Source organism: Pinus tabuliformis, chromosome J (genome assembly GCF_031772625.1).
Source record: "Pinus tabuliformis cultivar Carrire ecotype Pingquan chromosome J, CPIR1, whole genome shotgun sequence".
Lineage (NCBI taxonomy): Eukaryota > Viridiplantae > Streptophyta > Pinopsida > Pinales > Pinaceae > Pinus > Pinus tabuliformis.
In genome coordinates this window covers 50319210-50463388 of record NC_142295.1, presented here as the reverse complement: position 1 = coordinate 50463388, position 144179 = coordinate 50319210, and the positions used below count along the sequence as shown (strand labels likewise).

Below are 144179 nucleotides of genomic sequence, written 5' to 3'. Positions count from 1 at the left end.
AAGTACCTTTGCAGCAGCAAGGAAAACTCTTATAGCAGCAAGGGCAACCTTCATTGCAACAAGGGTCGTCCATGAAATAGCAAGGCCATATGATAACACAGCAAGGAAAACTACGACAACCGCAGGGGAAACCCTTGCAACAGTTGTAGCAAACCATGCAACCGCAACTGCAGTATGTGCCGCAATCCTCCCAACCTATGCCTTTGCAAGGTTAACCTCTGTAGTCGCAGGGACAGCCTTTACAGCTGTAAGGTCAGCCCTTGCAACAACAAGGTCAACCCGGGCAGAAGAAACCCTTATACTCATATCAACAGGGTCAACCCTTGCAAGGGCAAGGCCAAGGTCAAGTCCTGCAGCAGCAGGCGCAAAATCCCTATGTCCAAGGGAAATAGGTTCAGCCTCCTTTTTTCCAAGGATAGCAAGTCCAAAATCCTTATGTCTAAGGGAAACAAGTGCAGAATCCTTACGTCCAAGGGCAGCAGGTCCAAAACCATTTTGTCTAGGGGTAGCAAGTCCCAAACCCTTATGCTGAGGGACATCAGGCGCTAAATCCATATGTACAAGGCCAGCAGGCTCAACAACCTTTTAACCTGTATGTTGCTTATCAACAGCCTATGGTCGGACAGTTTCAAGGCTTTCAAGGTCAGAATCCTCCCTATGAGTAAGGTGACCTACAGTGGGGGCAAAATCAAATGCCATATAAACAAAATCCTCCACTATGGGGATAAAATCCTTACCAACAGGGATGGGCCCCACCAATTGAGCCCCTTTATCAACATCAAATGCCTTTCAATACCCAATTGTCGTTCTTGGCTACACTGGAATTTCCAGATGTGTCTAGACTCACAAATGACCCAATTCTTCATTCGCCATACTGGCCTCCAGTTCCGTCCAAGATTCCGAGTGATTGTCCGAAGTTTGAAGGAAAAGCGAAAGAGGATCCATAAGCCCACATGATGACATATCACCTCTGGTGCTCCTCGAATTCCTACGTTGATGATTCCATTCATCTTCGACTTTTCCAACGAACTCTTACAGGTGTTGCAGCCAAATGGTATATCGAGTTACCTCGAAATACATATCATGACTTTAACACTCTCTCCATGGCGTTTCTCACACATTTCCAGTTACCGATTCGCTATGAAACTGGCACCCATCTGCTAACTTCGCTCAAGCAAGACACTGCGACCCACACATCCAATCACATCCATGAATGGAGACATAGGTGTCGCCTGATTAAGTTTGATATTGTTGATCAGTTGTTAACCGAGTGGTTGACCAAATCATATGTCAAGAAAATTGTTGAGGACATTGATATGGGTGAATGTGTCACTGAGGAACAAGCCATCACACGTGCCTGGTATCTAGACCTCGTCTATTCACAATCTGGCACGTTATATGATGTGTTACCCAATGTGCCCAGACCATCATTTGATCTGATGACATCTAAGTCTCCGGCTACACCTCCTGTTGATGGAGTAATTGGTTCAGTGACTCAGACCCCTGCAAAATCTTCTTCCAAAGAGAAGTCAATCTCCAACACTGGTCCAAATGATTCCTCTCGCAATTCATCTAGCCCTAGTAAAACCTCGAAGGTTCACGCTATCCAATATACCGCAATGGATAAATCCTCTAAAGGTAAGAAGAAAGGTAAAGGCAAGGGTAAAGTCGATGCCCTGAAATAGGGTCCTCCTAAGTCATCTGTTGGTGATGCTTCCCAACAGAAGCCTAAATATCCATGCCTCATCTGTGAGGAGGATCACTACACTAAGGATTGTCCCAGATGGTCCAAAGTTAGTCGTTTGCTCAAAGGGACCCCAACTGTCCTGAAAGAGCCTTTTCCATACCAACAGACCCAAATGGTAGACCAGCCTCAATCATCCGCTTCCACAGGTTCACAAGTTTTCATGATGAGTGAGCTGATTAACATGGCTACGAGGTCAAAAGATTATCAAACTCCTACCCCAACAGCAAGGAAAGAGAAAGAAGGTACCACTTCTTCTTTTGCCCCGTCCAGTTCCAGTCCTCTCCATATAGAGCGACCTAATCCTGATTCCGCCATTTGATCACCCTCTCAAGGTGTGCTACGAAAGTCCTCGTACAATCCAAACGCTCGAGCCACTAAACATTATAACATTGTTGAAGATTTGGATCAAGCGCCATCAGCTATGTATGCTCTCGAGGTCCTTCAAAGCTGTCCTTCTCAGCGGAAGTCGTTATTGTCGGCTATTGGGGGTATTGATCCAGCTGACTCCAATCTCATATCTTTTTACCTGGAAAACCGTGTTCTATGTTTACCTCATCAGATACCCTTTCTCATTCAGGTGATCATAAATGAGAAAACCATTCATAGGACCGTCATCGATGAAGTTTCTTCTACCTGCATCATGTTTGTCTCTTGTTGGAAGGAAATTGGTTCTCCTACTCTGAACCAATCCCCTAACACTTTGGAAGCTTTTGACGGATGTGATTCACGACCATTCGGTGTCCTTCCCAACCTTGCCATTACTTTGGAGGCCAAGACAATACACGTCGAAGTAGAGATCGTTGATGCTAATCTTAACTACAATCTTCTACTCGGACGGATTTTGACCCATGCCATGCATGTTGTAGCCTTCTCCCTTTTCCATGTGATTCGTTTTCCCCATCATGGGAAGATAGTCACAGTCAACCAGTTGTCCTTCTTTGCCTCTTCCTCCTCAGATGGCAAGGTTCTGTATGTCAAGCACACCGGTGCTCCTTATGAGAGTGTGGGGGAAGGACTCTTTAAATATCCTGCCTTGATGGGAATTTTTCCGCTCCCACCTCCTCATGTTGCCTCTGTCAACATGATTTCGGTCAAGTCTGATCCTTGGGTCATTCCTTCGCCAAATCTTGTTGATACATGGGGCGAGGTTATGCCGTTAAGTCCTGCCGAAATTGATTACGTGGAAATTGTTTCAGCTTCGCCTTCGGTATCCTCTGATCATCTTGTTTTGAGAACATCTCTCGATGTGTATTCTCAATCCCCATGGCTTGGTTCTTCAGAATCTCCCGATCCCTTAGCCGAGACTTTTCTTTCTGATGAGAGTATCATGGAATTAATGTCTCTCGAGGAAGTACCTTGGAACGACTCTCATCATCATTCCTCGTTCTTGCCTGGCCCAGCGGTGATGTCTACTTGTCTCGAGGAGTTCTCTTCCCAGTTCCCATCTCTACCACTTCAAACATCGATCATGACTCATGAAGTTTGGTCGGAAGGGAACATGGGTAAGATTACCCAAACGATGCCAATTGATATTTCTGTCAAACTTGTTGTTGTTGAAAATGTCCATATTGGGGTAACTCGCTCTCCAGAAGAGATCAAGCTCTATACTCATCTGTTCCAAGAGTTCCAATATGTTTTTGCATGGTCATATGAAGAAATTCTCGGCATTGACCCAAGTCTAGTCGTGCATGAGATTCCAACTTATCCTCATGCGAAGCCCGTTTGCCAACGGCTTCGTCCAGTGCACCCTAGAAAAGCAGCCGCCATTATGGGTGAAGTTGAAAAACTTCTGAAAGTTGGATTTATTTATTCAATCCCTCTTATAGATTGGGTGTCGAATATCATACCAGTGACAAAGAAACAGGGCATTATTCGTGTTTGTGTCGATTACCATGATCTCAATTGTGCTTGTCCTAACGATAATTACCCCACTCCCTTCATTGACCAAATGATTGATGAATGTGCTGGGAGTGAATTATTTTCCTTTACGAATGGTTTTTTTGGTTACAACCAGATAAACATTGCACTGGCTGATCAAGATAAGACATCCTTTATCTGTCTATGGGGACCTTCACGTATAAAAAGCTCCCTTTTGGCCTTAAGAATGTTGAGGCCACATTTCAGAGAGTGATTTCTTACGTGTTCCACGACGTTTGATACATCATTCAACCTTACTTGGATGATCTCCCCACACATTCTCGTAAATGCCATGATCATCCTCATCATCTCCGACAAACTTTTCTTTGTTGTAGACACTACAACATTCGACTGAATCCGCATAAATGTGTCTTTTGCATCAAATCCAAACGACTCCTTAGATTTATCGTTTCGAAAGAACACAATCGCCTTGATCCTCTTAAAGTCGAGGCCATAGTTAATTCACTCCCTCCATCTTCATTGCATCAACTGCAAAGTCTACAGGGAAAAGCAAATTTCCTCTGTCGTTTTGTACCAAACTATGTTGAGCTAGCTTCAGGGTTCACCCGGTTGCTCAAGCAAGGAACCCCATTTGTTTAGGATGAGGCTGCCCAAAAGTCTTTCGATGACCTGAAGGTTGTCCTAATCAATGCTCCTTTGATACACTGCCTGAACTATCATCGCGATTACTTCTTTTATCTAGCTACAGCCTCTAATACCATCGCTATGGTGCTGGTACAGGATGATGATGAAGGTAATGAACATGTTATTTATTACCTCAGTCGCAACCTCCTCGACACCGAAATGCGTTATGCTCATGTTGAGAAGTTGTCTTTGGTTGTCGTACAGGTTGTTCAGCACTTTTGGCATTACATTCTCCTTCGCACTACCAGTGTGATTTCGGGATGCAACCCCATGACCTACATCCTGAATCATCAATTGTTAGGTGGCAAGTATTCAAAGTGGATTGTTATTCTCCAAGAATTCGATTTGGTATTCACTACTTCCAAATTGAAGAAATCATTGGTCTTCGCTGACTTGATTTGCTCCCTTCCCTCCTCTTCTCTTCCTGCTGGTGCCGACGAGCAACTCTCGGATGAGACTCTTTTCTTAATTAGCACTCTTGACCCTTGGTACGGTGATATCATCGTATATCTCCAGACATCCACTTTCCGCTCTGCGTTGACCAAGGATGATCGCTGATGCATTCAACATCAATCTCAACCTTAACGTGTCATTGGAGATACTTTATACGGCATCGGTGTCGATTCAATTCTTCGCCACTATCTCACTCTCAAAGAGGCTCAGAGAGTCTTGAATGAATTCCATTCTAACGCATGTTGCGGTCACCTGTCTGGATATCCTACTGCTCAAAAAATCCTTCGTGCTGGTTATTTTTGGCCCTCTATCTTCAAGGATTGCATCCTTGTTGTTCGCAAGTGCCATAAGTGCCAAATTTATCAGCATAAAATGTGCACCCCACCCACTCACCTACACCCCATTATTACCATTGGTCCTTTTTCCAAATGGGGCATCGACTATATGACCTATAACCCTCGTGCGGTCGAGGGGCATGGGTATATTATCGTTGCTATGGATTATTTCACCAAATAGGCCGAGGCGATGCCTACATAATCTGTGGACGGTAAGACGACGGATCAATTTCTATTCAATCACATTATTTCCAGGTTTGGAGTGCTTCAAGCCATTGTCACCGACCATGGAACCCATTTTCGAGATTATGTGATGGTTGAGATGACTTCTATGTTGGGTCTGCGCCACGATGGCTCAACCCCGTATTACCCTTAATCCAATGGCCAAGTTGAAGTTGTGAACAAAGTTTTGGTTACGATGCTTCAGCGCACCGTTTGGATGCACAAGTCAAATTGGCCTCTCATGCTCTTTCTAGCTCTGTGGGCTTACCGAACCTCGACCAAGGACGCAACTGGATTCACACCGTTCCATCTAGTCTATGGTCTGGAAGCAACTTTACCGATTGAGTGTGAAATTCCATCCCTCAAGCTAGCTGTCGAACTTCTCCCCAAGACCTCACCTCAGGAAGATCACCTCTTGTACCTAGAATGACTGGATGAGACTCGTCGTCTTGTTTCGTTGGTCATAGAAGCACAAAAAAACCAAGTCAAGTCCCATTTTGATCATTCTATCTCTCCTCGAGTTTTTTACGAGGGCGATTTGGTTCTTCTGTATGATCAGGCTAATGACAAGCTAGGGTTAGGCAAGTTCGAACCCATGTGGCATGGGCCCTACATTATTATATTTGTGTTATAGAAAGGGGCCTATGAGCTTATTGACTATGAGGGCAATCCCTTAGAGAAGCCCCAGAAGGGGTTTTATCTCAAAAAGTACTATGCTTAGGTCATCTTGCATGGTTAATTTTGTACAATAGTGTGTTATTCATTTTTGTACAGTGTGGTTTGGTGTGTTATTTTGCAAGCAGCTTTCTTGCTTATTATGTTTCTTCCTGCTTTGCAGATGTCAGTGTCTCCTCACATCGGTTTTGTTGATGGTGCTTGTCGTAGTACCCGGAATCTATCATCCGCGGGATGGGCCATTTATGACCCCTGTGGTGAGTTGATTGATATTCAAGGTATTTTTCTAGGTCGAACAACTAATAACATCGTTGAGTATAGCGCAGTTATAGAATTGTTGTCAGAAACTATCGCTCTTGGCATCAGAGAATTGGTTGTCAATCTTGATTCACAGCTTGTTGTTCTTCAACTTAACGGGAAATATTCCATCAAAAACCCTCATATATTGAGAATGTATCTACGTATTCGTCTACTGAAGAGAAATTTTGATTACATTACATATCATCATATTCCTAGACACATGAATACATTAACAGATACATTAGCTAATTATGTGTTGGATAGACATCTGCCAAACATGTAAAAATTCAAAACACAAAACATTTGTACCATAGTAAGCAAGGAAGTATAGCATATCTATATATATATATATATATATATATGTTGGAAATAATACTGAGAGGGGGGGTGAATCAATATTATCAGATTCTTTTCACTATACCTTCCAAATTTATAATTCAATTCATTCTTCAGATGTTGACCATTAATTTGTATGTCAGTACCATATAATAATGAACAAGAACAAGAAAAAACAGATAGTCACACCAAATAACACCAAATATAAGGTGGAAACCCAATGTGGGTGAAAACCACCTGCATGTCTCTATCTTCTTTCAATTAGAAACTTCTTTTTACAATGATTCTGTACTGGTGCAGTCCTTTACCAGTATGCAGGCTACAACCTGTAGAGAGCTACAACCCTCTCTCGTTTTCCAGTCTCTCCTGGAAGGGAGCTACAAACCCCTTAGCTCTTGTACTAGCTGAGCTACTAGTACATAGGTGCTGACCTAATTTCTTTCTTCCAAGGACCACGTTTCATCAATTTTCAGACTGGATCCATGAACATCAAATATTCATCAAGTACATGTGAATCAACCAATCTCCTTTTACAATCAACTAATGAATCAACCAATAGCTTCTCAGAATGCAGTAACTAGAAAAGAAATACCAGTAATCTAAACCCAGAACTCTACAGCAATAGACAAAAGGCAGCCAACAAATATTTCAAGAAAAGTCCGCAACTTCACCAATAGAAACCTGCGAATATCCACACTTCTGTTGTGTCTAGCCTGCGCAGCTCCGCACCTGCTCTGTCTATTAGACTGCGCACCTCCGCACCTACGCCGTCTACTGGACTACGGACCTCCGCACCTGCATCTTTTACTGGACTGTGCACCTTCGTACCTGCGCCGTCCACCTCTGCACCTGAGCCATATCTCACCTGTGGACCTACAGATATAAACACTTTATCAATCCTCAATTATACCCCAGTCTGTCGAATTCACAGATCTGATCATGAGCCAAAGAGACCTTGACCTATCAGTAGATCCGCCTTATAATTCACGGTTTTCCCCTTGATTTAGATCTAGCTTCACAAACCAATCACCAAAATTTCAGGTCTTAAGATATTCAATATTCACCAGTGTCCAGGCCAAATGATCTCCTTCCCTTTTTATAGTCTAGGTCTTTCTCAAACCATGGATCAAAACCATTGAGAAACAATACCAAGGATTCAATACTTGGGTTCAACTCTTTTAAATGCAATACCACGGACCAAAACCATAGGATCAAAAACGTCGGACTAAATACCATGGATCAATCATAAAAATTCCCACGTGCGCGCGCTTCTCTGCATGAAAGTGAGTGAATTTGATGTCCACACATTTTGTTCGGAGAACCTGCGGGTATGTCCGCACTTCTTGTTCGGGGCACCTGCGGGTCCGTAGGTTTTGTTAGGTGCACCTGCGAGTATCTCATTTTCTATTATTTTGAGAGCCTGAACAATGATTTTCCACTTGAGTGAGTTGCCATCAAGGACAACACTTGTGCCATAGCGCCAAACCTGAGGCATAATGCCAACAATCTCCCCCTTTGGACTTGATGGCAACCCCAAGATCCTCAAAGTCATTCTCCCCCTTTGTCATCAAGGGCAAAGGGTTATGCTCCCCCTGAGAACATGCTGAAAACTCTGTTCTGCTATGTTGATCGTGCTCCTCCTGACTGTAGGCCAGATCTGCAAAAGAAATTTTCTTCAAGAAGAACCATAATCCACCATACACCATAAATGACCTTCCTATCACCAAAAGTCTCTATACATTCATCACCCAACCAAGTGGGGTTACATCAGAAATTTACATATGACAACCAAGTACATTATATCATTCATCCTAGACATAGGTCGTTACATGACCTTGACAAAATAAATATAAGACATAGAGACAAAACATTAGCAGCAATATTCTGATCAGCATCCATGTTCTCCTTTTATACTCGCTTCTCCAAGATCTTCTACAATAATGCCAACAATGCATTATTATAATAATATATGCTCCCCCTGAACCTGTGCCATTTGGTCTTTGACCAATCCATAAACCAGCGAATGTACGCGTATACCCCATATGAAACTCGCGTACAACCAACAATCTCTGAAACAGACAAGATTCAACAGCAAGATGATGCATCAACTACCCCCATCTTTTGCCTGAGGTATTCAAAGGTCTCCCTGGGCAGCAGTTTGGTGAGTATATCAGCAACTTGTTCCTTAGAGGGAACATACTCCAACTTGACCTTTTGTTCAAGCACTTGTTCCCGAAGAAAATGATATTTGATAGGTATATGCTTGGTCTTTGAATGCATGACTAGGTTCTTTGAAATGTTGATAGCACTTATATTATCACATAGGATGGAGATAGGTGGAGTATAAGTGATTTGAAAGTCCTGCAAAGTTTGCATCATCTAAAGAAGTTGTGTGCAACAAGATGCAGCAGCCACATACTCTGCTTCAGCTGTGGATAATGCTATTGAACTCTGTTTCTTGCTGAACCAAGATACTAATCTGGAACCCATGAAGAATGCACCACCACTAGTGCTTTTTCTGTCATCCACACTTCCGGCCCAATATGCATCTGTATAAGCATGAAGTGTGAGATATGTATCTCTAGGATACCATAAGCCATAGTTTTAAGTTCCTTGAAGGCACTTGAAGATTCTCTTAACTGCCTGAAGATGAGTTTCCTTTGGATTTGCCTGAAATCTTCCAACTATTCCCACTGCATGCATGATGTCTGGTCGGGTACCTGTCAAATAAAGCAGACTTCCAATCATGGATCTATAGGTTGGCTGATGCACTGCTGTTGATTCATCATTTGCACTGAGGCTGCATCCTGTAACCATAGGAGTACATACTAGTTTCAAATCTTCCATGCCGTATTTCTTCAAGATCTTCTTGAGGTACTTGGTTTGAGATAAAAAGATACCGCCTTCATTTTGTTGGATTTGTAGACCAAGAAAATATGTCAGCTCTCCAAGAAATGACATTTCGAATTCTTTCTTCATCACCAAGGCAAAGTTTTGACTCATAGCTTCTTCATTGCTGCCAAAGATAATATCATCTACATACACAACAAGTATTAGCAATTTGTCATTTTCAATTTTTATATAAAGATTGTTATCTGCTGATCCTTTTGAAAAACCTTGTTGATGAAGGTATTTGTCCAAGTGATAGTACCAAGCCTTAGAGCCTGTTTAAGACCATAGAGAACCTTTTTTAGTCTGCATACAAGATTTGGATCATTCCCAAGGATGAAACCATCTGGTTGCTCAATGTACACTTCTTCTTCTAAGTCTCCATTCAGAAAGGTTGATTTCACATCCATTTGAACAAGGAACATTCTGATGGCCTCAAGTCTAGCAACAGGAGCAAAAGTTTCTTCAAAGTCTATTCCTTCTTGTTGGGCGTACCCTTTACAAACAAGTCTGGCCTTGTTTCTAATTACTTCCCCATTTTCATTCAACTTGTTTTTGAAGATCCATTTTGTCCCTATGACATTCTTATCTTTTGGCCTAGGAACCAACTCCCAAGTGTTGTTCTTTTCGATCTGCTCAAGTTCTTCATCCATTGCCTTGACCCAGCATTCATCTTTGCATGCCTCTCTTACATTTTGTGGTTTAGTGGAGGAGAGTAATTCCAAATGGCTTGAAGCTTCTGCAATTGTTCTTCTTGTTTGTATGCTTGCCTCCTTTTGCCCCAAAATTTGAGATTCTGGATGATTCTTTTGAACATACCTGGATGAAGTCTTTTCTTCTATCCTTATTTGTTCCTCTGGTGCCCCATGGGTTTCTTCTTCATCATGAATCTGATTTGATGTTGATGGATAGTCCTCATCATCTTTGAAGTCTTCAGATCTTACCTGCCTGGGAGTGTTTTCTTTTTCATCCACCACTACATCAATGCTGTCGACAATTCTTCCAAGCCTTTTATTGTAACATTTGTATGCTTTGATGTGAGGAGAATAACCAAGGAGAATTCCTTCATCTTCTCTAGGTTCAAACTTGCCAAGATTTTCATCATTATTTTTTATATAGCATTTGCTTCCGAAAATTTTGAAATGTTTTACCGAAGGAGTCTCACCATACCATAGCTCATGAGGAGTTTGAGTGTTGTTCACCCGGATATTTGTCTTGTTGAGAATAACAACTGCAGCAAATGCGGCTTCACCTAGAAGGTTTCGGGAGTTCCAGACTCAGCAAGCATAGCATGAGCCATTTGTTGAACCGTTCTGTTCATCCTTTCCACTACTCCATTTTGCTGAGGAGTCCTAGCTGTAGAGAATTCCCTTCTTATTCTGTGCTCTTCACAAAAGTCGAAAAATTCATTCGAGGTAATATCCCCACCTCTATCAGACCTGAGGCATTTGATTCTGTGATCTGATTCGTTCTCCACCAAGGCTTTGATGATTTGAACTTTTCAAAGGCTTCGTCTTTGTGCTTCATAAGTCCTATCCAACACATCCTGGAAAAATCATCAATGAATAATATGAAATATTCTTCTCCTCGAGGTGACCTTTTCCTAGATGGGCCACATACATCAGTATGGACAAGTTCAAGTGGCCTGCTCGCTGATCCTTCCTTCTCAGGGAAGTTAGTTCTGGTTTGCTTACCAAACTGACACGATTCGCAAATTGTATTATCTAGAATTTTGATGTCTGGAAGACCACGAACTGCCTCGTATTTACATGCTTTCCTTATTTGTGAGAAGCTAAGATGCCCCAATCTTCTGTGCCGTAACCAGTGTTCATCGTTCTTTCTTAGATAGCATTGATGTTGTCCTTATTTGAATATGTATAAATTATTTGGAGTCCTTATGCCTTTGATCAATTTTTTTCTTGTATCAAGATCACGAACACTACATCCATTTGATCGAAATATTACCTCTGTTCCTTGATCACACATCTGACTGACACTCAATAAATTATGCTTTAACCCATCAACATACATAACATTTCCAGCTTTGACCTTTTCTTTTAATTGAACAGAACCTTTACCTTTTATGAGCGCAGGGGTGTCATTTCCAAATGAGACCTTCTTCTCCTTCTCTAAGGCACTATATGCCTGAAGTTTTTCTTTATCACCCGTCATATGTTTCGAACATCCACTGTCGATGTACCATTGATTTTCTTGCCCTTCCGCATATAATGCTATACCACATCTTTCTGGTTGCGGTTCTTTCATTCTCCATGTTTTGGAATTTGAGGCTTGTTCCTTTGTTTGCCGAAACCTGCTCCTGCATTCAGAATCTTCATGACCGAAGTTGTTACAAATAGAACATTCAATTTCATTCTCAAGGGCAAAAAAGTTATTGTAAGTTCTTTTCGTGATCCCAGTCATACTTCTTTATTTTTGAGCTTCTCTAGTCATGATTGTCTTATAGGCAACACATTGAGCTGCTTTGTGACCAAAGTTATGACAAGAAAAACATTGGCCATTGAATAAACTCCTGCGATTATTAAATCTACCAACCAACCGATTGTAGTTTCTACTGACATCCATTCTTGAGGCAAATTGGGAAGATTTTACCTGTGGCTGGTTGTAGCTTCTGTTCATCCTTAAGTTGGATTGCCCCTGATTTACCTGGTAGTCTTTGTTCATTCTTGAGGTAAATTGTTCCTGATTTCTATTTGACCTTTGCTCACTCCTCCTTGTTGCATCAAGATAACTTTTGGAGGTGGATGGTTGTTGCACTTGAGATGCTTCTTCATTATATCCCAGACCTGTCTTGATTAGTGGAGAACGCTACACATTGATAATCTCATCTAGAGTTTCAGATCCTTTAACAAATCTAAGATTAAGAGCTTTTGTTTTCTCAATCTCTTTTCTAAGACCAACAATTTCACATTCTAATTTTTCATGAAGTTTTTCTTTTTCAACCAGTTGGAATTGCAGAGTATCAATAATCATATTTTTCTCTTCTAAACAAATTTTGAGTTTAGAAATCTCTTCATACAAACCTTCTTCATCTATAGCATCCATGAAATCATCATCTTCAAAGGCCATTAAAAGTCTATAATTGTTACCTTGTTCATCTTCATCACTATTTGAAAGTCCATCACTGTCTTCATGAGTGTAATAGCTTTTCTTATTTACATTTTGTTTCTTGTTCCATCTGACAGGTTCCTTACCTTTATCAAGCTTATCTTTATGAGGACACTTTGCAGCATAGTGACCGACTCTTCCACAAGCAAAGCATTTGAAAGGTAACTTACCTCTGAATCTTCCAGCACCCCGTTGAAGGTTCTTGACAAAATTTGATTCTTCGTCTTCTTCTGATAGATGTCCTGACTCATAGTAATCTCCTTTGCCTGAAGCCTTGAATGCAGCTTCTCTTCTGTCTGATGGTCCTCCTTTCCTCATTTCATAAGCAGTCAGAATTTCGTGCAGCTGTGACATGGTAAGGTTTCGTAGATTCTCTTTTTATTCTATTGCAGAAACTTTAGATTCAAACCTAGGGGACAAAGATCTTAGAACCTTTTCAACCACAACAGCCTCTTTTATTTCTTCACCCAAGTTTTTCATACAATTAACAATCTCATCTACACGAAGGAAATAGTTAGCCACACTTTCATCATTGTGCATTCTGAGATTTTCATACTGAATTCTGAGGGTTTGAAGTTTTGCACGTTTTACCTGTTCATCTCCTTCATAGCTCAGAACAATCTTGTCCCATATTTATTTTGCGGATTTATACTGCATAACTTTGAAGAATTCTGATTGAGATAGACATCCCAATAGAGTATTGACAGCCTTTGCATTTGTTTCATATTGCTTCTTACCAGCCGAATATGTAGGAGTTGTGGATGGAAAAGTGTACCCTGTATCTATGATATCCCAGACTTCTGTACCAAGAGATTGAAGATATGTTGTGACTCTTACCTTCCAATAGACGAAGTTGGTCCCATCAAAAATTGGTGGCCTGATCGATGCTTCTCTCTCATAGTTGCTCACGATGATGGATCTTCCTTCAAGCGATCAAGCTTCTTCAGAAGGACCTGCTTTGATACCAATTGTTGGAAATAATACTGAGACGGGGGGGTGAATTAGTATTATCAGATTCTTTTCACTATACCTTCCAGATTTATAATTTAATTTATTCTTCAGATGTTGACCATTAATTTGTATGTCAGTACCATATAATAATGAACAAGAACAAGAAAAAACAGATAGTCACACCAAAGAACACCAGATATAAGGTGGAAACCCAATGTGGGTGAAAACCACCTGCTGCAATATGTCTCTATCTTCTTTCAATTAGAAACTTCTTTTTACAATGATTCTATACTGGTGCAGTCCTTTACCAGTACGCAGGCTGCAACCTGCAGAGAGCTACAACCCTCTCTCGTTTTCCAGTCTCTCCTGGAAGGGAGCTACAACCCCCTTAGCTCTTGTACTAGCTGAGCTACTAGTACGTAGGTGCTGACCTACTTCCTTTCTTCCAAGGACCATGTTTCATCAATTTTCAGACTGGATCCATGAACATCAAATATTCATCAAGTACATGTGAATCAACCAATCTCCTTTTACAATCAACTAATGAGTCAACCAATAGCTTCTCAGAATGCAGTAACCAAAAAAGAAATACCAGTAATCTAAACCCAGAACTCTGCAGCAATAGACAAAAGGCAGTCAACAAATATTTCAAGAAAAGTCTGCAACTTCACCAATAGAAACCTGCGAATATCCGCACTTCTGCTGTGTCTAGCCTGCGCAGCTCCGCACCTGCTCTGTCTACTAGACTGCGCACCTCCGCACCTGCGTTGTCTACTGGACTGCGGACCTCCGCACCTGCGCCGTCTACTGGACTGCGCACCTCCGCACCTGCGCCATCTACTGGACTGCGAACCTCCGCACCTGCGCCGTCTACTGGACTGCGCACCTTCGCACCTGAGCCATATCTCGCCTGCGGACCTCTAGATATAAACACTTTATCAGTCCTCAATTGTACCCCAGTCTATCAAATTCACAGATCTGATCATGCGCCAAAGAGACCTCGACTTATCAGTAGATCCGCCTTATAATTCACGGTTTTCCCCTTGATTTAGATCTAGCTTCACAAACCAATCACCAAAATTTCAGGTCTTAAGATATTCAATATTCACCAGTGTCAAGGCCAAATGATCTCCTTCCCTTTTTATAGTCTAGGCCTTTCTCAAACCATGGATCAAAACCATTGAGAAACAATACCAAGGATTCAATACTTGGGTTCAACTCTTTTGAATGCAATACCACAGACCAAAACCATAGGATCAAAAACATCGGACTAAATACCATGGATCAATCATAAAAATTCCCACGTGCGCGCACTTCTCTGCATGAAAGTGAGTGAATTTGATGTCCGCACCTTTTGTTTGGAGAACCTGCGGGTATGTCTGCACTTCTTGTTCGGGGCACCTGCGGGTCCGCAAGTTTTGTTAGGCGCACCTGCGGGTATCTCATTTTCTATTATTTTGAGAGCCTGAACAGTGATTTGCCACTTGAGTGAGTTGCCATCAAGGACAACACCTGTGCCATAGCGCCAAACCTGAGTCATAATGCCAACATATATATATCTATATATATATATATATATATATATATATATATGTATGTCGATAATGTTTGTCATACATCAAAATCCCAAAAAAAAAAATATGTGTGTTCAAATACATCAGTGGCTTGCATGCCTTATACATCTGTGGCTCGCAGACCTCAAAAATGTGGAATGCTGGACCTATACAATAATGATGCTCATGGTAGCATGTAATTGCTCGCACTACACAAATCAGCAGTCGGTAGATCTGATTTGATCCCCGCCGTATGCCTCTGATACTGGCGTGGGACATCACCCATCTGGGTATACTCTGGGATACCATGGGTCAATCCCTCAAGGTTCCGCATGATCTCCTCCTCATTGTCACTTCCTTCCTAATAAGGAGCGACATCAAATTGCCGAGCAATGCGCCTGGAAATCGGAGACATCCTGGTAGGGCGTTTTGGTCCAACAACTGCATTCATAAAATTTAAATGTCATGAACACATATATCTCAAAAACAATAAAAAATTAAAAATTAAAATTGTTTGTTTTTTACCTCCATCATCATAATCCTCCCCCTCTGTGAGCGGCATATTCAGATCACTGCGGAATTCGGTACCGCTATAAGTCCAATCCTCCACTATGATCAGTTGTCGTCGTAGCCACTAGAAGAAGGCGGGCTTATAGGACATCTGTTGTCCCCCGGTAATCTTGGGCATCAACGCACTCCAAAGGACCATCCATGGGTCTCGTGGATATGGCGGTTCCACCTCAGCCAACTGGTAGTGAAATAGCGGAACCCGCTCCAGGAAGAAAGTCACTAGAACAGACCCATAGCATAACTGCTTCAGGTTTCCCGCCTTAGCTTTTGATAGCTGGTACTTCATGTTGACCTTCATAGCTTTCGCCCAGTTGAAGATAGTGGGCGTCGTATAGTCGATAGCATACTGAAACTTTCACTTGTTGGTCTCATGTTGTGCTAAAGCCCCAGCCACTCTGTTTATGGTCAACAGTAAAACTCTCAGCAAAAGATCCCGAACAGTCATGCTCTCGATCTTGCCACTTTTTGATTTGAGTGCTTCTGGGAAGTGTTATGCAAGTAGCATGGTTACACTTGCACCAATAGGCCTTGACCCATATAGATTGATTGGCTCCCCTCTTCAGGACAGTCCTGTGATGAAATAAATGTCTGAAGTTTCCAACTCCAATTCTTGGTCACAGATCATGAAAACTTCTTGATTCACATCCCAAATACTGATCAGATACCATAGCAATTTAGGTTGAGACCGTAGACCTGGTGTAAGGAAAAATTTGAGGAGCCCACAGTTCCTCAAATCATTTAAGCAATTTGGGTCTGCCATTTCTTGAGTGTCAATGTCCTCATGCTCACGTTCCTTCCAATCCACTATTTTTCACGATTTTTTCCCTACAAAAACCATATAATCAAGTCAATAAACATATTTGGCCAGAGAAATTTGGATTTAATTGAATAAATTAGGCAAAAAATTGAAAAAAAAATATTCACGGCGCTGGCGCAACTGTTTAAAAACAAAAGCGCCGACGACGCGCTTGACAGTTTCAATAACCCTCGATCAGTGTGATTTCGTGCCCGGAAATCGTGCTGACCGAGGGCAAAAACTTTTTTGTCAAAATATCCTCAAAAAATCCAAAAAAATGGTTAAAAACAAGTAAAATAAGCATGAAAATGGATCTTAAGGTCTTGGCTCTTACCTGCAACTGACGGCTCGACAAATGGCCTCCCGTATCTCTCGCAATCTGCTCCTCAAAAACTAGGGCACAAATGGGTAAAAAGCTCTACACACAAAGGTAAAATGGTAAATGGTAAAAAATAATTACTCTTTCCTCCTTTTATTCATTTTTCATGAAATATTAGGGTTTTTAAAGTATTTTTGACATATTTTGCCTCAGAAGCTGGATAATGCATTTACCTTTTGTGCAACAACAGATGACAGGTTATAGATGATGGTACTGGAGTCACGTTTAAGCTCTTTTCTTGACTCGTAAAACTCAAATGAAAATATCGCCGAGTATTTTTTCCTTTTTGACTCGTAAAAGAGAAAAAAAAATGGGGGGTCCACTTTCAAGCTCTTTTCCGACTCTTTAAACACAAAAAGATTATCGAGCTCTTATCGTTTTGAACTCATTAAAGGCTGTGAAATTTCGTTTACCCAGTATACATTTACCCCTTTTTCGGGCTAGGATAAACTATTTACAAAAAAGGTACTCCTTGACTAAAATGGTCAAGCGGTTCTCTCAAGTATCGTTTTCTACCTTTTCGGGCTCGAGAGACACAAATGTACGAAAAGGGACCATGTGGAGTTTTCTTTTCCGTGTCTTTCTCAAACTCTCTAAACATGAAAAATACATCAAGTTGCACCTTTGTCGGACTCGTTAAAACATTAAACGACATTGGATTCGTCGCCATGACGAACGTGAGCTTCTCCTTCCTAGGGCTCATTAAACTTACTAGGTCGGATTCGTCTGAAGGATGAACTTACAGTGCAAGAATATGCTATCCCCTTCAAGCTTGCGATCAAAAATAATTTGGGTACCTGCCAGAAATGGTGGGGGAAAATTGGAAATTATACCAGCCGTGTCGGAAGCTCACTCTTGAACATGACACTTTCTTCTTCGTGTTAGGTTAGGATATCCTCCTTTTCATCATTGACCTTCCTGGGTTGGGCCACTCATTTTTTCCTTCCATTTTATCTCTGCCACATCATCATGACAATCGATCCTATGGATCCAAAAGTTTCCAAACTCGGAGTCGTGTCACCGATATGTTCAAGAGTTAGTCCTTCTACAGTTACACTTACTCCTGATTATCTGTATCATCTGAAATCATTTGCATCCCTTTGTCTCGTGTCGATGATGTGGGATACATCATGGTCGTCCTTCGACACGTTCGCTTCCTGTCGACTTCAGCTTATTATCCAGGAAGCTGGTCGAGAGACTCCCTTCCAGTACATTAGAGATTGCATGCCCTAACGGCAATTTCTTTGCACTCAACGACAAGCTCACATCATTGGATTTCGATCGGGTGATTTCATGGGTGTTCAACCTCAGCTCCTTTATTCACATTTCATGATCTGTGTTGTTGGTACCTTGAGATACATTGTCATTATTGGTGGTTTCTCTCGCGCTTGTTAACGGTTCACATCATTGGTCAGTAATCAAGCGACTTTCTAGCATGTTCAACTTCAACACATTCATTCACATGTTAGGATTTGTACTTTGATTGGGTTGTTTGGAGCGCAAGACCCTAGGCTCAGATTACACCAATGCAGGTTGGGAGGCGATGTGACATGATCATGTTGATACACATGTCTCTTTCATATGGATGGTTGCAACCATACCATGACTTGTTATATGTGATCGTTCTCATTATTGGATGGATGCGACCATACCTTGGTTTCATTATGATCCTCTCTATTGGATGGCTACGCCCATGCCTTGGATCCATTTACATGATCATTCTCTATATGGATGTGTCCATACCACAATTCATGTATCATTTGACAGATTTTTTGTGATGTATATGTATCTATGCTTTCTTGCAGGTTTTCCGACGACGGACTCCGATTCTCCACATCCACTTGTAAAGCATTTCACCCCTCACTCTAGTTAAGCCCTCATGCTTTAGGGGGCATCTGTTACACAACATTTTTTCATTGTCTTTGTACTCCCCGTCAATGATCCTGGAGGACATCTACAGTGAACCCTACATGCTTTCCTTTCATGAAGAAACTCCTAGTATGTCCCTCTTCATGAGCAGAATAATTCCCCTTTGCATCATTTTCCAAGAATCTTCTTTTTATCCCAGTTTATAAGATCGGAACTACTGACCAATTTCCTCCTCACGCCGGTTTGCAAAGATTAAAACTAGCCCTAATGTTGTATGAAGCAACTGAGACCTTTCCAGTTGCGTCGATCCTCTTTTGGCAAGTTTTTTAAATATGGAGTCGAAGATTCCAGCTCTAGAAGCTTCGTAATGAAATTTTGGTAGATGGTTGGGCTAGATGGAGCCAAGGAAGTCAGTTTGGGCTCCTTTCCCCTATTAGGATGGAAAAAAATCAAGAGATAAGACCTTCTCCCATGATGAGAGGAAACATCTCCCATCCATCCATGTTATATAAACCTCTCTTTTCCCAAGCTAAACTAGCTTTGGATAATGATCAGCAAGACATTTATACCTTGTAGGTTTATAGTGTATGTTTGAGGGAGAATAGTGTGTTTTGTTTGGTTTGAAACTAGAGGGAAGAGGCCTTAAAACTTATAATGTTGGGGCTATCCATGAGATGCTAGCAGAAGTGTAGGAACCTGGATACATCGGAGGAGACCAACAACGTCAAGGCATTGGTTGTAATCTCTTTCTGATTTACATGAATACAACTATAGATTGATTTCATACATGAAGTGTTATTTTACATATTTATGGCTTAACATTCCTTGACCTATTAAGTAGGTTGAATACAATATTGTATGCTATCACATTTGTTGTTATTGTTTGTTTGCTTGTTTCAGGTATTCGAAGGAAGGAAATGAAATATAGTTGGAGTGAGAAAGCAAGATCATCACCAAGAAGAATAGTGTTCTAAGAGGTAGGCCCTCTTAATTGATTCTAGCTTAAGGATATTTTCCATAGATTGTTTGTTTGTGGCTAGACCCGCTCTCTCGGGCTAGAGGAATTGTTTGTGTCCGCACTAAGAATTTACTTGCACCACATGGATGGTCCAAGGAAAGAGGAGGAGGGGACGCCAGGAGGCAATTCAGTGTCAAGATCATGGGAGAGACATCAAAATGCATTGGTGGCATTGGAATCGATGGCATAAATATTGGCTATCGACCAGGTGGCCCGATATTTCTGTCGTTCCTGCACAAGAAGGCGGCGAGAAAGAATATTATGGAGCGACTAGAAAGTGTAGCAACCCCGAAAAAAAATTTCAGCCTCCAATTTTGCAACTTGAAGGTAAATTTGAGCTAGAATGTCATGGTCATACATGATCTAGTCTTCATCTAACAGGGGAGGTGGGTGGGCGACCTATCTGTGGTGCCCAGAAGATCGTCCCCTACCTCTTTCGTGATTGATGTTGATATTTGTTTTGGGCCCCCTTGTATGTTCGACATTTAAGGAATGGGGGGGTTTGAAATAAGCTGTATTGAGAAAACCACTTTATGACGTGGTGGCTCCATAACGATTTCGGACCGCCCCTCATGAAAAAAACTTAGTAGGCTACACCACCACCCCAACCCCCCCCCCCTTGAAATATTGTTGTGAGACAATTGAAAAGACTACCATAGCACAATAATTAAACATTGATCAAGCCATTCTTTGTGTGTCATATGTGATAAAATAATATTAAAATTCTTATACGTGACAATTTGCAAAAAATATATGCAAAACAAAAGCTAAAAATGTTTTTAAAGTAATATTACTATCCAAAAAAAACAAAATTATTCTTATTCATTTATTCAAACTCTGGAAACATAACAGAGATTCCTTTGAACTATAAATGTCTTTGTAGATGAACAAAGTAACAAACAAAGCATTTGTATTCCTGATCAAGTCTGGAACACAAAATTTTTAATTGTTCATTTTCATATTTAAATTGCTTTCAGCATTGATGCTTAATATCTAAAACATCTCAATAGCGTACACATATTAAAACTATTGTTTATGAACTCTAGCAAGCCCTGCAAAACGAAAAATAATACAAAATCCTTATCATGGTTGCATAAGTAAAAAATTGGAGAATTTGGTTATATGGCTAAAAACCCAAGGTCAAAGAATGAGGATGATACCTAATGAGAGAAGACAAGGTTGGTAGTTGAGTCTTTAGTTGGATTTGTTTTTCTTGTTGTTGTCATCAGCGTCTAGAATTTCATTATTTCCATTTAAAGTGAAAAGACCATGAATTTGTGTTATGCAACCAGCTCACAAAATAGAAGAAAATATAGATCAACGCCTTCAAAATCAGCATCTTCAAGGGGGAAACCTCCTTTACATTACGCAAATGAACAATTCTTGGATGATACAAATTAAAAAACCTCCTTTCTATATATAGGAGTCTAAGGAGTCACAATATAATCAAAGCTAACATAACAATAATAATATGAGGGCACAACAATAACAATAGTGGGCTTCTATGGGGCACAATAATAACAATATGGGGATAATAGGGGCACAAAAATAACAATAAGGGCTACAATGACAATAGTAATGGGGGAATCACTAGTATTATAGGGACCTAACATTCCCCTATCCTTCAAAAAAGTGTTGTCCACAATGCTTGAGTAGTTCTAGATGCTTCTATATAAAATTCTCACCCTCTCATGTGGAATCTTCAGCTGGTAAGTTCTTCCACTTGATGAGATACTCCGAAATTGATCTATTTCATAGTTGTCTAGTTCTTGTTTCTGTCACTGCTTCAGGTTCCAATATAATTTTTCCTTCCTCGTCAAGTTCTGGAAATATTGTTTGAACCGGGATTTTGTCACCTATAACCTTCTTTAAGCATGAAACATGGAAAACTAGGTGCACTCGGGAAGCTGCAAGAAGCTCCAATTTGTATGCCATAGTACCAATATTTTGCAACACCTTGTACGGACCATAATACTTTGGTGATAATTTATTATCCTTCTTAGCTTGCTTGAGGGACATTTGTTTATATGGTTGTAGTTGTAGGAATACCCAGTCAACTACATCAAAACTTCTTTTGTTGTGATGTTGATATGCCTGTTGTTTCATTTTATTCTGCGCCAAAGTGAGGTTATCCTTTAAGAGTTGGATAATTTTTTGTTGATGCTCGATGTGAATTCCATTGCTTGAACCTTAGAATTTTCTCTTAAATATGATGTGATGGACAGTGGATGATATCCATAACGTGCCATAAATGGGGTCATTTTTGCTGCAATATGGAAGGAAGTTTTATACCACCATTTAGCTAGAGGCAACCATTTGACCCAATGTGTATGTTTATTAGATACAAAGAAAAGAAGATATCCTTCCAAACATTTGTTTACTATCTCAGTTTTCCCATCATATTGAGGATGATAAGATGAGCTATGAGCTAACTGAGTACCAAGACAAGAAAATAATTTTGTCCAAAAATTTCCAGTGAAAATGGGATCTCTATCGCTTACAATAATATTTGGGTTTTCGTGTAGATTTTGAATTGTTTCCATAAATGCAGTAGAAAGTGTGTTGATTTTAAATGGATGTGATAATGCACAACAGTGTGCATACTTGGTAAGTCTGTCAACTACCACCGTGATGACACTGTTTCCTTCGGACTTGGGTAAACCTATGATAAAATCCACTGAAACCTCCTCCCAATGTTGGCTTGGAATAGATAAAGGTTGTAATAGACCTGGGGTCTTAATTGTTTCAACTTTATTCTGTTGGAAAAGCAAATATTCTACCACAAACTTTTGAATATCCGATTTAATGCCATCCCAAAAAAATTCCTTATTAACCCTGTGGTAAGTTTTAAAAAAATCTTGAGTTCCCTCCTAAGGCAGAGGTTTGCAATTCCATAAGAATATTTTGTTTGAGTTGGGAATTCTTACATAGGTATAAGTGATCTTTGTACCATAACGAATCATTTTTCCAACTAAATTTATCAGATTTATTGGGATCTTGTTTAACTTTTGAATGAGTTCCCACACTTCTTCATCATTCTTCCATTCATCCTTGCTTTGTTTATCCAATCTGGCTGGATAATAAAAATGGCGCAAAGCAATGCTTCCACATCCTCATCCTTTCTTGAGAGTGCATCTGCCACAATATTTTGCTTCCCTTTTTTTTAGATGATTTCAAATTCATAACCCAACATCTTTGTGACCCATTTTTGTTACTCTTCTAAAGATAATCTTTGTTCTAAAAATTATTTAAGACTATCATGATCTGTTTTTACCTTGAAGTGTCTTCCCATTAGGTAGGGTCACCATTTCTTAAGTGCATGTAGTATTTCCAACATTTCCTTCTCATAAATAGCTTTGTGTAAATTCTTTCCTTTGATTGGATGACTTTCGAAAGCAATGGGTCTCTCTTCTTGCATTAAAACAGCACAAATTCCATTTTCTAAGGCATCATTTTCCACAATAAAGGTTTTTGTGAAGTCTAGCGTAGCTAAGACCGGTGCTTGGCACATTGCCTCTTTAAGATGTTCAAAGGCCTTCGTTGCTTCCAAAGTCCATGAAAATGCATCTTTCTTCAATAATGTTGTAATAGGTGTTGCTATTCACCCATAATTCTTAACAAACTTGGAATAATACCCTGTCAACCCGAGACATCCTTGCAGATGCTTTATGGAGGTGGGGATTTTCCATTCCTTAATGGATTTAATTTTCCTAGGGTTTATCTTCACACCTTCATGAGATACAATATGACCCAGATATTCCACCTCTTGTACTCCAAAGAAACATTTGGAGCTTTTTGCATATAATTGTTTCTCCTCCAATAATTTAAGCACCCTGTCAACATGTTGAACATGATCCTTCCAAGACTTTCTGTAGATTATTATATCATCAAAAAATACTAACACAAATTTTCTAAGGAAGGGTTTGAAAATGGAATTCATCAAACCTATAAATGTAGAAGGTGCATTGGTAAGGCCAAAAGGCATGACCAAAAATTTATAATGACCGTCATGAGTTCTAAATGTTGTTTTTGGAAAGTCTTTAGTTTTCATTCTGATTTGATGATATCCTGAACGAAGATCCAACTTGGTGAAGTAAATTGATCCATGCAGTTCATCCAATAATTCATCAATGACAGGAATGGGAAATTTATCTTTAATAGTGAGATTGTTGAGCTCCCTATAATCTAGACACATGTGCCATGACCCATCCTTCTTGTGCACCAATACTACTAGAGCAGAGAAATAACTTTGACTAGGTTGAATTAGACCAACCTCTAACATTTCCGCAACCATACATTCAATTTCACTCTTTTGGGCATAGGGATATCTATAAGGCCAGATGTTTGGAGGATCACTTCCTGAAATCATATCAATAGCATGATCATGATCAAGAATAGGTGGGAGGCCTTTGGGAGTCTCAAATACCTTGCAATGATTGTCCAAGGTTTTTTGGAGATCTGGAAAAATAGATGATTTTGATGTGGGAACCTCTAGCGAACATAATTGTGCAATTATGCCTCGTTGTTCTCTTTTAGAAGCTTCGTCATTCTATTAGAGATGATTATCTTTCCCGATTTCCCTATGATACCCCTTAATTCAACTTCCTTTCCTTCTGAAGAAAATTTCATGAAAAGTTCTTGAAAATTAAAATCTATTGTACCCAAGGATTGTAGCCATTGGACACCTAGTACAACATCAGCACCACCCATTGGAATGGAAAGCATTAGGTTATTAAATACATATTCTCCCATGGATAGCTTGATATTATGGCACTTTCCAAAGAAATTTATGGTTCCTCCACTTGCAACCATCACTTGACACTCTGGTGTTGGATATAGGAAGCAATTCAATTCCTTGGTTATCTTACAATGAATTAAATTACGAGTACTGCCCGAATCAATCAACACTATTACTTTTTTTTCCTTGATATGTCCTTCTATCTTGATAGTTTGAGGAGTGGTAATTTCAGCCAACGCATTACAAGATATGGTCAGATTCATTTCTTCTTTCTCTAGGGTTCGTTCCTGTTGTATATCATCTTCTTTTGACATTTCTTGTTCCGTTTCTTCCTCCTATTCACAATCTATGTAAAATAATTTCTTCTTAGCACACTTACGACCTTTAGTAACAAAGCCCTTTTGCTCTTTTTTCTTCCAATTGTTGGTGTCAACCTTGTAGGTTGTTGAAGGTTACGGGCAACAACACTTCCATCTTTATAGTTGTGAATGGTAGGCTTCCTTGTTGCAATAATTTTGCTTTCTATTTTTCTTGCCAACTTGAATGTCTTCTCCAATGAATGAGGTTCCCAAAGGCGAGCCTCATGTTGGATTTTATCCTTTAAAGTCCCTATGAACACATCAATCCTATGCTCTTCTGGAATATATTTTACCCTTATATTCAATATTTGGAAGTCCTCAATGTTCTCCACCATTGAACCCTTTTGTTTGAGATTTATCAATTGGCTAAAAAAAGTGTTGCTTTTTGTATCCTCATAATGTGCTATCATTTCTTCCATAAAAATTGCCAAAGTGACAATTTGTTTACGAGAGCAAAGCCATCAATACCATACAAACTGATTTTGTGCCAAATATAAATTTTCAATGTGTACCTTTTGTGTGTTTTTCACATTATGGAGATCAAAATATTGCTCCATCTGTAGTATCCATGTTACGGGATCCTTTCCATCAAACTTCCTCATATCAATTTTTTGAACATGTTAGGTCTTCAATCCACCGTTAGAGTCTATGAAATCATTATTAACCTTTCTTTTGTTCTCCTCATGAGTTTCCTTTACTACCCTTTCGCTATTAGTGAGCATTTCTTGTAGCAAATTTGTCAAACTTGTCTTCATCTCTTCCATGTTGCCTTTAATTTTTTCTTCTATACCATCCATCGTAGCTTCCACGCACTTATTTAAACCATCTATCTTAGCTTCCATTCTTTTCTTTAAACTATCCATCTTAGCTTCTATTACTTTTTGTGAGAGTGAATTTTGTTTCAATTGTCTTTAATTTTGATATATCATGTTGCATTTGTTCCTCTTCTTCATGAGTCATTCTAGAGCTTCCAGGTTTCTTCATAGGTGTTTCCATTTTCCTTCTTCAGGGTGTCAATTAATGATAATAATGCTCCACTATGCCCTTTGAATTCCTTCAAACTAATTTTTCAAACCAATCTTATGCAAAAATTTAAAAAAACTACACACCTTTTTTCACTTTGTAGGAGCTCGATATTGAATCTATTGTATCTTTGTAATTTCGTATCTCCAAGGTCTAAAATTGTGTCTTGTGATAGCCCTCTGAGTCCTCTTTCCAACCCCGTAATTCTAATCAATATTGGATTCCCCAAGGAAGAGTTATGCCAAAGCTCCCACGATGACCTCATTATAGACTAGTTCAGTAAAGCGAAATTGTATGAAGTGCCACATGTCACTGTTTTGACCTTAGGACCTGAAAACTCTACAGAAAACTACGGTCCGTCCTCTTTCTGCAAATTCTTACTAAATTATAATCTAATACTAAGAGATAAATTTATGACGCTTTTCCCAAGTTCACCTGTTTGGGATGTAATTTGGGATCCTGCAAAAATCCTAACTTCCTGGGATCATATCTCCGAAAATATAGAGATACAAGATCTGAAATTCGTACCCAAGGTGCAGCAAGATTTCAGCGCAAATGGGTTTTTTTTCGCTTTTTAAACGTCGCAAAAAAAATTAAAAATAAATAAATAAATAAATAAAAAATTATAGGATGACCTGTTTGGAGCAGCGAAACCCTAGAATCCAAAGCTCTCATACCAAATGTTATGCAATCAGCTCACAAAATAGAAGAAAAGATAGATCAACGCCTTCAAAATCAGCCTCTTCGAGGGCGAAACCTCATTTATATTACACAAATGAACAATTCTTGGATGATACAAATGACAAAACCTCCTTTCTATATATAGGAGTCTAAGGGTTCACAATATAATCAAACCGACATAAAAATAATAATATAAGGGCACAAAAATAACAATAGTGGGCTTCTATGGGGCACAACAATAACAATAAGGGCTACAATGACAATAGTAATGGGGGAATCACTAGTATTATAGGGACCTAACAATTTGGAGATTGCGTAACATATATATTGTAGTTGTTTTTCTTTGTGGATATTCTTGATAAGACATTTGAGCTAATGTAGAAAGTATTTACTTTAGAACTAATATGTTTCTAAGGCAACATCGCAAGTTTCTATTATCAGGAGTTCTTATAATGCAACTAATACAGTGTAGGTATAGAAAAGGGGTTTTTTGTTTACATTTAATGCATAATATTGACATATGTTCTATCATTGTAGTTGGTGATATTTGGAAACTACAAAGTGTACAGACGTGTCCAAACGGCATAAAGTATGCATTTGCAACCACAAGTGTTCCTTGTACCTGCTACAAACAATTCTAGCCAACAATTATATAATGAAAATTAACTAACTGTAGAGACAAGTGAACATGTAGGGTGAATGGATTATTGGTTCTGTACTTACCTGGATTTGTCTGTCAATTATTTTTTTAAGATCTTGCTTTATCTAGCATTCAAATGTGTGATGAATGTTTCATGTGTTGTACGGAATGTTTTCTCCTTGAGATATTTTCTTTTTGTTATGTTTTTGAAAATCATAATCGACATATCAACATTTTGCAATTTTTGTTCCATTTCATTGTAAACAGGTGCAAAATTTCCAAATAGTTGTACCTATCACATAAAGGACCAAAATGTTATTGTTGTCATTGCATACAAATAATAAATTGAAACTCATAAGATTCATGGTTGAATCATGCAAGGGAAATCATTTTATCGTTGCTCTATCATCTTCAGAACTTCCATCTCTAATTTGTAATGTATATTGGAGACCAACTTTTTGAGCTCCTGTTACAAGTGTTGCAACTGTTCCTACTGGGAATGTCTCCATGCTTTCTCCCAATTGTTTTATTATTGCATTGGGAATAAATATGCATTTTGTACAAACTAGGTCTGTGTTTTCTACAGTGCTTATATTGTCTAACAAGAGAATATGGTCACATTCGCTATGGTCTTAGTTTGTTTTTTGTAAGATCTGGAAATTTGTGACTACAATTCCTTATCCTAGAAAGATATTTTGACTACGCTTTTCAATGATTTCATTTGGAACAACCAATGTGATCGTCGTCAGTCCTTGTTGATCGATCATATATGCACATAGTATTTGGCGATTTCTTTGTGCTTTTTCTAGAAATGTGTTGTGGACAACCATGACATCACCATGGAAAAAAAATTTAGTTTTTGCGGATGTTAAATTCTTCAATTGATATTGGAATGGTCGATGATGCATTTGGATTGTGCATAAGAAATGGGCATGTTAAGAAAAGTAGAGTTAATTACAGATAAACAATCTTGATGTGTGTATTACAGATGTGATAGATGCAAATAAGATATGGGAATAGATTGACTTGTCATGTTGCTTCTTTTTGCAATTGTTTTTTGTTTTTATGATGTTGTATTGCTTTGTTGTTAAAATATGCAAGGTATTTGTTGCATTGAAAACGACAATGAGCAGAAAAATGCAATTACAAACAGTGGAAACATGGAAATCAATTCCATATTTGTCTGGTTAAAAGATATGTTCAATTGGGAATGAAGTGGTTTTTTTTCATTATGTTATGAATAATATTTCTATACATATGGAAAAAAATAGCCAAAGAGAAGTAGAAAAAATATTTGTAGATACTTTCCTTTTGTGTTTTTCGTCATTACAACTTTGATCCATTTTCTATAGCAGAAAGGAAATTGCATTAGAATATTTTTTTAACATGAGTGCAAATAATGTTTTCAAAAGAAAATTAATAAGTACATAAGTTTCAATGGCAACAAAAAGGGAAAAAAAACAATGTTAATTGCAAATATGGGAAAAGTACGATATGTTTTATGTTTCATTTGCATGTATATGGTCTATTATGAGACACGTCATGATCTGACCAATATGTATCTAGCTTGAAAATCTTGTAGTTGTGTGTTATGTTACACCAAACATGGTCAACGAGTGATGTGGATGCATACGAATTTGTATATAGAAGGAAATAGAAGTTTTTACTATGCATATAGTCTTTTAGTGTCTTTGTTTTATCTTTACTTTGACACATATTAACATTGAATTTTCCTGCAATGACTATTGGTCTACCAAAAGGTATATTGGAAAATGTTTTTTTAAAGATATCTAGTATATTGGGCAACATGGCATTGGGTGTTGTGTAAACATTAACAATTGCAATTTGCATTCCATGAAGAATTATATTTGCCATCAATTCTTCTACATTGTGTTGTTCAAACTGCATATGTTCAACAATTCTTATGTTGTGTTTGAAACGTATGAGTAATCCATATTTGTAATGGCCTGATATGCAATTGAAGTTTTTGAAATTTTATTGCAATATGTCTTGTTTCAAATGTATCTCTTGTAAACACAAAATGTCAGTGTCCATTAGATCATAGTCATCGACAACATCTTTGATATAGGTTTCTAGATTGTGAGTGTTTAGAGAGAGAACTGATGTGCATGATTGTGTATGCAAAGATTGATGATTGTAGTTTGCAGTTTGTCATAGATGGTCCATTTCAACTACTATTTCTTTGAAGTTTTCTTTCTTTAAAGGTTTTAACATGAACAAGGATTGCATATTCCTAACTTGAGACAAAGTTGTATAGACTAACCCATGAGTTTGTATTCTAGTAGGATTAAATGCAAAGTTGTATAGTGTGAGTCCTTGTGATCTATGGTGTTAGAGCCTAGATTTACCTCAGGCTGAAAAGGTAAGATTCTAGATCCACATCAAGCCACTCTCAGCCTCGTAGCTAGCCCTACGAGGACAGGAGAGGGCTCTCTCCGGGTCAATCTCAACAAAAGATAATCAGATGGGGCTTGAGATGACTGATTTAACAACTAATCTTAGGCTAGGTATGAAGTGCAAGGTTTTAATTTGAGTTTTTGAGGGTTTTGTTGGAAAAAGGGAAAGGCAAATTTGGGTCCGGGGATGAGGCCAAATTTTTGCAGAGTTCTGGTTGGGGCAAGGTAGGCAGTAGTTTTGATGATTTAGATTAAATGAATGGATGGAAAATACCGCTGAGGAGCTGAAGAGGGAAAGAGGCTATAAGAATCCTCTCCAAACAGATGAAAACATATAAAACTAAACAAATTATAAGGCAGAGCACAGCAAGCCAAATGAATTCTACCTTTGTCACTCAATTTGTTTAATTTCAGAAGCAAAGAAGGGAAATGGCATACATAAAACATCAATTAACTTAAAATTACATGAAGAAAAATACCATCAAAACACAGAGCCACAAGGATCCCAACAAGTGCTGCAAAACCCTGGTCTTTCCTTTGCCAAAAATGCAGAAAATGAATGTACAATGAAGTGCCAAGCAATCCCAAGTTCCTAACCCTGAAAATGACTGAGAAATTACATGATATATGCAAGCTTAACTCATTCCCATGCCTCTATGGGTCGAGATCATCATTCTAGGAGCTGTTTCAACCATATCTAAACAAGGAACTGAAAAATAGGTAAAGAAACAACTTGCCTCTATATGCTAGGACACTGATTCATTCACTCACATTTCACCTGTTGGTGAATGAATCTACTAAAACAACTAAAAATGCGCCAAAATTACATCATGGTCATGAAATTATATCAAGTTAGATCAAGAGTAACATCAAAAAGTGAAACTATTCAAAACTGGCTGAAATTCTGAGCTGGAGAGTGAAAAATAGGCCAAAATTCTCTATGCGTCACACCCAAAATCTCTATGCGTAGCGCAACTTTGGAGCTGATTTTGAGGCCCTTCCCGAAGTCACAATTAACCTCATGATAGCTCGTTGGAAATCCCTGCCTATCTAATTTCCAACCCAAGTGAAATTTCTGGATTTGGTGTCCATTTGCCCCTCCAAATGTCCAATCTCCCAAGACTGCTTCTTGTGTGTCAAAATAGGGGTAGTGAGGTCATTTTTTGAGTGTTTTTTGACCTTTTGAGGGCTCAAAACCTACCCAAATTTCTTGGCCATAGGTAGGAAAACATAATTTATCATGAAAAATCCAGAAATGCAAATTTTTTTGGATTTGGAGCCCTCTAGCGAAAGCAAGCGCCACGTGGCGCGGTGCATAGGGAGGAAAACCCTGTTTTTTAGTGCAAAAAATTTTCAAAATGCAAAAATTGCTCCAAATTTCTTGAAATTTGGGTTGGACCTTCTTCATCAAGAGCTATGATGGGCCAAGGATGCCTCGGCCAATATCCGGAGTCGATCATGCTCTTTTTGCCTCTTTTGCCTTTTTGATGCCTTCCTTAGTTTTGCCTTTAAATTTCTTATTCGTGCCTTGCAAACCTTGTTCCACGCCATGTAGTGGAAAGCCATGTGTCTCAGCAATGCTTTGTCCCTATCGGCCTTGTCCAGTAGTCTCTCTAAGTGGATGTTGACTCTCTCAAGCCAAGACTCCCGATCATCATTAATCTCTTGCTCCAATGAAGTGAATTCAATCCTCCTCCTTTGGGCAGCTTGACGATTCTCCCTGATGTTTTGTAATTCCATAATCACCTGCTGATATTCAAGCTGCTTATTCCTTTGCTCCAAGTATTTTATAATTCACTTAGCCCTCTCCAAGTTGAGGGACAAGGCTTTGATCTCTGTCTGCTGCTCCTGGATGATATCTCTAAGGTTGGCACTTTGCGAGCCCATGTCTATATCGTCATCCTGAATGAGAATGAAGTCAGTCTCTCGTTCACCTGAAGGCCCCTCATCCTGCATTGGCCTCTTACCTTTATCCTGTACCTGTGGTGTTGATGTCGGGAGCGAGGCCCCTTCCACCCCAGGTGGAGATAACACTCACTTTGTTGCTGCAAATAACTGTCTAGCACCCTTCTGATAAGTAATGAATACTGGCATAGTAGCAGTATGTGTCTCATGACCTTCATGCTGATAAGAAGGTCCACCTGTCTCATGTCCAGCCTCTGAAGATCCCTGTGAAGCTCTGAAAAACTCACGAGAGATAAAATCATCCCAAGTGATGCCCTGTAATCCAAGCTGATGAACCACCACAATCTTGATGAGAGCAAAATGATAAACATTGTTAAGTTGCTGCTGAGGGGTCTTGTGCTGCACAAGGGTGGTCATCCTTTCTATGTTTTGGCATATGAAATAAGGAATGTTCATCATCCGTACCCGAGTGAAATGCATCAGCAACCTGATGTGATAAGCATACAAGCGGGAGAACCGGCCCTCACAGCTGAAATACTTCATGATCAGTTTCATTAAAGGCGCATATTCATCTTTGAGGTACCGAAATGGAAACACTCTCTTGAGCTGTCTCAAAAAGCCGGGCTTGATGTACGGTTCATAGTGCTGCCGGTCAATTTTCTGCCTCTTGTTCCATGGTTCTCCAATGTTTGGTATGCCGGTTGCTAATGAAATGGAATCTGGTGTTAGTGTGAAAGTAACACCCGCTAGAGTGGCTTGGTCACCATGTAAATGCAGTACAAACAGACGAGCCAACTCATGATGAAATTGAACATTAGCAACCTTCTCACAAAACTCATAACATGACTGATGCTGGAAACAAGAGATGGCAAGAGGGCAGGCCTGTAATTCAGTAAGGGTGGTTGGTTCTTCTCTGATATGTCTGCCACCTCTATGAGGCCTCCGGGGTGCATGTCCTTCTGCAGGTGAGTCACTTTGGGTCTCCACTTCATAATCAGATGAAGGATTAGATGCCATGACTACTGGTGGAAAAAATGTCCTGAAGAGATGGGTGCTGATGTGTCAAACTATGTTGGACTGTCTTTAATAATTGTGCAACCTCTGCTACCAAGGGAAAACAATGAAACAAGGGACTGTTAGGAGAGGGAAAAATAGTGGGAATTTTTGGGACTGTTGGGATAAATTTAGATAGGGAAAATATGGGATGTTTGGGAGGTTTTGTATAAGGTTAGGGTTTGGGATTTTATAATAGGAAATTTGGGAAAGGGAACTTGGGATAGGGGATTAGTGATTTTAGGGGGTAGGGGAACTTAGGGAACCATGAAAACAGGGGAAGTAAGGGAATGATGGAGGGAAAATGAATTTGGTAGCAAAAAAGTTGATTAAACCCTAGGCAGCAATTTTTGTTTGAGGAATTTGTAATGATAGGGTTTGATCATTTGCTAAAAACATTCACCACATCAACCATCATAACATCAGCACCAAACTTGGATAAATAGCAGAAGTTAAGCTCAACCTACTTGGAACAAGGTGAACTCGTGTGATTTTGGCGATTGGAGGTCGTTCTGATGATTTTCGGGCTTCCTGGCCGTATGCCCCGTGTAGCACGCCCAATGCACTGCGCCTCCCCAGTGCGCCGCGCCTCCTGCTCAGTGTGCCGCACCGGCCGATTTTCGCCCAAATTCACCCAATTTCTCACTTGCTCATCAAATTTGCTCTATCTTGCTTCTCTTTTTCAAATGAGCTTATCAAAGGAAGCAATAGCTTATAGACCAAGAGCTTTTGAGATTTTAGCTCATGAAACCCACTTTTATAATGTTTTTGCTTTGGCACTTTTCACTTTCTAATACAAACTCTGTTTTCGTTGTTTTCTTTTGATTTTTTGACTTAAATGATGAATCTCTTGGCAATTTTTTGCAAGGATGATGGCTTGGATTTCGGCAAAGGATGACCAGGACTGCACTGAAAAATTGTATAGCTTGAAAAACCTTTTAAAAAGTACATATTTATTACAAAAAAAAATAAATTTGACGATTTCTTCTTCAAAACCACGTTTTGAAGAAGAATCATTCTCGAGCATTATTGGCAATGAAACATCTGGAATAAAAACTTATTATGAACATCCTCATGGCCTGCTGGCATTATTAGACACTTTGAAGACAAAATTTGTGAAACCCTAGACCTAATGACTGACATGACTCTTGGCTGACCAAAAGACCATCCATAATGACTGTAAAATTGATTTTGATGAACTTGGATGATCAGACACGAACCAGCAGGTAAATGACATGAGGGACATGAGGAAAAATGTTGGAAAGCCACTACTGTCAGACGATCCATGCGCCTAATGGAATGCAAATGAATGGGCGGGACACCTAATATGAAATGCAACAAGAGGATTTGATCTCTGAAGGAGGGATGAAGATACCGACACTAACATATGGATTGTTCATGCACATGTTAGTTGAACAATAAATTGTTTTTGTATTTTGATATGTCTTAATTTTGTTGGTAGTGATATTGGTTTTTATATTCGCAATATGGGGATCCAATCTTGGTAAATTCCCTCACTACATATGTGAGCTAATTTCCTAGCTTAGTGATGCCCTATGTTTGAATCGAAGAACTTGATCCATATGACATCAATTTCATTTGTTTTTGTTTAGGATTTAATGATTCCATCTGCTCCATTAAAAAGGCCATCCTTTGAATCATAATTTCCACCATAGATCTCAATTAACATATTTAATTTTATGACTATTTGTGAAGGCAATGTTGTTTTATGCAAATGGGAAGGAAAATCAACATGGTTTTCTTCTTCTTCATCAATTACATCGATGACAATTTCATCACCAAGAACAATGGACAACATTTTCTTGTTGTGCAAAGCAACATCTTTTTTTTATAAAAGAGATAAGGTAAAGCGGGGTTAATAGGTTCAGGTCTAACACAATTTGTGTTCAAATATTCCAAACCATTTTTTGTTTAAGTTTTTGTTCGCATTCTATTCAATATTGAGATGAATTTCTCATATGTCTGACGCATTGTAATATGCCATTCATAGCACTTTACATTTGCTTGCCAAAAGTCATATGGGATTAGTTGTTTGTTCACAATAGGTTGTTAAAATATCAAAGAATCTTTTATGGGTTATGATTGATAGATATCACCGCAAAATACGATATCAATATTTCTAAAATATTTTGTCTCGACATGTTTTATGTTTCTCAATCGATCATCTATGCAAAACAAGAAGCGACTTCCGAGCAAGGAAACCTCATCAATAAAAACTAACCTCAATTCTTCGTAAATTTTTCCAAGCGCATCCAATGTTTCATTGTTAAGGGGTGTGGGGGTAGACTTGTCAAAAGGCATAAGCAATGCAGAATGGATCGGTGTACTATCTACATTATATGAAGTTTTTTCTATGTATGCCAGTGTCAACCCCTTTGCTTCAAAGGATCAGTTGAATGGTGTGCATCATAAATCCACATGAGCATTTGGAATATTACTTTTGTCGCAAATGTTTTCCCAGTTCCGGCTCCCCCATATAGAAATAAATAAAATGGTATGTCTATATTCATACATTTTTTATTGCAATGTATTTGAGAATTACTTGTTGTTCTCTATTGAGCATTCTTCCTAGTCTGCGATATTCTACATTTTCACGCAGAAATGGATACTCTGACAAATGGTATCCCATATTTAATTCTATTTTTTTGCATGGCGATGGGAACATTGCAAGTCTATTTCCAAATCATATTTTTCACTAAGTTGTTCAGTGGTTTTGTGTTTCTTCATTGTATCAGTGGGATCTATGGAGTTGTTTTGGATCTCCTCAATGGCACTTTCTAGATCTCCCCATAGTGGGTTGACATTAGATGTGAAATTTAATTCATTTATTTATTTTTTTTCATGTATGATATAAGTAGTTTCCCATGATAGCAAGTTTTGTGTCAATGTACTTCCATTTTTTTGAATTGAACATATAGCAAGAGTTTCTCTCTGCAATAGTTTTGATAGTCAATGTGCTTTTTATATCTGATGAACAATATCACCTTTTGTTTTTTCCTTTTTGAAATGGGTGACATTTCTGTTGTACCTTGAGGCGAATTCAGCAAGCCATATATGCCTAACAGCATGAGGTCGACCAATGTAATAGTCAATAATGGAATTACACATGACATTTTCAAAGTTTTCATCTTCATGTTTTAGCATAAACAATGGTTTGATGATAAATGTGTGTTCATCCATTGGTGTTGTCTTCATAAATATGAATTCTCGTGAACTATGATTCAACAAAAGAGAAAGTGTTATATGGACTACTTGTTGAGTTGAGATCTATTGGAGATTAAGCAAATCATTTCCCAATGAATGTATCATTTCAACAGCATCTATTTTGTTCCTTTCATGTTCTCTTGGTATCTTTTTAAATGCATGTCATTGATTTATCATGTAAGATGTGCAATTTGATGTAGTTGTATATGCATTAAGTAAAAATTGGGCATTATTATTTGCACTTCATAGTTACATCATATTCTTTGCAAAGTTATTGTTCCAAACATGATCCAGGTGGATCTTCAGATACAATGGCATGGAAAATCTCAAAATTCAAAGTGACAGAAAAGCAAGTATCCTGACATCAGATCGAAGTGATCGTCGCCCTGATTCCAACGGTGTGAACGGCACTCTAATCCGAGTCCGGATGATGAAGTTGTGGTAGAAATAGTTTGCGTTAGTTCCTTTGGAAAATGAGGCTTTTTCTTATAAAAATGGCTTTAAGCCTCTAAAGGGCGGACTTTAAGACCCTGGATCAGCAATTGCCGATATATCGGGTCGGAGAAGTCAAAGGCAGAGAAGCAAGGGCAACGGAACCCCGATTAGCGATCTCCGACTAATTGCAATCAGGGGGCAGGCAATCGGCGATATCGGGGACATAAAGCGGTCGGCATCGGCGGATCAGGTCGGTGAAACCCAAGGCACAAGACCTGGACCTTTGGGCCATTGTGATTGTGATCGTCGATCAGCGACATGCAATCTCAGTCATCGGTTCGGAAAGCAGATCGATGGTCGGGATCTAATCGGCGATCGGCGGTCAGCGATTCCCCTGTATATAGGGGCATGAACCTTAGCAATAGAGATTTGCAATCAGGATCACACCCGATGGATTTATAGGGCCGATTTAATTCCGATTTTAAAGGTTTTGGTCGGATTTTCAGTGTTTTCAGGTTTTTTTGTATTATCGCTTTTAAACGATAAAAAGGATATTTTAGAGGGTTAGTTGCGCCAGCCGACCCTTCTACCTGAACGGTTTCCATTGTAACAAAACTGACCTCTAATTTTCAAGAAGCTTTGTCATAAAAGAGACATATAAAAGCCCAATGATTGGGAAAAGGACGGGGGAGAAGGATTTTCAGCACGCAGTTCGAGGCAGGAGAGTTCTCAGGAGGGCCAATAGTGTATTTTGTCTGATTTTGGACAAATCTTATATGTTTTCAGCCCCTTTCATCGCCATGGATGCATTGGTGTTGTCCATTTCTCCATCTGAGGTCTCCATTTCACAGCCATTGTCCAGAATGGAGGTATAGACTCTTTTTATGTAACTGGTGAATGTAATTCTCTTCTTTTCATGCCATTTAATATATGAAGGCCTCCCCATTGATCGAGCAGGGCCTGAAGACATATTCCGAGTTGGACAAACTCCATTATCAAGTCTTGTTGTCTTCTTGTTGTGCCTCTATGTGTTTTTCTTCTTCTTTTATGTGTCCACATTAAATTTCTGAGTTAAGCTGCAATTTCTACGTGTGATTCTTTTCATACGTCTATAAGCAAAAGATCCCTGGATCAAAACATGAGACGGTTTTCATTCCAATAAAATCATTGGTTGCTTCAATGTACTTTGTATTGATAGGATGTAATCAGATTCAGTTAAATGCAATTCATCCAAAATTTGGTCAAAAGTACTATTGTTATCATATTGTTTATTTTCCAAAATGTTATACAAAAAATTTTATTTTTCGTTTAATGTCTCATCTACAGAGCCAATTGGTTCAAGAACTTTCGTGCTTCTCATGGTTGCATTGTGAAATTGTATCTACAATGTGTGCATTTTAGCTTTTTACAAATTTGTGTATGATTATGTTCATGTATTTTGCAAGCTCTGGATCACGTTGGTCTTTGTTACAAGTTAAATAATTGTCAACAAAGTTTTCAATATCAGTGTTACTATTGACTCCATATATTGGTGCATTTTCTACCCATAACAACCCATGTTCATGTTCGCTTCCTCTATTTTGGAATTCAATTACAAAGTAGAAATCCACTATCTCTCTAAATAATGTTTTCTCTTGAGATATCATTTGCTTTAAAGCATTGATCCTATGCCTATAATAACGAGTACAAGTTACTAGATTCTTTCTTATGAGATAGTCAATGTTACAATTTTCTATTGTTTCAATATGTTTTCTTTTTTTTCCTTTTGTCATGTAATATGGTCAATGTGTTGACCAATGGAGTCCATTGATATTTAGTGCTTGTAAATGTAACGAAGAAAGTCAGTGGGCCTTGTTGACATATCATTACAAATATATTTTTCTTCATATGTTGTAGGAAATTAGGAGAAGTTCTTATGTGCTTGAAACCCATGTAACCAATGTGGATTTTAAGAAGGTTCTCCAAGTTTGGTTTGCATTTAACATATTTTGGCAATAGTTTTCTTCATTTTAATTTCCCTTTTCTAATTCTTATTGAAATGCATGAATTGACTTTTTCAATTATTATCCACAATGTTTTGAATAAAAAGTAGTGTGATAAGAAAAATCACCAATATAGTGCATTAATGCCCATTGCACTATATTTTGGTAGCAAAAGCTTTCTACAATGTCACTATCACGTGGGTCTCCAAAGAAAAGGGTTGGGAAGTTCATTTCCTCTACATATTTGTCTCTAAAAATTCCAAGGGGGTGTTGCCCTTTAACAGGAGCAAGTTCAATCAACTTGTCCTGTAAATCATGAATGCATTGGGACCCTATGTATCCATATACCAATGTTTCAGTTGGTGTTTCATTTTCCGAATTGATATTTATTTCATTTGTGTTTTCAATGTCAACATTTTCAATTGGATCATTCAAAGCAGTTGATTGTAAGATGGTGTCCTAATTTCTATTTATGCATATGTTCTCAGCTCTATAAAGGTGCCGAGAACATAGTTCTTTCAATGCTTTCATGACATTTATGAACGTGAACTTTTCCAGTTTGAAATGCATTTTTGTACACTAGACGTCTTTTCAATGCAACAACAATAGTCATGTTTTCCATAGATTGGGGCAATGAAGTTTGAACAATGTTTGTTTGGATAGGAACATTGATAATCAATATTGTTAAGCCCATTTGTGATTGTTTGTGCCCCCATTGTCTTATTTGTGCAAATGAAATTCTTAATGCTACAAGACGTTCTTCAAGTTTTGAGAGTGTATCTACAATTGGAAATGACATGTTTCACCTAATCTTCTCAGGTGAAGCAAACTGTGGAAATTTTCCAATTTGAAGTTCTCTTTTGCAAATTTTTCATATTACTTTCTTATGCAAATTTCTATGGTTTTCAGATAAATTTACATATATTTGTTCCAACTCTTGTCCAATGCTCGCCATATTCTTTTGAAACTACAATTGTTTACATATTGGACATTTCTTGTCAGGTGTGTCTTTTATCTTATCTAGGTAGACTATTAAGGGATTTTTATCGGATAAGTAACGATGTTGCCCTTACAAGTTTTGTTTGTATGATTTTTCATGGTTTTTTGTTTCTAAACATACTAGTTGTTTTAATCTATGCACATTGATCCTTCTGTTTTTTTCTTTGGCCTTTGTCAACATGGATCTATGTTGTGTGTATAAGGAGGTTTTTTCCGATGGCACTTCCTGACAATGCACATTGCTTCTATTGCTATGTCCATCCATTGACAAAGGTGCATAATGGGAGTGCATTGGACCTATTTCAAATGACATTATATTGTATGCTTGATTTGAACTATCACTGCATGGGAAATAATTAACAACATTTCTAGTTACAGAGGACCATTCTTGTATGTTTACATTGAATATTATTGTTTCCCATTGCAAACAAAATAACCCACCTTCAACCCTACCTTTTTCATATGGCATTTCCATATTAATGAGATATCCTTTTTTTTTGCTTTTTATGGCATCATTTGATAGATGTTTTTGTAAGCAATGCAACGTGTCTTTTGCATTGCACATGATCAAATTGCAACTATACAATGTAAATTATTAAGGATTCTACATCAAAGTCGGGTGTTATCAAATGATAAAGTGCATAGAACATGTTATCTCCACAAGTGGATATAGTATTTGTTCCTTTATGCAATCCATGGATTTGCATTTTATCATTCATCGTTTCCCAATAGCTTTCAAGATCTTTGCAGAAAGGAGAAAAGTATTCATTGCATGTTACAATGCATTGGGATATTTTTTGTAAAACAATGGCCCATAGTGCCCATGAAGAGGATTTGTATCATGGCATTATATGCAATGGATGTGTAGTTTTGTTTGGATCGAAGAGAAAATACATTTTTTCTTGGTGACTAACCAGATGCCTATTGGAAAATTCAACCATTTGGCTAGCCAACATATGCAAAATGTATCTCCCCATAGTCCTCGTTCATCTCCACTAAGACCACATGAAAAAAGAAGCATTCTATGCAAATATGTTTCAACGTCGTGAATTCCATGAAGCTGATATTGGAAATCAAGTGCTAGCTCATAATGAAATGATTATATTGCTTCTATGTGACCTTGTTGCAGGCACATCAAGAAGTGGTCTATTGTGCCATTTCACAATTCGATGGACAAATAACAAAAATACAAAAGGACTTCAATTGCATTGAAAAGACAATCACCCGAACTGTATGAAAATGCTTCAAGTCTAAAGATATTATTGTTGTTCAAGACATCATTAATAGTGGCATTAATGTTGCATTGCTTTTTCAATTGGTAATTCTCAACATTAATTATTTCAACCATCTTTGTATAGTTCTTTGGTGAAAGTTTTTGTTGAAATTGCCTAGCTAAATGCAATTGTCTTCTTGCAAGATTGGGAAATTTGCAACAGAAAAGAGAAATTGTATTTGCAATCAAATAGAACCAACAAGACAGTATAATGCACGTGCAACTAACTCGATCATGTTTCTTCCGCGTATTTGCAAAACACCTCTGCAAAATAACACAATAAACTCGCCATATGAGTCTCTCTGTGAAACTATTAACTTATGACATACAATGAAATTGAGACGAAAATGAGATTAGAGAACAGTAAGAAATAGTTCAATGGCATGATTCCTCTAGTTCATGTTGCTCGATAATCTTACCTATATTGTTTAAGTTTTTCATACCAATTAAGGGCATGATATGCAAGTTTGAAATGGACACATGCAAGTTGAAACTGCAATTAAAAATATCAATGCTTCTTCACAATCTATTATCACAACTATAGGAAACACAATAATTGGTATCATTTGTTTCATTGCCATCATTATGATGCCAACGCACCTAGAGGGCCAACGAACAATGCCATAAAATTCAAATGTTGGGAAAATGTTTCCCATACATTACAAGACTATCAGTAAATCCAGGTTTAACTCTCCTATAGCAAATCTTTGTAATTATAGAACCATAATTTGGCAGAACGTAAAATCTGCTACATTGCAGAATATGATGGAAAATTTACATGATATCTAGTAAACCTAAATTTCAAGCATGATGCATGTGCCATTTAAACTAGAAACAAATCAAGCAAAAAAAGTATGCAAGCTTTTCCAAAGGAAAACAAATTATATACATCTACAAGCTTCAGTGGGAAAAGACAACTCGATAAAGTCTATAAATCCTCATAGAAATCTACAACAATGTTGTCTAACAACAACCATGCAAGCAGTCGTCTACAAAAACAAAAACAAAAAAGACAATGCCACCTAACTCGGAACTAAATTTTATGATGAAAAATGTTATATTCAAGAGTCTGAATGCAAGAACCATAGAGCCACATATGAAAAATTATTAAAATGAATATGATAACCATACTACCAGTTCAAATCCACAGCTTTGAAGCTCCTATTAAGCCAACACCCACCCAAAATTGAGCAACTGAAATGTAATTTTCTATCTACAAGCCAATTGTTAAGTTATTAGTTTGATGTGGAACATGCAAGACCATATGTATAAATTGAAGTAGTACTTATTAAGCACCCATTTAACCGCAATATAACAAAGACCCTAAATTTCAAGCACAAATTCTTCATATAATCGTCACTAGCAGTCATTTAACTGAAATATATTTTAACAGAAGCGCAATATTCAAACCAAAATAAATTATATGTATTCAAAAGCATACGAATTCTGAAGCTCCAAAACTCAACAACTACAACGTAGGTCCTTATCTGTAAGCTAGCATTTAAGCTTACCAATTTTGAAGCTTATAAACTTACTCTTTTCAATTGACCAAAATGGAAAAACTCCTTAATAATCCCCTCGCATGTAGTGGCCAATAGAAGGGACTCTATTTTCAATACCCATTTTTTCATGAAAGTAATATTGCCCCATTAATTTTCAATATGCAATCAACATGGTTGCTAGCCTATTATACATGGTGCTCCATACCTCCAACAAGGCATTCCATTCCTAACTCCTGGTGATTAAATTATTAAACCATATTTGACCATATCACAACAAACATAATCCATTAAATTCCACTTAAAACCTGATCTCATTCTATGTACACGCCAGATCTAGCGAACTTTAATTCATATCATATACCAAACAAAAATAATAATGCGGCAGGGATAATAATAAAAGCCTCATAAACATAATGTCATCTTGTGAGGTCATATATGGAACAAAAGGGTTAAACAGTGTCCAGCTCCCAATTATGAGTACGATGGTCGACGTGTAAATGCACATGTCGTCAGATGCATATAGAAATCACTATAAGTTAAATATTGCAGCCAAGCACACATATGCTCCAGCATTAAACGTTATTGCCACGTTGATTAGCTCTCAAATATTTTATTGCCATGTTGCCAAAATGCATAGAATCCTATTTATCGATTGACGACCACCCATGGTACATAGCCATCATTACAAAATAAAACCCAAGCTGAATCAACCAATCACAATGTTAAAAAACTATATTTAAAATTTTAAAAAAAAATACGTAATTTTTCTATAATGTCAACCTTCTAGATTGTCGTTTAATTTTTTGTCAAATAATTGATTAATACTTGGTCAACCAAAGAATCAAATGTGTATAGCACGTGCAATAGGTCATTGGAGCATAGATGTTTCATCTTACAAATATTATTTGTATGTTAGTTAATATTTAGTCTAGTTTTTGCTACTAGGTAACTTATTGTCAATTTAAAAAGTGATCCCAATAATCTTGAGCTCATCTTTGAATAAAAATGTTTCAATTTCAAAAATATCATGCTTAATAATAAAAATTAAAATTCTTAGACACGTCTCGAAGTTTCACATGCAAGAATAAATATCTCCTTTGCTATGAATTTGGTGTTTAGAATTTTGCTTGTAGAAGGATAACAAAAAATGAATACAATATTTTTTCTTAATGCATTTGCCAAAAATGTATATAGACTTTCAGACAAATGAAATCCAAAATGGATAACAAAAAATGAATACAATATTTTTTCTTAACCCATTTGCCAAAATTGCATATAGGCTTTCAGATAAATGAAATCCAAAACAGAAATTAAAAATTATTTTGACAATATGAAATCCAAAATATAAATTAAAAATTATTTTGACAAAATGTGATCCAAAACAAGTGAAAAATTATTTCTACAAAATGTGTTTCAAAACAAGATTTGAAAATTAATTTATTCTATCATTTATGTAAACAAATGAGAATTCACAATATCCAAATCCTTTACAATAAAATTAAACTATCCTTCTTAAAAAAAAAGCTTCAAAAGCTAAATGAAATAAAAAGACATAAAACGTAAAACATTCCAACCTAAAGGAAATAAAAGACAACCATAAAACTTAAAACATTCCAATAAAATTAGGATATACTTCTAAATACAGGATTCAAAAGCTGAAGGAAAAAGAAGGCGTACAACTATATGATATTTGGCTTCATATAAATTTGAAGCTAAGTTTTTAATCCAAGGTACAAAAGAAAAAGCTTACATCCAAAAATATTGGCTAATTCAATACTTACAAATAATGAACACTGCAATATTTTGTAGAGATTTTGGCCAATGTACAGTACAATATTTTGTAGAGATTTTGACCATGTAACATTAGACGTAGAGAATTTGACATACAATGTGGCATTAAGAACTTTCATATCATTATAGATATTTATTGTTCCATGGGGACACATACCCCACGGTCAGGAGGTGGGGAGCATACTCCCAACATTTCCCACTCTCGAAATAAGGGAAGACATGAGGAAATGTTTCCCCACTTCACCCTTTTGGAGAAACTCAAGGAAACATTTCCAATGTGAGGGGCATCTCTCCAAAAAAAAGTGCTTTTAGACATTTCCCCTTAAAAAGGGTTGCTCATGCCTCCTAAATTTTTCCTGAAAATGATAATTTATAAGTGGGGAAACCTGATATTCAATCCTAGGTCTCTAGTAATGCGATGTAATTAATGGTAATCTCAAATTCTTAAAGGAATGAAAATAAAACACAAGGGAAAATGGCACTTTTAAATTTTTAACATTAACTATAATTGTTTCAAGGTGTTTGAGAGTGATTCCAACCTCATTAAATTTCTTATGTAAAAAGTGGCATTTTAAATCACAGTGTCAAGGATTGAGGAGAATTGCATCGTTTCTATTGGATTCCATCTTGTATGAGGTTATGGAACTGATATTTAATCAAGAGCAACAAACCCTCTATGTACCTTGTTGGCATTGATTATTGAACTCTTTTGTCATGGCCCCAGAAAAAATGTACCCATCACTCAAACAAAATCTTAATTTGACATGTTATGTTTTTTCTATCTTATTTTCATGATATGGAGATATTTGTTGTAACGTGATTTCTTTTGGACTATAGACATTGTCTAGAACCGCTTTGTTGATATAATTTTAGTTCAAAGATAGATTGCACTATATATTATTTTGGTTATATACACCCTTTATACTATTTTGGTTATATTCTTGCTATATATATGTATGCGTGTGAGAGAGAGAGAGACCTTGCATATTTATACATAATAATTTGGTTTCATATGGATTCACATGAATATTTATGTACTTTTTTTCAAAATTTGAATATTTATATATTTTTTGGTCAACCAGTTTTTTAGTGTTATTCTTTTTACAGTTCTCAATGTTGGCGTTGGCCAATGTGATTACCAGTCCAAGTTATGATAAAACTAGTTGATTGTCCATTGTTCATTTTCAGTTTTAACTTAAGTCTGGACTCAAGATATAAATACCTTTAAATCGAGTCTTTGACTTGTCAATCTTTCTTGAATGATGAATTTAAATCAATGTATATGATATTTTACTAGTTCTATTTTATATATAAATCAATATATTTCATTATTGAATTTGAATTTGAAACATTTTTATAATATGCACACACAAAAACATCCCATCACTATATTTCTTCCCATTCCTGTGATCTCCCGTCCCAAAAACTTGGTAGAATATTGCAAATATTTAACTTCAAATCCACCTCTAACAACAAAACATCCTCCTCCCCTTCCTAATTCCTTAAAACCGATCATCCAAGCCATCATTACCATCTTCATCCCCAATCTTGCAAGTGCATTGATTAATCACCTTCATGCTAGCACCTTAAAACCAATCATCCAATCATAACACTTAGCCATCCTTAATGATAATGGGCTAAATCATATCATAGTATATAACACAAAATACATACATGTTATTAACACAATTGGAAATTCAAAACCTATATGATACGACAATATTGTCATAACATAAATAGAAATTCAAATCCTATATAATGTAACAAGGGTGATAAAAGCTTAGCCCCAAGTATCCGCTCAATTGGTTGAGTACCCATTGCTAAAGCACCTCACCAATGTGAGGTTACGAGATTAATTATCCTCCACACGCTAAAGGGTTAGACTCTTATTAGTTTCGTTGGCAGGATGAGATCACTTCGAGTGGATTTCCTTGGATTTTCCTCATGTAAAAAGCTCAATTGGTTGAGTTTTCATCACAAAGTAGCTTGTTAATAGAATGTGACGGTTTCAATTCTCCTCGACACCCTAGGGGTTAGACCCTGCTAATAAGTTAGCGAGATGTGATCCCTTTGCGTGGATTGCCCACAAATTTCCTTGGAATTAAAAAGAATAAAACAAAATGGTGGTTAAAAAAATAAAAATAATAATAATAATAATTATTGGCAATATCATGTGAAAATAACAATAAAGAAAATAAAAAAAAAGGATTGTCAATGTTAATTTTGTAAGCACCATTCCACCTTACCTTAGATTTAGATTAGTTGAAATCATTAACAACCATGTCAATTTTGTAAGCACCATTCCACCTTACCTAAGATTTAGATTAGTTGACAAATTTAGATAGTTGAAATCGTTGACAACGATGTTAGTTTTGTAAGCACAATTTCACCTTTCCTAAGATTTAGATTAGTTGAAATCATCAACAACAATGTTAGTTTTGTAAGCACCATTTCACCTTACCATTCCACCTAACCTTTTACCTTAGATTTAGATTAATTGATGTTAATTTTGTAAACACCATGTCACGTTACCATTCCACCTCACCTCCACCTCACCTTTTACCTTAGATTTAGATTAGTTGAAATCGTTGAGAGGGATGTTAATTTTGTAATCACCATTCCACCTTACCTTAAATTTTGATTAATTAAAATCATTGACAACGCAATAAAAATTAGATTAAAATCACACGAGAAAACGGCACCTACATGGTTAGATTAAAGTTTCGAGACAAAGCAAAGCCGAAAACATTATAGTTAAATCAACGTTTCTCAACATAGCAAAGCCACAAACATCATAGTTAATCAACGTTTCTCAACATAGCAAAGTCACGAACTTCATGGTTAAATCAAAGTTTCGCAACAAAGCCACAAACATAAACATAATGATGGCAACAAAATAGCTGTGGTAGTGATAGAGAGACACATTCAGCATTTACATATAAGATATTCATTTCACATTTCTTTCAACCAACCATCAATATGAACAACGCCACAAGTTAGGCAACAAAATAGATGTTGTAGTGGTAGATACACGCTTCAAAAGAACGAAATAGCATTTACATATGAATTATTTATTTCTCATTTTTTTCAGCTAACTATCAGTATGAATTCTGGATCAGGAAAAGATTTGTTAATATCAAATAATACCCTACAGTTTGAGTGGTTAAGAGCATGTGTTTCCTCCTACAAGAGTTTCTTCCTACGAGGTCACATGTTCAAACCCAGAGAAGATAGAGTATGTATGCCTTCATAGATTTAGCAGTCAAACTACTGAGCAGAAGTGAGTCCCTTGTCCCACAAACAAAAGGATCTCATTCACCAATTTAGTGTCTGGCTTAGACATGACCTTAAAATTGGATAATAATAATTAAGTATGGTGTTTCAAATATCACAAAGTCTATCACATTCCTTGATAATTACATATTTTTATTTTTAGACATGACCTTAAAATTAGATAATAATAATTAAGTATGTTGTTTCAAATATCACAAAGTCTATCACATTCCTTGATAATTACATATTTTTATTTTGCAACGAGGTATGAATTGTAGACGAGCGTTGGAGCCTAAAATACCAAAAACGCCCTAAATTGCTAAAAGACAGGAGAGATCGCCATAGTACCAAACATAACCCAACTTCAAACATCGTATAAAATTCTAAACAGGCGGACTTCTTTTATTGATTGCTTATATTTTTTATTTTGAAATAGGCGTCATATTGTGGAGGAGCTCTGACAAATAAAGCCCTGGATCGCTAAATGTTTATATTTTACAATGTACATGAATCGACGAAGATCAGAAGCCCTAAGTACTATGTAAGCCCTAAATTGTTAGGACAAACAGGAGAGATCATCATCAGAAAATAGTAAATCCCGACTTGAATATTGCAGAATTGAATTAGCTAAAACTAAGCCATACCTAAAACATCATCACAAAAACCTATAAACCGGCATTGAGCTTTATGAAATTCGAATAAACCAAGTCATACCTTTTCCCCTGTTCTCACAAGCCTTGTGGATTCTCGATACAAAAAATCATGGCACCACGATTTCTAATTAGGGCAAACTTGAGAGCAATCATCAACACTAAATAGTATAAATCCAGCTTTATATTGCAAAATTTGAAATAGCTAAACCATGCATTACCTAGAACAATCATCACACTAAAAGTATAAACCGACGTGGAAGTTAAATCAAATTCGAATAGCTAAAAACGAATAAAAATTTTCCCGAATTCTCACAACAAACCTCGCGGGCTGTATATAAAAAATCATGGCAACAGAATTTTTGGGTTTACCCCAGAAGTTTATATACATTGAGCAACCAGGGAAAATCATAGTTCCAAATATTCAAAACAAGAACATGAAATAAATGAATGATGATTAAAAACCATTAACTCTCTAATGTCAGCTGAACATATAATGTCCAAGCCATAAGATCACGAGAAATGGCTTGACCATAGAACGCTGATAAACAAATAATTCAGTGCCTTAATATTAGCTGAACAGATAATGCTCAAGCTATTAGAACGGAAAAATCGTTGAAAATTCAGTGTCTTTGATATAAGCTGAACAAACAATGTTCAAGCCACTAGAGCACATTAAATTGCTGAAAATATTACAACTCTTACGTCCACATAAAATTGAACAAAATATAGACCACAGATACAAACAGACCTATAATTGAGGTTCACGTTAAATCTGTTAAATCTGTGTATTCTTGTTTAAATGCCCCCCATGACATGGCAGAATAGAGGCTTGCAAAAATAGCAATCATTCTATATATCTAAACCTTCACTGCTACCACAATGAACGCTTTATCCATCCCTTGCATCATTCTTCACTTGAAGACAGTTCTAGTCATAAAGATTACTGACATCATGTTCACCTTGCACCTGAAAATTGAAACGATTTCACGGGTTGCCTCACATAATCTGTGCAGAAAGATGAATTAAAGAATCCCTCGAGGCCCCACTCATTCCTGCAGACATAGTAAAAAAGAGCAAGATCGATAAGTCTCTAGTTATGTGGAAGCTAGTAAGAAAAAACTCTGTAAAAAATCCACTAAATTCTGATCTGCTAATATGAACAATCTGAAAACAATTTTTCTTTTCACATAGACACAGAATTTCTCTACCAAATAGCAACGGAATAGAACAGAAATAATTACACAAAATCACACAATAGAACACAACAATTTTCTTAGTGTCAGGCCAGGAGGTAACTCCTCAAATGAATTGTGTTTATTCATTAAGATTACTCATGGTTATATACACGAGGCAGTGACTCTTTGGCTTCACCTCTCGTGACTCTTTATTTTCCATTATTTACTATTTACATTATTTACAAGTCTTCACCCAATCCCAGTGATGAGGTGTCAACATTCCCCCCCTTAATCTGACGGGATGTTGGTGAGTCCAAGCATCGTTCTAAATCTTTCAAACTTTTCTCTTCCAAGCGCAATTTGGTCATTAGTGGAACAATGGCATAGATGGATTGTCTTGGCCTCAAGATGATGTCGAATCAGATGGTATTTTGTATTGATGTGCCTCGTTCGATCATGGAACTTTGGGTTCTTGGCCAACTTTATCGCAGAGGTGTTGTCAATCATGAGTGGAGTTGAATGTACTTGTTTTAACTGCAAATCTTCCAGAATTTTCCTGAGCCACACAATTAATTTTGTTGCCTTAGCTGCTGCCACATATTCTACTTCTATTGAGAAATCATCTCCGGGCACTGATTGTTTGTGTGATCTCCATGAGACAACCCCTGATCCAAGACTCATAGCATAACTTGAAGTAGATACCCTAGTTTCTTTGTCTCTATCGAAGTCTGAATCAAAGTATCCAATCAAGCTGAAATAGCCCGCTTGTGTATACTTGAGTCCAAATTCTTAGGTTCCCTTCAAGTACTTTAGAACTCTTTTTGTAGTAGAGTCTAGACCAATGTCCCTCACAAGGCTTTTGCATAAACTTGGAGAGGATTCCAATAGCAAACGAAATGTCTGGTCTAGTAGTAGTCAGGTAGTTGAGACTTCCTACAAATTGTCTATACTTTGTTGCATCCTCAAATTCTTTTCCTTCAATGGATGTGAACTTTAAGTTTTGTTCCATTGGAGGAGTCAGAGGATTGGAATCAGCCATGCCAAACCTGTTCAACACATCTCCAATGTACTTCTTTTGAGAGAGGAATATAGTCTTCAGATGTTGATTACTTCAATACCAAGATAGTAGTGAACATAGCCCAAGTCAGTTATTTCAAAACCTTTCCTCAATTTCTTCTTTACAGATGCAATGTAGCTCTCATTGTTCCCTGTCATCAAAAGATCACCTACATATACCACAAGATATACAATTGTTTTGCCAACTTTCTTGACAAACAAAGTGATAGACTAAACAAAGCGCCTCACAAAACCATAACACAAAGATTTAACGTGGTTCACCCAACCAATCTGGGCTACATCCAGTAGAACAGAGGCATCGGCAATCTTATTATTCAAAGGAGATTACAACCATTCTAATTCTTCACATATACTCTCAGCTCTCCATATTTTCTCTACACACTTTACACACACTCTCAATCCTCTACGAGATTACATTTCTATATAGCTGGAGCATAAAACTGAATCATAAATTCCCTCACAACAAATATAGGATGCATTAACTACTCAAAAAATACTGGAGCTAATATAGCAACTAATCCTATTGTTGTCACATACATCAGATTTTTCCCAAATTTAATAAAACAGAAAATCTCAACAATCTCCACCTTGACAACAATTACCCTGATGCCATGTTCATTTATTATTTTTATCTTTTTTGCAAGCCAAGAGAAGCCAGACACCAACGTAGCTTCTCTAACAAAACTGGTTTCGTGAACATGTCTGCACAGTTTTCCTTCGTATGCACCTTTTCAAGAGAAACACCCCTTTCAGTGATAACCTGTCTTACAAAATGGTACTTGATAGGTATATGCTTTGATTTACTATGATAGGCTGGATTCTTAGCCAAATGAATTGCACTTTGACTATCACAAAATAGCTTGATGTTGTCCTATAACCTACCAAACTCACCAATCAAACCTTTCAATCAAACCGCTTCTTTGCAAGCATGTGAAGCAGCTATGTATTCTGCTTCAGTAATGGATAAAGCAACAATATTTTGTAGCTTTGACATCCAGCTAATAGCTCCACCTGCAAGAGTAAAGACATATCCTAAAGTTGACCTTCTCTTATCCAAATCACCTGCAAAATCGGAATCAACATAACCGCAAACAAAATCACTTCTTCTGTTATAAGTGATACAATAATCACTTGTGCCTCTCAAATACCGAAGCACCCATTTCACTGATGACCAGTGTTCTTTTCCTGGATTTGCCATATACCTGCTGACAACCCCAACTGCATGTGAAATATCTGGTCGAGTACAAACCATTGCATACATTAAACAACCTACTACATTGGCATATGGAATTCGAGACATATATTCCTTTTCTTCATTTGTACTAGGGCATAAACTTGAAGAAAGCTTAAAATGGGAAGCTAAAGGGACTGACAGAGGCTTCACATTGTTCATACCAAACCTCAAGAGTATTTTCTCAATATACTTCTATTGTGATAGCCACAGCTTACCATTGCTCCTGTCTCTGAAAATCTCCATGCCCAAAATTTGTCTTGCTGCTCCTAGATCTTTCATATCAAATGTCCTAGCCATCTGAGCCTTTAACATGTTGATCTCTGTTATGCTTTTGCTTGCTAAAAGCATATCGTCAACATACAACACTAAGATAATGAACATGCCATTACTTAATTTCTTAAAGTAAACACAATGATCATATTCACTTCTTATATAATTTTGACTCAACATGAAAGAATCAAACTTCTTGTACCATTGTCGAGGCGACTGCTTCAGACCATACAATGATTTCTTGAGCCTGCAGACAAATTTCTTGTTGTGATCTTGAACAAAACCTTTCGGTTGTTCCATGTAAATCAACTAAATCGCCATGTAAAAATGCAGTTTTAACATCTAGTTGTTGTAATTCTAAATCAAGCAAAGCCACTAATGCTAATACCATTCGAATTGAAACAATTTTTACAACTGGTGAAAATATCTCATGAAAATCAATGCCTGCTTTCTGAGAAAAACCTTTCGCGACCAGTGTTGCTTTGTACCTGTCCTTTGAACCATCAACACCCTTTTCAATTTGTACACCCATTTACATCCCACAGTTTTTCTGTCTTTAAGAAGTTCTACCAGATCCCATGTGTCATTCTTGTGTAATGCCATCATCTTGTCCTTCATAGCTTCTTTCCACTTTTCACTATTTGAACCTTCTACAGCTTCCTGATAACACAAAGGTTCATCATCGTTAGCGGTTAAAGCCACTGAAGTAACATAATCATCATACCTTCTAGGAGGACGTTTAATTCTCGTGGACCTCCTTAAAGATGTTTCTGGTACTTCCACAATTGGCTGATTAGTATCTGTAGGAATTTCTTCATGATCAGCATCTGAATCTTGTTCATGACCTGCATCTGAAACTTGTTCATGACTTACATCTGAACCATGTTCATCTTGATCACCATCAATATTTGGACTAGTCTCAAATTGAATGTGTTGATAGATACATTATCCTGTTTCACTTTATCATCTACTCTGAACTTTCAAGTGCGGATTCATTAAATTTAACATCTCTGTTAATGATGATATTGTGAGTAGTAGGATCCCACAATCTATATTCCTTAGTCCCATCACCATATCCAACAAAGATATATCTTTTTGATTTAGGATCTAATTTAGAACGCTGATGTTTTGGAACTAGAGCATATGCATCACAACCAAAAACTTCCAGTTTAGAATAATCACAAGGATGATCTTTCCATACCTCTTGAGGAATTTTGCATCCTATTGCAGTTGATGGTGATCGATTTATCAGATAGCAAGCTGTAGCAATTGCTTCTGTCCACAATTCCTTCTGCAAATTGGCGTTACTCAGCATACTTCTTGCTCTCTCTAACAGAGTCCTGTTCATGCGTTCAGCAACTCCATTTTGCTGAGGAGTATACACAGTGGTTTTATGTCTTTCGATCCCAACTTCCTTGCAATAATTATCAAATTCCTTTGAAGTAAACTCACCACCATTGTCAGTTCTTAAACATTTAATAGTTCTTCCAGTGATGTTTTCAACTAATGCTCTAAACTGTTTGAAAACTGTAAACACATCAGACTTCTTCTTTAACATGTAGACCCACACTTTTCTAGAGAAATCATCAATAAAAGATACAAAATATGACGAACCTCCATATGACGTTGTAGGAGACGGACCCCAAACATCAGAATGGATATAATCAAGGATTCCCTTACTAGTATGTATTCCAGTTTGAAACTTCTGTTTGCTTTGTTTCCCAAACAGACAATGTTTGCAGAAATCTAACTTAACAGACTTTAGACTAGGAAGTAACTTGCAATCAGATAAAATCTTTAATCCTCTTTCGCTCATATGGCCCAACCTTTGATGCCATAAACGAATAGAATCACTGTCATTTTCAAACGCTATAGAAACATAATCTGACTCTGTTCTTCCTTCTAACTGAAAAAGATTTCCAACCTTCTTTGCTTTCATTACTAGTAAAATTCCTTTATAAATTTTCATTACTCCACCTTGAATAAAGGTTTTATATCCATTTGTGTCCAGTACTCCTAATGAAATGAGATTTTTCCTTAGTTCAGGTACATGTCTTACATCAGTTAAAATTTTATTTGTCCCATCAAACATTTTAAGCTGAACAGTTCCAATTCCCACAATGTTGCATGTGACATCATTTCCCATGTAAACTACTCCATCATTGATTGGTTTATAAGTTTTAAACCATTCCCTATGAATACACATGTGATTTGATGCACCAGAATCTAACAGCTAATGTTGATCATGACTAGACAAATCAACTGATAACACTTCATCACTCATACCTGTCTTGGATGCCGAACCTGTATTTGTCGTGTTTGCTTCTTGCTTCGCTGGTGAAGAGTCTTCTTTGGATGCTTGCTATCTCTTCCAACAGTCCTTCTTCAAATGTCCCGATTTGCCACAAAACCAACACTTTACCTTATTCTTCTTCCCTTTCGATTTTGATCGTGAGTCGATGTGCTTACCAGAGCGTCTTTCTCTAGAACGACCTCTAGCCATCATTGCTTCTGATGTAAAGGTCTCAAAATTCGACCTCTTCCTTATCTCTTCGGACAACAAAGCTCCAACAATATCATCAAATTCAAGGGTTTCTGATATACTTAGACTTATAAAAGTAACAAAATGATCCCATGACTCGGGCAACGAGCGCAATAAAGTTATAGCTTTATCTTCTGATTCAAATTTTACTTCTATACTTTCTAATTGCACCATGAGAGTATTAAAGACATTCAAATGATCAGTAATAGCTGTACCTTCCTTCATGCGCAGACTGTACAATTGTCGCTTCAGAAGAATCCTATTGGTCAAGGATTTTGTCATGTATAGCTTTTCAAGCTTTGTCCACAAACCAGCAGTTGTTTTCTCTAACACAATGTTAAACAAAACATCATCTGCCAAACACAGTGGAATACCGCTCAGAGCTCTTCCATCTAATTCATTCCGTTCATCCTCTGTCATGGGGTAAGGCTGTTTGGATTTTCCCAACAGCGCCTACGCCACGCCTTGTTGCACTAGCAGATCATGCATCTTCACTTTCCAGATCTCAAAGTTATTTTTACCATTGAACTTCTCGATCTCAAAACGAGCACTTTGAGTTTTTTCCATGTTGAATCAAAAAATCTCCAATTCCAAATAAAAATGCCTCTATCGTACCGTGTAAACGCAATTTGAAAAGAAAAACAAAAAATTGCAGCTTTACCAGAAAAAAACTGTCGGGCGCTCCTTGACAGCGGAAAACCCGCGCCTAAAACACACTCCACTGCCTGGCGCTCCTTTGACAGCAGATGCTCCGCGCCAGAGCAAAATTCGTATAAGTGACGAAAAATTGGCGCTCTTAATCCCGTCGATTCCGCGCCAATCAAGATATTGGAGCTCTGGCGCGAGTATCAGACTCGGATCCGCGCCAATTGGGGCTTCTGTTCAAAAATAAAACGTGCCAATTCGTTCACTGCCAGAAATTGGCGCGACTGTCTGTACTAAAACCGCGCCAATCGCCAAAACTCCACCTTCAGTCGATCTGTCACACGCACCAACTCCACAACCAGAGACTTGTAGGTTATGGGCCCTCCACGCTCCGCTGCACCGTTCTGATACCACTTGATAGACTAAACAAAGCGTCGCTGAAATAAAAATAAACATACACAGCACATACAAAAAAACTCACAAAACCATAACACAAAGATTTAACGTGGTTCACCCAACCAATCTGGGCCACGTCCACCAGAACAGAGGCATCGGCAATCTTATTATTCAAAGGAGATTACAACCATTCTAATTCTTCACACATACTCTCAGCTCTCCCTATTTTCTCTACACACTTTACACACACTCTCAATCCTCTACGGGATTACATTTCTATATAGCTGGAGCTTAAAACTGAATAATAAATTCCCTCACAACAAATATAGGATGCATTAACTCCTCAAAAAATACTGGAGCTAATATAGCAACTAATCTTATTGTTGTCACATACATGAGATTTTTCCCAAATTTAATAAAACAGAAAATCTCAACACAGTTGCTTCATCAAGATCATACTGTTTGAAGTTGAGTTTCAGAAGATGCTCAGTTAACTTTTCATACCAGGCTCACGGTGCTTGCTTGAGGCCATACAAAGATTTCACAAGTTTGCATACTTTATGTTCATGTCCTATCACAGCAAATCCTTCAAGATGGGACATAAAAACATTCTCTTTCAGATCTCCATTCAAGAAAACAGTTTTTACATCCATTTGATGGGCATTCCAACCGTTCTGAGCTGTTAGGGCAAAGAGTGTCCGGATGGTAGCCCATTTTGTTGTGGGGGCAAAAGTTTACTCATAATTGACCCCTTCCTTCTATGCAAAACTTTTTGCCACAAGCCTGGATTTGTGCATGTCAAGTGAGCCATCAACTTTATACTTGTTCTTGTAGACCCATTTGCAGCCAATTGGTTTGGTTCCTCCCAATGGAGGATCAACCAGCTTCCAAGTGCCATTCTTTATCAAGGCATCATACTCATTTTGCATCGCTTCTTTCCATTCATCATGAGACGCGGCTTCTTTGAAGGAAGTGGTTCAAAATCTATAGACAAATTCATTTTACAATCATAAAAAACATCCATATCAATAGGTGAATCAAAATCATCTACATCACCTCCGTTTTGCATGGTTGAATTTCTTGTTCCCGTCTTTCCAACCTCATCAAGATGAACACTTTCAAGTGGCTCTGTCAACCACTTTGGGGGACCTTTCTGAAATGGTCCAGGCTGCTCAGTGGATTAAGTTGGGACTGAATCAAGATTGAATCTCCCAATAATGTCAATCACATCAACTCAAAGTATCATTAGTGGTTGGAGTTTCATGTGGGGGAGAGAGTGCTTCAGAAGAAGATTCCACAGATTGATCCAGTATAGGAATCCCCCCTTCAAAATGTGGAATCTGATTATCAAATCTTGAAATGATTTTGTATGACCGAATCTATCCAAGCGATCAAGTTGTCGCTCAACAACATTGTCAACTTTGGAAGATTCAAGAAAGATTACATCTCTAGATACAACAAACTTTTTATTAACTTCATCGTAGAGACGATATGCTTTGGAGGTATTTGAATACCCCAAGAAGATAGACTTACGAATCCTTGCACCAAGTTTGTTTCTATGTACTTTTGGTATCAGGGCATAACAGGTGGAACCAAAGACCCTGAGATGCTTTACCGTAGCCATACCACATTTCATAAGGAGTCTTGTTTCTAATAGCATTAGATGGACATCTATTCTTTAGATATACAGCACATAGAATTGCATCAACCCAAAACATCAATTTTACATTCTTGAAAAACATCATGGAACATATCATATTTAAGATTGTCCTCTTCATTCTTTCAGCAACTTCGTTCTATTGGGGATTATAAGGCATAGTTGTTTGATGTTTGATCCAATGTTTTAAAACTCCGACTCCGACTCGGCCGAGGGTTGACTCCGACTCCGACTCCGACTCAGTATCGACTCGGCCGGCTCTATTTCAATGACTCAGTTGTTATAAAAAATACATTAAAAATTTATTTTTTATAAAAACACATAATTTTAAAGATTTTCATTCATGTTTCCAAACACTCAGCATTAGAATATAGATAGAAGGCAACATATGATCAAAGTAGGCTCATGAATATATCCATTATATCAAAATGGCACCTAGTGCACTGTCCAATACATACACGATGATGATATAGAGATCAAAACAAAAACACATAACCAAGGAGGCTATAAATGGCCTCTTATGTGACCAGTACTACTGGCTACTGCTAGAGTTGCCAACATCATCTGGCTCAGTGTTACTTGGGAGCGAGAGCGAAAACGGGAGCAAGATTGACATTTTCAGAAGCTCCTGGTTTGGAAGCGAATCCCAGAGGAGTTCGACAACCAATGTCACTAACATCAAGGTACATTGAGGGATTGGTGCTCTTGATTAAATACGAGTTCCATACCCTAATACATGACAAAATTCAATGGAAACATTGCAATCCTCCAATCTTGAAAAACTGATAAGTCTGTTGGATTTTGAATGAAATCTAAAATTCTACTTTCTCCATATGAAATCCAATGAGGCCGAAACCACTCTCAAACATCCTGAGTCAATTCATGGTAATGTTAAAATTTTAAGTAACATTACCATGAAATTTGAATAGCATATCAATACTAGGAGAGGGGAATGGACCACAAATAGCATTTAACTAATTTAGAAAACACCTTGGAGTCCCCAACACTCAGCTAACAGTTAAAAAAAATTAAAAATATGAAAAATCGCATTTTTTTTTGGGGTTATAGGCCGCATTCATTGACTCAGCCGAGTTATTGCGGAACCGGCCGGGTTGACCGAGTCATGACTGACTCGGCGGAGTCATGCAATAACTCAGCCGAGTTAATCATGACTCGGCCTCCCGTTCCGTTTTTCTGTCGGGTCACAAAAAATCCCAACGACTCGAATCAACTCGGTCGTTTCAAGATTCGATTCCACTGTTTTTTAAAGCATTGGTTTGATCCCATGCTGGCGAAGATAGTTTTCAAATTCATTTGAAGTGTATTTTTTTCCATTATCAGTGTGAATAGAGCCAATATGAGATTGTGCATCATTTTCAATCCACATATGAAAGTTCTTGAATGTTTGAAAAGCATCAAATTTGTTCTTCAATAAATAAACCCAACACATTCTGGTGTAGTCATCAATAAATGTCATCATATATTTATTTCCATTTGCAGAAGGAACAGGGATTGGACCACATAAATAAGAATGAATGAGTTTAAGTTTTCTATGTGCTCTGGAATGTGAATCATGAAAAGATTATTTGCTATGCTTTCCTAGAATGCAAGCATAACATTGCTTAAATTTGCTTAAGTTTCCTAGGAATTGTAGGCAAATCAGTAACACCATTTTCCTTCAACAAGCGAAGGTTGTCATAGTTCAAGTGTCCAAATCTAGCATGCCATAATAGACTTGATGGAAATGTACCTTCATCATAATGAGAATTGTATGAGAAATTTTGTGCACGAGCAGAGGTACCTTGCAACTTGAGTAGCCTTTCTTCCTTTATCCCCTTCATGACAAGTGAGTGATTTAATGCTTTTCTCACCTCAACCTTGCCATCAAACATATGAATAGTGTCCTTGCTGGCGGATGTGGACCAAGGACAAGAAGCTTCTCCTCAATTGTGGGAGATATAAAACATCATGCAGAAGAAAGTCTAGAAGACCAGGCAATTTGAGCCTGATGGCTTGAGTTTTAATTTCTCTGCAAAGTATACTGCTCCATCAACATTGATAGTAAATTCTTCAAAAAAAAATCTCTTCTAAAAGTCGTGGCAAGTTGCTCTTGAATCAAGCAACCAATCATTTTTCCAAGACACAAGTAAAGCATTAAACAAGTCTTCATTTACTCCAATATTACAATGTGCCACAACATAGTGAGCAAATTCAGGTGCTTTACCTTTCTCTTTGTCATGGTTTTACCTTTGGATTGATTTCTTTCCTACTCAATTTTGTCCCAAGGCAACTTGCATGTGGATGCATCATGTGATCCATTTCTATTGGAACGTATGCAATGAAGATAGGACTTTTCTCCTTGAGAGTGTCTAGCCCCCCCTTCCTCTAAAATTTCTTCTTCCTCTTCCTCTTCAACCACCTCTTCCTCTGGAAGAATCTTAAGCATGATTCTTCTCTCTATGTGGAAGACACAGCTTCTTCAGAAGACTGAGGAGTTGTCTTCTTGCCAAAAGCCTTCTCTCTCTCAGCAAATTTATTTACAAGGGAGTCAAAGGTAATTTCTTTGAAGTTTCCATTTGTTTGCAATGACTCAAGATAATTTGAATAAGTTGGATAAAGTGCCTTGACAAAAGCTATCAAAGGAATGTCTAGTTCAACATTAGTCGCTTTGATATCATGCATAATAGATTTTACTTCTGACGTAAGAGCAAGAGGATCATCATTTTGTAATTCAAGACTGAGCAATTTAATCATCAATTGGACAACTTCAAGCACAGAGTGTAAGTCATAGAGTTCTTTCAACTTTTGTACGGCTTCAAAAGCATTTGAAAATGGTGAAATATGGTGACTCACCTCTTCATTTACAGATGTTGCAATCAAGGCATAGGCCTTGTTCTTGTTTTCCCAAATGGTGAATTCCTTGTCTAAGGTAGGCTTTGCCGGTTCATTATCTCCTTCTCCTACACAAACTCCTTTCCACAGCTCATTGAAAATGAGAGTGTGTTTGATCTTCTGAGACCACTCAAGATAGTTCTCCTTCCTGGTGAGAACCACTCCTACAATAGATATCAATGAATGCATTTTAAAATGTGTACTGTAAAAAAATACTTCTTGCAATACGCTGTAAAAAATTGTACTTCTCGTGGCAAACTCTATTTAACTTTGGAAAAAAATAGTGAGGGATAATATATCAGAGTTATTAACTGGGGGAGGGGTTATGTGTTAGAGGGGATATTTGCAATGGTGGAGTCAACGTATGGAGGCAATGCGCAGTTGGGAGAGTTATTACAGAAGTGGATTTAAAAAAACCGGGAACGGCTTTATGGCATAAAATCCGGGAAGTCGAGTGGGAGGGCCATGTATGGCAGTGGCAACGCAGGTGGTGAGCGGATTTTAAAAAAAACGGAAGCAGATTCAATATGTTTCACTGCGCAGCGGGAGGAGGTGGTGTGTTCTGCTACATGATATTGACCTGGAGTATGGTTTGTGGGTTCATGCCCCACGGTGCGAGCCAGCAAGTAACCAGAGCGGTGGGAGTGGTATTGCAGTCAGAGAGCGGTCGACTGTGAGGGTGAGGTGTATGTATGCCCAACACAAAGCCACGAGGACTGTGAGAGTGGAGACAATACACAATAGTGTATTGTATATGCTACCATAGAGTCACGAAATAGCACCAATAACGCACAGTCATGCTCCCATCGCATATACTCCACACACAAGCCAAGACACAATCTAGGACCAACATACTTCAAAGCCCTCTTCCAAGACTTTTCAACATGGATTCAATGCCTTTTTCAGATTGCTTAAGCGATTGTTCAACGCTTCAAACGTTGGCTTCAAACTCACCATTCACACTTAGATACAAACAGCAGTAACGTGCAGCAATAAATTTCACAAAAAACACAACTCACATAGCATTTAATTCTTATTCATCAACAAGATACTCAGTGATGTACGAGAGTCCCTACTTCAACGCTCCAATACGTTACTTCAGGACTCCAAAAAACTACCGGGAGCTTGCACCAACCATAATAAAAAATACACAACATCCAATTAATTCAGCGCAGAGAAGTAATCCGGCCAGAGAACAAATGATAGAATAATGGCAGATGTGACAGACTGCAAAAATGGCAGAAGGAAGTTACAAGGGCAGAAAGGGATGCCAAAAATGGGGTTGGCTCTGATACCATGTCAAGCCAGGAGGTAACTCCTCAAATGAATTGTGTTTATTCATTAAGATTATTCAATGAGACACTCACCTCCAATGAATCTTTATTTCCATTATTTACTATTTACATTATTTACAAGTTTTCACCCAATCCCAATGATTAGGTGTCAATAGAACTCAACTGGGAAAACCCTCGCTTCAGAATTTTATTGAGGAAAAATAAGCAATAGATCTGACAGAAATACAAGCTTGTTTCAATCTGAAAATACATTAATTCTCCTGCCTATCCTAGGCATGAAACCCCTGCTTGATCCTTGATCTTCTTCCTCCTATGCACACTAGCTCCAATTCCCTTGCGCAATTCCTAAGGAAATAGCCTCCTTATTTCCTAGCCCGGCTTGAGCTCCTATTAAATAGAGAAATTCCTTATTTTTATGCGCACTTGAAGAGGAATTGCTCTCCACAATAATTCGCACAAAACGAAAACCATTGGCTCGTTCCTCCATAAGCTCTCTTGCTCAAACTCGTGCTCAAGAATAATGAATACAAAGTGTGCCTTCGATCTCCTTATAAGCACTTCGATTTGGCTATTGTTAGTGAGTTTCTAAATTTGGAAGTCAAACTAGAGCTTTTCTAGTTAACAAAAGTTAATACAACTAGTTAACTGGATCCTCCTAAAATTTAAGAGGCTAACTTGGTCCTCCACAAGCTCGCACTAGTCAAACTGCTTCTTGAACTCGTCCTCATCACTAGAGCTCATGCATGATTAAGAAGATCACTAAATCGATTCCTTCAATTAAGGCACAAATCAAGGAATCCATTCCTTTGCTACTTTTCAACACTCCCTCTTAGCAAGGAAGGGATTTTGTACAACTTATCTTTGTATGTTGTCTACTCCCCTATTGGAACATATGGTAGCTTGACTATCCCATTCTACACGCAATCCTTAATATGGTGATACCAAATCTCAATATGCTTTGGGCGATCATGAAACACTGGATTCTAAGAGAGTTTAATGCAACTCTTATTATCACAATGTATCATGGTAGGCTCCATCCTCTATCTGAAAAGTCCAACAAGTAACTTCCTCATCCAAATAGCCTCGCAAGCTGCTTGACTAGCAGCCATGTACTTGACCTCAGTTGAACTGAGTGTAACTGATCTCCGCTTGCTGTTGTACTAGGAAACAATTGTTCTCCCAATGTTGAAGATGCCACTTGAAATACTCTTCCTCTCTGTAGAGCTCCCTACCCAATTTGCATTTGTGAAGCCCTCAAGCCTCACTCCATCAACCTGTTTGTACCACAATCCATAGTTTGTTGTGCCTCTGATATATATCTCAACCAATGTTGCACGACGCAGGGACGAAGCAGGGACGTTTTTGGAAGCGGGGACACGGAAGCGTCATTTTCCAAAAATCTAGGAAGCGAAGCGTCTGCGGAAGCGTCTACTATATATATATATATATATATATATATATAGAAATATATATATATATATATATATATATATATATATATATATATATATATATATATACATTTATACTCAAAACAAACATCCCAAATGCCAAATTAGTTGTAGAAGACATGAAAACATGCATATTTTTGCATAAATCAAGATAGATATAGCATCCATTGTACATCAATGATTAATTATTCAAGCATCAACCATTTAGATGCATTAACCATCTAGAATCTAGATTCTTCTCCTCTTGTCTAGCCTTTGTCTCTACCTCGATTGTCTAGGGATATTAGTCAACATTGCCCAATTTTGATCAAACTACCTAATTCAAGACTTAAAATATGGTAGAAAAAGCTTAACATGCTTGATCGATGATTTTGACTTGATTGAAAGGTAATTTTTTGCTAAGGGTGTGTCGCGTGACAAAGGAGTTCAACAATTAACACCACCAACACTAGGGTACATATAGGGCTTGGTGCTCTTGATTAATGCTAATCACATACCTTCATACTTGATATAATCTAATGAAATGCCACAATTCCAATGATCCTGAATTCCTGAAAACTATTAAGTCTGTTGAATTTTGAATAAGATATGAAATTCTATTTTCTCCATATGAAGTCCAATGGGCTGGAACCACTCTCAAACATCCTGAATCATTTCATGGTAATGTTAAAAATTTAACATTGTATTTTTTTTGCCTTCATTCCTCACCCTAACCCAAGGTGGACCCACCCCCAACAAGCAAACTCACCTGAAATTTATTAAAAAAAACGATTTTCTAAACACCACGGCGCTTTTCCGGAATCATACGGAAGCGTATAGGAAGCGTACGCTTCGCCCTCCGAAGCGTCGTACGAAGCCCGCTTCAGATGAAAGCTTCGGAAATTTCCAAGAAACATCCAAAACAGGCAGAAGTGTGCTTCCGGGGACGCTTCCTGGACGCATCCGCACGGGACGCGCTTCGGGCCTTAAAACTGGGGGGGACGCTTCCTGCAACATTGATCTCAACACATCCTTTGCAACAACTCAATGCACTTTGGTCGACACCCAATGCACTCTGGTCAATTCCACCATGAACTGACTCTGCTAGTTGACTGCAAAACAAATATCAGGTCGTGTGTTGACCAAGTACATCAACGACCCAAGGAGTTGCCTGTATAATGTAGGATCCACTCACTCTCACTCTACATTGCTACTAGGGAAAAAGTCTCCTCATAGTCTATGTCCTCAATCTGTAAGAAGCCCTTTACCACAAACCTAGCCTTGAACTTCTCCACACTCCCATTTACTCCATGCTTCAACTAGATCCAACTATTGATTTCTCCTCAGGTCGTGGGACAACCTCCCAGACATCATTCTTCATGATAGAGGAATACTCCACCATGGCATCCTGTTAACCCTGTTGAGAAGTTGCCGCCTTATAAGAAGAAGGCTTAATGTCCACCAACTCTGTCATTAGTGCCATATAACATGTGTACCTTTGTGGTTGTTTACTCTGCCTAGACATGGTGCTAGGAGCCTCGACCTACTCCTGAGCCTCTTGGATCAACCTCTCGGCCCACTTGGCCTTCTTCCTCCATGTGGTTGGTGGCTCTGGTTGATCTGTCTACTCTCTGCCTGACTTGTCCTCCTCATCCTGTTGTGCTACCCTCTTGCCGCTAGACTATGGTTGTGGTTGTGGTTGTGGCTGAATCTGAGGTGTTGGTTGCGACTCCTGTTTGGGAGCAAGTATCTCCTCCTCAAGTACTGCAATCTGCTCACGCTTTAAGGAAACTCTCAGAGCCTGATCTTCCTGAAATCTCACATATTCCCTAAGAACTGGCTTCCTAAGTCCTGGAAGCAACACCCTATATGCCTGAGATGTCTCACTATACCCCACAAAGATATCCTTCTCTATCATGGCATCAAACTTCGTGTTATCTTTGGACACATGCCAATAGACCTTTGTGCCAAAAATCTAGAAGTGTGAAACATTAGGGTTCTTACCTGTGAAAGCCTCCTCTGGTGTGACTCGTCCAAGCACCCTCCGTGGACTCATGTTTTACATAAATATTGCAGTGTTGCATGCTTTTGCCCACAAGAACCTAAGCAAATCCTAATCATGCAACATAGCCCTAGCTGCTCCAACAATGCTCATGTTCTTCCTCTCAGCGACCCCATTCAGTGGAGGGTTATGAGGTGCTATCAACTCCCTCCTAATACTTTCCTTTGCACAAAACTCCTTGAAGCCATTGGAAATATATTCCCCACCATTGTCACTCCACATTGCCTTGATTTTCTTCCCGACCTGCTTCTCTACCAGGGCCTTAAATTCCAAGAACCTGTCTAAGACCTCATCTTTATTTTTCATAAAATAAATCCAATTTTTCTGAGAAAATCATCAATGAAAGTAACACAATACTTATGTCTCATCAATGGTGGAAAAAAAAGGGCTCGCACACATTTGAATGCACTAGCTCCAAAATCCATTTGGCTCTATTACCCTGACCATGGAAGGAAGACTTTGCATACTTGCCAAGTGTGCACCACTTGCACACTTCACTCTTGTCAAGGCTGCCTGCTGGTAATCTTGTGGCAATCTGCTAAAGAATCTTCAACACCCCATGATGCAAGTGTGCCAAAGTTCACCAACATTGGCACATCTTGCCTTGTTGCTCAAAGTTGCATCTGTCTCTACCTGCAACTTGTAGAGATTCTTCACCCTCACACCTATCTACTTCATTGCTCTTGAAGCTAGATGCTTGAGGTAAACCTTACCTCTGTTGAAGTTAACATCATACCCTTTGTCCTCAAGGACAACTACTGAAACCAAGTTCTTCTTCAGTGCTCAAACATGGAGAACATCATTGAGATGAAAAGGATTATCTGACTCCTCAAAGTTGACAGTACCAATACCCTTGGTAGCATACTTGCCATTATCTCCAAGCTCGATATTCACCTGCTTATCCTTCTCATCCAACTAGGTGAAATACTCCCAGTTCCCAGTCATATGGAAAGAGGCTCCTGAATCAATATACCACGTACTACTCCCTACTGAGCTTGCCATGCAAGCTATCAATGAGTAGTCCTCCTCAAACTAAGAGGAAAACTCATGTACCTCAGTTGATGCAACTACATGCTCCTTATTCGACCCCTTCTTCCTATTAGGACAGTTAGAAGCGAAGTGTCCAAACTCATGGCAATAGAAGCACTTGATCTTACTTAGATCCTTCTTCCTCTTGTCATTCCTCTGATTGTTCTCACGCTTTCCTTTGCTTTTCCTCCCTTTGACTTTTCCTGCAAGAACAAGATTTTCCTCCTCCCCAACCTTGGAACCCTTGCCATCGCTGATAGAAATCCCAACTAGTCTAAGCCTTAGCTCCTCTTACATGAAGTCGCTCCATAAGTGTTCCCAATCCGACAACTTACCTCATCTGGTAATGCTCTAAACAAAAATATGCCAATCTTTGGCAAACCCATTTAGAGCCACACACACTAGCTCTGTGTCCATGGGTTGCTCTCCAACAACTTGTAGCTCATCACAAACTTCCCGAATTTTGGTGAGACATGCAGTGACACACTCACCCTTCTACATATTGATTGTCCTCAGCTTCTCTTTGAGGACCGTCTTCTAGTTCTTGGAAGAATTTTAGTACAGCTTGACTAAGGCATCCCACATGTCCTTAGTTGTATCTTTACCTACAACATCCCAAAGTCCATCCACGATCTTCCTCTTGGTCTTGACCATCTACCTTTGGAAGAGGCTCAACTTCTCTAGATCTGAAGGTTCTTCAAAACCTTTCTCAGCAAATTCCTTCGGCCCAAACTCGTCCAACAAGAACAATATTCAGACCTTCCAAACACCAAAATTTGAAGAGCCATCTAGTTTATCCTGCTCTCGCAATTCTAATAATCCTATGTGAGTTGCCATCTTGAAGACTTTGTGTTGTTCGATTCCTGTTCACAGCGCTCATACCATGTAGAAAATCCACAAAATTCTGATTTTTGCTAATATGAACAATCAAAAAACATTTTTTCTTTTCACATAGACACAAAAATTTTGTTGGACACAAATTGTCATTGATGTCAATATGGAAATATTCGAGGAGCAGACAGAGCCAAGAGGAGCAGAACTCAGATATAATGAGCCAAGAGGAGCAGACGGAGCCAAAAGGAGAACTCAGATATATATATATATATATATATATATATATATATATATATATATATATGCATTTAAACAGCATTCGGGGACCATATATGCCAAAATAGAGCTATCAGAGCTACAAAGGAGCCAAATATATATACCATACATATATGCCGAAGTACAGGAGCAAACAAAGCCAGCAGAGGATGCAAACAGCCATCAAACAGAGCCATCAAAGGAGCAATGGGTGCATGTATATTATCGGGAGCTATCGGGCACAAAAGAACTATATGCATGCAGATACAAGCAGAGGAGCATATATCATACATATTTTTTTTACACTATCTGAGGGGCAGAATATTTTATATATATATATATATATATATACACACACACATTTATGCTATCGGGCCCGTAAAACCCATGTATGTGTGCTTTAACACTATCGGCAGATAGAAAGCACATATACATAGGCTTAACACTATCGGAGGTGAAAGACTTGGCTCTAGGGCAAATACACTATCGGAAGCGGATTGCGGACTTGAAACTCTATACATGGGAGTGTTGAGTTGTATCGGGTCCGGCACATCGCATCGCTATGAGGGGTCTACGTTAACATCGAGCCTTGACCTTGTGCAACTTGCGATCGCCGATAGCAATGATCGCATCAGCACTTCGGAAGCAGGCACTACAATATGTCAAGCGGTCCATTGCGATCGTCGATAGCGATATCACATCGGACCTCCACCAGGGGCAACTCCTGACTCCGATGCATATCCACGCGGACCCGCCGCACATTAAAATATGACCTAATCTGCCATCGCATCCGTCACATATCGCATATTATGAAGACCTGCCACACTAAAGTGTCGATTGTGATATGGACCGGACCCGATACAGGAATAGGTGCGGGTGTAATGTTTCCTGAAGTCTGCCCTTTCATCGTTTCAACTGTTTTTTTCTCATATTCTCTGTGTAATGGAATATTTGGCTTGCACGGGGTGTTTTAGGCCAAAAGGCTTACGATGACTGTTCCAATGGTTCAGAAGGTTGAACGTCAGTTAAAGGGGTGAATCATGGCAACTATGATTGCGATCGGGACACAACATCTCCGTTAAACTAGTGAAAAAACTATGTGTATGCCTGCAATCATTGCCAAAAGGAGCACTGTTACGGTAAACCGGGAAGATGTGTTCTTCGTGGATTGTTTGGACCTGTCAAATGAATCTGTGTCCCCAGAGAGTCAATGAACTCGCGCAGCGCAGAGGAAGCCGCAGCGACAAGGAGGAAGCCTAGGAGGCGGTGTAAGCGAAAATGATTGGACAGAGGCATGGGGAATGAATAAAACAAAGAATTGTGGTTGTTGTTGTGGTGGTGAATAACCAGAGTGAGAGGAAGCAGAAGCAGCAGAGGCAGCAGAAGCAACAGAGGCAGCAGAGGCAGGAGAGTAGGAGTGAAGGAGAACCTTAGCAGAACAGAGATCAGCAGCATACCAGTTTATACCAAGTTTGGGTTGGAGCCCAAGAGGTTGGAGCCTCAGAACTGAACAGGACTGACATCCTTAGGGGTTGGTGCTCCTAAGTGCAGAACCATTGCAAACAGAGTTGGTGCTCTGGAGGTTGGAGCCTCACTGAAGTCCAAAACGGGGCTTGGCAACTAATCACAACCAGAGATATACTTATATTGTATTTACTTCATTGCACTGTTTTGTGTTAATAAAAGCATCAATTCCAGTTGTCGATTTCTGTGTTCTATATATATACATATATATATGCTTTTGGTAATAACTAGAACAATTAAAAAGAAATATTGATTCCCCCCCCCCCCACCCTTGGTATTTCCAACAAATTTCTCTACCAAATAGCAGCAGAACACAACAGAACTAATTGCACAAAATCACACAATAGAACACAACAATTTTCTAGGGAACCCATCTGGGAAAACCCTTGCTTGCTTTAGAATTTTATTGAGTAAAACGGAGCAATATATCTGATACAAATACAAGCTTGTTTCAATCCGAAAATACATTGATTCTCCTGCCTGTCTTAGGCTTGAAACCCCTACTTGATCCTTGATCTTCTTCCTCCTTCTATGCGCACTAGAGGCTCCAATTCCCTTGCACAATTCCTTGGGAAATAGCCTCCTATTTCCTAGCACAGCTTGAGCTCCTATTAAATAGGGAAATTCCATATTTCTATGCGCACTTCAAGAGGAATTGCTCTCCACAATAATTCGCGCAAGAGGAAAACCCTTGGCTCGTTCCTCCACAAGCTCTCTTGCTCACAAACTCATGCTCAGGAATAATGAATACAAAGTGTGCCTTCGATCTCATTATTAGCACTTCAATTTGGCTATTGTGAGTTTCTAAATTAGGAAGTCGAATTGGAGCTTTTTTAGTTAACAAAAGTCTATACAACTAGTCAACTCCACTTGAACATTCAGTTCCCAATTTAACTCACACTAGAGGATAGATAACTCGGTCATATACAATACTACACTAGGAATCTCATGGCATTCTCCATCATCCCTTTACATCAAGTAAATGATTATAATAGAACAAAGATGAAAGCAATGACTATACTCGCAAACAAATCAAAGACCAGCAAGAATGCAAAAGTAATAGATTTCACACCATCATCCACTACACTAAACAGCTTCACTCGAAAATAGGCACCTATCTCTGCATTCTTAAATTTTGAAAGAGGTATTAATGAACATAGAGATAATCAAAAATTTCGAAGAACTATGATGATTCACTAATTAATTAGTAGTAACAGTACAAAAGGAATGTCTTGGCATTCTCTGTCATCCCTTTACATCAAAAAAAATATTATGATAGAACAAAGATGCAAGCAACGAGTATACTCACCAACAGATCAAAAACCAGCAAGAGTGCAAAAGCAAGTCAACTACCCCAAACACTTTCACTCAAAAATAGGCATCCACCCCAGGATTGTTAAATTTGGGAAGGGGTATTAATGAACATAGATATAATCAAAATTTCCGAAGAGCTATCGTAATTCACTAATTCATTACTAGTACCCTTACAGAAGTAATCTCTTGGCATTCTCCATCATCCCTTTACATCAAATTATTGATTCTGACAGAACAAAAGATGATGCAAGCAAAAGTATACTTGCAAACAAATCAAAAGGCCAGCGAGAGTGCAAAACCAAGTAATAGGTTTCATACTACCATCATCCACTACCCCAAACAGCTTCACTCAAAAATAGGCATCTATCTCAGGATTCTTAAATTTTGGAAGGGATATGAATGAACATAGAGATAATCAAAAAATCTGAATAGTTATGATGAATCAATAATTCATTATAGTATCCCTACGGAAGCAATCTCTCGGCATTCTCTGTCATCACTTTACATCAAATAAATGATTCTAATAGAACAGAGATGCAAGCAACGATTATACTTGCAAACAAATCAAAAACCAGCAAGAGTGCAAAAGCAAGTGACAGATTGCATACCATGTTGTCCACTACCCCAAATGGCTTCGCCCAACAAAAGGCATCTAACTAAAGATTCTTAAATTTTGGAAGGGGTATTAATGAACATAGAGAAAAACCAAAAAAATCCGAAGAGATATGATGATTCACCACTTCATGAGTGAGAATGAGAATGAGACACTGAAAACCATTTTTAATCTAAAAATGGAGAGCAACCCATAATATCTTATTATGAAAGATTGTAATATAAAACTGAAATGCTATTATTTAGCCTAAACAATTTGTGCCTTTCATATTAGCCTTTCCAGAAACTTGAACAAATGCATTTATGCAACAGACGTACTATTAGTGCATATGGAATAATTGCCGAGGGATAGTCTCAGTGAATTTCCGTCGGTTATTCATGTCCTGTGGCAGTCAGGAGCTTCGTAACTTTTCCAATTGCGACTGTTTTACCTGAAAAAACGATATGGCTGAAATTGGCTGGGCAACCATAAATAACTTGAAAGAACAATTAACAAATCTTGAAAAACCATATATTAGCTCAACATACTATTTAGTTATTTACCTTCATCCCGAAGTGTGAACCTTCCAAGTTGAGGAAAATCAGAGAACTTCTCAACACAGATAGTGTCATTTACCTGAAAGTTAATAACAAAATTGGTAAGCTATTAAGCAGCATTTCAACAGGAAAGAAAAATTGAGTGTTGTCACCTCGACCAGAGAATGCAATGTACCTGAATGCGACACAACACAACTGCTCCAGTCTTAACAAAAAGACATTTCTTTTTCATTGGCTTTTTCGTCCTTGGATCCATCTGCTCTAACAGCTCCATTATCTCACATTCCTCGACAACAGAATGAATATGCAGTACAGCTTTATAACCAGCAGTAAATATTGCCTGAAAAGAAACATACAAGAGAATGACACATAGATATTGACATCAGATAAACAGTATTAATGTATTAAAGGAAAATCTGCTGTGATAGATTGAATCTTCCATTTTGAGACTGACACTGACAAATTCTTACAATTCAGATCCCACCATTAAGAAACAAATTCAAAAATAAATCCATATTGTGCATACTTTATGTTCCAGCAGTTCTAATATCTGTAACTGAGCCTCAAACTCCAGCACTGCTTGAATTGGATTTGCTGCAGAATGCAAAGATAAAATATAATTAAAATGAATCAAACAGCATTAATTTCACCATAGGAGCAATTAATGAATTTGAACAAAAACTACAGTTATGGATTCAACACCTCAGTCTTCAACAGATGCAACTTTACAAATGCTCCTGCTTTCCCAAATGGACAGTCATAGAAAATAATTAAATGAAGCGCATGTTTTTTATTAATACTGAACAATTGAAATAATGTGGAAAAGTAATGTTTTTATGATTGGCAGATGCTCTTGTGCAAAAGTTCACAAAGGTCTCAGACCCCATTGAGTCCTTCCGGGCATCCAACCAGAGTAACGAATTAAATTGTCGAGGGAAAAAAGATTGTAGCAACAACAAATTTAATGGTACTAGAAACACAATCCATGATGTGATTGTTAAATAGAACAAACAGCTACTGCGCAAAAATGAAACAAGAGGCTGTAATGTGAACTTAATATAAATACTCACAAATGGAAGACAAAACAAAGCCTGTAGAGATGTCATCTTCTTCAACACCAGATAATTTCACCCTAACATTTTCTCCAGGCCTTGCATACTTTATTTCATCACTTTCACGATAAACAGCTACAACTTTCACGTGAACCTATCCAAGAAACATTATACTATTAAAAAGCTGAAACATATTCAGCATCAGAAGATGCAATTCAATTTATGCCATGGAAACACACCTTATTTGGCATTATAGTTAAGCTGTCTCCTTGCCTTACAGTGCCTGACTCTATTTTTCCCATAACCACAGTTCCCATATCCTTGAATCTATCTATTAATGGCATCCTGCAAATATAAAAGGTCCATTAAATTATTGGTCTTTTATGATATTATACAGATTATACACAGCTAATAATGGAGAAAATCAGCTAGAGAAACAAAGAGAAAATGAATCCCTTTAATGTGTGATGAAATTTCAAAGTTACACAACCCATGCCTAAGTTAATTTATGTATCAAAATCCAAAATCCATATCAAGTTGAACAAGAATTAAAACAGCATAACAGTAAAAAAAGGTCACTTAAAACAACAGCTGACTCATTCAGGGAAACTGTTATGAAAATAAATATATCAATAAATAATAATAATCAATAAGTATAGCTAATAATTATGAAAGGGTGTGTCTGTTGGTTGGGACATGCCTATTCATGAAAGGGCGTCCTGCCTAGTATTTATACGAAACCCTCATGTGTAACTGAACAATATCAATTCCCTCATACATTAATCAATATATTGTATTTATCCTCAATGGATTACTTTATATTCCAAGTCTCATAGATTATTTAACTATGAGCCACATTTGTCTGTCACATTTGGTATCACAGCCACATCTAATTCCGACCTTTATTCACATTAAATTTCAACATGGATTCTCTGTCTCCAGTCTTTGACCAATAATATATTTAGCCTTGGTCAATTACATTTTCCCAAAAAAAAACTCAGAAACAAAAAAATATACCACTGCAAATAAGAAAATACAGAAAAAAATGGTACAAAAAAAGGGTCACAAGGGCCAAGCAGTACAGCCAGACAGCCAAAAAAACAAGAACCGTCTACTTCAGACATTGTACCAGTCATGTCTCTACTAAATCCTCTGCAATTTTCACAGGGGACGTTCAAACTTCATATATTTGCCACTATATAAAAATTACATCACCCTACAGATTAATCAAGGCATCGTACAATTATTACATCTGAAGTTATCACATTTGGTATGTATGATCCAGCCATCAAAAGATTCCATGGTCAACCATACACTGTCAAGGCAAATACATCACAATTTATTATATTTCGACCAGCCATTCATTATACAGTAATCACCGTGCTGTCTCCAACAGTCTCCAGACACCCTGGGTTTTAAGCATAAATAAAAACAGTCTGTAAAAATTTGTATGATCTGTCATACAGCAGACACCATGCTGCTGGATCACTTCTTTTCTGCAACAAGGACGCATTGAATTGATTAAAAAAAATAGTAAGACAAAATCCCAGACTCAGCATTGCAATCTGTTATTGTTGTGGCTGACCATAGCAGAATCTGCCGTACATGACATAGTCGAGCCACCTGGGTCAATATGTCAACAAGCAAGGTTGTGATTATTCAATAATCAAACCCTTTCGATGCAAGCAGTAAAAAGGTGATGATGCCATCCATCTATATGGCCCATTGTACCATCATCACTTTCTATACAGTTCTAACTACTGCACACAATTGCAGTCACAATACTAATACTTCAGCCAAAGTTGTCCTATCGCCCCCACGCTGTTTCATTGTCAAAAATTAATGCTGCAACTGCCAGTTCATAGCAAACCACAACCACCTCACATTGATTGGGTATATCTTTGCATCTGTACATTAAGATCATGACTATACAAATAAAGGCAATAAAATATTATTTTAAAAAATCAAAATTAAAAAAGGGTTCAAAATTACTTAAGCAAGTATACAATTATTATGGTCTAAGGAACTTGGATACTTAAACAAAATGCAGCTATATATATATTATAACAATACTAAACAAAATACATATATATATATATATATATATATATAATAAAAAATAAAAATCAAAGTTAAAATTAATTAATGTATAGAGTTAAACCAAGAAATAAAAAGAGAAGAGAAAGAGTGTATTATTATTAAATGGAAAAGGGAAAAAGATTAAAATGAAAAATAAAAGTGCAAAAGTAATTAAACATTCAAGACCAAGAACGGATTATAAGTTGGAACTGAAGGAAGATTCACTTATAAAGGTAGCATGATTTCATTTTATGGATTATGTACATTAAAGGAAAATATTCAAAGAAAAGAGATTAATATCGTTATCAACAAGAGCTGTGAGAAAAATTACATTAATGTTAATTTGGGAAATCAATTATTAATTCCAAAACCAAATATAACTGAGAATAAAAATGTATCTTATTTCGAGGCAAAAAACAAACTTCAAAACTTACAAGCAATAATTGACGATTAAAATGTATAACTCAATTCAGTATCATAACTATGTTTGAAGAAGAGATAGGCATGCCTACTGGTTTACCTTGGTTTAAAGAACTGGGTACCTTCATCTTAAACATGGAGAAAGAAAAATTTGATATTTCCCTTTAAGAAAAAGATGATAACAATCCAAGACATTACGATAAAGCCAAAATCAATAATATCTTCATTAGAAATATCTCACAAGTGATGCTTCAAGAAAATCAAAAATCAACATCAAAAAATGCAGAAAACAATTAAAGAAATTATCTCAGATAAAAAACAAATAACTTTCTTGCTTAAAAGATCATGGACAGAAATTCCTTGCACAAGTCAAGAAGCCCAAGGATACGGTGCAATCATTGGAAAACGGAATAGAACAATTTATCTAGACAAAAGCATCGAAGTGTTCAGGTAAATTGTCCAAGTTGAGGAGTAGGGTACAAATACAGAACACATCAGAAATATGGCAATCCAATTAAAGTCTAACATACTCAGATGTTGCAATACAGATAACGGAAATTCCAAGAGAAGATTCCGTATTCAATTCAACAACATTAGTACCTCAAGTAAATCAAGAATCACCACAAGCATGATAAGAAGAAATCCGGTCACAAGAAATCCTTATCAACACCAAGTCAATTAAAGTTGAAACATACTCAAATGTTGCAATACAGATAACGGAATTTCCAAGAGAAGATTCCATATTCAACTCAACAACATTAGTACCTCAAGTAAATCAAGAATCGCCACAAGTATGATAAGAAGAAATCAGGTCACCAGAAATCCTTATCAACACCAAGTCAATTAAAGTCAAAACATACTCAAATGTTGCAATACAGATAACGGAAATTCCAAGAGAAGATTCCGAATTCAACTCAACAACATTAGTACCTCAAGTAAATCAAGAATCACCACAAGCATGATAAGAAGAAATCAGGTCACGAGAAATCCTTATCAACACCAAGTCAATTAAAGTCAAAACATACTCAAATGTTGCAATACAGATAATGGAAATTCCAAGAGAAGATTTTGTATTCAACTCAACAACATTAGTACCTCAAGTAAATGAAGAATCGCCACAAGCATGATAAGAGGAAATCACGTCACAAGAAATCCTTATCAACACCATTTCACAAGAGCAGACATCTAAACCAGACAATGTATCAATATGACTCGGGACAAAAACCACTGACTTCCGTTCCAAAAAATATTCATGCCAACACCAATTAAGTCTTCTGAGAGACTTGTCTCAGGATTTGAGTAAGTGCAAGGTCCCACAAAAAATCGAATTGGGATGGTCAGACCATTTTTTAATTTGACAATTTTGCTCAGGACTCGGAAGTTCATATCGTCTTGTGTCATCGAAGATGACATTTCTAAGAAATAGAATTAATGTGAAGACATTACAAGATAGAAAAAGATATCAAGCCTTTTGATCAATATGCTTTGAAGACAAATCATTTCTCAAGGGGAAGGCAATGTTATGAACCTAATAATAATAATAATAATAATACTTAGTAAGTATAACTAATAATTATGAAAGACATGTCTATCAATTGGGACATGACTATTCATGAAAGGGCATCCTGCCTAGTATTTATATGTGACCCTCATTTGTAACCAAACACATTCTCTCATACATTATTCAATATGTAATTTTTTCCTAAATGGATTTTTTTATTATATTCCAAGTATTTTGGATAACTAAATCGTGATCCAGATTTGGTTATCACAGAAATGCTAATATATTTACCGACAGAGTATAATATTCTGCACTGTCAAGCACCAACTCGTATTTAATATAAAGCAGTTCTATTATAGATAGATTCGAGATACAAGGCAATGAAGATGGCTCTTCTTTAAATCAAATGCTTTTGACACAAACTTAAGCATTGGATATATAAAACATGTTAACAAAAGTGGAAAGGGGGTTTAAAAAAAAATATATCCAATAATATAGCCTAACAATATGCCAATTTTTATAAAAATTAAAAATGAAAAAAAGGAGATGGAATCACTAGATGATATTTACAGTAAGAAAGTCTTTCATGTTCTGCATATCTATTGCGAAGATACTAACTATCAAAATATCCTAAGCAAGGAAGAAATAAACACTTCTAATCAAAATTTAAGATGTTCTATACCTGAAAGGACCTTTAGGATCTCTTGGAGGTAATTCGATTGAATCCAACCCTTCAAAAAGGGTTGGACCATTCCACCAACCACACACATTTTTTGGGACCTTCTCTTTGATGTTAGTACCATGAAGTGCTGATATTGGAAGAAACAGCACATCTGAACAATGAAATGCAAATTAGATTTAAAGAATCAAATTCCTTAGATCACATAAAGTTGCTTGCTATGTCTAAAAAAATTGAAAAATAATGGAATTTCACATACTTCGAGAATATATTCTTCTCTTGGTAGCTCAAATAAAGGTAAATGTAATAGAATATCTATCACTAGGGTTGATACACAGGTGACAGACCTTTCTTTACATTGTAGCCACAAGACTTCAAGAAGGGGCTTATCTTCTTTTCAATTTCATCAAACCTGGACAAAGCAGCTAAGAAGATTAATCTTCTCCTAAAAAAAAAACAAAAAACAAAAAACAAAACAAAACAGAAAAAGATGACATGTCCTCTGACCTCTCCTTGGCCCACTCAACTGAAGGATCATCCATTTTATTGACCACCACAAATAGTTTACAAATTCCTAATGTTTTTGCCAACATAGCATGCTCTCTTGTCTGACCACCTCTTTCAAATCCAGTTTCAAACTCACCCTTTCGAGCCGATATCACCTAGAATATCCATCCAAGTAGCAAACTCAAAAAGTTACAATGTCAATAAGTTAGGTAACATAAATTAATTGACATGACTGACATGATTTATATATTATATAATTTAACCACTAAGTTTCATCATACCAAAACTCCTACATCAGCCTGTGATGCACCACTAATCATGTTTGGAACGTAGCTTTTGTGCCCCTACAAAACAAAAAACAATTGCCAAACTCAGATTCAAGAAAAGAATGCTTCTTCAAGATTTACACAACAGAAATTACTGCATCATATCTCAAAAGAACTTGAGCCAAGTACATAAACTTGAAAACAAAATGGAACAATGACAAGTAGCAAATAACTCAAACCAATCCCAGAATAATTTCAACCAATAAAAGAAAATGTACAACATTAGTAGCACAAACAAGCCAACAAAGAAAGCATCCACTCCCCATTTAGCCATTCTACCCTCCCTTCAAAGGGGAGATCTTTAAAAGCTCTGACTGACAAATAAGATTGGATATCAATACATTAGCCACTATTTAAAAGACAACAGCACACTTCTTTATGCTATTGTTCTTACAGTTCAAGATAACCAGGTGGAACATCATAGTGAAATAGTGTGCAGATTACTAACTAGTACATATTCGTGTCTGACAGATTGGCACTATATTTCATGAATAAATGATACAAGAGTAGATTTATTTATCACCATGACTCCAAGATGGCCATTTTGTAGACTGACTTTGTATCTATTGTTATCTTGATAACATTAAACCAGCTACACTGATGATTAAGGCATGATCCAATTGTTGTGGCAATGTAGCTCTCTGTAAGTTTAAGAGCAGCTCAGTCTCAAACTTGATTCTAAGATTTATGCATCACAATGACTCCAATATGGCCATTTTGTAGACTGAGTTTGTATCTATTGTTATCTTGATAACATTAAAAATCTACACTGATAATTAAGGCATGATCCAATTGTTGTGGCAATGTAGCTCTCTCTGTACGCTTAAGTGCAGTTCAGTCTCAAACTCAAATCTAGCAACCTATGTTCAAAATTGATCATTTAAAAATTTTATAATATTGACAAAATGAAACTGGATATGCTCATGCCTATGGATCTGACCGTCCTTGAATGTTTTACTTCTCCTTGGGTTTCTAACCTTCAATGTAAAAGCTGTAACTAGTGTTATAGAGGGACACATTCCCGAGTGTAGGAGATGCACTCCCCAAACTCAAGCAACACCGGTAAACCAAGGGAGACATGGTAGAGAACGTCCACATCAAAAATTGAAATACCCTCATACTTACTTTGGAACAAAGTCCACAGTTTTGAGTAATATAATGATATAAACATAAAAAATGGGTAGGCAAGGAGAGACCAGATGAGGCACAACTCAGTTTTGTAAGTGTGCCATTGACTATTCTTGAGAATGCAATTTCTGATTCAGATAACGACTGTTACATGGGGACACATTCCTGAGGGTAGGGGACATTTCTGTTTCCCTATATTTAATATTTTCATTCTTTTAGTATTTCAAGCAGGGGCTGGTTCACACATTCCACAGTTTCCCCACTCCCACGTCCCAAATACATGAAACATTGATTATAACCATATATCAATTGACCAAAAGGTGAGCAATTCCGAAACTTACTGGAGCATCCAAGATTGTAAATCTTGTCTTCTCAGTTTCAAAATGAGCTCTACCAACCTCCACTGTCTTTCCCTGTAAAATTAAAATCAAGTTTGATCATCAGATCCATAGCAACCATATATAAGAAGTCAGTTTATGAAGAAAGTGGAATGAAAATACCTTTACTCGTTCTTCCTCATTTGTGTCCATGATATATGCCATATACCTATTCAAAATCATCCATACAATGCATATTAGTTTTTCAGGATTATACAACAAACCATCACATAAAATTTCCATTATAAGAGAATAAGTATGCCCACTCTATCACCTCAAAATCTGCTCCATATACTTCAGATGCAACGGCAGGAAAATATAGAGGGGGGCATGTTTGCCTTGAATAAAATATCAATTTCAAGGATACCAATTTAAATTGAAGTTAGATGATGTAGAGATATAAAACTTCAATAGTATTGATCCAGACATAAAAGAACATCAATAAGCAAACCGTCAATACAGAAAATCAACATCAACAGACATAGTCAACTTCATGAAACTGACCAAATGACATCTATTGATAGGAAGATAAAACAAAACCATCATCAAGAAGAACACAACCCATGGGTCATCAGCACTCCATTGGATTCAATGGATTGCATGTTATCCTCTCCACTGGGGTTTAAAAGGAACAAACCATTGGATTCAATAGGTGGAAGTCACTGCATGGGGTTGGGGGATGAGAAAATAGAGTTAATCTACAAGTGGGGACTAAAAACCTCCTCCAATAATCAAGCTGAGGCATATGATTCATCATGCATGAGGGTATGGGATTGGCATTTAGTCAAGACCAGTATGCTATGAGATTTTGTATCATGTAATCATCTATGAGGGAAAATGTAGACATGGTTCCCCTCCTCAAATGTCATTTAGGTTTATCATTCTTACTTTCTTGCAAGACGATGTGTTATTAAAAAAAACATATATGAATATTTAATCTGATTTTTATTACTGTTTTACGCTATGTACATATTTTGGGGGGATCTCGTTTCCATGCATTCTAGTTTTGTAAGCTGCAAAGACTCGTGGAAAAACTTTAAGGGTGTGACAAAACAGTGTTCAGCAGGGACAAAGCTAGAAAGTGCAGAGTCAATTGCATTTAATTGAGGTGGTTCAAAGGAGGAATGACATCCTCTCCACTTGAGCTCAAAATCAACAAGCTATTATTTTTGGGGGTAGTAGGCACCGCAGGGGGCCAAGGGTGGGGAAATTGAATTAACCTAGAAGCTAAGTTACATGCTTCGAATTTAAATTAGAGTTTTACAACTTTGAAATTTGATAAAAATTCGACCCAAGTAAAAATAATAATAATGATAATGATAATGATAATATTTGACATTAAGTTCGGTGAAATACAAAATTTAAATTTTAAAAATTATATATTATATAATGTAATAAACATTAAACATATATCAAAAATAGCATTCAAAATAATTAAAAATTTAAATAAAATAAATTTGAATTTAAAAATATACATAATAATAAAATATAAAGTTATAAAATATAATAGACATTGTAAAATATCAATAATTTAAAAATGATAAAATATTCTTAATGAATAATGTTGGTTATTTGATGCTAAAGTTAGAATCAAAATCTAGTGGTCGGATCCACCAATCAGCCAAAGCTCACAAGTTTGACTCTACTTCACAGGAACAGATGGTGATTGAGTTAAACACTAGGCTGTTACCTGCAAAATCGAGGTTGGACCTATACTCTCTCAGTAAATGAACCAGCGAATTGTTTAATTCAGACTCAAATTTTGGCAGTGAGTGATTGTGTCCAGACTTGAGAGGGCAGTGTTGGGTGGAAGGAAAGATACATGCCTGAAGGGTGGAGGAAATCTATGCAGCGCCCATATTTTTCACTACCTTTTTAAACCTTCAAAACAAGCTCAAATTCAACTCTATCAACTCAATCAAGTTACCCACTAACCACATCAACTTTTCCAATGGATTGGTCCATAGTACATACTATATCAAGTCAATCAAGTTACCCACTGACCACATCAACTTTTCCAATGGATTGATCCATAGGGCCACTTTGGTACTGAACCAACCAACCTAGTTACAGCATGACTATTTTTTCAGTACCAAACTAGCCCAACTCAACCAAGCCCATACTTACTCGACAAGTCAATCTTGGAGCCCATGATGTGGAAGTATACCTAACCAGGGTTGATTCAATACCAAACCAACCCAACTCGGCCAAGTTTGTACATACTCAACCAAGATGGTCCTAGGCTCCACCGTGACAAACAACCCATGACAAGGTATAATTTATACCAACCTTCAACCCTATCAAAAAAAACTATAACAAGACCCCCCATCTCTATTTGCCTCACACCTCTCTCATTGAGCATTTGGAGTTTTGGAGCATTGTTGTAAAGTAATGATTTTAGAGTGAGCTGGGAGCTTGTTTGGGAATTATCTTGGGTTGTTTGCAGTAGATTTAACATGTAAATGAGGAGGCTAGCCGCTAGACGACATCTTCAAACTTGGAGGAATTGTGAAACAAATTCTTGTCTACTTATTACCAACCTATGTGGGACATGTTTATCGCTATGGGAAACAACTTAAAAGGCCCTAGTAAGCATGAATTCAAGGGATCACTTATGCAAAAAGACGTTTTGTCCATATGGGAATACTCGAAGGATTTTAGATACTCACATATCAAAACAAGTTGAATACTTTTAAGAACTGAAATCAGTAACCAAACCGGTCCACCTATCAAACTGATTTTCGAACCAAAAACGAAAAAACCAAACTAGTCAGATCTCAATGGCCCAATCTTTAAAAAAATACATGAAATAATTAATTTTTTAATGAAAAAAATATTTTTATGATATAAAACCAAGATTACAAACCACTAGAGACAAATATGCAAAGTTTGATGATCTATATACCGTGTAAGGGTGAATATATCAAAATGGCACCAAGTGCAACACATATCAACAACAAAAACACATCCAATGAGGCTTTAAATGGCCTCTAGAGTCTAAAAACAATGCTAAAAGCCATTGGGACACTAGCCTAGTCTACATATCAATGATCAACATGATTACTCTTCATCAAATTCATCACCACTACTAGACATGGGATCATCAATAAGAGCTACATAAACATCACCTGGCTTAGAGTCTGAGGACTTCTTTGCAACCTCAATAGTAGTAGCATCAGAACTAGACACGTCACTTAACAAAAGCATGAATTGGTTGAGTTGCACGCCTAATGCTTCCCATTGGTCGTTTCACTTTGCTTGCTTCAGCTACTGGTTCTAGTTCCACTGACACTACCAGATTTGCATTGGGATCAACCCTCCCTAACTCCAAATGAGATGTGTGAGGCAAATGAGAAGGGAGATATGCATTTACAAGCTTCGAAGGGTTACTTTTATAGGGGAACAGCCCCTATCTTCCCAAAATACCACTCACAGTCACCCTAAGCCACTTTGTGTGGGCCTATGGTCACACGTGCAAGTTGTCAATGAACTGACCAACTGATGATGCAACTGATTGCTTCTTAGTCATTTTGGTACCAAACCAAGGTCTACCTCAACCCAAATAGGTGTCATTAGCCACGTTGACCTTCAAACCTATTGTACTCATTGTTTTGACCGAGTAGTGATTCAAACCAATCGAATTTTAAAGCCATGAGAAGTTGTACCATAATGTCAAATGGATGGATTGTTGGAAAGAAACATACAATCATGCATTTCCTTGTCCCTTGCCCTTAGAGAACCATGTTTTTGATTTATTGATGCATCTAATAAAGTGAAAGATGCAAACCTATTATTTTACAGTTTGGATGAGTTTATTAAGTCGATGGGGGAGATAAGTGTTGTTCAAATCATCACAAATAATGCTCCTAACTATGTGCTCACTGCTTAGATGTTAGATTCCAAAAACAAAACAATACTTTTGATCCTATGTGCTACACATTACATATGCTCTCCATGCATGATGACAATGGTAAACAAGATCGGATCAAGAACATCACAAAAAAAAAATCAACAATCACTAAAAAGTATTGAACCTAATGAGAAAAAGATCGAGGGCAATGACCTTATTGTTGAAAAGTAGGTCAGCGATGGGATGAATTTCACATAGAAACCCTTGTGCCCCAAAATAATTTTAAATTGGTGAGAAAGGAATATTTAAATGTATTTTTGGAGATCGAATTTAAATTTTTAAATTTCCTGCCAAAATTTCAAAGTCAGCTTCAAATGTTCATGTTGGCTTCCTCCAAGCTCATGACCCTTCGTAATGGCTATCAACTATAAATATCCTATTGAGTTACTCTTCAAGGGCAGTTCGATGGCTTTTATGGCTCTATGATTTTAGGTGTCACTTTTGGGTTTTGCAAAGGGTTATGGGCTATGATTTTTCGTCATGATCATGGGCTATGATTTTTCGTCATGATCTCTGGTATTTGTATTGCCTCAGGGCTCCTACACTCGCTTGGGACTCACTCTATGAATGTGGGAAGACTACAGTTCTCTTTAAAATAGTAGCAACACAATTACATTGGCAACATAATGTTAAAATTTGGGTACCAGAGGACAAGTGGTTCCCTAAGGCTTTGATCTTTGGCCTAGGGAAAACTGTCCAAATTTATTTGCACTTTTCTCCTAAAGTGACTTTATAAGTGGTAAAATCAATTTAATTTAAAAGTGGTAAAGTTACATTCTAATTTAAAAGTGAGTAAAGTGGGTGAGTTAAAAATAGAAAGTGAGAATTAAATGCACATTTATTCTCATCCCTACATCTAAATGAATCTTAGCCATTAGATCTTAGGGTAACCCAAAAGGTCATTTAAAAAGTAAAAAGAAAAGAGAAGAGAAAAAGATCAATTCATTCTTTCATGAGCATTTGAGAGAAAGAGAAGAGAGAGCAAGGAGAAAATTTCCGCACAGTGAGGAAGTGAAGGAGAACAAGAAGACATTTCAGCAAATTTGGGCAGCAACATTTACTGGCATGCATCCCAAGGAAAAACCGTACAACGTGAGAAAGGCATAGAAATCGAGGAAAAAGGGCAATAGCAAGGGCACGAATTTTGAGACAGGTTTTGGGCACAAAATTCAAGGCAGACGTATTGTTGAAATCCATATGATTCGTACAGTCCGTACATCAAGTTTTGGGCACAATTTTCGAGGCAATTTGTACAGCATTTAATGTTGTTTTATTGCTAGAAAATTTTTTGTTTTGGCAATTTGTTGATTGGCATGATTTTCGAACCAGAGTTCAAGCACAGAAATCGAGATAAGTTGTAATTTGTGGTTGCTGGAATTTTTACTGTGTATTTCAGTTTCTCTATAAAAGCATTTTCAAAAATAAAGAAAAGCTCTCAAACTGGTTTTCCCCAAGAGTTGTAGGGGGGTTTTTTCAAGGTCACATTGACCAAAAATCACTGTGTTATTTTTTGTGTGTAGCTGTCATAATTTTGTTGTGTTTTATTTCTGCAATTTCAACAACTGTGAAATCTCTAAATTTGTGTTTTCAGAAAATATTGTCATTTCCAGATTTTAGAACTTTTATCATGCTTGGATTTAGAACTAAATGCATGGAGTGATAAAGAAAACTAATAACCGGAATGGGGGTTGAAATTCTTCATGGTATCAAAGCTTGGTTGGCTGAAAAGTGCAATTTGGGACAGCAAAGTGAAAATTACAACAAGCTTATTTTTACACTAAATACAAAAACCTTTACCACAGATTTGAAAATTTCAGTTTGGTAGGACAGTGAAACATGTCTTTGGATTTGAGAGTTAAAGACAAGTTGAACGGGCAGAACAACTATAGTGCATGAAAGGAGAGAATCCAGAGCATCTTTGAGGAAACAGAAGTGTGGGGCATTATGATAAATACCACACAGAACCCAATAGCAGTACCTGCTAACCTTGTACAGTTGGCAGAGTTTAACAAAAAGAATGTTAAGGCAAAAAGATTGATTCTGGAAGAAGTCAAAGATCATGTCATTCCTCATGTGAGAGGAAAGACTTATGCACATGAGATGTGGACAGCCTTGACCAGTCTTTACCAGAGCTCAAATGAAAACAGAAAAATGGTCCTAAAGGAGAAACTGAAGGCCATTAAAATGGCTAATACTGACACTGCTACAGCATACCTCATACCTCACAAAGATCACTTTAGTGAGAGATGAGTTGGCAGTCGTAGGTGAGATCACTACACCCACTGAGTTGGTGAGGATTGCTTTGAACAGTCTTCCCAAGACTTGGGAGAATTTTGCGGATGGCATTGTTGCACGGGAAAACCTTCCCGAATGGGAGAGGTTGTGGGATGATTGCATTCAAAATGAGATCAAAAAGAACCATCTTGGGGCAGCGAAACAAGTGGAGGAGGATGACAATGTGGCATTGTTAGCAAGAGGCAAGAAGGGCAAAGCAAAGAAGCAAGCTTCCAACAGTGGAGGCAAAGGGAAAAGTAAAGGCAAGCAACAGAACAAAGAGAAGGATTATTCCAAAGTCAAATGTTGGAATTGTCAAAAGTTGGGACACTATGTGGTTGTGTGTCCGGAGAAGAAGAACAAGAAAGGTAGAGACAAACCCATGGCAACTTCTGCAGAGATGGAGAGCTTCTCAAAGAGCTTTGATCGGGAGTTTGGGTTCATAGCTTGTGAGACCACTAGTGCAAGATCACCTGCCATACAGGTTCAGAGGGAGTGTGCACTCTCCACTACTATCAAAGCATCTTCTAGCATTTGGTATGTTGACAGTGGCGCTTCCCGCCACATGACAAGAGTCAAAGAGTACTTCTCAGAGCTTTCAGAGGATGATACTGATATGGAGGTACATGGTGATGACACCATGGTTAGAGCAGTCAGTGTGGGGGCATTAACATTTGATAGGGGACCCAAACCTCCCTTGAAAGTGTCAAATGTTTTATATGTGCTTGGAATGAAGAAAAACCTGAGTGATTGGTGTGCGCCATTCCAAGGTGTACAAGTTCTCATTCCAACCCCTAATGGCATTGAGTAGCAGCACCCGAGACAGGACCAACAGCAGATCTAGCAGTTCAAAGTTGTGTGAGATTTGGCATCGTCGGATGGGGCACATGTATCATAGGACCTTGAGTACATTGCGGGGGATCACCAATGGTGTGGCAAATTTCAGTTCTTATCACCTTGACGTATGCAGAGGATGTGCTATGGGGAAGTTTGCCAGATCCCCTTTTCCCCATAATGACAGCAAAGCGACCAGGATCCTTAACTTGATTCATACCGTTGTGAGTGGTCGGATGTCACATGTATCCTTTAGTGGCTATGAGTACTATGTTTTATTCATTGATGACCACTCCATGAAGACCTGGATTTATTTCTTGAAGACCAAGAGTGAGGTCTTCAAGCAATTTCAAGAGTTCAAAGCTCTTGTGGAGACCCAAACAGGTAGGAAGATCAAAGTCCTCAGGTCGGTCAATGGAGGGGAGTATACCCTTGGTGAGTTTGTTGATTTTTGTGCTGACTCCTGAGGCAGACATTAGGAGGGAGTTCACAGTTCCTTACAACCCCTAGCGGAATGGGGTTGCAGAGAGGAAGAACAAATCCATTGTAGGGGCTACCAAAGCCATGCTCCATGATCAAGAGTTAGCTTTATTTTTGTGGGCAGAGGCCTGCAACACTATTATGTAGTTGCAGAACAGGAGTCCACATTGTGCCTTGGGGAATGTGACTCTGAAGGAGGCCTTTTCTGAAAAGAAGTCTGATGTTGGGCACTTTCGTATCTTTGGATGCCTTACATATTCCTATGTACCCAAGGAGAACAGGACCAAGCTAGAGCCCACTACAGACAAGGGCATATTTGTGGGTTATAGCGAGACCTCAAAAGCTTATCGAATTTATATTCCTGCGCAAAGAAATTGTTTGTCAGGCAGGATGTGAAGTTCGAGGAGGAGAGAGCTTTCAAGAGGTCATGGGAGTTAGAGTATCCAGAGTCACCAGACCCTCAAGAGCAACTAAGTCAGTCACAGGGATCCAGTGGTCAAGGATCAGGAGGTACATCGATTACAGTCTCAGGTCCAACAATGAGCAGTGGCTCTCAAAGTCAAGTGGGTGGTCCTTCGGGCAGCTTGCAAGGCAGTCCGCAAAGCAGTTCACAGGGTAGTCCACTAATGGACAATTCGCACGGTACTTCAGCATCTACAGTCACAGATTCAGGCATGAGGTCAGTTGGCAGGCCTTCACGAGTTCAAGCTTCTGATGATGATGAGGATTCTTTCACTCCGATGGGAGAAGTATGCTCAAGGAAGGGGAAGCCCAAGTGGCTTCAAGTTAGCTTGCACGAGGCCACATCAGTTGCTGGGCCAAAGAGACAGGCTAAAGAGAGTACACCACCTGAGTGGTTCTGTAGTTACATGGCATTGGTAACAAGCATTGTTGACTCTGAGCCTTCTTTTTATGAGAAGGCAGTCAGCTAGCAGGTCTGAAGAGAGGCCATGATGGAGGAGTATTCTTCTATTATGAAGAACGATGTTTGGGAGGTAGTGTCAAGGCCTGAAGGTAAGTAAGTTGTTACTTCCAGATGGCTCTACAAGATAAAGCATGCTACAGATGGCAGCATCGAGAAGTTCAAGGCTCGATTTGTGGTGAGAGGGTTCTCACAGGTAGAGGGAGTTGACTATGAGGAGACCTTCGCTTCCGTAGCTCAGTATACATCTATTCGCTCCATTATATCGATTGCAGCAAAGATGGGTTTGAAGATCCACCAGATGGATGTGAAGCAAGCACATTTCAGAAGGAGTCCCATGTATGTAGATTGAAAAAAGCACTCTATGGCCTGAAGCAAACTCCTAGAGCTTGGTACTCGAAGATTGATACATACTTGCAGCAGTTGGGTTTCACAAAGAGTGAGGTTAATCCGAACCTATACTTCATTGTGGTGGGTGAGGAGCCTATCATTCTGGTGTTGTATGTTGATGACTTCATCATCACTGGTGCAGAGAGACTCATTGAGGGTTGCAAGAGAGATCTTGCTTCAGCATTTGAGATGAAGGATATCGGCTTGATGCATTATTTTCTGGGATTGGAGGTGTCGCAGGAGGAGGGGCATTTCTTCATGGGCAAGGGAAGTACATTGTGGATATTCTTAGTAGATTTCACATGGAGGACTGCAAACCCATGTCTACACCTATGATCACTAACTGGAAGAAGCTTCACACTTCTAATTCCGAGTTGATGGATCCTACTCTATACAGACAGTTGATTGGTAAATTGATGTATTTGGTCAACACTCGACAAGATATATGTTTTGCAGTTAACACTATGAGTTAGTGCATGTGTGAGCCCAGGAGAGTGCACTGAGTGGCTGCAAAACACATTCTTCGTTACTTGCAGGGGACTGTGGATTTTGGTCTGGATTTGGATTGGGTTCGGTAGTTGTGTCGTGGATCAGCCAGAAACAATAGTCAGTTGCATTGAGCTCAGCTGAGGCAGAGTATATGGCTGCTAGTTTGGCTAGTTGTGAGGCCATATGGCTTAGCAAGATGTTGTTTGGTCTATTTGGTCAGGCATTGAGACCTTTAGTAATTTACTGTGATAATCAGAGTTGCATAAAACTCACGGAGAATACAATTTTTCATGAAAGGTCAAAGCATATTGAAATCAAGTATCACTTCATTAGAGACTATGTCTAAAAGGGAGTTGTCAAGCTTGAGTACATTTCCACAAATTAGCAAGTAGCGGACATTTTCACCAAAACCTTACCAAGGGGCAAGCATGTCTACTTCAAAGACAAGATGGGAGTGGTGAGGAACACTTTCCTCGATAAGAGGGAGTTTTAAAATTTGGGTACCAAAGGACAAGTGGTTCCCCAAGGCTTTGATCTTTGGCCTAGGGAAAAGTGTCCAAATTTATTTGTACTTTTCTCCTAAAGTGACTTTATAGGTGATAAATTCAATTTAATTTAAAAGTGACTTTATAAGTGGTAAAGTTATATTCTAATTTAAAGGTGACTTTATTAAAGTCAATGAAGAATTAAAAAGTGAAAAAGTGACTATGGAAATAAAAGGGTAAATGGGTCTTTATTTAAGTGGGTGAATTAAAAAATAGAAAGTGAGAATTAAATGCACATTTATTCTCATCCCTAGATCTAAATGAATCTCAGCCATTAGATCTTAGGGTAACCCAAGAGGTCATTTAGCGAGTAAAAGGAGAAGAGAAGAGAAAAAGATCAATTCATTCTTTCATGAGCATTTGAGAGAAAGAGAGGAGAGAGCAAGGAGAAATTTTATGAGTAGTGAGGAAGTGAAAGAGAGCAACAAGAAAACATTTCAGCAAATCTGGGCAGCAGCATTTATTGGCACGCATCCCAAGGCAAAACCGTACAGCAAGAGAAAGGCACAAAAATCGAGGAAGAGGGGCAATAGCAAGGCCACGAATTTTGAGGCAAGTTTTGGGCACAATTTTCGAGGCAAACGTACTGCTGAAATCTGTATGGTTTGTACAGTGGGTTTCGGGCACCATTTTCGATGCAATCCGTACAACATTTAATGTTGTTTTATTGCTGGAAAATTTTATGTTTTGGCAATTTACTGATTGGCAAGATTTTCGAGGCAGAGTTCAAGCACAAAAATCAAGATAAGTTGTAATTTACATCTATTCGCTCCTTATGAAATGTGCTTGCTTCTAAGTTCACTACATTCTTGATGAATTAAACCAGCCTAGGTGACAAGTTTTCCAGACAACTAGAGAGGTTTTATCCACTTCTATTCTTCAATGCAGATTCATTAAGCCAAGAAAAAGTTGCACTTGCCCTCAAATTATAAGGATTACAACCATTACTAAGATTTGTTCAATGGAGTCTCTATATAATTAAGTCCCTCATGCAAATCTTTAATCTTTCATATTACCAGGCATTATTTGGATTCTTGGTTTATTTTAGCAAACCAAGTTAGTGGTGCTCTAGTGTTTATCTAATATTACATTATTCTCAACATCACACTTTTATTAAGGGAGAGGAGATTTGCCCTTACCCTAGGTCTAATAATATTGAAGTTGAATGTGGTCATTTGAGATCCCTTATTATGGCCCAAAGGATGGAAGCTTTATCACTCAACTCCAACAACCCACAGATTAGACATTCAACCCATGCAAGTCATGAAGAGGAATCAGTGACCAATCCAAAAACCCAACAGAGATTGAAGATAAAGATCCAAAGAAGTGACAAACTTGATAATGTTTTACGTATTTTCTTATTAGTTGCATTCCCAATGCAAATTTAAGATAAAGATTAGTTGGGTTAAAATTCCAAAGAACTGCCAAACTTGATGACGTTTTATGTATTTCTTACTACTTGCATTCCCAATGGAGATTGAAGATAAAGATCCCACGTGATCAGTTGGGTTGAAGTCCATAGAAGTGTCAAACTTGATGATGTTTTCCGTATTTTTTTACTACTTGCATTCTACACATTTTTGTGAAAATATTATCATGTAAGAAATCACGGAAATCTTCCCCCATTAATCAAATTTACAAGCACTATCCACCCTTCAATATGCAAGTGTCCCACTATCCCCACTATTTTCCTTTCTTTTTGACTATTTTCAATTTCTATCACATCAAAAATGGTAACAGTAGTTCCCTTTTGGATATAAGCACACTACAACACAAACACTAATTCTAGATTGTTTGTTTAAGTGTTTCAAGACTTGGGTACCCATTTACAAGTTGGGTATGTGTTCCACGTGCATTTCAAGTAAACCTCAAAGTTGAATTTTCCAAGCCCACATGAGGACCATGCCACTACAGGAAGACTCAAAAACCTAAGATAGGTTAAAAGACTACTTTATCTCTCATTAAAGTCCAAAGAAGTGTCAAACTTGATGATGTTTTCCGTATTTTTTTACTACTTGCATTCTACACATTTTTGTGAAAATATTAACATGTAAGAAATCACGGAAGTCTTCCCCCATTAATCAAATTTTCAAGCACTATCCACCCTTCAATATGCAAGTGTCCCACTATCCCCGCTATTTTCCTTTCTTTTTGACTATTTTCAATTTCTATCACATCAAAAATGGTAACAGTAGTTTCCTTTTGGATAAGGACACTACAACACAAACACTAGATTGTTTGTTTAAGTGTATCAAGACTTGGGTAGCCATTCACAAGTTGGGTATGTGTTCCACCTGCATTTCAAGTAAACCTCCAAGTTGACTTTTCCAAGCCCACATGAGGACCATGCCACTACATGAAGACTCAAAAACCTAAAATAGGTTAAAGACGACTTTATCTCTCATTCATTTCTAATCCTACTTATTAAATTCTAAAAATTCCATTTATGTGTAACATTCTTATTTTCTTGCAAGATATTGTGTTTACTTAAAAGACCATATATATCTATATTTATATTTTATTGTATACCACATTCACTCAACATACCCCCTCAAGTGATCAACATTTCCATGATGTTACCATTTTCAAAAAATCATACCCATTTCCAAGTTTCATCCCCGCAGTTTCTGTTGCATTTTGACAGACAAATATCACTGCTATTTGTTTTTCTAGACCCAACTATGTTCATTTATGTATCACCTTTGATTGGGACAGGTGATGTTTTAGTCTGTTGGTCTTAGTAGAACTGTGCCACCAGCTGTTTAGGCTCATCCTAACTTCTAGCTCTTGGATAGCATCTAAGGATTGTATTTATACTTCTTCTGAAGTGAAAGTACAATTCTTTTTGGAAAAAGCAAAAAGATAAGAATCATTTTTATAAAGCCAAAAAAAGTTTACAAAGATGAAAATAAAATTCTCACCAACTTTCTCGGTTCTTTTCCTTTGCTTCTTTTTCATATTTTTGAATTGTACGCTCATCCACCATTTTAGACAGATATAATATTTGCCCACCAGTTGTTGATTTACCAGCATCTGTCAAGAAAAATTGCAACTTAAGCCATGTTAACATCTTTCTTAAACAAAAATGAATGAAGTACTTCAGACATCTAGGATTCTATATATATATATATATAAACAAGGAGAATTAGACATTTTACTAACCATGCAATCCAAAATAGACATTTCTTAATTATTATTATTATTATTATTATCCAATTTGAAGGTCACAGCCAAGCCAGACACCAAATTGGTGTATGAGACCCCCTTGTTTGTGGGACAAGGGACCCACCTCCGCGCAGCAATTTGGCTGCTAAGTCTATGAAAACATGAAAGCACTTCCCAGAGGATGCATATTGTTAAAGACGAAACAAATGATGGAAAGCATAAATGTTTCATGGATCTAAAAGCATAAAAACACATATAATTACCTTTATGATTGTAATCAAGGATATGCTACTATCTTGAAAGGAACAAAACACAACAAGACGTTATAAAACTAAAAATATTCTAACAAGTAAAACAAAACAAAATTATGTCATAAAACTAAAAATATTCTCGAAATAGAACATTGTTTTATGCTTGCATTGCGCTTTTTATTTCCACATTATACAGAACCTGACATACACAAACCTTGTCTCTCTATTAAAAGCAAAGAATACCAAATTTATATCAGATATTTTGGCACTTTGATGAACCACCACACCAAAAACTAGAGAACATTAACACTCGTTTGCGGATATTCTCAAAGAATGATTTTTCATATCTATAATCAATTAACCCTCTACAACTTTGAGCACATCTAAAGAGTCTCTGAACATGCACTTAATAAACTCCAACATCGATTAGTTAGAACATACAACTCCAAACTCAATTGCCAACTAAACCCATATAAGTTAAGATCTTATTTTTACTAAATAAGATCTGCATTCCAAGATCAAGGAGTAGAAAACAACGCTGAATCACAGATACATGCAAGTACTTCTGAGAACCAAAACTCCTGTGTAAGAGGTGGCCTCACAAGGAAAGCTCACCGTCCCCAATGCAATTCCCCAAGAATGAGAAAGGGGGGGGGGCACCTTTCCTCCCCCAAGCCAACAGTAAATGATTATATCCAAATTGCATTCAACTATCTAGAAATTAACACCAAAAATAAATTCTAGGCCCAACAAATAATATAAATTTTGTCTAATATAGGCCAATTTACGACTAGGGCAAATGAAAATTTGTACTAAAATCAAAAATTTGTACTAAAATCAAACACTTAAATTGCTTCTCTTATATTTTCATTGTGCATCTAGATCCGTGGGCATATTGGAGAAAATTAAAAATGAACTTGCCTTGATGGAAATGCAACTGCATTAGAGAAGATCAAAAAGCATGAATTTAGAAAACAATCCTAAAAATGTCATCAGAGGCAATAAATGAAAATTATACCCACCAACATGACCAATAAAGACAACATTCATGTGTGGCTTCTCTTCAATCTCCTCTTCCAATTGTTGAGAATCCTCAAAATGTGCTTGAGCCATTTCTTCATGCTTAATGTCAACTTCTGAAAATGAAGCCTTCAGTTAAACACTTCAAGCAAGACTTGAAAGCTAAGGAACCAAAACAAACTTAATATAAAGGACATCATTTGTTCACTACAAACCACTGACAGTTAAAAAAGAAGATCAACATATCAAACCGTGATTCCCAAATCATACAATACCTTTATTCTGTTCTGTGTCCTTTAATTTCAACGATTTCAAATTAGATACTACCTGCTCCTCGTACCCTGAAAAATTAATAAAACCAGAAATAAAGTTAATGCTAATAACAAAAATAAGAAAGTTTGTCACAGTGTTCTATTGATTGCATCAAAATTTATTTGCATGTGTATTCCTCTCTAATTCTCAGCATTGCAAAAATCAAACTCAAATCAAATGTAAAATCCATTTGATATGGAAAACACTGAAATTTACACTTGCAAAGAATTTTAGATTTTTCAGACACTTGCAAACAAAAAGGAAAAAAGTATGAAACAATTTGGTATACAAATCATACAACACAAATGTCCTTGCAGAAATATAGAGCTTTACCAACATACACATTACAAATTGCCTGAAACTCTGAAAATACTAACTAAATAAATGACTATGAGAAATGTACCACCTGATGCTCAAAGAGTCAATTCTGCCCACAAATGAAGAGTGTGGGTCTAAGTGCAGAAGTTCATCACTGGAGATCCAGATCAGCCAAGGAGATCAAGAACAGATCTAGGGCCTGATCCGCTGGATCAGAGGTATGTTGTATCTGTAATTTTCTCAGTTGGCCATTATCCCAAGACAGGAGCCCAAGTAGGTTCTGAGAAATTAATGAAGAACGGTTGAGTGGGCAGAATCCGTTTGTGTCACTTGTGATTGAGATTGGTGTAATTTTGCTTCCTCTAATTGTGTTAGGGACTTAGTGGTGCATTTATTCAATGGATCTGCAATCTACTGGGTTAATAAATTGTCAGGCATTTAGATAGTTCTGTGACAGCGGGTGAGGCACGCCAGTCCATGTCCACTAGGGATGCCATCCATGAATATAGGAAAGCACCCCTTGGCTCTCCCCACAAGGTTTTCCTTGGACTTAAAAAATAGACCTATCCAATGAGAGAAATGATTATGGTATTGATTCTGATATTAGAAAACAAAGGCTTTTCATTTAGAGCAGTTACAATTGGATCACCTGGCAATATCTTGTTTACCAGAAGCTAAAGACTGGATCAGAAGAACCCTCTTCTACAGACATAGCCAAAGTTTGGTGAATTTTGGAGAAAAGGCTTCACACATTTAACAGAATTGAAAATCTGAAGTTGGACAACAAAATGGATACTCTGACATCATCAGAGTCTGTAATCGTTAAATAAGATTCATCATTTGTATTGAAGTTACAAAGCACCATGGAGTATTGAGACAACTAAGCTTCTGTCAGGCTAATGTGTATATCGCTTTGATTCTGATTTTAGTTTAATTTTCAGACAGTATCTATAACTTTATTATGTCGGTGTGTGCTACAAAGCATTCCAGTACTTCAAGTAGATCTAATGATGCTGAAGTTTGGGCAGCTCTTTCACATGATATGGGTTGGCATGTCAACCAAACTACCATGAGATGTAAAGAATTGGATTCCCATCCTTCATGAAAAGATTTTTGGCATGTCTCCCGCCTCAAATTATTATTTAGCTTCATAAAATTATCGGAGACGGTAAACTATGCAAAGACATATGGCATTAAAAAAGACGGTTTTACTTTCAATCTGCACCAAAAATGCTAGCAATTAATGGTAATGTTTTAGCATTTCCTTTATCTTTCTTTTTTAAGGAAAATGTTCAAACATTACGATTAATTGTTTCAGGATGTCTAAGAGTGATTCGAACCTCATCGGATTTTGTCTGGAGAACGTAGAATTTCCTATCCCATTTAAAATTCAACAGTTTTCAGGATTTCAGGATTGGTAGGATTGCAACATTTTCATTATATTTTATCGTGTGTAAGGGCAAGTGATTGGCATTTAATCAAGAGCATCAAGCTCTTTCTGTACCTTGATGTTAGTGATATTAATTTTTGGACTCCTTTGTCGGGGCCTTGGCAAAAATATACCCTTCACTCAAGTCAAAACCATTGATAAAGCATGTTAAGTTTTTTCTACGATATTTTAGAGCCTGGATTAGATAGTTTCATTAAAACTGGGTGGTGTTGACTGATCTCCCTAGAGGATTGCAGTAGAGGCAAAGGATGATACTAATGATGAGGATCCCAATAAGGGATGGTGGAAAATTGCTTGACATTTATGATTGGCATTTATATGTTCTTGCTCATTCATTTATGATGCTTTCTTTCTAAGTTTCATATGATGTGCTATTTATAAAATATCACATTGTATGTGTGTGAGTATGTATCTTGTTTCCCCATTTTGAAAATGAGTACCTATTTCCTGATGTCTTGCAACTTAGATGCTGCTAAATGGATATTGGATAACGCTTATAACAAGAAAATATAGCACCAAACTGGGCATCAAACTCATTCAAGGATCAGTTCTATACCACAGCAGTCAGTCCAATATTAAAACCAGCCACTTCAGCATGGAGCCAGTCTGAATTGGCTGATTGCATACCAAACCAATCTAGGAAGAACCACCTACATTACCTGATTTTTGGGACTTTTACACTCATTTTGAAGAGAATAAGCAGGGGCTTAAGAAAGAGCAAATGAGAAATGTAATGTCTTCCATCAAGATAAGGAGGGAAATTAAGTGATTTTATTGTTACTAGTGTATTTATAGTGGAGTGGAGATTGATTCACTGATACCATGGGAATCAGTGGAAAATGCCCGGCAGAAGAAGAAAAAGGGCTTTGCCCTCGACCCACCTTATAGGCACAGGGAGCTATCGCCCACTTGATCCCCACAAAAGCCCGCGAACGTTAAATACCCCCCAAATATCATCTTGAAACAATAACAATCAAATGGGCAGGATAAAATCATAATTTGCTTTGGTTATAACTATTAGCATGTAGACTCAAAGAGTCGAGAAAATAATTCAAAAATGTTGTTATAACTATTAGCAGGTTGTTATAAATATTGTTTGTTTCTTTTGTTCCTAGTTGGCACCTAAACAAGTTCTACAAAAGGTTCTTGACATTCTTTCTACCATGCAGCTTAGTAGAAATGCTACAAAGGCACCATCCAAACTTGTTATAACTTATAATGGTCAGAAATTATTGGAAATGAACGTGTTGCCAATGGGATCAACCATATTCATTGTTTGAGTAAATCAATTTGAAGGTCAATCTTGCCTGCAAATTCAAAGCATAATCCATTTTGGTTGTCATTGCCATTGAAAAGCCCTACAAAATCTTGTAATTGGGAACCTCTGGCATGGCACACAATTGAGTTATTTTGAGAATCTAGTAATTCTATTCCATGAGTTGATAACTAATTCTATGATATGTTAGTTTGAGAGTTTTGAGTCTTGACTTTTGAGTAAAATATTGCTAGGGTAGCCATTAATATGGCTCAATGGAATGTTATATGAAATCCTTTACCATCAAGGAAGTTTACTTAATTGGTTGTAATTGAATCAAGAAAACCATGTTTTCATTGTTATAGTGCCTTTATATACAAGAAGCTGTGTTGGTCACCTGGTTCATGTTTGTGTTCAAATCTAAATGCAGTGAAATTCAAAACACTTCATTGAAGCAAAAAAACCATTATATTTTTTCCACTGAACGGTCTAGCTGAAAATCTCCACATTAAGCATAATTCCATAATGACCATGGTTTTCTTCAAAGCAAAATTTCGTTTCAGGAAATTTGTTCATCTACCCAAAACTTAAAAGAACAAAATTAACACGACAAGATTGAAATTATAGCATTTATATTCATCTCATTCCAGAATGGATAAACAAAAATAAGGAATTCTGGATGCAGTTTAAACAAAAAATAAGGAATTCTGAATGCAGTTGTCAAACACGAGAGCCGGGCCACATCTGCATAAGCAATAGATCACAAATATATACAAGTGTAGTTGTGCTACTTAATTTGCGCATGAGGTGGGATATTTAAAAGTAGTGGCGGGTTGACTGGAAACTTGGCATTTGACCATGTGCCAAGGACATAGTCACTGCATATCGTTGTTACAACAAAGACAAGACACTGGAGGATTAAAAAACTAGCATTATAAAACCACCATCCCAAATGCTCTTCACAGGATCATCCTTCGATTTACGTCTTTAACATACAGTCTCTAAGCATGTACACACTGGAATTGAAGGATCCGTTGGCTTTTGCAGGCATGTAGGAAAACAAAAAAGATGGTTTTCCTTTTCAAATCTACACGTTGAGCCTATTACAGGCTATATACAACAACAACCTCCTTAGTCATGGCTGAATTTCATTAATTATTCAGCAAATTTTAAGAGAGATTTTGAGAATCACTAATATTCAAATTTCAAGGCTCAGATTAGTCAAACCAATGATATAGGTTGGTCATCAATTGAGAATATAAATAAAAATAAAAATAGTTAAGAATAGTTATTATTATGATTCTTAATAATAATTCCATTATTATTATTAAGTATTTATAATAATTAATTATAGATTAGTTGCAATAATAATAAGAATAATTCATTTATAACAATTATTATTATTATTAGTATCAATTAATATTTTAACAACAATTAATTATTATAAATCATTTAGTTTACTAACCAATCAATTTAGAATGAACATATTATAAGAATAATTAGTCATTATAATATCTATTTATTAATTAATTAATCAATTAATTTATAATAAAATAATTTCAATTTATCCTATATTAAAATAAAAATAAAAAATAATTACATGTCAATATTAATTATAATATCTATTAACTATTTAATTAATTAAATCTAATAAAATTAGTGATAATGATGAAATAAATTCAATTTATATTTTATTAATAATAAAATAAAAATTAATTATCATAATTATTAATTAATTAATTAGAATTAAGATATAATAATAACTTTTAAAAAAATAATAGAATCCAATTAACTAATTAAACTAATTAATCATTACAAAATTAGTCACATTACAATAACATTATACATAATCTATAATAATAAAAATAAAAATTAGTCATTAAAAGATCTTTTAATAAAAATAAAATAATAAAATACAATTTATTATAAAGATTATAATAAAACTTTAAAACATGTTTAATAATTATTATAAATAAAATTAAAAGTTAAAAATAAAAATAAATTTAAAAAATTTAACCCGACCTCATCTCCTTGAAATCAAAATATCTTAACACTATTTATCCTCTCACTAAGCTCTTCTTCTATCATCATTCAGTAATTGTCCTGATGATGGATCCCTGTTGGGATTTGAAACGTTGACAAGTATGATTATTATTGTGGATACTCTGAGATTCAACTTAAAAGAAATGAACCACAGATGCCTGAAACCCAAAATTGCAAGCTAGTCAATAGCAATCCATTGCACTTCTAGAATGTCATAAATTGTCATTGTTACGATTACAGATGGAGTTATCAATTGCTCCAGTCAAACTACTTTTGAAATACCATAGCAAATGGTAACAGTCTGTTGTGCTGACATTTTTGTCATTTGAGCAAAATTGTTCCCTACTAGACAAAGCATTGTGACCATAATTGTGGCTAAGGAAAATAAACATGTCATGTTGAAGGGATAGATTTGCAATTTATGTCATCAAAGTGCACAACAAAAAAGCATGATTAGTGGAATTTATGATTGACCTCCAAGGATGGAAATGATATAAAGAGGAGGGTGATACAGGACTTGCATGCAATTACATCATACAATTTGCAGAAACTTTTCAGAAAAGTATATATTTTTTGTCAACCAGGTTCATCCTGGCCGGGGTTAGGAGGAATGATTGTTATCCTCCACACCCAAGTTCAGCCCCCACAAGAGAAATGTTGAGATCATATCAAGTTTATTGTTGTAAAGACTTCAAGCCTTGTTGTTGAACCAACCTCGAGCCCTGCCCCCAACTCCCAGAAACGTCATTCAGCGTTTCAAATACAGAAACATGTTCGAAACAGCTTGGAAACAGCATGGAAACATTTCCGCCACATTTCAATTTTTTGGAAACGGCTAGCCTGAGATCAGAAACATTTCAAAGGAGTTTCAAGAAAATTTGATAAGTTTCCAAAAAAAATGAATATGTTTCCAGAAAATTTTGATACATTTCCAGAAAATATGGATATGTTTCCAGAAAATATGGATACGTTTCCAGGTTTCCAGTTTTCCAAGTTTCCAATGTTCTAGGCACTTTATTGCTAGAATATATTCCAGGTTTGTTTGTCCAGAGCATGTAAATGCAGCTGAATTATTTGCAGACCTTATATCCACTGACTACAGCTCATCTGAAAGTGAACATTTATCTTGAAAAAGGATTCATGACATGATAGAGGTATTTGCCAATAAGTTTTCAACAATGCCACATCTAAAGAATGGAAACCTGGAATTTGGAATGGAAACTCATAAGGTATCCATGAAATCAAGAAGGAAAGTTGTCACCCACAAAGTTGGCTGGTGGAAGCAGTTTCTTTGCATTAGGTTAAATTTATTAGCATTTCTTTACTAGTATCATACTTCGCAATACTTAATTGCTTAAATTGTGGCATCTTGATTCTTAGTCATATGTTCTTAGGTTGTGAATAAATAAATCCAGCATCTCCTGTTGTAGCTACTAGAATACAATCCAATTTATAATGTGTAGACGTTGTTATTTACAATGATTAAATTTACATTATATTCGGTGATACGAAACAATATTTCTATGTCATGACTTCTTTAGAAAATAGACCAAGATAGTGTGCAACATATTATTTATAAAGTCAAATTCAGTATGTTGCCTCTGTGTTAGTGCTGTCAAATTCATTAGAAAAATATACAATTTCATGAAGTATGATATGACTCTAAAAACAATCTCATATTCCTTTAAACTGTGAATGGGCATTGACATTTTAATCAAAGGTGCCAACTTGAATGTTATAAATTATAATAATCATTGATGATGATGATGACAATATTTATACTGTATTGATGATGATGATTTGTTTATGTTGAATTCATGATGATGGTTATGTATTTTTTAATATAGAATCTAGATTCTAAAGACTAAAAGATGAATGATAATATGATATATATATATATATATATGCAACTTCGGTATCTTACCCTTGCCCAAGGGTGCGGTGCTTGGTTACATGGAGATGTTCTAAATAATGAACACCACTAATTTATAAATGCCAAAAGTGCAACAGTTGAGGTTAGATAATAATTGCAGAAGCACTACGTATATAATTTCATTAGAAAAATATATAATTTCATGATGTATGATGTGACCTTAAAAACAATCTCATATTCCTTTAAACTGTGAGTGGGTATTGACATTTTAATCAAAAGTGTCAACTTCAATGTTATAATAAACATTGATGATGATGATGACAATATTTATACTGAATTGATGATGAGGATTTGTTTATGTTGAATTCATGATGATGATTATGTATTTTTAAATATAGAATCTAGATTCTAAAGACTAAAAGATCAATGATAATATGAATTTTTTATTTTATCATATATATATATATATATACATGAATGGTAAATGAATTTTTTAGGCATATAATTTCATTAAGAAATATATATAATTTCATGAAGTATGATGTGACTCTAAAAACAATCTCATATTCCTTTAAACTGTGAGTGGGTATTGACATGTTAATCAAAGGTGCCAACTTGAATGTTATAATAATCATTGATGATGATAACGACAATGTTTATACTGAATTGATGATGATGATCTGTTTATGTTGAATTCATGATGATGATTATGTATTTTTAAATATAGAATCTAGATTCTAAAGACTAAAAGATGAATGATAATATGAATTTTTATTTTATCACACATATATATACATGCCATTTCCTTGTCGTATTGTATCTAGATTTTTTGAAAATTTGCCATATCTGTTTAAAACCCCGTATCCATATCCATTTCAATGCAACTTCGGTATCTTACCCTTGCCCAAGGGTGGGGTGCTTGGCTACATGGAGATGTTCTAAATAATGAACACCACTAAATTATAAATGCCAAAAGTGCAACAGTTGAGGTTAGATAATAATTGCACAAGCACTAGGTATACCGTATTAAATACTTTGAGCAGGGTCTTGCTTACAACTTAAATGGTTATCTGATGGCTAATGTTTTTAACTTTCTAAGTAATAAAGGTCCAAACTGAGGTCTTGATTACAATTTGGAAGGCCAAACAATGATCACTTGCAGACATATTAAGTAGTCAAGAACAGGTCCAGGGTCTTGACAATGGTTTAGGCAGTTGTTTTTGGTTCAATGCATCTAGTGAGCATCCAACTATGGGCACCCCAGGTAAACGATTCCTCATTGCCCCTAGATATAACAATGAATCCTAAGGATCTTGACTTCTCCATATTATATAACATATAACTGTCTTTGTTGTACACTCATCTTTAATTTAGTTAGAAATGAATAAGAATAGTATCTTATGTGTAAGTGAATATTTTGATAGATTTAAATGAAGCTGACTTCATGTGTATGTGGGACTGTTACATACATTTTATTGGCATAAATAAAAATTAGATTACTTAAACAAGTTTTTTATGTCTTATGAATTGTTAAAATCAAAATGATGAGTAGCCCAACAGTTAAGGATGGCCAAATTGTTCATCTTGGAGGCATCCAATGGTAAATCATATTCAATACTTAGCCCGAATGTTAATTATGACATCTACCGACAGACATACATACATACATACACACTTATATGTAAGTCATGAATTTAAGTACAATCAGTTTGTATAAGTGTTTTATGAAGAAAATTTTATTATTATCTTCTGAAAAGACAATTGATTCTAACCTGAATAATGTAAAATGCAACTGTGGACACCAGCTAGGTAAATATTGTCGACTGTAAATACTAAAAAGTAACGGTCATTGGCTTGAACACTTATAATAAAGTCTAAGGTGAATGATGGCCATCAGCAAGTGTGTATCCTCCCAACTAAACCCAGTACTCATTAACTGAGGTGTTAACACTTAACCATGAACTCAGTGTTACATCTAGTCTTAATATAGTTAACTAAGCCAACATATAAGAAAACAAATGACATGTTGTTGCCTCTTCTGAGTTATATAAAAAACTTCTCACCCCCTTAAAAAAAGAATCATCTGTAACTTGTGCATGAGAAGGATATTGGCAGTGGGTAAATGAGAAAAGGGTCTCCTGGTCGGGTTTCTGGCAACATTTATCGAGATCACAGTCGAAATCAATTCGATAGAAATAATCTTAAAGATGAAGACAATCATATGATAAGAATTTGGGTGCTGCATTTTTCATTAAAGTTTCTTGGAATACGTAGGTCCCTTAAGAATGTCAGAGAGACGTCAAATGAGAAAAAAAAAAAAAAATTAAACAAAGAAAAACAATGATAGAATTCACAATTCTGTGCAAAGTCGGAAAAGAAAAAGGGAACAAATTCTTTCAGCTAAAAACGACTCGATCATAAAAGAACATATAAAAACAAGGTCACTGATAAAACAACACATGCTTTCATTCTGAAAATGTTTTCAACAAATACCAAAGAAAACATAACCTAATCAAAATCAAGCAATGTCTAAATACCCAGGAGAACTGCGAAAAATCAGTATGCTTTAGATTTTAGAAGGAAGAAAAGCATTGCGTATTTACTTCCTGTAATTTTTTATTTCTGCAATATAATTCATTTTTAAATTTAAAAACAACAACAAATAACATATAACCCTGAATTTCCTAATACCTCTCAACGCACCATTACTCTCGCCGTTGGCGGCAGCCGCTTCTTTTGCTTCGACTTGGGCAGATCCACCATCCACTTCCATCTCAACATCCTTATCGGTTAAGTCCGGCCTCGTTTCATCCCGCTCCCGCTCAGAATGCTGCAGGGTTTCAATTTTAGAGGCAACGTCATTTCTAGCCGCCACTTGATGGTCGACCGCAGGAGGATATGAGGGTTGGACGTACGGTGAAACGGCCCCCGGTGCGTTCTGTGGGGGCAACCCTGCAGAGGGGTTTGTAGGGCTGATAGGTTGTACGGGGCTTGTAGGGCTTACAAATTGAGGATTGGTGGAGTTCACAGGATTGGTCGGAAAAAAGGCCTGCGTTGTACTAGATTGTGCCGGAAAATAGGCGTTCGGAACCGGTGAAAAAGCAGGGGCTTTGACATTAAATGTAAACGACGGGGCATTTGCGTTCAATTTTGAGTGCATCGATGATGCGGCAGCTGAAGAATGCGAAGGCTGAGAATCCATCTCCTCCCACGAGTCTGGTTCAGCCATTCTGCGGTTTGTTTTTTAGGATCGGCTGTAGTCGAATTGAATCTTCGTCAAATTGAGTCAAAAGAATACCAAAAAAGAGAGCGCAAAACACAGATGATATGCAAGAGAGAAAAACCTTACAGTTCCGTCAGTTCACCAACAACCTACAAAATGAACGTCCCGGTCGGCCTAGTGATTCTGTGCTTCTTTCCTGAGTTATCGTCACTCTTTGCGACCTTAAAGCGGATCTGAAAATCTTGTAAATTGCGGATGCCAAAAATTGTACATTGATTAGTAAAGGGCACAGTTTGCGAATATGTGAAGATGATAAATATAAATAAATAAAGCTACTAATGAGTTATTAAGATTTTCCTTGTTTAGGTGTTTGTGTGGCGGTGTTCCATTCTCGGTCTCTCCACTTCAAGCTTCCTTTCCCTTGTTGGACAAGGAAGCGGCGGATCTTCCTATTAGAGAAGGAAAGAAAATGAAGATTTGCCGTGTGTCTTTTAATTAAAATAAATGTTTAGATATGATTGTTGGATTGTAAAATCATGGAGTGAAATGAAAATATTAATGATTGTTGGATTGTAAAATCATGGAGTGAAATGAAAATATTTTTCTAAATATAAGTGTTTTTATTCATATAATTTCAATATTTATTGAGTTATGAAATTATAGTTTTTTTTTTTTTTTTTTTTTTTTATAATGATTGTTGGATTGTAAAATCATGGAGTGAAGTGAAAATACTTTCCTAAATATAAGTGTTTTTATTCCTATAATTTCAATATTTATTGAGTTATGAAATTATAGTTTTTAAATGATATAAATGTATTTTTTGGATTATGAAAATATATTTTTTTATTTTTTTCATTATTAAATTTATTTTATATCTTGTTTATTGGGTCTTTGTATTAAACCATGTTTAATGTTTTTTTAAGATAATGTTTTAAGCATGTGTATATGGGGTTTTTTAGTCGATGGGTTATGGTCTTTAGGTGTTTTGGGTGGGAAAATAATAAATTGTGTAGTGAAAAAGTTTCTTGAAGCTAATTAATCATCAATTAGACTTAATGTTAACTTCACATAAAATTGGACTTATAGATGTGACAAATATTTATCCCATCTACTTACAACTAGGTTAAAATATTGCTACAATTATGACTTGGGATGCAATGATCTTTCTTTCGATTTCCTTGAATGGTAGTTCCATTAGGAAGGGAAAGTAAAGTCACAAATCCAATAGTTTAAATCTTAAAGGGATTCAATCTTGCAAACTTTAGTGAGTGATATAGCGCACTTGGTTATATTTAGAGATCCAACAATGTCTAAAGAGGGTGTAGGCTAATTTTAAATCATGAATATAAAAAGGAAAAGGGACAAGGGGGATACAATCCATTCGGGATGCAAGATTTGGGGATTCTTCTCTAATTTTCTTGTAGAAAAGTTGAGTTAGCTAGTAGCTTTTGATAGTTAAACTAATTTGTGGATACTCAAAAAAAGCATAGCCAAATACTCAACTAAATATTTGTACCTATATTTAACTAAATATAAAATGTAACACCCTCCTCCCACATTTTCCCAAGTTAATCGGTCCATCGGGGTAAACATGTGACGAGATGCTACTATGATGTGACTCAACTCCCCATGTACAGTTAAGGAAGTGGAACTGATAAAACCAAACCAATATGACCTTCCACACATGCTATAGAACCTTCAAGAGCCAACCAACCCTTCCAAGTGATCAACCCCTTAGGCAACTTAACATTTCATTAATCTGGAATCCCAACTGCTCCCATGACAAGCCATGCACGTGAGTTAGGCCTTCCAGTCGCTCCCACAGCATAGGCATGCCAGATATTGTGGACATTTTTAGCTAGTTCTGAGCCAACGACCCCAAATTATGTGCCACTTTTTCAGGGTCAGGTATCAGGCCACTACCTAGAACTTCATGAGACTTTCAGAAATGATATATGATATTGGAGCAAAGGTACTAGTGCAAACACTTTATCAATGACTTGACTGGACCCATACTAGCCATGACAGGGATTTCGTCAACACATGTCACAAATATGCAATCTACAGGTCATAACATCGTATCTAAGCATAGGGGTCTCATATTTATCTGAGATTGGTAAAGAAGCATTGTTGACATATCACAATAGTTGCATTACCATCTATTAGGTCATGTATACATTGTACATTCATTTGCAAATCAAAACATGATGATATCCATACATCAAGTCTGTCATAAACATACTCATAACTAGCATATAACCAAGAGAAATAACAAGGATATAATAGCCATAAAATCCACATATAACTCAGTACATTTACACATGAAATACCAAGGAGAAAAAGCTCTTATTAATGAATGCAAAAGCCAACCAAGTATGAGACTTCCACGAACCACCCGACCGTAGATTGGCTGAACCAAATCTTTCTTTCAGTCAATCACCCTCGTGCCATATTCCAAGCATGAATGTGGGACTCAAAACCAAACCAAAACAAACCAAGTTTCCACAGGTTTTACCACAATTCCCACAGGATCACTAGGCCCTAAACAAGCATGGATGCCACTAGATTTCTCCACCTACATCGTGAGGAATTTGCATGTCTCCTAGTCTCTAGGCTTTATCATATATCTTGCCATACAAAGGTTGAGGATTCCTAGGCCTAATCGAGACTCCATCCTCCAGGATTTATCGTATATCCCGTCATTCACCGACTAAGGATTGCTAGGCCTGATCAAGGGCACACACCTCTAGGATTTACCGTATATCTCGTCATTCACTTGTCAAGGATTCCTAGGCCCACCAAGGCACACAAATTTCATCTTTACCATAATCTCAGTCCAGTTCAAGGATTCTTAGGCCATGTGTTCTTTCTTTCAAAGACCACCTCACATATTTTGAAACAGTACGGCAATCCAACTCAACCAAATCCAAGAGAACCCATCACACCATGGCTATCTGAAAATGGCAAGGCAAGGCTGAAGAAAACTGTCACACCTGGCAAAACCCATGCTAATGATAGTGAGAGAACCAAAAACACACATGCATGTACCAAGCAGGCTAAATCTAGTAAGGAAATCACACATGTAAATCGATACCTACAAGTAATCCTGTCGTAGCTTCTTGATCCTACACTTCCTTGTCTGAAATTTGCCTTCTTCGTCCTTCCTTTACTTTCCTTGATCCAATGCTACAGTGCTCCAAAAAAACTTTAAGTGTCCAAGAGTGTCTGAGAGAGAGATGTAGAAATTCTCACTGTAGATTAAATTGATTATGCAATGTACTAAAGCAAAATGCTTAATCTACTTCTACTATAAAACTTGCGGAAGCTTAAAAATCTTGCGGAAGCTTAATCGATTTTGAGCAAGATCAAACAGAACTCATATAACAAAGAAGAAGATTCAATCTCACATGAAACACAGAAGAATACTCTAGGAAAAGCCTCAGCGAAAAACCCTGCTATCTGTATTATCATACAAGTGGAAATATCTCAAGATTACATAAAGCTTTAGCTCTCAAGCTATCCAGCTCTTAGTACAATCCCTCACTGCTACCCATAGACAAAATAGACAACACATATGCCTTCCTTCAGTCCTTCAAGCCTCCTGTTTCCTTGCACAGTTTCTCTTGGGTCCTCCAGCTGCCACCTGTGTGATTCTCACCTTACACACTGCTCTGACCTCTGTAGTAACTGTGTAATCCTGAAGGAATGAATTCCTTCTGCATCCAAGAGATTTTCTTATAGGAAAATCCTAGCAACTGATAGTAAATTGTCCCTTCCTTTAATCTCAACTGGGTCTCTGTCTGAACTGACATGCATGAGATATTTATGAGAGAATATTCAGTTATCTGGAGAACACTAGTTGCATGCATGCATGCATTAACTAATCGAACTCACAATTAGTTCCACAAACTATTTGGAACTAATTTAACTGGAATTAACTCAATTAACTGAGCTAACTAATTACAACTCAAATACAACTCATCCTTATCTCCTTAATTAAGGGATAACTTCCTCAATCAAAGGGATAATTGTTGCATGTCTTCACAGAGACTTCATGTTTGATTTTCACCAACTAATTAACTCAAGAGGAATTAATTAATTATTTATCAAACAGCTGGTGAGACTAAATTCGAATTTTAATTCTCAATTTTAATTCAGGGACTAATTAAAATTGGAATCTATCCTGAAATGCTATCTATAGCAATGTTATTTATAGCATTTTTATTTTTTTGCATTCCATGTTGCTATTTTCAACACTGGTACCTGAAATGCTATCTATAGCAATGTTATTTATAGAATTTATATTTTTAGCATTTCTTGTTGCTATTTTCAACACTCCCTCTCAACAAGAAAGGCATTCAACTCGAACCCGATCCTCAACCTTTGGAATGTTTTGCATGCAACACTTCTCTCAAGTGTTGTTGTTGCAGCAACTCCATAAACAAAAAATATACAACCTGAATCAGTATGATGCATCTGTCATCAAAGTCTCTGACTGTCATTGCCTCTGTCGACTGAAAACTCAGCACCTTTGTGCTGTTCAGTATCTGATTGCTCTAGCCTCTGTCGCTTTGATCTTTGACTGCATCAATCCCACTGATTCCACCCACTGCATCTGTGTTGTTGTTGGTTCTATCTCCCACCACTGCATCCGCACTACACCTGCTCTCATCATGTTGCATCGTGCTACCTAATGCTACACTGCAACTCAGTTACTGAGAAGTAAGTAACTGATCTCCCAACTAACCTCCCTGTTGGACTAGAAACACCCTCTGATGTTAAAGTTCCCTCTGCCGCTCCATCCGCATCTGTCTCTACCCACTCAGTCAGTCTTGCTACTCCTCGTCGGGGCTCCCGTAGCAAGTTCTAATCAAAGGATACCTCAAGGATCCTGCCCCTATTTAAGCCTTCTTGGGACTATCTCTTCACATCACCCCACCTCACACCTGGAGGTATGGCTGCATGTGCTCCCTTTGCCCACTTGGCTCGAAATTCCCCCCTACTAGAGGTCTCTACATGAGTGGATGCCTCCACTCAGTCTCCTCTCGGTTTCTCCAATTGTGGCTACTCCACAACCTCCTGAAACTGCTTCACCAATTCTGGCTCCTCCACAATTTTCTGAGACTTCTTCTGAGGCTGCATGTTGAGAGGTAATGTACTCTCCCTCTCAACCACCAAGTCTCCAACATTTGCCTTGCTCCTCAAGGCTTTGCATGCATCTTGAACCTCAAGAGCATACAGGTTCTTGACTCGTGAACCGATCTGCTTCACCTGTCTCGTGGTGATGTGTCTAAGGAAAACTTTTCCCTTACTGAAGACAACATCATAGCCTTTATCCTCCAACATCGCGATCGATACCAAGTTCTTCTTTAGTCTAGGCACATACTTCACATCTGTTAAGGTAATGAGAGCTCCATGCTCCCTTTGAAAAGCAACCGTGCCCACTCCTGAAACACTATACTTTTCATCATTACCCATCTCTATGCGCATCTGGAGGTCTTTCTCCTCCAAGGTACTGAACAAACTCTTATCGTCGGTCATGTGGAATGAGGCTCCACTGTCAAGAAACCAACCACAACCCATCATCGATGAAACCATGCATGTGATGAGGGTAAAATCCAATTCGAACTGAGAGGCCAATGCCTCACCTTCAGATCCTTCCGAGGATCCCTTCTTGGATTTCTTCAATGGACAATTAGTTGCATAATGGCCCACCTCATGACAATTAAAGCATCTCACTTTAGATTTGTCAATCTTCTTCCCACCATGGGAAGAACTCGATTTGGAATGAGAATCCTTCTCCTTCCCTTTCCTTGCCTTACTGGCTAAGGCTAGATTTTATTCATCCTCCTTAGATGAAGAACCATCTCTAGTGCTCCTCCTGATCTCCTCCTACATCAGATCCGACCACAGTCGTTCCCAATCTGGCAGTTTCTCTCTTCCATTCACTAAGTCCTGGTAGCTATGCCAACTCTTAGGAAGACCGAGGAGAGCAAGACTCACCATGTCATCATCGGCTGTCGTGATTCCTACACTTCCAAGCTCATCTCTGTAGGTGGTGAGCTTGTTCAAATATGTAGAGATCATGTCGCCCTTTTCACACTTGATTTTCCGAAGCTTGTCCTTCAGTGCCAGCTTCCTCTGGTTGCTGTTGTTCTGATATAGATCCTTCAATGTCTTCCACATTGAAAACGAAGTCTCCTTCCCATGGAGACTTGAGACAATATGGTCTCGAACTCCCTCCAGAAGAATCCTCCTCGCTCTTGCCACACATTTCTTCCATTCCGCTAATTCTTGGGAATTAGTTGTTGTTGGCTTGGGGACTTCTTGATCAATGAAGTCCTTCAAACCGTTGTCCTCTAATATCGCTTCCATGCGATCCTTCCAGGATATGTAATTCGAGCTGCCATCCAGGGCATACTCGAGTCTCAAGCTATTGAATGCCATTGGTGAACTTTGAGATGTGATAAGAAATCAATTATGTACCTACAATCAAGAATTTCCAACTTCAAACTTCTCCCTTATTTGTATATTGTTCTCTATTTTGATCACCTTTGCTCCGATACCATGTAGAAATTCTCACTGTAGATTAAACTGATTATGCAATGTACTAAAGCAAAATACTTAATCTACTTCTACTATCAAACTTGTGGAAGCTTAATCGATTTTGAGCAAGATCAAACAGAACTCATATAATAGAGAAGAAGATTCAATCACACATGAAACACAAAAGAATACTCTCGGGAAAGCCTCAGCTAAAAACCTCGTTATCTGTATTATCATACAAGTGGAAATATCTTAGGATTACACAAAGCTTTAGCTCTCAAGCTATCCAACTCTTAGTACAATCCCTCATTGTTGCTCATAGACAGAATAAGCAACACATATGCCTTCCTTCAGTCCTCCAAGCCTCCTATTTCCTTGCGCAGTTTCTCCTGGGTCCTCTAGCTGCCACCTGTGTGATTCTCACCTCCCACACTGCTCTGACCTCTGTAGTAACTACACAATCCTGAAGGAATGAATTCTTTCTGCATGCAAGAGATTTTCTTATAGGAAAATCCTAGCAACTGATAGTACACTGTCCCTTCCTTCAATCTCAATTGGGTCTCTGTTTGAACTAACATGTATGAGTTATTTATGAGAGAATATTCAGTTATCTGGAGAACACTAGTTGCATGCATGCATGCATTAACTGACTGAACTCACAATTAGTTCCACAAACTGTTTGGAACTAATTTAACTGGACTTAACTCAATTAACTGAGCTAACTAATTACAACTCAAATACAACTCATTCTTATCTCCTTAATTAAGGGATAACTTCCTCAATCAAAGGGATAACTGTTGCATGTCTTCACAAAGACTTCATGTTTGATTTTCACCAACTAATTAATTCAAGATGAATTAATTAATTATTTTTCAAACAGCTGGTGAGACTAAAGTCGAATTTTAATTCAGGGACTAATTAAAATTGGAATCTATCCTGAAATGCTATCTATAGCAATGTTATTTATAGCATTTTTATTTTTGTTTCATTCCTTGTTGCTATTTTCAACACTAGTACCTGAAATGATATCTATATCAATGTTATTTATAACATTTCTATTTTTAGCATTTCTTGTTGCTATTATCAATAAGAGAGAGAGAGAATAGAGAGAGAGCTCCAAAACTAAAGTGACAAAAAGTTGTGAATTGATCCTCATAAGCCTTTTTATTAATGAGGCCTCTATTTTCTTCAATTTCCATTATTTTCCTTCATTTTCCTCCTGACATGCAACCTGTGACCTTTCACCTTCCTTTACTTCTAATTTCAATTATTTTCATAAATAAAATGTCAATTAATGCCACTTTGTATTTTCAAAGCCTTTGGTCATTGCCTTTGCCATTTTTCTTTAGCCATAATAAACCAAATGAACACCCACACTAGGATGTTTTGCCCAACATTCAGCTTGGAATACGTGTCCCAAGACCTTGGTTATTATTTTTCCTTTGTTAACTTTATTTACATGGAATTTTGACTGGGGTTGTTACAAAACCCTCCCCCTTAGGGGAACATTGTCCTTGATGTCCAATGGCACCTACAACCAACAACACTATTGAAAGAAAAAAATACAACCCGTGGAGCATTATAACTTAGCTCGATGCAGTATTTACAATGATCAACATGTTGAGAAGCAAACCAACATGACAACATAACAACATGACAACCATAATGACATGACACCCATACCACTTATTGGAGCTTTATAACGCAGAGCATGGTGGTATTTACATCCATATACATATGTACATATACCAAAACATCACACCAAAACACATACCAAAAACATTCGCCCAACCAGTGAATGGAGAAGGATACATAGTTTGCATCTAACTTGTCATCTCCCATGTAGATTCATCAGGCCCAAATTGCTTCCACTTCACTTTAAACTGCTCTATTGTTTGATTTCGGAGCACGAGCATATTTCTTTGCAATATAAACTGATGTTTCAGCTGGAATTCTCCATTTGGCTCCACTTGCAATACACACGAGTCAATCACATGATCAACATCTTTAACATACTTCTTAAGCAATATCACATGGAAATCATCATGGAATTTCACTGTCAGAAGCAGTGCAAGTTGATAGGCTACTAATCCAATCCTGTCAAGAATCTTGAAAGGTCCACAAAACCGAGGTGCCAACTTGGCACATGATCCAATCCTCAAGGAGCTCTTCTTGGGCTTGATGCACAAGTACACTTGTTCACCAACTTGAAACTCCTTAAACAACCTGATCCGATTTGCATAACTTTTTTGCCTTTCTTGTGTTGATTTCAGATTCTTCTTGATTACCTACATTTCATGTTCCATTTTTGCCAACATATCCGATCCAATCAACACCCTGTTCACTAGATCACTCCAACTGATGGAAGTATTACAACTTCGCCTATACAATGCTTCAAACAAACTCATCCTCAAGGATTGTTGATACCCATTGTTTTAAGAAAACTCAACCAGTGGAAGATACTCTTCCCACTTATGTTGTTGATGCATCACATACATCCTCAACATGTCCTCCAATATCTTGTCGACCCTTTCTATATGTCCATCTGTTTGTGGATGATAAGTTGTGTTGAAGGCCAACTCTGTCCCCAAACCTGCAAACAACTCCTTCAAAAACTTGGAAGTGAACTTAGAATCCCTGTCTGACACAATCTTCCTTGGAAGACCATGCAACCTGACTACATCTCTAATGAATACTCGTGCCACATCACTAGCTGAATAAGTAGACTTCACTAGAATGAAGTGTGCTACCTTAGTCAACATGTCCACCACAACCATGATGGAATCATGTTGTCTAGATGTCCTTGGAAAACCTGTGATGAAATCCATGGAAATGACCTCCCACTTCCACTCTAGAATCAGAATCGGTTGTAGTAGTCCACTTGGATGCTTACATTATGCTTTCACTTGCTAACAGTCCAAACATCTAGCCACAAACTCTTCCATGTCCTTCTTCAGATTCGGCCAATGATAAATTTTATTTATTGTTGTCAATGTCTTATGGTATCCTAGGTGACCTGAATACGATTTTACATGAAACTCTCACAAGATAGTCTTCTTGAGCTCACTGTCATTCGACACATATATCTTGTCCCTAAATCTGACCAAACCATCTATTGTAAGACAATAGTCCACATCCTGACCACTTGTACCCTATTGTAACCTATGCATAAGCTCCATGTACCTTCCATCCCATTGTCCTGCCTGCAAGATTTGATCTTGTAAGTCTATCCCATAAGAACTCATAGATGTTATGTGATTCACATGTACTCTCATGCTAAGAGCATTTGAAACCCTGTTCTCCTTACCCTTGATGTACATGATCTCAAAGTCGAACTCATTGATCGTGGCCAACCATCTAGCTTGCCTAACTTTCAGATTCGGTTGGTCAAATAGATACCTCAATCCACTGTGATCACTCATCAAGATGAGTTGGTTGCCAAGAAGATAGTGTCTCCACATCTTCAAAGCATCGATGATCACTGCCAACTCAAGATCATGTGCTGGATATTTCTGCTCATGGTTATTCAGTTTCTGTGACTCATAGCATACTACCTGCCCTTCCTGCATAAGGACTCCACCAAGTCCTCTCTTGTAATCATATGTACACACCACAAATTCTTTGTTCTGATTTGCAATCTTTAACACTAGAGCATTTGTCAACAATTGTTTTAACTACTCAAAACTTGCTGCGCATTCCTCTGTCCATTCAAACTTCTTACCTTTCCTCTGCATGGACGTAATAGGATTTGTAATGTGAGAGAAGTTCTTGATGAACCTCCTATAATAACATTCCATCCCCATAAATTATCTTACCTCATCCACATTTCTAGGAGTTGCCCACTCCATGATAGCCCTTATCTTCTTTGGATCTACTGCTATGCCTTCCTTAGAAACAACATGTCCCAAGTAATGTACCTCTGTCTAAAAGAAACTTCATTTACTGAGCCTAGCATACAATTGATGCTCTCTCAACAATCTCAAAATTGTTGTTATGTGCTCAACATGCTCTTCCTCATTTTAAAAATATATCAAGATGTCATCAATGAATACAATAACAAACTTGTCCAGATAAGGACTCAACACACTATTCATCAAGCACATGAAAGTAGTTGGAGAATTAGTCAAACCAAATGGAGCTACCATAAACTTAATAATGTTCATAATTGGTCCGGAAAGCAGTCTTGTAGATGTCCTCTTCTTTAATGTGTACCGGATGATATCTTGATCTCAGATCAATCTTTAAGAACACTGTTTCTCCCTTCAATTGATCGAACAAGTCATCAATACTCGACAACGAAAACCTGTTCTTGATGGTCACCTTGTTCAACTGCCTGTAATCAATGCATAACCTGATAGTACGATCCTTTTTCTTTAAAAACTACGTTGGTGAACCCCAAGGTGATACACTTGGCCTAATATATCCCTTATCAAGCATTTCCTTCAACTGTAACTTCATATCTCCTAACTCTGGAGTGTTCATCCTGCATGGTGCCTTTGATGCTTGTGTCGCCCCTTATTATGCGAGATTTACGAGTGTGGACAAAATTATCTCCCCTAGGTTTGGTGGCTAACCCAGAACAACAGAAAGACAAAGGACACAATGTTTTCCTGAAAGCAAGTAGATGAAGGGATGAAACCTACTTTGAATATGTTATATGTTTCGCTCCTTTAGCTTGAATGCTCCAATCCTAGCTCCAACTACCAAAATTAGAACCTTCACAACCAAACAACATAAGCCAAGAAACTATGAGATCTATGTAGCATCATTTATCTACTTCATTCAACATATCAACATGGTATTGAAATACATGAAATAATGACATCACACATACGAAAAAAAATAACTCTTTGTATTGATGTAAATGGAGTGAGTTACAACCATAAATAGGTGTTGATCTTGTAAAAGAGCTCCTCCAAGTTGTTTAATTGTCATTCCTTTGTCACAAAGTGTACCTCCAATAACCTTAAATGCATGAAAGGATAACTCTCACAACAACAACATAATGGTACAATCACTCTCCAAAAACCAACCCTTTTCATATGGAAGGTTGTACATATATAGAGGAGTGAGGTAAGTTGGGAGTTCTTGTCCTTTTACCAATCTTGGGATTGGGATCCACTATTGATGGGAGGACGAGATCTAAGGATAAGGGATGGAAACTCCAAGGTAGGATAGGATAGGATTCAAAAGTTTTATCTGAGGTAAATGGTTACAATAGATTCTGGAAGCTTCTAGAAATGGAGGCTTCAAGATTGTCTCTCTTTTTCTCAAATTTCTGGAACCAACGCAGGTGTAAAGGGTATAAACATGTAGGTGATCAACGCAGGCCACAATGGAGCAACCTGTAGGTGAACATTGTCCAACAAGAGGCCAGGGTGTGTTGGTCCTAAAAATGGCTCAGATGATGCATTTTAGGCCATAAACTCTGGGGAATCAGAGAGTCATGCATAAGGCTTTGTGCAATGATGATGTAAAGGGGGAATAGGATGTGAATGATCCAGTTTGGAGGTTGATTGATTAGATGAGACGAAATAGCCCATAACAGAGTGCCCCTTTGTTACAGGTCTATTTGGGCACATCACTCTCGACAATCAGATAAGTGTAAACAGGGTCTATCAAACCCTAATTCAGTTGCTACATGCCACTTGATTGAGTGCTTTCATCCATGAAAGTTTTCTGACTTCAAACCCTGTTGAAGTGCTTCCTTGGGTCACCAGCGCACCCCTAGTCAGGGGTAAGTGCTCTGCAGAGCAGGTAGCCCCATTCAAGGCTACGTTGCAGAGCACCTAAGCCCACTCAAGCCTGCGCTGGGCGAGAATCCTCAAAATATTCAATGGATCCTGAGTATATTCCTCCTTTCTAGAGCCTTCTAGAAGGAACACAACTCCTATCCTATCAAGATGAGCTTGACTTAGGATAGCTTTGGATCATCTAATCCTCTATCCTATCATCCCTTTGAACATGGAAACTAATCATCCAATTATGGAAAATCATTCAATGCAATATTAATGACAAAACCACTTGCATTCATCTGTAAATTGGCCTCCCATCATAGAGCCAAGGAGCTTGGATATTATAAAGAAATATTGTTGGTTTAGAGACTTGAAATCGTTGTCAAAGTAATGTTATGTTTTTGGATTGATGTTGCTATTGGTGTGATGAGGGCTTGGACTAAGCTGGATGAGTGACATGAGATCGAACCACATTGGGTGTAACTTCTCCTTCTATCAATCAATAAAGTTGTTTGTTCCTTTTCCAATACTTTTGTCTATATCTATGATGAATGTATGTACAAATGCTGTCAATTTCGTTTTTTTTAAATAAATAAATCATATGCTTTGATTGCTGTCGTCTTCTGTTTATGTTGGCAGGTACCAATTGAGCAAATTCAGTTTGAGCAGGAGAAACGGGAGCAACTCAAAGGAGATCAAAGGAAGCGAAGGATCACAAGTAGGTTCTTTTATCTTATCTGTTTATTGTAGGAAAAGGTTAAACATCTTTACTTCAATTGTTCTAAGTTTAACTACCCACTTAGGGAAGATATACTTATCGGTAGGTATAAATTTTGTATAACAAATTGGCGACCATACTTGGGAATGACCATCGTTTCTAGTAGTTATCCCTTGTCTTAGCCGCACCAGTAGACTTTGCTTGAGTTCATTTACCTATTTTTAGTCATTTTGAAGCTTGCTTGGTCAAAATGTGTGCTTATTTGTGTGCTGATAGTGCTCTCTGGCATCAACACACTGTTGTTCTTGACACAGTGCGCTGCAGAGCAACCTTAGCCTAGAGACAGTGCTCTGCAATGCACTGTCTCCCACTCAGGGCTGCGTTGGTCCCTGTCAAGAAAAAAGATGGCCAAAAACCCATCTTTTGGCTTGATTTTTTCCAAACTAGTTCACATCTTGTTTGTTGAATGGTCAATGTTTCTCTGTCCCTAAAGTCCAAATTAGCATTTCTTTTCCATGCCCACTTTGGTTTTGTTTGTTCAATGTTTCTTTATGTTTTCTTTATCATTGTCGAATCAATCCCAAAGTTAGCTTACATTGATTAGTCTTTACTTTTCTGAAAAATAATTGTCGTAAAGTCTTCATTTCTTTGAAAAAGAAACTGTCGTAAAGTCTTCATTTCTTGTGAAAAACATTGATTCATCGTTTGTGCATTTAGTTTCTTTATGTTCATCTAAACATTAAGGAATGAAAAGAAAAACATGCATAATGCATTTAGAAGTTTGTGTGTACTTGTAGGAATGGTATAGGGAAAGTTGCATTAGATGTTCTTTATGCTCTTTGTTTAAAGATTCAGATTGCTCTATCCCTTTTAGTTACGGTTTTTATTGATTAAATCAAATGAAAAGAATGTTTCCCATCTTAGTTGCATTCTAGGAGTTTCATAAACATCACGCGGTGAACCTGAAAGGCAAACATTTGAGCAAGATCAACTAAAATTTATCTCAATTAACTTAATGGAGCATTGTAACTTAACGCATAACATTTAAAGGTCTACGCTAGAGACGTGTTTTGGCGTCTTTAAACATATCAGGTATCGCTAACGGTCTGCGATACATTTCGAGTGTGATACCTCATTCCAAGTACGTAAGTATTGTTGAAAAGTTTGCAACAAGAAATGCTTGTTGAGAATGCAACAAGATGATGGATCTTAGTGGAAAGGAGTCGCCTTCACTAAGTGGGCCCGCAGGCAAATTATGGCGCAAAGTCTATTTTTGGATCACAGCAGGAGTGATTAGAGTCTATTTTTAGACTGCTAGTCAAAAATAGAAAAATCAAATATTATTGTCTCATAATAATATTTAGACTATAAACTTTATCTTATTCCTTGGAACACTTCAGTTTGAGATAAAGATGCGGCACATGCAGCTGTCAGAAGGAAATATGTTTTCTTATGAGTCAGCTGAGCTATTGCATGCAGGACATCAATTAGAACTCATGTGGTTGAGTTCTGTGGAGTTGGATGAGCAGTTAATGGAGTTGTGTTCAGTTTGACTTAGTTGAACTAGTTGTATTTAGTCTAACTGATCAATAGACTAAGTGATGAGTTGTGTGAATTAGTTATTAATTAATTCACTAATTATTAACTCATAATGCAACTGAAGAATACATCAGTTAACTCAGTGCATGTATAGTTCAGTGGAGACAGGTGTTAGAGGTTGAGATTGCTATCAATTGTGCATGAGATTGTGCACATGCATGGGATTGAGTTATGCCAATGATCTCTGCGTAGTGTGGGCCAATACCAAGTGAAATATAGCTTATGCTCACGTGATTTACAGTGTGGGTGATTTTCACAAGGTAAATAGGAGTTTGGATCAGCCATTCTCATTCATTCTCTTGCAGGATTGTGCAGTGGAGGCAGGCAAGCAACGGAGGAGATTTGGAGATCAGATCTGAGTTGTATTGTGTGTAACAGGTGGAGATAGTACTGAGTACTTGTGAGGAGTATTGTACTATGTTTGTTACATGTTCTCAATCAATATAATATACAGATAGTTGGGGTTTTTAGCGAGATGCTTTCCCCGGGAAAATATTGTGTTGATATGTGTGATTGATGCTTCTATGTGCGCATGTTATTGTTTCTGCTTCTGTAAATTGATGATCAACGTAGAGGAGGTTATGTATTATGCATGTATTCCGCAATAGTGTATAATCGGGATAATCTCTATGAATAAGTGTCATATTATTCAAAATTTCTACAAGTATATTGTAGCTCTTCCACGTACTTTCGGGTATATCAGGCGATGTTATAGTACGAAAAGTATAAGGGAATGCTCTCACTGTGCGGTTTCGCATTAGACAGCGCTAACACGGATTGGGCCTCCACGTACTTTCGGGTATATTTGGGAGGACTAAATTAGGTTGTTATCCATCTATAGGTAACCGAGTCGGTCGCCTTATATACTATGATACACCGAAAACAACATTCGGGGAGATTACCTGCACGTATGTTAAGTCCTTGGCTCCTCCGAGGCGGTATATTGCAGTGCACAGTTACGTTGTAATTCTTATGCCTAGATTACCCTCTTTTTGTTTATTTCTTTTTATAATAAAATCAATCAACAATCGTGGAAGAAAATCAACCTTTACCCCGTCATTCGCGTAGGATAGCGAGTAAACCGCCTTTATCGCCTGAAGCTACACCTAGTCGGTGAAAGCGGTCTCGTTTAACTGAGTCCAGTACATCACAAACTTCTGGTTCTTCATCTGATTTACCAGAGTCACCTATACCGGTACGTACTGTGATTCCAGTTACTCCTACTATTATTGGTTTATCTGCTACTGAAGTGGAACCTTTACAATTACCTGAGGACACTGAAAGTGAACTTAGTGAAACAATAACTGAAGTTGTCCAACAAGAAGTTGATCCTCAACCCAAAGTTTTTCAACAAGAAATTACTTATGAACTTGAATTTTTTCAACCAGAAGTTGATCCCGAACCTATCATAGTTCAACAAGAAGTTACTTCTAAACCAGAAGTTGTTCAAGAAATTCATCCTGAACCCGTTGTTCTTTTACCAAAACACTTGGATCCTGAAGTTGAACAACCAGAAGTTGTTCCCATACCGGAAGACGATCGACCAGTTTATCCTCAGACATCTGTAACTATTGAGACTTCTCCTTTACCATAGAGTCAAACACCAGAAATTTATTACGGACCTGATGGTGAAATCCTTCCACTCGGTTTGATTGCTATTGAAGAGGAATTTGAAGAAGAAACTTCACCTAGAACTCCAACTCGTTTTGGACCAAGGCTTTATCTTTATCCTTCTTTTCCTCGGTTAACTTATACTGCTCCTCTTGATCCTGTTTACTTTCAAACTCTCGTAGATTCATTAGGACATTTATTGGGTCATTTGACTATGGCTGAAACAACATCCCAGATTGTATCATCTGTTACAGCTGCGACAACATCTACTGTCACTACTTCTTCGATGTTTACCATAACACCTGAGTCACATCTGTATGGTGGTCTGTGCATCCCACTAGGTTACCAATCATTATCTGGAACTCACTCCAGTGTTTCTTCTAGTCCATGGTCTTCACCAGTGTCATCCACAGGAATTTTACCTGGTTCTTCACTTACAGATATTGACCAGTTTGATCCATCAAGTCAATGTCAAGTTGGTCCATTTGGTTACCGTCCAATGTATCCACTTAGCACTGGATTACCTCTATATGGAGAACAATATGCCCAATTTGCTTAATCTCCATACTCTGGGGGGCCACCATATGGCAGTATACCGTCATCTTTAGGTCCAACTTATTCTGAAATGATTGTTTGTCAATGGAAACCTACAATGCATGTTCAACCAAGGCTTATGTATTCATCATAACCAATACAACCTGTTTCATCCGTACCTATTACACCTATCGTTACGACTTTACCACAGTCACAAGCTCAATTGATTGTATCTCAACCTTTGCAAGCTAATCCTTCAACCTCTTACCCTCAAGTTTCAGGTCTATAGACTTAGTCTTCTCAGGCCATTTTACAACAACCGTTTGTTTCTAAAATCCAACAACCTCAGGCCAGTTTACCATTAACTAGGATGACTTAGACTTATATTGGTCCAATTTATCTACAACCTGGTCAAACTTATACTGGTGGGCAACAACCATTGTATCAACAACCGTCGCAACCACGATACCAACAATAGAAATTCTAATAGTACCAAACTTATCATGGACTTGGTCAACAAGCCTATGCTAGGTTTGTTCAACAACAAGCTTACCCAAGTTCTAGTCAACAAGCCTATGTTGGTTTTGGTCAACAACAAATTTATCCTGGTTCCCAACAACAACCTTATACTGGATATGCTCAACAAACCTACCCCTATCAAGGTTACCAGCAGCAGATTCCTTATGTTGGTATGCAAAGGCCTATTGCCCAGGCAATTCCATCTTACCCTAGTTATGCTCAACCCGACCTAAACTGACAGTTGCCTTTTGTCGCAACACTTGAATTACCAGATTTAAATCGGCTTACCAATGATCCCATTCTTTATTCAACTTGGTGGCCGGTGATTCCAAACAAATTGCCTTCTTATAATCCTAAGTTCAATGGAAACCTGGAGAATATCCGTCCAATCACGTTATGACTTTTCATTTATGGTGTTCATCCAACTCCCTAAATGATGATTCAGTAAGACTACGTCTTTTCCAACGAATGCTCACTGGTCCGGCTGCAAAGTGGTATATTGAATTACCACGATCTTCATTCAACAACTTCACAGCCTTATCCACTAAATTTTTAATTCATTTCCAGTTACCCATCAGATATGGAACTATAATGGAACTGTTGACCAACTTTAAACAGACTAGTGCTACTCACATTTATGATCATATTCATGAGTGGCGTTGTCGTCGTCGATGGTCAAAACTTTTTTTCCTGATCAGCTTTTAACCGAGTGGTATATTAAATTCTTGTTGCCATCTATCACCGAGGATGTGGCTAAAGGAGGAGTTGTTACTGAAGAGCAAGTAATTTCTCATGCCCAATACTTAGACTTGATTTACACCCAGTCTGGCAAGCTCTATGATAAGACTCTAAATGCACCTAGACTAGTGTTTACTGTTCCACCACCTCCGTCTAGTAAGGACTCTCATGCCAGTGATAGTGTGATAGGTTCTTCAAGCACTCAAACAACAAGTAGCCCATCTAGTCAAACACTTGCTATTTCAAATCAAACCTTTAATACACTTGATAATACACTTGCTTCTGAAATAAATGTCTTGTCATCTGATAAAGGTAAAAGTGAAAAGAAACCTAGAAGCAAGAAAAAGGGGAAAACCAAATAGAAACAAAATTCTCCCCCTCAAGAGAAACCATCTGATTCCTCTTCTCCTGCTAGGAAACCTCGTTACCCATGTTTATAATAAGAAGCACTTTACGTGAGACTGTCCTCACCCAGAGACTCATTTGGTTGCTACAGATCATGCTTCCACTTCACAAGTGCTTATGTTATCTTCCATTAAGCCTAAGACTGATATTTTGGTGACTACACGAAGTAAAGATTATGGTAATCCACTGTCATCGTCGAATAACTAGGCTATACATCAACCCAATACTTCGACTTCGACTTCGTCTAACTCCATTCCACCACCCATTGCACCAGAGTTAACAATAAAACCACCTAAGGGAGTTGTTCATAAATCTACATTCAACCCTCGAGCTCGAGCAACACAGAATTATAACATAGTAAAAGATTTGTCTCAGTGACCTTCTGCTATGTCGACGCTTGAGGTGCTTCAAAATTGTCCCTCCCAAAAGCATGCTTTACTATCAACAATTGGTGGAATTGATCCAACGGATTCCAATCTCGTAATTTTTAACCATGTGGGTTATACGCCACAATTACTAGTGCAGTTAGCATTCTTGATCCAAGTAAATGCTTTGAGTCACCTCATTCACTGGACCATTGTTGACGAAGGTGCATCTACCTGTATCATGTCAATGAATTGCTGGAAAACACTTGGCTCACCACCTTTGTCACGATCACCTACGACGCTAAAAGCTTTTGACAATCACACTTATACACCTTGTGGAATTTTAAGTAACCTACAGATAGAACTAGGGGGAAAACTGTAACTGTTGAAGTTGAGTTCGTTGACGAACCCCTTGACTACAATATTTTACTAGGAAGACTGTGGGTTTACGCTATGGCTGTTGTGGTTTCGACATATTTTCGTATGATCGCTTTCCCTCATAGAGGCGGGATCACAGTAATTGATCAACTCGCTTTCTTCGCCTCTAGTTCACAGGCAACTGGAAGCGTTCTGTTAATTCACAAACCTCCGCTATCTCTTCAGAACATTGGAGTAGGTCTCTTCAAAGATTCTTCCCTAATGGGCACCTTTTCACTACCGATACCATCACAAACGACGGAAGTTGCAAAAGTTGAGACCTGTAACATGATATCTTCCACTTCATCTGGCTCATGGAAGATTTCCAATAAGTCATAAATTAATATGCGTAACGAAACCATGTCGTAAGCCCAATTGAGCTTGCATAGCAATCAATCTTTTTGGCTTGCGTAGCAAATCCAAATCCGTCATCACCGATTGTATGGGTTGATCGTTCGTTAGAATATAGTACTTCCTCTAATCCTTTTTCACGTACATTTTCTATTGATGAAGGAATCGTCCAATCAATGATGATAGAAGAAGAACCATAGGCAGATTATCATCATTGATCCAATCTTCTAGATCACATAGAAGATATTCCAAATGAACTAAATTGCCCTTCAATCGTTGATTTCCTTTGAAATTTTGTATTTATAGACACATTGAATTTCGAACGAAACTTATCGAATATTGAAGAAACCATTTCTATCGATATTTCGACCAAACCTAGAATTGTAGAAAACATCCATGTTGGCAAATCTTGTTCTCCGTCGGAACTTGAAACTTACTGTGCTCCTTTTCATGAATTCTATGATATATTTGCTTGGTCATATGAGGAAATGCCAGGTACTGATTCTAGTACAGTTGAACACGAGATTAAAATGTACCCTGATGTCAAGCCGGTACAACAATGCCTCCGTCCTATTCATCCAAAGAAGGCTGCTGCCATAAAAGCATAAGATGAAAAACTTTTGCATGTTGGTTTCATATACCCCATTCCTCTTACTGATTGGGTTTCCAATATTGTTCATGTCATGAAGAAACAAGGAACAATACGAGTGTGTGTTGATTATAGCGATGTTAATCATGCTTGTCCACAAGACAACTATCCCACTCCCTTTATCGACCAGATAATTAATGAATGTGCTGGATGTGAAATATTTTCATTTATGGATGGCTTTTCCGGCTATAATTAGATCAATATCCGCCCAGAAGACCAATCTAAAACTGCCTTTATTTGTCCCTGGGGCACATTCACATTGTTGAAAATAGCAACAAGAAATGCTAAAAATAGCATTGCTATAGATAGCATTTCGGGATACATTCCAATTTTAATTAGTCCCTAAATTAAAATTGAGAACTAAAATTCGAATTTGATCTCAGCAACTATTTGTAAAATAATTAATTAATTCATCTTGAGTTAATTAGTTAGAGAAAATCAAACATGAAGTCTATGTGAAGACATGCAACAGTTATCCCCTTGATTGAGGAAGTTATCCCTTAATTAAGGAGATTAGGATGAATTGTACTTTGAGTTGTAATTAGTTAGCTCAGTTAACTGAGTTAAGTATAGTTAGATTAGTTCCAACAGTTTGTGGAACTGATTGTGAGTTCAGTTAGTCAATGCATGCATGCAACTAGTGTACTTCAGATAACTGAATATTCTCTCATAAATAACTCATGCATGTCAGTTCAGACAGAGATCCAGTTGAGATCAAAGGATGGGACAGTGTATTATCAGTTGCAGGAATATTCCCATGAGGATATCTCTTGCATGCAGAAGGAATTCATTCCTTGAGGATTGCGCAGTTATTTCAGAGGTTTGAGCAGTGTGTGAGGAATTATTACACATAAGTGGTAGCTTGAGGACCCAGGAGAAATTGCGAAAGGAAATAAGAGGCTTGGAGGACTGAAGGAAGGCATATGTGTTGTCTATTCTGTCTATGAGCAACATAGAGGGATTGTACTGAGAGCTGGATAGCTTGTGAGCTAAAGCTTTATGTAATCCTGAGATATTTCCACTTGTATGATAATACAGATAGCGGGGTTTTTAGCTAAGGCTTTCCCCAGAGTATTCTTCTGTGTTCATGTGTGATTGATTTCTTCCTCATATGTTTTATGTGTTCTATTTGATCTTGCTCAAAATCGATTAAGCTTCCGCAAGTTTGATTGTAGAAGTAGATTAAGTATATTTCTTTAGTTACATTGCATTATCAGTTTAATCTACAGGAGAATTTCTACATGGTATCAGAGCAAAGGTGATCAAAGTGGAGAACAATATACAAAGAAGGGAGAAGTTCGAAGTTTTGAAGTTCTTGATTGTAGGTACATAATTGATTTCTTATCACATCTCACAATTCACCAATGTTGTTCAATGGCTTGAGACTCGAGTATGCCCTGGATGGCAGCTTGAATTACATAGCCTAGAAGGATCGCATGGAAGTGGTATTAGAGGGCAACGGGTTGAAGGACTTCATTGATCAAGAAGTCCCCAAGCCAGTAACAGCTAATGCCCAAGAATTGGCGGAATGGAAGAAATGTGTGGCGAGAGCGAGGAGGATTCTTCTGGAGGGAGTTCGAGACCATATTGTCTCGAGTCTCCATGGGAAGGAGACATCATTTTCAATGTGGAAGACTTTGAAGGATCTATATCAGAACAACAACAATCAGAGGAAGCTAGCGCTGAAAGACAAGCTTCGGAAAATCAAGTGTGAAAAGGGCGACACGATCTCTACATATCTAAACAAGCTCACCACCTGCAGAGATGAGCTTGGAAGTGTAGGAATCACGACAACCAATGATGACATGGTGAGTCTTGCTCTCCTCAGTCTTCCTAAGAGATGGCATAGCTACCAAGACTCAGTGAATGGAAGAGAGAAACTGCCAGATTGGGAACGACTGTGGTCAAATCTGATGCAGGAGGAGATCAGGAGAAGCACCAGAGATGGTTCTTCATCAAAGCATGATGATGAAGAAAATCTAGCCTTAGCAAGTAAGGCGAGGAAAGGGAAAGGGAAGGCTTCCCATTCCAAATCGAGTTCTTCCCATGGTGGGAAGAATATTGACAAATCTAAAGTGCAATGCTTTAATTGTCATGAGGTGGGCCATTATGCAACAAATTGTCCATAGAAGAAATCCAAGAAGGGATCCTCGAAAGGATCAGATGGTGAGGCACTGGCCTCACAGTTCGAATTGGATTTTACCCTCATCGCATGCATGGTTTCATCGATGGTGGGTTGTGTTTGGTACCTGGACAGTGGAGCCTCATTCCACATGACCGACGACAAGAGTTTATTCAGTACCTTGGAGGAGAAGGACCTCCAGATGCACATAGAGATGGGCGATGATGGAAAGTATTGTGTTTCAGGTGAAGGTACGGTTGTGTTTCAGAGGGAGCATGGAGCTCCTCTCACCCTGACTGATGTAAAGTATGTGCCTGGACTAAAGAAGAATCTAGTATCTATTGTAATGTTGGAAGACAAAGGCTATGATGTAGTCTTCAGTAAAGAAAGGCGTTCTTGAGACACATCGCCACGGGTCAGACCAAGAGGATTGGGATTCGAGTGAAGAATCTCTACAAGCTGGAGGTAGATGACTGTGTTGCATTGAGTTCCAAAGCAGAGTTGGTGCAAATCCAAGATATTGGTGAGTTATGGCATAGAAGGTTGGGCCACTTGCATCATGGGGCCTTGAAGATCATGCAACAGATCTCTACTGGACTTCCCAAAGGTAAACTTGAGCAAGTAGATACATGCAAAGTTTTTACCTTGGGTAAGTATACAAAATCTTCCTTTCATGATCGAGACAGTGGAGCTGAGGCAATCTTGTAGCGAGTTCATACGGATGTGTGTGGACCATTATCGACTGCATCCACCATGAAACAAAGGTACTATGTTATTTTCATTGATGATTTTTCTCGTAAGTGTTGGATCTATTTCATGCAGAAGAAGGATCAGACCTGCTCTAAGTTTTATGAGTTCAAAGCTTTGGTTGAGAAGGAATCAGGGAAGAAAATAATGGCCTTGAGAAGTGACAACGGTGGAGAGTATGTCTCTCAAGAGTTTAAGGACTTTTGTGCAACGGAAGGAATTAAACGGGAGTTGATGGCACCCCATAACCCACAACAGAATGGGGTAGCTGAGAGGAATAACAGAACGATTGTGGGAGCAGCTCAGGCGATGCTACATGACCAAGGCCTACCACTTCATTTGTGGGCTGAGGCATGTAATATATCGGTATTCTTGCATAATAGAAGCCTGCTTCGCATACTTGGGATGAAGACACCAGAGGAAGCTTTCTCCGGGAAAAGACCAGATGTGAGTCACTTCAGGATCTTTGGCTCATCCTTGCCATGTGACCAAAGATGCTCAGAAGAAACTTGAGCCAACAGCTGAGTTGAGGATACTTGTGGGGTACATTGATACACCCCACAACTATTGGGTGTCCTTGCCTACCAGTTAGAGGACTGTGGTTCGCAAACATCTAAAGTTTTACGAGCAAAAGGCCATGCAAGTTTCCCTTAAGAGGGAGCTCAAGTTGCACGCAAAGGAGGAGCTTTTGGTTCCTAAGGAGGAGGAGCCTCAGACTGATGCAAGGCAACTGCATGCAGAGGTTCCAGGAGTGAAGACATCCACTGATGCAGAGTCTTCCAGAGAGGGGGATAAATGCACAAGGGAAGCTGACAGATTGTTGATGGATGCGAGAGAGAATGTGGGAGAGTCATCTTCTCAGCACAGACAGAGGAGGTCACTTGAGCAATACACTGGTTACATGGCCCTTGTTGGGGAATGTGTAGAGACAGAAGCATCTTCCTTTGAGGAAGCAGTGCAGTAGCCAGTTTGGGTTGATGTTATGGTGGAGGAGTATGAGTCCATAGTTTAGAACAGCATTTGGGATGTGGTTCCAAGACCAGAGAACAAGTTAGTTGTGAGTTCTCGTTGGATTTACAAGGTAAAGCAAGCTCCTAATGGTAGTGTGGAGAAACATAAGGCAAGATTTGTTGCCTGTGGTTTCTCACGGGTCGAGGGGATCGACTATGATGAGACTTTTGCTCCAGTAGCAAGATACTCATCTATCAGATCGATGTTGGCACTATCAGCACAGATGGGTTGGAAGATCCATCAGATGGATGTGAAGACTACATTCCTCAATGGAAAGATTGAGGAAGAGGTGTACATAGAGCAGCCGGAAGGATTTGAGACCTTCGATCGTGAGTCGCATATGTGCTGACTCAAGAGAGCTTTGTACGCACTGAAGCAAGCACCTCGCGCTTGGTACACTAGGATCGACAGCTACTTCACCGGGTTGGGCTTCACAAAGAGTGAAGCAGATGCGAACCTGTACCACATCATGGTAGAAGGTAAGCCATTGATCATTGTTATTTATGTTGATGATCTAATATTAACAGGTGATGATCAGTTGATCAAGTCTTGCAAGGAGGATCTTGCAAGAGAGTTTGAGATGAAAGACATGGGTCTCATGCACTACTTTATAGGCATGGAAGTGTGGCAGAAGGATGGGGAAGTGTTTGTGTCTCAAGGCAAGTATGCCAATGAAATAATCAGGAGATTCCACATGGAGAAGTGCAAGCCCATGCAGACTCCTTTAGCAGGTAACTGGAGGAAGGAGGATGCTACTTCAGGCGTGGTAGTAGCTACTACTGTGTATCAGCAGCTTGTGGGTTCATTGATGTATTTAGTGAACACACGACCATATTTGTGCTTTGCGGTGAACCAACTAAGTCAAGCTATGTTTCAGCCTACCAAGTTGTTTTGAAAGGAAGCTAAGCATGTGCTGAGATACCTCAGAGGCACTTCTAAGTATGGATTATAGTACAGACGGACAAAGGGAGTGAAGCTTTAGGGCTTGACAGATGTAGATTGGGAAGGGAGTCCATCAGATTGGAAGAGCACTTCAGGAGGAATTTTCAACCTTGGTTCAGCTGCAGTTTCATGGTATAGCAGGAAACAGAGGTCAATTGCACTTAGCTCAGCAGAGGCTGAATACATGGCTGCAAGTCAGGCAGCATGTGAGGCCATCTAGATGTTGAAAATTCTAGTTGGGTTGTTTGATCAGAGGATGGATCCAACTGTGATATATTGCGATAATCAGAGTTGTATCAAACTCTCTAAGAATCCAGTATTTCATGACAGGTCCAAGCACATCGATATCCAATATCATCATCTTCGAGACTGCGTGGTGAAGAGGATCATGTTGTTGCAGTATGTTTCGACCGAGGAGCAGGATGCAGACATTTTGACTAAGGAATTATCAAAATGCAAATTCAAGTTCCACATAGATAGGATCGGTGTGGCAGATAATCCCTTTCTTGTTGAGAGGGAGTGTTGAAAATAGCAACAAGAAATGCTAAAAATAATATTGCTATAGATAGAATTTCGGGATACGTTCCAATTTTAATTAGTCCCTAAATTAAAATTGAGAATTAAAATTTGAATTTGATCTCAGCAGCAGTTTGTAAAATAATTAATTAATTCATCTTGAGTTAATTAGTTGGAGAAAATCAAACATGAAGTCTATGTGAAGACATGCAACGGTTATCCCCTTGATTGAGGAAGTTATCCCTTAATTAAGGAGATCAGGATGAGTTGTACTTTGAGTTGTAATTAGTTAGCTCTGTTAACTGAGTTAAGTCCAGTTAGATTAGTTCCAATAGTTTGTGGAACTGATTGTGAGTTCAGTTAGTCAATGCATGCATGCATGCAACTAGTGTACTTCACATAACTGAATATTCTCTCATAAATAACTCATGCATGTCAGTTCAGAGATAGACCCAATTGAGATCAAAGGATGGGACAATGTACTATCAGTTGCAGGAATATTCCCATGAGGATATCTCTTGCATGCAAAAGGAATTCATTCCTTGAGGATTGCGCAGTTATTTCAGAGGTTAGAGCAGTGTGTGAGGAATTATTACACATAGGTGGCAGCTTGAGGACCCAGGAGAAACTGCGCAAGGATATAAGAGGCTTGGAGGACTGAAGGAAGGCATATGTGTTGTTTATTCTGTCTATGAGTAGCAGAGAGGGATTTTACTGAGAGCTGGATAGCTTGTGAGCTAAACTTTGTGTAATCCTGAGATATTTCCCCTTGTATGATAATACAGATAGCGGGGTTTTTAACTGAGGATTTCCCCAAAGTATTCTTCTGTGTTCATGCGTGATTTATTTCTTCTTCATCTGTTATATGTGTTCTATTTGATCTTGCTTAAAATCGATTAAGCTTTCGCAAGTTTGATTGTAGAAGTAGATTAAGTATATTGCTTTAGTTACATTGCATTATCAGTTTAATCTACAGGAGAATTTCTACACGCATATAGGAAACTCCCTGTTGGTTTGAAGAACATTGGGGAAACTTTTCAGAGGGAAATGAATTATGCCTTCCACGACATTAAACACATCGTTCAACCCTATCTAGATGACCTACCTGCTCATTCACAGAAACAGGCTGATCACCCGCAACATTTGAGAGCCATCTTTTTATGGTGCCGATACTACAAAATTCGACTCAATCCACATAAATGTGTGTTTTGTGTTGGTCTTGGTTGTTTACTTGGTTTCGTAGTGTCCAAAGAAGGAATTCGACTCGACCCCTTTAAGGTTAAGGCAATTCTTGATCTGCCTCCACCTTCCAATTTACTTCAGTTACAAAGACTCCAAGGGAAGGCTAACTTTCTAAGGAGATTCATTCCCAACTATGCTGAAATGGCTAAAGGATTTACCCGTCTTTTGAAAAAGGGAATTCCCTTCCATTTGGACCAGGTTGCACAAGCTTCTTTTGATGCTCTCAGAGATACCCTGATCCGAGCGTCGTTAATGTATTCCCCTAATTATCAGAACAACTATTTCCTGTATCTTGTCGCTGCAGATACAACCATTGCTATGGTTTTATTCCAAGAAGAAGATGGGATTGAACATCTGATTTATTATTTGAGTCGTAATCCCAATGATACCGAAGTTAAGTATTCTTACGTTGAGAAGCTATCTTTGGTTTCCGTTCAAGCTGTACAGAGATTTCGATATTATATCCTGCTCTGAAAGACCACTGTCATTTCGGATTGCAACCCTATGAAATACATCTTGTCACGTCAATTACTAGGGGGCAAATATTCAAAATGGATCGTCATTTTGAAGGAATTTGATTTGGATTTCATCAAATCCAAGTCAAAGAAATCTCTAGTTTTTGTCAAGTTTCTTTGCGACCTTCCCTCTATTGCCATCAACTCAACAACGGAACCATCAATTCCAGATGAGTCTCTATTTTTGATCTCGTCATCTGAACCTTGGTATGGAGATATACTCATCTATCTCCAAACCCAAACTTTTCGGTTTGATACCTCTCGCTTGACTCGGCCGGGGGGCATGGGTATATTATTGTTGTTGTTGACTATTTTACGAAATGGGCCAAGGCGATGCCTACATTAAAAAACAATGGTGAGACAACTGCATTTTTTTCTCCAACCATGTGGTTCCACGGTTTGGTGTACCACAAGTTGTAGTTACAGATCATGGTTCATATTTTTTTCAATCACATGATGATTGAATTCACTGCCAAGTTAGGACTCTGACATGATAGTTCTACTCCTTATTATCCACAAGCTAATGGACAAGTTGAAGCCATCAACAAAGTCCTTAAGCGAATGCTACAATGACTGATAGGAGTTCACAAACGATACTGACATTTGATCCTGTACTCAAATTTGTGGGCTTATCGAACCTCTGTAAGCAACGCAACTGGATTCACATGTTTCCAATTGATGTATGGTCTTGAGGTAATCTTGCCAATATAATGTGAGATTTCATCACTAAAACTCGCAAGTGATTTGTTACTTGACACTTCTGATGAGGAAACACGTTTCTTAAAACTCATCCATCTAGATGAAACACGTCGTGAAGTCACATTGGCCAACGAAGCACATAAGAAATGAATTAAGGCGCAATATGACCGCAATGTCAAGCCTCACATATTCTCAGAAGGAGACCTAGTCTTGCTTTATGATCAGGAAGCTGATAAATTAGGAACAGGAAAATTTGAACCACTATGGATGGGCCCCTACATTGTCAAGCATGTTTTGGCAAAAGGCGCTTACGAGTTGGTTGATTATGATGGAATTCCATTGTTGCAGCCCCGAAACGGGTTGTATCTTAAATGTTACTATGCTTGATTGTGCATAGTAAAAACACTGTATATATGCTTTGATTGCGTGTGTGTGTCACAGTGTGACTTTTAGAGTTTTTATGTGGTTAGTAATCCGCTTTGCATTTGTTGCAAATGTCAGAATCTTTGGAACCATTTGTTGGTTATGCCGATGGTGCTAGTCGTAGTACGTAGAACCTATCCTCTGCAGCATGGGCCATATTCGCTCCAAGTGGCGAGTTAGTGAGTTTTCAAGGGATTTGTATCAGTCATTCTACGAACAATATCGCTAAGTATAACGCATTGATCGAACTCCTCTTTGATGTTATTTCACATGGCATTCACTGAATCATCATTAGGCTAGACTCAAAACTTGTCGTACTACAACTTATGAATGTTTATACCGTTTGAAATCCAACTATTCATCGTATATTCCTTAGAGTTCGTCTCTTGGAAAGACATTTTGATTACATTCAATATCAACACATTTCCAAAAACTTTAACACATTGACTGATTCTTTAGCGAATTACGTGTTAAACAAACATTTACGACATATGTAAAGAGTAAATTTTCAATTCACATCAACAGTTGAATAGGATTACACATAACCATACAAAAACGCTGAAAGTAAAATAAATAGATGTTCAAAGTTTTTACAAAAAATTGTGTCCAAGACATGTTGGTCATCTGACCTCAAAACCTCAAAATGCACACAATAAATCATCATAACTAGATCTAATGATGCTCATGATAACAGGTCACTGCTTGAGCTATCATGCGCAATAACCTCATCCAACGACTAGGTACACCAATAGTATGGTGTTGTAGTCTCATCGGTAACTCCTCGATCTGAACATCCGGTATACCGAGGGTTAACCCCTCTATATGATGCTGCAACTCCACCAGTCTCTCGATCAGATCTAAATCCTGAAGAACTGCTCTTCCAGCATTTCTCCCCGCTAGTTCACTCACCTCCTGTTGATGACTCATTGGTCAAACAATGCCAACATCTGTATACATGAGAACATTTTTAGTTTAGTCTTGGAAACATCAAAAAACACAAAAACATGTAAAAACTCAAAAAATAAAAAATACATGGTCAAAACAATTTACCTATAGCACCCCATTGAGCACCCACTAGTAATTTCAAATCTGGATCTCCATGAAAATCCATCCCTGCGTATGGATGCTCCTCGATGACAATATGTTGTTGACAAAGCCAATTGAAGAATGCGGTAGAAAATGAGATTGATGATTGACCAGCATGTCTAGCCATCAACTCAACCCATCTATGCATCTGTGGATCTATAGGACCAGCTAAACTCAGTGTCACATGTTGAGGTTGCATCAATGGAATTCTCTCCAAAGTAAAAGCGATCAAGATCAATCCATAGCTGAAATTTTTCGTCTTATTGCTTTTTACTTTAGTCAACTGCTCTTTCATCAAAGAGAATATTGCCTCACACCAGCTGAACATAGTTGGCTCGAGACACTCGAGCGCACATTGCATGTATGATCTATTCGCGACATGAAGTGTCACGCTACCCGCAAACTTTGCGATAGCAAAAAGGATTGTTCGCAAGGCCATATCACAAACATCCCTGATATTTATCTTTCCATCTTTGCTAAGCTCTGTACCTGACCGACATAATTTTCGAATGTAGTCCCTCACTAATTCACCCCCACGGGCAGAACCTGAAAGAGAAATGGGGGCACCACATCTCGACAATCATGTGAGAAAGTAAATATCATCGATCAATATAGGAAGTGTTATCACTCAGGTTGTCCCTTTTGACTCCTAAAGGGATACGGCCGAGGTAACCACAAACCAACTTTGGACTGCAGGCCCTAGCCTACCTGCAGTCAGAGAGGGCTCTCTCTTTATGATTTAGCTTTGTTGAAAGGGATGATTTTAGGCTAGATATGATGCACAGGGGTTTTGATTGAGTTTTGGTGGGAAAACTGACACTTTCAGGTAGAGAGGCAGAGTATAACCTGAATCTTTCAAGCCATTGGGCGTGGAGTCGAGGAGGGGAACTGCCGGTGCGTTTTCTTAATAACAGTGAGGGAACATGGAGCAAGATAGCTGAGGTTGAAGCAATTTTCAGGTTTAAGGGATGAACTGAATGCTAAAGAAAGAGAGGCAGTTAAGAATCTCTCCAAAAGATTAGCAGAGAAAGTAACAGGGCGCTACCTAGGGGCAGTTAAGAATCCCTAGATAATTGGCCAACACAAGTGAATTGGGGTAAACATGAGCCGGAAGGAATTCAATGTTCATAACCAATTCTTTTAGAGGAAAACATCAAGAAACAACAGAAATTGAGCATAGAGAGTATTTAAACTAATTCTAGGCTATTCCTTTTTTCTGCTATTTAGATAATGGCAAACACATAAACAGAGATAAGAGGCACTTATTGCTTCAGGCCGCAACGCAGGAATTCCATCTTCAACTCTTCAAAAACATTCATCAACAACAGACAGTTTGCTCTCCAAGCTTTAAGCAATCTTTGATTACAGAAAAATTCAGGTATACACAGCGAGTCTCTAGTAAAAGTTCTCAATTAACCAACCCTTAAAACTATACAGAGGGTGGTATATATAGGGCAAAAACTCTCTGCAGAGTTCCTTTATTACATCTTGACCTAATTAGGTCATAAAAAATGACTACTTGACCTAATCCTATCCTGAAATAAATACAAAAAATATCTCGGGTCGTGCTCAGGGCCGATGTATCAAAACTGAATAAATGATGTTGTCCTTGGTGGCTTGCTGCAGTGTTTTCTGCAATAAATGAGTATGGGTTTCTGCTTCCTTGTTGTCCTGGTGCTTTGAATGCCTTAATGGTGATTTGAAGGCAAGGATGGGTTGATGCTTATTGATTTGACTTTCTGGGGGCTTCATCAATGTTCAGGTGCCTCGAGCCCCTAAAAAATCTTGACTGATACTCTCTGGCGTCTTTTCTTCCACTGATACTCTCTGACAAAATCTGGACTGCTGATCTGATATGCTGCGGGTCTAATGACCAGTAAATGGCCGATGTTCAGCCTCTGTATCATCTGGAATTGTCTTCTGATCCTTTTGGTATGCTCTATGAAGAAAACGGATCATTTTTGCTCCTTTTCGGGCTTCCTGGGGCCGCATGGTGAGAAGATTCCTTAAAGATTCCCTGAAGATTCTCCATTTCGGCCTAAAAAATATTGCGATGAGCGATTTGCGCAAATCGCTCATCAAAAATTGCCTCAGAATTGGATTCCGGGGCTCCGAAGTGCGACTTTTGCGCCTCTGCATCCAAAAAAGAGCTGATGACGTCAGCATTGTGTAGAGTCTCTACTTTACACCTTATCATCCATCATTACCTACTGTTTTCATCACTTTCCTCTCTCTTTTGCCTCATTTTCCACCCAGATCATTACATTAGTTGTCATTAAACATGATCAAGTGAGCTTTGCTAATGGGTGATTGTTTTGTTTAGTTTTTGACATACTTACAGGCATTCCGCAGCCATCTGCTGATTCCGCAGCCATCTGATGATCCCGCAGCTATTTTGTTGATCTCAAGGTTCCACGTGCTATTTTGCAGAACGAGCCACGTGGGCATGTTGGAATATATGTGCTCGAGGTTCCTGTGCCATCAGTTCAGCCAGCCACGTCACCTGTACCTCCGGTCAAAGGGGGTCAAGTTTCGGTCAAATAAAGGCAGCTTAACGTTGATGCGTAAGCTGTTAGGTTACGTCGGTGGAAAAGGTGACTTGTCCGTGTTTTGCAAGCCGTGGGGAACATGATCCAACGTTGGATTCATTGCCCATAACGACCAGGACCTCCAGCTCGACCATGAGGCATATGACGTGTTGACTGCACTTAATTACGCATGATATTCTGTTTTATGCTTTACGCATTAGGCTATCTTGCAGACGCCTATAAATACTTGCGTCTGCGTACGCTTATGTTAACTTTTTAGCTGTTGTAGTTTATGACTTTGTGAGAATTTTAACACACTTTTAAAACTCTGTTTTATAGTGCTGTTCCAGCCCTTTGACTATGTATTTCTACATATAAAGTAATGGAAACAGTGCTGTTTTGAAGTTCTACATCATCTGAGTTTTCTGTGGGTTGTTTGGATGGAGGGCCCCTGTCCATGACTGCCCGTGTATAAGTATTTCATGTTCATACTTCTGCAATTTCTTTATTTTACTTACAGCATTTCCTTTTCTTGAAGTTATGTACAGCTTACTTTCTTTTCATTGCTGCAGCCTTTATTTTCACTGATCAGCTTTGTCTCTTTGCAGGTTTTGACCCGGGATTAAGTGTATTGTATTTGCTTTAATATCTAATGGTAGTTGCAGTTGTCTTATTCATAACGCTGCCCTTTTTACTCTGTTTTCTAGACTAGTTTTTAGCTTAGTTTTACAAGTTGGATGCTAACTAATTTATGTTCTCTTTATCATGAATGGTTTATCTTTCAGAGAACAGAACACTAATTAATTGCAGCTTGTTTTTAAGTAGTCTTGGCTTGTGGCACTAATACTTTTTCCACTTGTTACACATAATCACACATGTAGGAAGCAGTATGATGGAAAAGGCTTAGTAGTGCTATAATTTGTCATTTAGAGTTTTTATCAATTCTTGGATTTGTCTTCAGCTACTTCCTAATCGTGTTTTACGCAGTACTATGTGGTAGAAGCAGGGAGTTAGGAAGAGATAACCATTATCATCAATCCTTGAAGTGATTTTCTTGTTTCTTTTATTTGCAGCAATATGGATAGAGACTAATGCCATTAGAACGTGGTCATTTGCTTTCAAGTCATTTCAAGCTATTTACTTCTTTCAAGTTCTTTTCCTTTACAAATTCAGCAAGTAATTAGAAATCACCATTCACGCACTTTCACTCATCTAGAACTCACTTTTCACACACTTGCACTCATCTGTCTATAATCATCACTCCATCTTAGGAAGATAAGTTAACCATAAACAACACCCCAAACGACAAAAGCTCTAAGAAAGTTGCTTAAGTACATATAGTACACCTTCACTTCATCAGCTTACGAGCCCCGGGTTGACAATTAATGACATCAATTTAGGAACACTAAATTGACTAAACATTTTGGCGCCGTTGCCGGGGAAGTGAAATTAAGTAGCCATACTTAGATTAAAAAAAAAAAAAAAAAAAAACAAACAAACAAACAAAACAAACAAACAACAACAACAACAACAAAACAAAAACATAAAAATTTCAAGGAAAGAAGTTAATAACCTATCCAAGTATGCTCTCCTCTTGCACTTTAAAGTGATCTGGAGGATTAGAAAGGAGAAAGTTATTGATTTAGTAGTTTCTTGAGTATGCTCTCTTCTTGCACCTAGAGTGAACTGGAAGATCAGAAAAAGAACTATTAACTTGACTTTAAGAAAAATAATAAAAAAAAATGACATGCATAGAGCTAGAGATTCTAGAGGACGGTTTTTAGCTAGAGCTTGAAGTTCAATTTTTACAAGTCCATCTGCTTCAAGGGATAGACAAGAGACAACCCCCTTATCTCCAACCGAAACTCCTAGTCCTGGAATTCCTGGAATTCAAGAGCCAAGAGTTGACTCTCCTACACCTTCTATTGAGTTTGAACCAGGAAGAGACTCTTCTCTTTCTCCTACAGGAAGACCAATTGTAATTGAGGAATTGAAATCATCTGAAGAAGAAGGAGAAATCTCTTCTCATTCACCTTTTGTAGAGGAACCAAAATATTTTGAAATCCCTAGGAGAATCATCATGGCAGAGGAAGAAGGAGGAGGTAGAGGTAGAGGTAGAGGAGGAGGAGGAAATAACAATAACAATAATGGAGGTAGAGGTCCCATTGGAGGAGGAAATAGAAATGGGGATAATTCATTTGGGTTTCCCATTGTTAATGAGGATTCCCGAGCCACTATGAAAAACATATCACCATCTGTCCTCCCTAACTTCCATGGGTTAAGGACTGAGGACCCTGAAACATTCTTATTTGAGTTTGAAGTGGTGTGTCGAACTTATGACTACCTGGATGACTCTCAGAAACTCAAGTTGTTCCCTTCAACACTGAAGGATCAAGCCTTGAAATGGTTCACGGGGTTACTCACTCAATCCATTAGGACTTGGGATGAGATGAAACAAACATTTTTGGATAGGTATTTAGACTATTGCATGCCTACTAATCACAAGGACGAGGTTTTTAAAATGGTACAAAAAGAAGATGAGAGTCTAGAAGATTTACTTGAAAGATTTCAATATAACTTGAAAAGAGAAAAAATGAATACCTTGGATGAAGAGACCTTAAAAGCCCTCTTATTAAAAGCCATCAGGTATGAATGGATAGACATCTTAAACATGATGGGGAAAGGGGATATTTCTCAACTTTCTCTCAATGACATAGCAGAACTTTGTATCCATCTCTCAAGGGGCAAATCAAAAACTCAAAAAGGGCCTAGAGATCCTTCTCTCCTTAGGGCGAATAAATCTGCAACAGGATCAGTGAGTAGGGCTGAAATCGGCAGTATGCTTGATGAATTTAAAACTGACATCTTAGGGAGTCTTAGTGAACAACTTGATACCCTTAAGATTCACAATAAACAAAAAGCAGAAGCCGAGGCTTTGGCTATCTTTTGCCCGAAATGTAGAAAGAAACATGCTTTAAGGGAATGTCCCTTAGATGCACACGTTGTAGAAACATGTGTAATTTGCTCAGAAACTCATGAGACCAAGGATTGTCCCTCAATTCCTGGCCTCAAAGCAGTCTTTCAAGAGGATCCAGATACACTTGAATCTCTCTGTTTTATTGCAAGGAGACCTTGGCAAGGACAACAGAATCAAGGGTTTAACAACTCTATGAATTCTCAAACCCAACCAAGTTGGAATCCTTGGCAACAACCTTGGCCTCAACCTCAAAATGCTTTCCAAGCATGGATGCAAAGCATGCAAAATCCTTATGGGAGATTTGCACAATTCTATCAATATCCTCCATCATTTCAGAATCAGCAAGCTCCACAACTTCCAAACCAAGGTCAACAACTATCATTGCCATACCCTCAACAACAACAACCTCCTCCACAAAATCAAAATTCTCAATTAGCACTTCAATCCCAGCAGAAATCTAATCAACTTCCCTCTCAGCCATTACCAAATCCAAATAATAGGAACCCTCAAAATGCTTACATGATGGAAGGTCAACCATTCCCTACCTACATGGTTGTTCCTCTTAATGAAGTACAACTTAGATCAGGTAGAATCCTAGATCAACCTTCCACAAGTGTTCAACAACCAAGCATTTCTGAGGAGGAATCTCTCAAAGTCAATAAAGGTTCTGAAGTATCACTTCAAAACCAAAATATCCAAAAAGAAAAAGAAAAAGAATCAATCTCTACAACTCCCCTAGTTGAGCAACCTACACCTACAGCTACACCTCCCTTTCCTGAAAGATTGCAAATTGATAAAGGGGTGGAAAAGCAGATATGGGTGCCTGACTATAACTTCCTAGATGAATTGAAAAATGTATGTATCAAGATCCCCTTGTTACAAGCCATTAAGGAAATTCCCATTCTAGCGAAGACAATAAAGGAGTTGAGTTTGAAGAAAACAGTAAAAAGAACCAGAGATACTAAAATGATACATCTAGTTGGAAAAATTGCAGACATAATGATGGGTAAGATTACCATGCAAAAGTATGTAGATCCCGGTAGTCCTATTGTCAAAACTCATATTAATGGGGTTGAAATCCCAAATACTCTGATTGACTTAGGGGCCGCGATCAACATCATGAGTAGACAGACCATGGATCAGTTAAAGCTTCCTAATCTTCTCTTTACACCTACTTTGCTGCAGCTTGCAGATAGATCAATCATTAAACCTGATGGTGTATTGGAAGATATCCCAGTCTCTCTAGATTCTTGGGAGTATCCAGTTGATTTTATGATTTTAACTCCCAAGAACAATCTAGGAGGACATCCTCTTATTTTAGGAAGACCTTGGCTGGCCACAGCTGATGCTTTCATAAGCTGTAGGTCTGGAGACATGTATATATCAGATGGTAATTCCACCAAGAAGTTCAACTTGTATCCCCCAGCAAAAGCTATAACAGAAATAGGAGAAGATGAATGGGTAGAGGATGAAGATACTATACAACCAGTTCTAACCATCTCTGAGATCAGTGAGGATAGTCAAATTCTAAATACATTAGAAAATTTTGAAGTATCTTTAGAATATGACTCTGAACATTTTCAGATAGATGCAGACATTGAATATCTCTCCTCTAGACAAATGTCTCTCTTCTCAATGGAAGAGTTTGGTAGTTCTACAGCTGAAATCCTCCCAGGAAAAACATTAAACATTAACAAAAACTTGGGAAGACCACAACAAGAAGAATTAACTAAACTGTTGCAAAAACATTCCACTGCCTTTGCATGGGAATACACTGACATGAAAGGAATCGATCCTAAGACTTGTATTCATCACATCTACATTGAAGAGAATAGTAGACCTATTAGGCAACCACAAAGGAGGATGAATCCAAACCTTAGGGAAATCGTGAAAGAAGAACTCCAGAAATTGCTCAAGGTAAACTTCATTTACCCCATCTCAGATAGCCAATGGGTTTCTCCCTTGGTTATAGTGCCCAAAAAGAATGGTAAATGGAGAGTTTGCATTGATTATCGAGAATTGAACAAGGCAACCTTAAAGGATCATTTTCCTTTACCTTTTATTGATCAGGTACTAGACACCTTAGCAGGTAAAAAGTATTTCTCATTCTTGGATGGTTTTAGTGGGTACAATCAAATTCAGGTAGCACCTGAAGATCAAGACAAAACCACATTTACTTGTCCTTGGGGAACTTTTGCCTACCGAGTACTCCCTTTTGGATTGTGCAATGCACCTGCTACATTTCAAAGGGCTGTATTAGGAATCTTTTCAGATCTGATTCATGATTGTGTAGAGGTATACATGGACGATTTCACAGTTTATGGTAATACATTTGAAGAAGCTTTGGAAAATTTGGAAAAAGTACTGGTAAGATGTAAGGAAACAAATCTTTCTTTAAGTCATGAAAAGTGTTTTATGATGTTTACTGAAGGGATTGTTTTAGGACATCATATTTCAGGAGATGGGATCAAGGTTGATAAATCCAAAGTTGAAGTCATCTCTAAGTTACCTGTTCCAAATTGCCAGAAGGATGTTAGAAGTTTTCTTGGGTTTACTGGGTATTACAGAAGATTTATTGAAAACTTCACTAGGATAGCATCTCCTCTTTTCAAATTGCTTACCAAAGACTGTGAGTTTAAATGGGATCCTGAGTGTCAATCTGCCTTTGAAGCTTTAAAGTCTAGAATATCTGAAGCACCCATCTTAAGGGGGCCAAATTGGAAACTCCCTTTCCACATCTCTACTGATGCTTCAGATACAGCTCTAGGAGCTGTTTTGGGACAAAAGGATTTGATCCCTTATGCCATTTATTACACAAGTAAGAATTTGACTCCTACTGAGTTAAATTATACTGTTACAGAAAAAGAGTTCTTAGCTGTGGTACATGCAATCAACAAGTTTAGACACTACATAACCGGCTATGAAACCTTTGTCCATACTGATCACTCTGCCATAAGATACTTAATGAACAAACCTGTCACTAATGGTAGAGTTACAAGATGGCTTTTACTCTTACAAGAATTCAACATTACTGTGTTAGATAGACCTGGAAAGCAAAACACAGTAGCTGATTTCTTGTCTAGAATCCAAAACACTAATGAGGATTCTCCAGTAGAAGATAAGTTTCCAGATGAATACTTGTTTGCAGTGACTACCAAGACTCCTTGGTATGCAGATATGGCTAATTATATTGTTACAGGGAAGCTTCCTCTACACTTATTTCCTAATGAGAAAAGGAAAATCATTCGGGAGAGTTCACATTATTCTTGGATTTCTAATGAATTGTTCAAAACAGGGCCAGATTGTATAATCAGAAGGTGTGTTCGGGAAGATGAAATGCCTGACATCCTTAAGGCATGTCATGATGAACCATGCGGCGGGCACTTTGCGGACAAGAGGACAGCCTATAAAATCCTTTCTTTAGGATATTATTGGCCTTCTCTCTTTAAAGATGCAAAGCAGTATGTTAAAAGGTGTGACAGCTGCCAAAGAGTTGGGAAACCAACTCCTTCAAATAAAATGCCTCTACAGCCTCAGGTATGCATCGAACCCTTTGAGAAATGGGCTCTAGATTTCGTTGGACCAATTAATCCACCATCAAAGCAAAAGAAGTATATACTGGTTTGTACTGATTATGTTACTAAGTGGGTAGAAGCAAAAGCATTGCCTTCTGCCACTGAAAATTCAGTTGTTCAATTTCTTTTTGAGGATATTTTCACTCGTTTTGGTGTCCCAAGGGAAATTGTGACAGATCAAGGCAGCCAGTTTACATCTAATTTGATGGAGAAGCTGATGGAGGAATATAAGATCAAGAACAGAACATCTACTCCCTACCATCCGCAATCCAATGGTCAAGTGGAATCTACTAATAAAGTTCTTGAAGGCATTATCACCAAGACTGTTCATCTTCATAGAAGAGATTGGGCGGAAAGGCTCCCTGAAGCCTTATGGGCCTATAGAACCACATGGAAGAACACAACAGGACATTCTCCCTATGAACTTGTTTATGGGAAAGAAGTCCTGCTTCCTATTGAGTTCCAAATCAAGACCTTCAAGATGGCAGTCCAATTGGGAATGAGCCTCTCAGAAGCTCAAAAACACAGAATGGACCAGCTAAATGAACTAGATGAAATAAGACAAGATGCAATTCTAAGGACCGATCTAGTTCAGCACCAAAGATCTAAATGGCATGATCGTCATATCAAGGAAAGAAAGTTTCAGAAAGGAGATTGGGCTCTATTGTTTGATTCAAAATTCAAAGACTTCAAAGGAAAGTTTCAAACTCATTGGCTTGGGCCATATGAGATTGATGAAGTCTTTAGCAATGGAGCAGTTCGAGTAAAAACTATTGATGAATTTCATACTCCTCTTATTGTGAATGGCCACCGCTTGAAAATCTACCAGAAGCCATTCTCAAAAGAAGAGTTTGTCAAATTGTTCAAAGAAGATTCTGCAATCAGGTTGGTGGAGAAGGATTCTTCTCCTCCATCAGCCTAATCTTTGGTTTTTGAAAAAAAAAAAGAAAAAAAAAAAAAAAAAAAAAAAAAAGAAAAAAGAATAAATGTATGAGCCTGAAAACCAATCTCTGATTGGCAGTCTCATACAGAAAACCTGAGGTGAAAATCAGGGTCACCTGACACCTCATGTTTTCCAAAAAAAAAAAAAAAAATCTCTTTCTCACCTTATTTCATCTCATTTTATCATCACCACCATTTCATCCACCATTTCATTCATTTTCACTCCACCTCATTTTTTTCATTCATCCATCCACTCACTACATTCCACTCCATCAATAAAGTCATTTTTAGATAGTTAAAAGTTGTTTTTGTGCAGTCGGAGGCTACTACTGCAGATTCCGCAGCTATCTGAAGATTCTGCAGCCATCTAATGATTCCGCAGCTCTCTGTACCTGCATAAAAAAAAAAAAACACAGTCTGTTTGAAATTTCTTCGCAGCTCAGTAGTCATCAATAATAAATGAAAAATGGTCATGCAACAGCCATAAATCAGCGAAGGGTTAGTGGCAAGTCATCAAAGGCAAATCTAAGCGGGAATCTGAGGTATGGGTTAAATCCTAAACTTACAGTTATTTCATTATGCAAAGTTTTCTAGGTTATGTTTCTTGCCACTAAGTGTAATGATTACCAGTCATGCGACCATATACCCACGTATCTCCCAAGTCTATCAGTCCTTGATTACCACGATTTTGAATTTCACTTGCGGCTGCTTCTTCCATTAAGATCTCGTACTTAGGTGACGTAACCTAATGTACTACGTCTTAATGACATTAACTCACGCAGCCAAGTGTAACTGCGAAACCGAAATCTAAGGACATAGCCGTTCCATTCATCATTCCATAACCCTTCTACCCTCTTACGCTCATATCATTTCACTTTCGCTGTTTCATTTCCACTCACACTGTTTCATTCCATTTACGCTGTGCTCATTACGCTGCCACCATTCACTATACTCTGTTTTCCCTCTCCGCTAAATTCTAATCACCAGTGGAGGTCTGTTACGGCCGTATCCAGAGCTAAAGCCATAATCCACTGTGTTGAGGCCGTAAATCCACCAAGTCAAGGCCATTTTAAAGCCGAGTTCCAAAACAGAGCCGTGAATTTACTGTGTAAGGCCGTTTTGAAGCCGTGTTTTAAATAGAACAGAGCCATAAGAGCCAATGGGAAAGCTCTTAAGGGCAGAACCGGAAGGTTCAAAGTTTTTGGAGGGTTATCCTCAGGTCAAAGAGGCATTACAAAAGGCAAACTGGTTACAATGTATACAGAAGTTCAGAGGCTACCATAAGGAGGTTACCAAGGCCTTTGCAAGGTCCTTCAGAGAAAAGGATAATCACG

At 37.8% G+C, this 144179-nt stretch overlaps 1 protein-coding gene across 7 annotated transcripts; it reads right to left on the bottom strand.

Moving 5' to 3' along the window:
* Positions 1–48272: 48272 nt before the first annotated feature.
* LOC149225435 (uncharacterized) lies at positions 48273–103622 on the bottom strand. Of its 7 annotated transcripts, none has more exons than XR_016247676.1 (18): positions 103460–103622; positions 102814–103364; positions 93135–93200; positions 92862–92972; positions 91345–91456; positions 78703–78748; positions 78544–78615; positions 77030–77092; positions 76749–76903; positions 76589–76653; positions 76245–76395; positions 71802–71907; positions 71581–71716; positions 71037–71104; positions 70686–70850; positions 70517–70589; positions 70292–70404; positions 48273–48782 (listed from the first exon to the last, which is right to left on the bottom strand). XR_016247676.1 is itself a non-coding variant. In XM_089377095.1 (17 exons), the coding sequence occupies exons 2-17, from the start codon at positions 103337–103339 to the stop codon at positions 70346–70348; spliced, it is 1989 nt and encodes a 662-aa protein (XP_089233221.1). In that variant the 5' UTR covers positions 103340–103364; positions 103460–103621; the 3' UTR covers positions 70291–70345. The 7 variants fall into 7 exon arrangements, 1 of the variants encoding a protein (XP_089233221.1); XR_016247673.1 differs by having other exon boundaries at positions 92862–92975; positions 102802–103364; positions 103455–103621; XR_016247674.1 differs by having other exon boundaries at positions 102802–103364; positions 103460–103621.
* Between the last annotated feature and the right edge of the window lie 40557 nt (positions 103623–144179).

Excerpts from the sequence above, each read along its gene's own strand:
- LOC149225435 (XM_089377095.1), bottom strand. The coding sequence starts at position 103,339 with ATGGCTGAACCAGACTCGTGGGAGGAGATGGATTCTCAGCCTTCGCAT. Across the intron at positions 78,749-91,344 it reads GAAAAGAACCGAGAAAGTTG|GTATATGGCATATATCATGG; the intron begins GTGAGAATTTTA and ends GATTTTGAATAG. Across the intron at positions 71,908-76,244 it reads GATCCTAAAGGTCCTTTCAG|GATGCCATTAATAGATAGAT; the intron begins GTATAGAACATC and ends TTATATTTGCAG.